Here is a 121,218-nt window from a genome sequence, read left to right as displayed (position 1 = left end):
AATATTTTTTTAATGTTTGTCAAAGCTGAAAAATCCACTTTCACATGAGTACGTGGTTGAACGGAATCAATACCGTTTGGTTAGCACAAAGCAATGTAGCTTTTACTGTGACCACTAGAGGGCAGTCTGATATAGCCCAATGTGTCATTAGTGGTAGTGCATGGAGGCTCCTGACTGCTGCTATATTTATATTCTAGTTTACAGTGTTGTCACGCTGTTTAAAAAAAAAAAAACCGTCAAGTACCTTTTATGCTAATTTGCGTACCCCACTTTGGGAACCTAGGGTTTAGGACATCCTCAGATCTCAGAAAACCTCAGTCATTGGTCAGACCAAACACTGTCAAATTAAACGTTTTATTTTGAAGAAACAGGAAATGCCGTGACATCATCAATACGAGAGCCAGCTGAAAGCTGTTATTTCCTATTTATTTTTTAAAGGTTAAGATATATCAATGTTGTATTTAACTATGTATTTATTAATCAATCAATACATTGATGTATCTTAACTTTGAGAAAATAAAAGGAAATAACAATTTTTCAACTTCCTTAGTCATGTTTCCGGTTCCTTGACCTTCCATCTTAAAAATCACTTCTGAAAACATTTAACATCCACTCATTCATTCCTGTTTTTAACTGATGTTCTTTTTTATATTTATGTTTTTGCTGCTGTTGTTTTAACCAATAAAGTGTTTTTCAGTTTCTTGAAAAGTGCTTTTAAATAAAATGTATAAATATTATTATGATTATAAAAATAAAACGCCATGGTGCGTTTTACAGGCTGAAGCCATAGAGTCTGATGACTTTTATTTTGAAGTTTCATTTGACAGAGGTTTCGCTGAGTCATGAGTCCATTTGGTTCGATAAATGACAGGTTTTGCTGAGTCACGATACCTCACTCTGAACCTGAGGAAGTCCTAAAATGTAGCGTAATTCTCACTTCTCATCAGTTTTTGTCTCGTGAAACAACAACAGACACGGTTACGACCACCAGCAGCAGACTGACAGTCACCAGGACCACAGACACCATCCTACACACGTGTTTCCTTCTCTCTTCTGATTCTTTCTTCTTCAGTAATGAGTCAAACCCTGGGGTGTAGAGGTCCTCCAACCAGAAGTCTAGATCAGTGGGGGTCTTCAGCTCCTATTTATAAACACAAATACAGTTATTGATCTCTGATTATTGGACATTATTCATACGTAGATTGGTTTTACTTTTAGTCGATAATTTGTCAAAACACAAAACAAAACTAGAGACGTGTTGGAGTCCTGTGTGAGACCTGAACGCATCCACTTCCTGTTTAATGCTCCTTTATTAATATATCTATATATAAAACAACAGTAATGTATTTATGAGTAATATGTTAACTTTGTGCCACTATCAGGACTAATAACTAATCACTTTGTTTCAGATTTGTTTGTTTTTCTATTAAAACTGTTTTTCTTATTGTATTTAATGAGATTAAATATAAATAAATATAATAAAACTATCACAATAGTTATTTCTTTGTACCAACATTTATTATTCAAGACGTGCACAGAGTATTAGTACTGAGTACACGTACTGAGTATAAATAGTAAGTATTAGTACTGAATATAAGTACAAGTATTGAGTATTATTAATGAATATGAGTACTGAGCATTTTGACTGAATATAAGTACATAGTATAAATACTGAGTATTAGTACATAGTACTGAATAAAAGTACATAATGAGTGTTAGTCAGTAGTAATATTCAGTACTCATATTATTTACTGAGTATTAGTACATATATTAGTATCAGTGTTTTTATTGGTATTAGTATTATATTATTATTATCACATTGGTACATATACTTAGTACTGACTGAGTATTAGTACATAGTATTGGTTCTCAGTACTGCAGTGTTGTTCAGCTTTATGAATAAAAGTGATGATTTTTGGTGTATTTTGATCCTGTAGTTTTTGAGTTTGTAATACTTAGTATTTAGAGTTTTGTTATTAAACGTTCTCTGTAGTTCCTTCACTCGTCCACACCTGCACATGACAACGTGTGTGACCTTTACTGACCTTCAGGTAATGAGCTAAGGTTCCATGTGAGTCGAAGTCCTGGACGGTCCAGGAGGGCGTGGCCTTGTGGTTCTGTGTGTTCTGTGATGTGGACTCAGAGAACAAAGGGTTCCTTTTGATGTTGGACTTCAAAGTGATGGGAGTGATGTGTTTCTCCAGGTATCGGTCCACAAACATCACAGGACGGTCCAGGTATCGGTCCACGAACCACACAGGGTGGTCGTCTGAGGGCGGAGCAGAGCCGTCAGTCTGAGGCTGGTCTTCATTCTGCACAACAAACATTAATAATCAAACGTTAATAAATACATACAGTGATGATTGTTTAAAAAACATCACTTTTATTCATTTTATTCCAGTGGAGACTTTACTGACTGCACTGGTTTCCATCAAAATAATGTAGAAACAAGTGGAAAATGAACCGGTTAAAAAACAACAATTTCATTCTTTGTAATAACACAAACACCGCAAATAAATAAATCAATAAATAAATTGAAAATAAAAAACAATAAATGATTATTAGACCCAGAGACAAGCTACAATGGCCTCATGTAAAGGATTTTTTAAACCTTTGTCTGCACATGCTGTCAGAAGTCAACACAATCTTTATAACACAGTAATGCATGTTTTGTTACTGCAACTAAATAAATGAATTTATTTTATTGCATAATTGTGACCATCACCAGCCCTCCATAAGGAAGGGTAAGAAATACTTTATTAAAGGGAGAATATAAAAAGGGAGAGCAGTGTTACACCTGGGTGGGGAGGAAGGGAACAGGGAAGAGGGAGTCAGGGTAGGGAAGAGTTGATTATTTTAAAGTGAGAGTGAGATGTGAAGTTATAGTTGTGTATATTATGTTGTGTAATCAAACCAGTGTGGTGACCAGTGTGTAGCTTAGGTATAATGGTGGTGGCTGTGGACAGTAAAAAATAAAACAGGTATTTAGGATCAACGTGTCTAAAGTTAAACCCACTACGAGTTTTATCCCACAGTCTAAGACAGTGATTCTCAACTGGTTGGTCGGGACCCAAAAGTGGGTCGCGGACCTGTATTCTGTGGGTCGCGAACAGTTGATCAAAAACAAATAAATACTTAAAGTCTGTCATGTTGGACTTGTCTTTTATTTTGAAAAAAATGTTTTCTTTTGACATGCATGCTGTGAAGTGCATGTTGCGCAGGAAAATATATAGATTTATGTTTTAAAAAAGAGAATGTGTGTTTTCAACAGCTATTTTTGAAAAACGTGGGTCGCGATTTAATGGCTGTGGAAAAATGTGGGTCCCAGGGTAAAACTAGTTGAGAACCCCTGTTCTAAGACATGCCAGTGCATCATAGACCAACGTATGTGTGAGAACAGCTACTGTAAACCCAAGCACACACACAGTGTGTGTGTGTGTGTGTGTGTGTGTGTGTGTGTGTGTGTGTGTATGTGTGTGTGTGTGTGTGTGTGTGTGTGTGTGTGTGTGTGTACCTGTGTGTACAGCCTATTGCTCCACCCTCTCTGTGTATCTTGATGTGTTACTGGTAACGTCCCAGCGTCCAACTGGAGCAGCTTCAGTGGGTTGTTGTTGTTGGGCAGAGCAGAGACGTCCATGCTCCTGTAGAACCACTGCTGCTGCTACTGCTCCGTGTCCAGGGTCACCAACACTAGCACTAGCATTAGCACTAATGTGGAATAATTCATGAGCAGCAGATAGTGTAACATTAGCACACGCTCATTGTCACTTTAATGCCAGTTGGTAGGAAGCTCTGTGACACCAGTGAAACCAGTGACCATCAGTGTTAATGCTCACCTGTAGCTTTTTCAGCTTCTCTTCTTTCTTCACTAACAGACGATAAAACGTCTCCAACTTTACGTCTGATGAGGAACTCAGAAGGTTCCTTTGGTTCTTTTGTTCTGTCGGAGTTTTGAGGTGATTGTATATGAGAGACATAGTCAGAGGTTTAGCTTTAATCAATCAATCACAAATGAACAGGTACTGATCTAAACACAGCTGTGTGGGCCTCAGGGTTGGCTCACTCCTGGGCCCCGAACCTAGTTTTCTTAGCATTTGGATTCTATGTTGTTATCTAGTGTTTCTCCTCCCTTGGCTGCACATGGCTGGGTCATGTGACTTCCTTTGTTACGAAACGTAAAACATTAGTGATTGTCAGGGTCAAACTAAGCATAGATTTATAAAGTTTATATCTAACAGTATTATTTTAATTAGAAGATGTTTGACATTTAGAAATCAAACAATCGATTTATTGTACGACAAGAAAAATGTATTTGTATAGCACATTTCATACACATCATTGTAGTTAGTTAAATATGACATTTACTGTTGATTTAAAGCAATAGAAATTATGTTCAAGATTATTGATTGATTCATTATTATTTATCATTAAGGGGGTTTATTAGTGTCTGCTTTATTTGACTTATTAGGTATTTTTATATGAGTTGTTTAATGTGTATTAAGTTTAGTATTTAAAACAGAATTATTCTTATTTGTTAATTATTTAGATTGTGTGCATTTGGCTCAAACTGTCTTTTTTAGTGTTAATCTAAGTGTCGTAGTTATTTAAATCTGATTTGTCTCATTGCTTACGTACTGTGTTATTGTTATATTTACATTCATTTGAAATCAGATGTTCTAAAACTGTTTGTTCCAAAAAATAGGCTTTGAGAAAGTTGACCTGGATATATTTTATTATTATAGTTAAATAAGAACTATTCCACATTTAATGACAGTATGTTAAAAAAAAATAATTAAAAAAAACCATGAATAATAATCCATATTTACAGGTTCTTTGGTTTTCAGGTGATTAAATGCATTTCTTCCTGTTTGTGTCTGAAAAGTAAAAAAAAAAAAAAACGTCTCAAGAAGAAGAAGAAGAAGAAGAAGAAGAAGAAGAAGAAGAAGAAGCTCTGTAGTTTATTCTATTTTTATCTAAAACTCGTTCCTCTGATGATTTCTGACCGTTAACGTGTGTCACGTGCTCACTCTGGGATCCCAGGCTCGTGCCCGCTGACACACGCACGCGGCCCGTGTGGCTGCGGGGGGGTGTGGCTCGTGCACGGAGGTTGCGCAGTTCTCCTCCGCCCGTGGGCGGGGCTTAGCTGGAGTCTGACCAATGAGGAGCGCGGTGCAGTTTGCACATGTCCGATGTCGTCACCGGGAGCTCTGCTCGGCTGTGCCCGGTGTCCTGCTCCTCATCCCGGACTCAACATGGACCAGCACCGGCCTGGAGCCCCGGGCCTCAGCCCTGCGGTAAGACCGAGCCCCGGGTCCGGTGTGTGTGTGTGTGTGTGCGGTGCAGAGAGGAGGGGAGGCCGTGCACGTACCGACACACAGCCGCGCACGCGCACAGCCATGGTGTGGACGTGCACGGAGGGAGCGCGTTCCGACCGGACGGGCCTTCGATTACACGCGCACGGGGAAGCTCGTGAATCCTCGGGATGTGTTTGTGATGCACGATGTATCGATTCATCGATTTATATCGGCCTGTTCACCGCAGTGCACTGACATCATCACATCAGTGTGTGCGTGCGTGTGTGCGGGCACGTATATGTGTGTGCGCTGCAGTGCTTTCTGCAGCACACACACACACACACACACACTGACAGTCTGTCCTCTGAGATGTTCCTACAAACCAAACGCTTTATTGCGTGCACAGTTTTGTCACACACACACACACACACATCCATACCTTCTGGTCTGTGGTTCATCGTCTCCACACATATGAACATCTTCATGCTAACAAAAGCTAGCCTAGCATGGAGCTTCATACTCGATTACTCAGGAGTTACTTATCATACGCGTCAGAAGCTAATGTTCACACAGGATGGATGTTCTAGTGATTCCACAGTGTTCTCCACCAATAGGATTTGAACTTTGTGTCGGGTCCTTTGGTTGGTGGTGAATGTTGGTTGAAGTGGTTTGAACTGGAGCATCCAACACTGGCAAACAAACCAGTCACAAGCTGGGTTTCCATTACAGATGTTTGCAAAATAAAAGCGATATGTTTAAATGTCGTCAAAGTATATTTGTGCTTTAAATGTGTTTCCATTGAACGTTTTGGGCTGGAGGCTCGCAACTCCCGCGAAATCTCATCTCGCGAGACTTTGGTGTAGGAAGTCGTACGTTCCAAACCTTTCTTTAAGTCTGCGTTCCTTTGTTGTTTCACGTCTAATGTGGCAGTAATATGTATAATAAGTAATAACATTAAGAAAAAGAGAGCAGTGGTCATGTGACCAGGTACGTCACGTTCTATGACGTGTATTTGCAGAAAGTGTTTCTATTGCTCGTTTGCAACACATTTCAATCTGAAATTCCTCCTCATCAAAGCGTAAAAACTTTTTTTCAATATTTCAGTGTTTTTTTTTTAAAATTTGGATGTTTCCATCAGCAGTTTTAATTGCATTTCCCAGGGTAATAGAAACACAGCTACAGTTTAACGTGAGGTGCTGGAGCACGGTTTCAGATCCCAGCCAGCGTCCGTTAGCATTGCTAGCTTATCACGGTTCTCTCCAGCACTGTTGAGCATAGCCGCCCCCGATGTTGTAATTTTGCTCCCCTACGGAGTGATGGCTTCCCCCATGCTCCGTTTTCAGCAACGTAGGGGGGTTTTTCTGTTTTTTTATTCGGTACCATCGTAATAATTGTTGCACACTTAACAAAAAAGGAACTTCCAGGCGTGCACGTATTGTTTGTTCCGCTGTGCGCGGAGTTCGCTGGAGTGAGTTTGAGCCTTAAACCGTCAAGCTTCAACCAGACATAGCGTGTAGTATCACATAAAGCTGCTCGTCATGTTTATAACTGAACAAATCATTCTACATGCGCGCACACAGATATGAATAGTGTGTGGTTGAAACGTGTTCATGTTTAAAGAGACATCGGCTTCATTCAGGTTCAGGCCGTGTTCTGTTTACATCCTCCTCTTTGTAACCAATAATCACTGTCCACTATATATAAACAGTGTGTGTGTGTGGGGGCGTGTCCATAACAGTCCCAATGTTACTCTAACTACATTCATCATGTTCCTTGACCAATTGATTTGATTTCATTCTATTTCAAACATGAACACAACAGCAGTGTATTTACCACAATGAAAATAATCAATAATAATAATAATAATAGTAATTAAAAAAAAAATCAAACAAAGCAAAGTGAGAATAAATGGTTACAAAATCCTGCACGTGAAGTCTTTACATGTTTGAAAAGGATTAGGAGGAAGTATAAATCTATATGATCCTACCCCTTGTTATAACAAATAACTTTTTCCTTTAAAGTAAGACAGTAACAAGTTGTAAAAAAAAAAAACAACTTTAGCTTTACTTCACTAAATTTCAAAATGTTCCCCCTACGCTGTGAAATATTCCTGGTGAGAATCTTGCATTCTATTCTAGATTTTACAGGAAGTCAATCCTGAAGTTATGATAACGTCATCTGCTCTTATCTGTTAGAACTGATACCTTTTAATGTTACTGAGACGTCCAGACAATAAAGAAGTAAAGTAATGGGGTGCGAATGTAATAAAGTCCCTCAACCTTTTTGTGGAGGTGGTTAAAGGCAGTGTTTGAAACTTGCCACAGTGCCACAGTAATGTCATCCAGAAAGCCCACTCGGTCGCATAGTTGGTCTTTGAAATGTTTCAGACCAAAATAACTTGATTTTTAAAGGAAGTTGAGCAAATTGGACATTTAGCAGATGTGTGATTGAGTTGGATTCACCTTGTGTTACAGTGAATATTTATCTGTCAAATAACATAGAAATGCAGAATCTAAAACTGAATTCACCCATTATAACTCACATGTTCACAGAAATAGTGAAGAATGAGAAAAAGCCTTTCTTTGTAGCTGTAACCTCTAACTGTAAGCCATTTTTAGCTTGTCACAGTTTTACAGTTAAACTTCAAGGGACACATCAAAGGCACACGAGAAAACCAGACGGAAACAAATTGAATATACTTAGAAAAGACTGATGAAGTGTAATGTAATTGAGTCTGTTGACAAACCTAAATGATTTGACTTGTATCTTTATCTTTTCAGGGACCTTCTTCACGAAAGCAACTTGATGGAGAAAGATAAAGGAATCTGTTTAAGATGACACGTACACATCCACCTGACTTACTGGTTTCAACTGTAAAACAAGATACTAAAGTAATCCCAACATCTTCCCTTTCTGACGACTCAAACTTCTCCAAACAATGTGATAAGACGGTGGAGGACGGGAAGAGAGAAGTCAACAAGAGGTACTGCCACGATTCCTTGGAATACTTCAATCAGGCGATGGAGTCTCCGTACAGAAAGGTTGACAGGCAGGCGGCTCACCCCGAGGTTGCCTGGAACGCTTTGGGTCGCCAGCAGAAGTATCGCTTTTCTGCCCCGGACATTTATAGCCATAGGTTAACTCCTCAGCCGATGGCTGTAGAAATGGCCAGTGAAGTAGTCGTTCCAGAACAAAAAAGAAGAGGAAGGTCAAAAAGTGCCCCTCGTGTGCAGACAAGTATCACCCCTGTGTCTCTTGAAGGGTCTTCGTCTTCAGGAAGGAAGGGCAGAGAGGCCCAGAGGGTCACTAGAGAACCTCGCTGGAGACCAGAAGGTTCACCACGACACGAGGCAGGAAGTCGGGCTCACATGCAGGAAGTTCACCCTTTAAAGTTACAGCCTTTGAGTGACAGCAGTAGATATTACGCTGCTGATACTGGTGAGGAAGCGGGCCTGGAGAAACCAGCGACCAGCCCTCACGTTAGGTGTCGGATGGACATTAAACCCGATAACGCAGCCGCTCATCGTTCAGAAAGGAAACAAGCAGCATCTCACACTGATCCACAGTGGCAGAGGCACTACGGCGGTGGCAACCGGAGTCTAACTGTGCCTCGCCATTTTTCCTACTCCAGAACGCCGACTCCCACCGATTCCGCTGTTACGGAACGAAGACAAGCCTATCAATATTCCCGCAGCATGCCAAACAGCTACCTGCAGCCTGTGGAGAGTCCGGTGCAGAGAAGACCCTCAGCTGTGGACTACTACGGAAGAGAGCACAGAGCTCACTCCAGCCCTAGCGTGCCATCAAAGTTCTTTTATGCTGACGACTCGTGTAGATACGTGACTACAGCTCCTCCACAACCAAGTTCATACATTCATGATGAACGTTACGTACCCGGACAAGCATATACTCCCAAAGCTCAGTATATGCAAGAACCAAGGACTCGAATAGTACACGCTGTAGCACCACGATCATATTTTACTGAAATGGAGCCTTATCCATATTCTGTGCAGACACGTTACCCCAAACCCTATGCAACAACTGAAACCAACCCATACATCGTACAGACGCCGCCTACGAGAATATTCTATGGGGAAGACCCGAGGTCTTACCAAATTCAAAGTGCTCCAACAAGGTCTTATTACCCCAGTGACGTGTATGCAATGCCACCAGAGCACCATGTGCCAGTGAGGGCCTATTACACGGAGGGTCGCAGACACGCACGAGTACTTCAGGCTCAGACAGAGGACTGGTACGGCTCCGATGCATCTGGTTACTCCACCAATCCAGCTTCCTATGTGTCTCAAATGACCCCAACCAGAGTAAGGCAGGAGCCAACTGCAACCTCGTGGTATGCAAGCCCATGTGTGGAGCCTCAAAGGATTGGCACAGAGTCAAAATCCTACTCCAGGTCTTGGGACAATATTCTCAACTCGCGCGTTGAAAGGGAACAACCTATTTCTGTGCAAAGAGGCCAGAGTTTTAACGACCTTTTAGACTCCAAGAAACCTCCCACTGCCAAAAGTGACAAACCTGAACCAGTTGTTGTAAATCTCTCGAGTTCCCCCCGACGTTATGCAGCCTTATCCCTGTCTGATAACTCATTGATCGACAAAAGTCCAACAGAAACATCCAAGAGCACCACTGACAAGCTTTGGTTCGTCACACCTGAGATAACAATCACAGATAATGATATTCGATCGGGGACCCTAAATAAGGCAGAGGGACGATCTGCCAGTTGGGATATTCTTAATTCCCGAAGTGCAGAGAGTCCAAAAATGTCTCACAACAACTTTGAGGGCTTGACCAAAGAGAATCCTCGTGACAACACGTCCCTGCAGCAAAGCCTTGAACAACTCGATGAGCTTCTAGCCGACCTTGTCACAGACTATAAACCACCCAGTAGAAGAGCTAGTGAGGACATCTTGGACCAATTAAAGAAGTTGATCGATGAAGAAGAAGCCGTGTGCCTGTCAAGAAAGAACTCAAAAGCAGAACCGGAAGAACCTGTCGTGCTGGACAAGCAGCCTACATCAATCAGAATGAATCTAGATTCTTTTCGAGATATCGATGGTGCGAGTGACGCGATGAAGAGTGCAGACGAATGTTCTCCAGATCAAAGCCCAGATGAAGATGATACAATGATGTGTTCCAACAACAAGTGCAGAAGAACAGAGACCCTGTTCAACGCTTGCCTGTATTTCAAATCCTGCCACAGCTGTTACACGTACTACTGCTCCCGGAACTGTCGCAGAGAAGACTGGGACATCCATAAAGAAAGCTGTCTGTACGGAAGAATTGGTAGCACATGTCGTCACGTTATTAAATACTGCCGAGAGACTTCAGACGTCCACAAAGCCTTCTCCCGCATTGCCAAAGTTGGGTACCTTTCTCGAGGAAGAGGAGTTCTGTTTCTTGGGTTTCCCAATCCTGCCTCATCAAGTAACTTTCTCATGTATGGCTTGGATAGTCTCCTGATGTCACCTACGTATCTGTCTCTACGAGAGCTGGAGAGCTTCAAAGACAACTTAGGGGAACATTGCAAAGAGCTCAACGAAGCCGGAAAAGAGTACGATCCGAACGAATGTTTCATCTTGAATGTTTCCATTGCTGTTGGCGACCAGTTACCCGACGGTCCTTCACCCAGGAACCAAACTCCTACTGTCAGAAAATATGCAAAAGTAGCATTAGCATCCTTCAGTCCTGAAAAGAAAGTTCACAAGAAGGAGGACGACATGGAAACGTTGATCCTGACTCCGCCCCCAGGAACGGCAGATATTGACAAAGAAGGAGAGGAAGGTCGAAAAGCCAGAGAAATCTGCTTCATCAATATTCAAAGAGAACTTAGAATACGCGGCATTTTCTTACGCTACGAATACCCACAAGTGTATATGCAGCTGTGTGATTTTGTGGAAAACAACAGAAGGTTCACGCCCACCACTATTTATCCCATTGATAAACGGACTGGGAAACAGTTCATGTGCATGATAATGGCTGCATCAGAACCCAGGACCCTGGACTGGGTCGGGACCCCACACCTCCTCGACGACATCATTTAACCACACCTTTTATTGTAAATATATATGTATAGATTTACATATATATTGTTACACTTTTTTATATACCGATTCAAAATGAAAACATTTGTAGGCAAGTATTTTGCTATCAAAATGTCACTTTTCCTTAGCGTTGCTCTTTCCTTTAGAATAATCATAAATCATCGTAGACTACATTTATCGTTTTATAAATGTCACTACAAATTTACAACATCTAACTTTAATCGAACGTGGTTCATGGAATTTTGGGCAAAACCAGAATTAAGTTGAAATGTTGAGAATAAAGTCAAAATGTTGAAATATATAGTCTAGATTTAAGTTGAAAAGTTTATCGAAATTTTAATTTAAAAAAAACGCCTCAAAATACTGATCCAAGTCAGCTTCCGTAGATTTGGCAAACCTTCCACTTCTATCACGATATTGTATTTTGAGTTCATTTTCACTTGCGATTTTAATCTCGTCTTGTTGACTTAAATCTAGACATTATATTTCAACTTTAATCTTGACATTTCAACTTAATTCTTGATTTGCCCAAAATTATTTTCTACATCCAACTTGGCTCAAATCTGCTTCCGTAATAGGTTAAATAAAACTGCGACAAAATCCCAAAACTTAAAATAAGCTTCATTTGATTAAATATTTATGTCCTGAACATTCTGATGTCACTTATTAGTTCACCTGCTTTTGTCTAGATCAGGGATGGAAATGATGAGCCACGGTTCGCGACGCATCTGTTGTGATTTGTCTCAGTTCTAAGAGCCGTCTGTGAACAACGGGAGCTGGCTCGTGATTGTTTTAGTTTTTCTGTAAAAACAGCACACGATTGGCCGATATATGTGGTTATAGAGTATAATGGAGATCGGTGGGATCTCCACTGTGGAAATGGGAGGAGCTACAGGCACACAGAGATCAGTGAGCACAGCACAGAGAAGATGCTATGCATAATAACACGGAAACAACAGAGTAGAATGGTTAGAGGTAGTGATGCACCCACATTTTGGCTAAAGAAAATTTTCGGCTGAAAACCAAAAATGCAGTTTTGGGCCTTTTTCAGACAAGAATTTTTGGGGGCCTAAATTTCGAAACACTTTTCTCACCAAAACAGGATGTTGTACAGACGTGAGCAAACATCGCGGTCAACATGGGCGTTTGTCTGGAAATGGGACTTTCTGTTTTTGGCCTTGGGTTTTCTCATTTTCGGTTTCAGCCAAGAATTTTCATTTCGGTGCATCAAAAAAAACAGGTTCATTAAATCCCGCCTACTGTTCCTACTGCAAATTGCCAGAATCCACTGCGGCTGATGGAAAAGAACCAATAAGAGCCAGGATTGTGTTTGATGGACTGTCTAACAGCTGTTGATCACAGCTCCTCCTCGGCTAGCGTTAGCATCAACAGCTTACACTTATAAAGGTGCGTTTACACCAAACGCGACTGCAGTCACGTGATGAGTCGCTTGAACATAGTCACGTCGCTTGAGAGGGGAGATAACTTGAGCTGGAGTCATTTACATTGATTATAATGTTATCTCGTTGCTTCAGTCGCGGTCGGTGTGAACGCACCTTTTGTTGTGTGGTTTACTGGTCATTTAGCAATATTCACACCAGCCTCCTCTGGGGGGAGGGACTTTGGAGGCAGGCAGGAGAGGGAGGGGGAGGGATCTGAAAGTTGTACTTGTTCAAATGTAATGCTAAGTCCTCTCTCTCCTCCACAAGTTACCGACTGCAGCTTTAAAGGAATGAGAGAAAGAAGTTTGGACATTAGACAACATTAAATATCACACAAACTTCACAATCAGACACGTAGGTATGAGAGTTGTGCAATAACGAGACCTTTTTTATTTTATCATTGATTATTCTACAGTTCTGTATTATGTTAAGTAGAAAAATTTAAAGTTATAAATACTAAATACAACTGTTTTAAATTTTAAAAAAAAACAATTCCATAGCTAATTTGGTTAAAAATAATGTTAAATAAATAAATAAATGATACAAAAACATAAGAAATAGCTAAATATTTCTAACCTTTCTTTTGAACAACTGTGTTGGTCTATTCAGGCTTCATCTCCTGTTATTTAATAACTAATAATTAATTACTGAATAATCAACGCTGCTAATTAGTGCATGAAATATGTCTCTAAGCATTGAACTTTAACTGTACACATAAACACTAAAATATAAAAATGGCTGCTAGATTGGACAGAAAGAGTTAATTTCCATCCCTGTTTTAGATTTTACTGTATATTATTAACTGAGAAGGAATAAAATATTTGCAAAAGGCTAAAAAATGCCTCTAAAATGTGTCCCAGAATCGTCAGACACGTCAGACACGTTAATCTGCACAAAAATATAAAGTATTCAGATTTAAGAAAGATATTTAAAAATAATTCCAATGTTTTACTTTGTCAAATGAAAAAAAAAATCAGAAAAAGCAAAACAGTTGCAATAGATTTAGATCTGCATGCTCAAAACTTTAGTATATTTAAAAAATGACGGAAACAGCACAATTATTTAAGATTTATGTTTAAATTCAGTGGAGTTTACGTAAACATGAATTCTTTCAGAAATATTTATTAAAAGTAAATAAAAATGTGTTCCTTAATGTGAGGATTTGAACGTCCCACTAATAGACATTCAATTGTTTATTTATTGATTTATTTGCTAAACTCGTCAAACTGGCAAAAGTCAGTGTTAGATTACTGATGAAATTAATGTGAATCTTTTTTGTTTTTAATGCGACACAGACAGATGTGTATATTTTTATTATTTATCTGAAGCTGAAGGAGAAGTTAATATTCTATTGTTATTCCATTGTTTCATCCACTGGTGTTGCTGCTTTTATTAGTTAAAAAAAGTATATTGTAATCTTTAACGTTTTACACAGGAAAAACCTTTTTATTTCTGACCATATTGATATTTTCATATCCAGTCTAATATAGGTGTATCATGCAGAAAATATGAAATATTATTTTCTTAGCTAGATATTTTCTATGCAACATAAGTTAAAATACTGCAGAGACTTGGCAGCTTTATATACATATATCATATTGTTTTCTATCACATTCTGTTTACAGATGTTGAAATAACGTAGGAACATGGTTGTTGTTGCTTCTGTCAGAATGAGAAAGTTGTTTCCTGAGAATCCTTTATTTATTTATTTATTTTCAGAGCATAATGTGAATCTTTCCTCTGGTGATCAATATGTGGAGTGCAGACCCTCAGCTGTAGCAGTGTTGGACTCTAAGAGCTCTCTGTGGATTCTTGGTGCTAGTTTCCAACTGCATGTTGGTGTCTCCTGTTTAGTTTCAAACACTGTGAATAGCAAAAAACTAATTTTCTATTATTGGATGAATGCAATTGCCTGACAGTGACGTTATTACGGTTTCTAAAAGGAGTGAAAAAGTTACAAACATGGTGATATTTCAGGACGTTTCACTCTTTGTTCAGACCAGAAATGTAGGATCCTTTCATGTCATTTTTACAAATGGCCCATGCACTTCAGTCCTAAAAAATTCTGAAATATTTGGTGAAATAACCCAAAGTTGGGATCCAAAATAAAAATGAAAAATTGTTTTATATCCCAAGAAAGTGTAACCTTTATTTTATATCTATAAAAGCAAGGAATCTCTGTGTGTCTGTGGGTCAAATATCGCTGCAGTTCAGGGAAAGGTAGAGCTGAGACTTTCAACATGGCTGCTGCTTGGTTCAATAGTGTGCAACGTCGGATTCGTATGGACTGCAATGATATCGTTAAATTGTTTAATAAAATTGTCCACCGGGAGCGTACAATTTTATGAAATTTTAGAACTGATGACATCATCACTGTGAATTAAGCCTTTGCTGGCTTTGATCATGCGGCACAGTTGGCCTGTGGGCACAACAGAGTTACTATATTATAGAATACCAGTGCAGTGATCGTAGGAAGTATGTATATATTTAGCACTGTAATATAGGCTAGCATACATCTGTAGCTTGCTGAGAGAACTACAAATTAAGTTTCTTCTATTGATTTGTTTTTTTTAATTTCTTTTATTTTGCCTTTGAAAGAGGCCATTACGTCTCAAAATAACTTCACCAATTAATCGATCTTTATTTGTATAGCGCTAATTCATAACACGCGTTATCACAACACACTTCACAGAAAGCAGGTAAAAGACCTTACAGTTTGTTATATAATTACTTCATGACTTTGATGCTTTAGACCCACATTAGATAAATTAATTTGTGTCCTGTATTGTTAATTATTACAATATCAAATTTAATTAAAAGACCGTTATGTGGGGTGGAATTGCTAGCTAAAACGTCCAATCCTCCTCCTTTATCCTGGCTTTGGGACTCTGAGAGAAACTATGACATCATCATCAGCAAAGGAACTTATTTGAGAAAACCTGTGACATCAACAAATTTATTAATATTGCGCTGTTCTGCAAAGCCGCATTTATGAAATAATTCATGAACAGTATCATTGCAGTCCAAAGAAATCTGACGTTGCACATTCTTGAACCAAGCAGCAGCCATGTTGAAAGTCTCAGCTCTGTCTGAGCCTGATTTTCAGAGATATTTGAGGAACACACACACACAGAGATTCCTTGCTTTTTATAGATGTATAGAAGATAGACCAATGACTAATCAGCATTAGCACAAGAAAGAGCAAAGGGTTCATTTTGGGTTTTTTTGTGTATTTTTGTTCTCATTTTGCATTTTTGTAGTTGTTTCATACACGTTTCTGTTATTTTTATAGTTGGAGTTAATTTTGTGTATTTTTGTTGTCCTTTTGTGTTTTTTTTTGTTGATTTTGTTATTTTTTCTGTTTTTTGGGCTGATTTCCCTTAGGGGCCGCATGAAATTGGACCAAGTGCTGCATGTGGCCCCTGGACCACCAGTTGCCCATGTCTGCTGTAGAAGCTGAAGGACAAATACCCCCCCCCCCCCCCCCCCCCCTCACTAAATTGTCTATATCTCAAAAAGTATTAATCGGATCAAACTAAAAATGTACAGTGTGAATATTGAATAATCAAGAAACAATTGCTGAAAATTTCAGAATTTTTTGAGACTGAAGTGCGTGGGATGTTTTTGAAAGGACATGGAATGACTAATGCATCTGGTTGTGTGTGTGTTTTTATTTTAAATATAAAGAACGAAACATTTCTGTATGATTATCACATAATCAGACATTAGTAGCACACACGTGTGTTATCATTGACTGACGTTTCCCTTCCTGTAACCTTTGACCCCGCCTCCAGTTCTGTTCTTCTCCTGAGAATAGACGCTTGTTATTGGGACTTTGAATTAGAGAATGACGTGTATAGAAAAAGCTTTTGTTTGTGTCAAAGGGAGCAGAAAAAAAAAAAAACACCTCAACTGTCCAGAAAACTGCAATCGTGTATTTTTTTATACCTCCAACATAAATGTCTGCGTGTGTTTAGAAATGATATAATAAATTAAATGACAACTGTGACTTGTGTGTTCTAAAGACAAGGCTTTTATATTATTTATATATACACATACATACATATGTGCCTTCAGTTAGCTTTTAAAGTGTAACTTATTAAGGTTTTTATTATTTCTATCATACAGAACAGAATCATTAGCCTCTGGCCACATTCTATACATAGATCTATGTCCACACTGATAGAAAGTCCTTCATAGAGTGGATTAACATAGAATTGACCCATTTGAGGTCACCAGATGCCTTCAAGAAACTTAGAATATTTTCTGAACAATTTGAGCTCATTTTTCATTATTTTTTTTTACTTTTGTTCTGCAAATACACCAAACTTGTCATATTTTAACTTATTTTCATCACTTTTTCTTGCCATATTTTTGCTCCTTTTAATGTACTTTTGCTACATTTTTCCCATTTCTGTCACTTCTACATCACATTTCAATGCCTTTTCTGCACATTTTTTCTATTTTCCAGACATGTTCAGCACTTATAAACCCTTTCACACATGTTGACCCATTATTGTCACTTTTAACCTCTTATCACCATATTTCACGATTATTTTTGCCAATTTAACCACATTTACGATTTGACATGCCATTATTTGCCAGTTTAAACAAATTGTTCCCAATTTTCAAATTACATTACCCAATTTCTGCCACTTTTAAGCCAATATTGACAATTTGAACCCTTTTTTTTTGTCTGTTTTTGGGCACTCTAATTTTCAACTTTTAACCTATTTCTGTGGGTTTTAAAAATCCCATTTCACCATTTTTGTCACTTTTAACCCATTTTATTTTGTATTCAAACAAATATTTACATCTTTAGGATAACTATACACTATGGAGCAAATGATAAACTTCCTGGATATTGTGGATATTATTTTGGAGGTCGCGGGCTACAAAATGTTGAGAACCACTAGAGCGCCACATTTACACACATTTAAAACATAAAAAGATGCAATGGAATAAAAAAAAGCAAAGGTTGGTTTTAATGTTTAGTGATGCACTGTCCCCTCACACACACACACACACACACACAGTATGTGGGTCCAGGTTTTCATCTGTAAACCTTCCTCTGATTAAAAGCTGAACCTTTGATGCCTTTGATGTCACCATCAGTGCCTGATTCAGGCTGATGGTCGCTGTGAGCCAACACACACACACACACACAGAATGTAGGTCAATGCAAAGATCAGGCCTTTCCTTCAGCTGCAGGCACAGTGAATAGAACTCTCTGGAATAGCCTGAGTGAGTGAATTAAGGTCGCGTGAGTAAAAGGATGCAAACAAAGAAGAGTGAGTGCTCTACATCCTCCTCAGACACAGGAGGCTTAATGTGGTCAGAAGTGATGGAAAAACACTTGTTTCTTCACCAAATTTGTTTTTTGTGATCATTGAGACGAGAAGATTACACTGAATGAAAACCATTGGATCTGATTGGTTGATATTTGTATCCAGAAACTATTACTGTTTCCTTTGGGACTCCAAGTGTCATGGTTTGATCAGCCAATCAGTTTTGAGCTCTCAGAGGGATGTTATAGTGTGGATGAAAACAAACTGGAGGCAGAAACGTTGAAGTGAAAGAAAAACGAGATGATTTGAGACATTTTTTCTGTTGGTATGTAAAGGATTGAACTCCAGCCAATCAGATTTGAGCTTTGACAGATTTGAAAAGTGTTAAGCTTCAGTTTGAGAAGCAGCTGAATGTGATTGGACAGCTGGACAGTGTTAGACTGTGTGTGTGTGTACATTAGGAAATGCTCCAGAACTTTTTCTGCAGAAAGCGAGCCTGGAGGGCTGCAGTCCTGCCTGTTTTTAAACTGGTAAATTATGGTTGTGACAAATGAACAATGTGGTTCAATTAGCAAAAAATAATCATGAAATCTGGTGAAAAGAGGTTAAAAGTGACAATGAGTCTACATATGTGACATTAGGTGGAAAAGGGTTTATAAGTGCCATAATCATTCTATGTAATGTAAGTCCGTGTTTTAATCAGAAATAGAAAGTGACCAAAAATAGTGAAAAAGGTGGTGAAATGGGATTTTAAAACCCACAGAAATTGGTTGAATGTTGCAAAGAAAAAGTAGTAAAAAAAGTGGTAAAAAAAAAAAAAAGTCTTCAAAGTGTCAATATTGGCTTAAAAAGTAGGGGAGGTGTTGGGGTAATGTAATTTAGAAAATGGAAGAATTAGTTTTAACTGGCAAATAATGAGCAAAAATAATCATGAAAACTGGTGAAAAGAGGTTAAAAATGACACTAATGGGTCAACATATGTAACATTAGGTGTAAAAGTGGTGGAAAGGGTTTATAAGTGTTGAAAATGTCTTGAAAGTGGAAAAAATGTGCAGAAAAGTCATTGAAATGTGATGTAGAAGTGTCAGAAATGGGAGAAATGTAGCAAAAGTACATTAAAAGGAGCAAAAATATGGCAAGAAAAAGTGATGAAAATAAGTTAAAATATGACAAATTTGGTGTAGTTGCAGAACAAGGGTAAAAAATAATGAAAAATTAGCTAAAATATGGCAAAAATATGGCAAGAAAAAGTGATGAAAATATGTTAAAATATGGACAGTTTGGTTAGTTTCAGAAAACCCCAACTCCAAGTTTGAAAATCCCTGCTTTAGGATAAACATCTGAAGACCAACAAGAGTCTAAGGTTAATGTGGAAAGCCCTCTGAACACTGCCTCCTAGTGGATGGAGAGCAAAAATGCTGACGATCATTCTTTGATCAGATTCCAGCAGGTTTTAAGACAAAGACTTTCTGTACATCGTTTATTTCGCTGTATAGAAAACAATCGTACACTGCATATGTTACACATTCTTCAGAACGTGTTCGACAACAGTAAGAATTTAGTATTTAAACAGAAACTAAGGATCCAGGATGAAGCTTAAAGTGACAGTAACACTGTCTGTGTTCAGTCTGTGGTCCGTGGGAATCTCTACGGACCACTTTTCTTCTCCTTCTGGAAGCTGAAGCTGGTTCTGCGGCTCAGTTTACGTTGTTTCTGAGCAAAGTAATCGGCTCTGGAGGAGCTGGCACGAGACTCCAGGATGTAGTTCACCTGAAAACAAACCACAGGGATGTTAGAGGACGTTAAACAGCTTCTACTGATGAGGTCACCTCTTACCTTCAGCACGATCTCATTGACCGTAGCAGCATCTGACTCAAAGTACAGAGCCTTGTAGTCATGGTTACTGAGATAGGTGACTTTGAAGATGGCGTGACCTGTGAGACACGGGAAGTACATTAACGTCACACGTCCATAAAGTCAGCAAAATGATGATCCATTGTTCTATGAATCTGTGATAACCACATTTATTTATTCATCTGAATAATATCCACTGTTATCCAGGAACATTTAGTATTATTATTATTATTATAGTCATCTTAAAGATGGAAATCCTTGTTTTAATCACAAATAAAATGGTATCAAAGTGATTAAAAATGGTGGAAAAGGTGGTGAAATGGGATTTTAAAAATCACAGAAATTGGTTAAAAGTTGCAAATTGGAGTGGATAAAAACATGTGAAAAGGGTTTAAAGTAAGGCTGCACGATTATGGTCAAAATGATAATCACGATCATTTTGATCAATTTTGTAATCACGATTATAATCACAATTATTTGTCATATTAGGAAATAAATCTGTGTTTTTACTGCACTACCTTTAAACAAACAATATGTACAGTTTACAGTGCAAAATGAAGCTTTAAAATGGAATTATAAATAAAAATAATAATTAAAAAAAAATTAACCTAAGAATTTAAAATGAATCAAAGGCTAACTAAATAAATACACTATTACAGAATGCAGAGGCCTATTTTAAATGTAAATATTGCCGGCGATCAGGTTAGTTTAATCATTGCAACCAAAATCGTGATCACGATAAAAATGTAATTAATTGTGCAGCGCTAATTTAAAGTGTCAATATTGGAACATTTAGTAGGAACAAATAGTTTAAACTGACAAATAGTCGGCTTGGTTAAATTGTAAAAAATAAGCATAAAATATGGTGAAAAAAAGGTTAAAAGTGACAATAATGGGTCAACATATGTGACATTAGTATGTCTGGAAAGTGGAAAAAATGCATTGAAATGTGATGTAGAAGTGTCAGAAATGGGAGTAATGTAGCAAAAATGCATTAAAAGGTGCAAACATATGGCAAGAATAAGTGATGAAAACAGGTTAAAATATTAGAAGTTTGGTGTAGTTGCAAAAAAATGGTTAAATGAAGCAAAAATGGGCTCAAATTGTTCAATTCAATATTCTTAGATTCTCTCAGTGTCTCACAAACCCAAATGGGGTCCTGATCCCAAGGTTGAGAACCCCTGCTATAAAGCACACGACAATCACTCACTGGGGCTTCTTTCCTCTACCAGGTCACAGGCACACAGATGATCTGAGTCGATGGAGATCGGCTTCTGTCGGATCCAGAACTTGGTGCTGGCCTTCTGATTGGTCACTGGGTCAATCTCTACCTTCTCCCCAGAGACGGCTGCACACACACGTTTAGTCACTGAACATCAGCTTAGGACTAAAACACAACAAATAATACAGTAGACTTGATCTGAAGAAAACCTGGAGCCTGGTCCAGTCGGTAAAAATTCACTAACACATCATTACAGTGGTTTTAAAAGGAAAAAGAAAAATGTACCGAGCTGAACATCGGTGGTGAACCGCAGCTTGTGGATCATGCTAATCTTAAAGGACTTGTAATGGTGACTGCTCAACATGTCTTGGACGGTGGTGATGTCGATGGGGGGGTCTTCCTCAGAGCTCTCCTCCCCCCTGGAACCTGGACGGAGAAAAACATTGTTCTCCATCTTCATCATCTACTCCTGAGTTTAACTTTTTAAATGTATTTATTTATCTTTTTTAACGACACCAACAGGATGTTGGGTCAAATATCTAACACCACCTCCAAAATAAAGTACACCATCATCATCATCATCATCGTGGTCTTCAGGGCTCAGCAGTGGGTGTGGTTCCATGACTAGAGCCAATCAAACTGATAACTTACTGTTCTCTCTGACCAGGCAGAACTCCAGCGTGTTCTGACTTTCTAGCGTCGAGTCCAAGTCTATCGCAACGTTCGGCTCCGTCTGTTTTTCCAGTCGATACATCGGCCCTGTAGGACAATGTAGACAAGAACACAGTTCTGTTCAGAGGGGGTGTTTCAAGCTCTGAGTGACACCCTCGATTCTAACACCAACAACGTCACGTGTGACACGGAGGACCCGGTAAGTCCATAACATCCGGTTTAGTCCGAGGCACTGTCTCCTGAATCTTCTAGCTGTAGCAGGTTGGGTTCGAGAGGACTTTAGTGACTTTGCTTGACAAAGAGACCTGAAGTTAGCTTGTTAGCTCAATAGTAGCTCTACGACTATTGGCATTGGAACTTTGGGCAGTTTGTCCGCCCTCCGAGAGCTGTGGCGGCTTTTCTACGCCCTGCCGTTTGGCCACACTTGGTAGGTTGATCTTCAAGAGCAGCTGGTTGTTACAGTTACAGGTAATGGCAGTTTTTCCTCTGTCAGTTATGATCTTGTAAATGATATATTTAACCTGAGGTGACGATAGCGTTTTCCTCTCTGTTGATGTTTAACGTTAAATAGAAGTGACGGTAGTGTCTTGCTCTTCTCTCTGTGTTGGTGCTCCTTTGGTTACTGTTTTTTTTAGCCTAAGGTGAAGGTAACTTTTTCACTTTCCTCTCCCTATTGCTTGTTAACGTTGTATACGCCTCCATATGTGACGGTAGCGTTTTGGCTCCCCTCTCCCTGCGTTGATGCTACTTGATCAGTGTATCAATGGCTGCCCTGTTAATTAGTGACTGCTGTTCAGCCAGTCTGTGCCCTCTCTATGATCTATGCCCCTATGTCTGACCTCTTGGAGGACCCCTACATGAACTGTCCAGGACTCTGAGAACAGCCAGGCTGGCAGAGGTGGAACAACACCCGTGCAAGGTTCGCAAACCTGGCCAACTGGGGCTCTTTTGCCTTTGTAGCCCTTCCCTTGATCCCGGTGGTACAATTACAAGATTACAATTTCATTTATCGGTCACTTCTGGTGTTCTGATAAGAACGAGGACCCGTATGCTGCTTGGTGCCAATATTTATCAGCTTCCTCCAATCTCTTCTGGATAGGGGCGTTCCACCTCCACACTGAAGGTGTATGTGGCAGAATATCTCTTCCCGTCACCCTGTGTGTGGAGGGCATCGCAATTGGAACTCACAAGTTGATGTCACACATCCCCTAGGTGAGGTTTTCGCCTAAGATTCATCTGTATCTACACAATAGGTTGGTGCTTGGGAGAATCCTCATGACCTTGTTGGTACGGGTCATCCAGTTCTTGAAGTACCGCCTCTGGCATCAGGAAGGATGAAATAGAACCAAAGTTACGTGTTTAACAACGTTCTATGAATCCTGGACGACGTCATTTGGAATCCTTGTGTTTTCACGAGTAGATTCAAGAGACAGTTCCTCAGACTAAACCGGATGTTATAGACTCACCGGGTCCTCATGTCACATGTGACATTGTTGGTTTTATACTTGAGCTGAGCATCTGTGAGACGGTGTCAATCCCGCAGAAATTATTAATGGAACCACAGCAACATACGTAGCTTTCGTTTAAAGGCACAGTCTACTTTTTATTACTGAGGTAATGAGATAAAATCATACAGGATTTACAGGTAACAGTTCCACTTTCTCAGGAAGGTGAAATACGTGAGCTTGGCTGCAGTTAAAGAACCTCTGAAAGAACAATAAAGACTACAACAATGACATCGCTCACTAGCTTACATTACACGGAAACAAAGGATTATTACCTGCACCTTTTTGTGAGCCTTTCCTCTTCTTCAGCGCCTTCTGGAGAATATCTTTCATAGTTACCTTCAGACTGTCCACAGGGATGAGAGAGAAACCATGAGCAGCATTTCTAAGAAAAAGAAAAAAGGTAGAGATTGTTAACGAACACACCTCAGTGTTTCCTGTTTCCTGCTAAGTGATATGGGGTTAAACCAAATCTGACATATCTGTATTTATTATTGAAGCTAAAGTGAGGGGAAAAGGCCTTTTTTGTACTAGAGCGACTATTGAGTTTTTTTTTGTGTTGAACCAATACAAACAGGAAGTAAACAGGTGAACATGTGACTCACATTCTGACAAACAGGGACTGTCTGGAGGTGAGTCCAGGTGACGAGTATTTCTCCACCAAGGCCAAAGTGCTGAAACCAAACTTGTGGATGGGTTCGTTACAGTCCAGTGGAGGGAAGTCTGTGTCCACCTCACCGTCGTCCTCAGCGATGTGGAGACAGTACGCGTTCACATTCTCACTGCAGATAAAAACCATCAAAGGGTTACGCAGGGTCACAATAGGCTCCGCCTTATTACAACCTCACAATAGGCTCCGCCTTACTTGAGTTTAGGTTCTCGTCCCTCACTGGTGTACTGCCAGCAGATCAGTCCAATGAGGTCGTAGACGCGGGCGTTGGCGATGGTCACCACCGTCATTGGGTGGATTTTCTCTTGAGCCATTTGCATTGAAAGGTAGACGTCAATTTTCTTTGTAGCCGTCGTCCCGATGTGTCCCTAAAAAGGTAAAGATAACAACAGAAGATATTAGAGATGTTACAAAGTTAAGTATTTCACACCCTGTGAATTTTAAAAAAGACATTTTAATGCAGATACGGGCCATGTTTATCACAGCAGGGCCACAAAAATTAGATTGTTTGGTTCAAGGGCCACATTATCAACACTCACCAATCAGAGCATTCGTACAGAAACAAACAGTGTTTATGCATGTTTTCCTTTTATGTTTGTCCCTTTGTATCTTTTTCTCTAATTTTGTACATTTTTGTGATACTTTGTGTATTTTAGAAGTAATTTAAAATATTTTTCTTTAACCATACAGGTTTTTATTGTCATTTTGTGTGTTTTTGTCAACATTTTGCATCTTTTTCTCTCATTTGTATAATTTTATATTAATTCTGTGTGTTTTTGGAGTATTTTGAAAATTTTTGTAATCCTTTAGTGTATTTTATTGCCACTTTGTATATTTTATCTCATTTTGTGTATTTTTGTATTCATTCTATGTGTTTTTGGAGTCATTTTGTATATTTTTGTAATCTTTTCATGTACTTTTCTGCCATTGTATGTGTATTTCTAGTTATTTTGTGTATTTGCTGTTTTGTGTATTTTCCTGTCATTTAGTGCATTTATTTTAGACTTTACACTAAATTAGACCAAGGGCCACATGTGGCCCCCGGGCCACCAGTTGTCTGTTTTAATGGATAAAATAGGTGAAATAAATACTGTAACATGTCTAATATTCATTATTCTAGAGTGTATTTAGGTGATGTAAACATTCTTAAATCTAAGGGATGATATTTGTGAGTAAAACACAAACTTACCTTTCCATCAAACTTCGAATACTCGTTGAAGGGATTGTTGAGCTGCTGTGGACACTGTTCCAGTCGCAGTGAGAGGGTGGATTTAGTTCCACTGGTTCGCGGTCTGTCTTTAAAGTCCCGTTTTTCAAACATGGAGCCCAAATCTTCAGCTGGACAGAAGAAATCATCACGTCACACAACTATCAGAAGAAAGAGCTTCCCCTATTTGCATGAACAGAGAGAAAGTTTCCAGGAATTAACTGTTTTTTCTGCATCTCAAAGGTCATACGTTTAATTTTTTCTCCTGGGATCATTAAAGTTCATTCTGATAACTTTCGCAGGGGTGTCAAACTCATTTTAGTTCAGAGGATCTGAACTTTAAATTTTCTAGATTTTGTGACCAATTTCTATTTAATTAAGGAATATATTATGTAAGAATCTAAGGAAAATTGAAGAATTTTTAAAGAATTTATAGTTTTTTCAACTGTTTAACATAAGAATGACTGTAATCATGCAATAAAAGCGCCGGAAAAGGGGAATGACTTTTAAATGATTTTTAATTTAATTTTAAACCCCAGTTTTACTAAGCAACACAATCAGTTAACAATGATCAGTTCTGCTGTAAATGTGCTTATGCTTCAGCGTTTGATATAAATACTGAGCACCTGTACCTGACTGTGAGGACGACCTCTCCTTCCACTGGATGTTCTTACACTTGATTTGATTCTGTCGCTCCTTTCGCAGTCGTTCCAGTCTTTGTGCTGAAATGAAAATGAAACGTTGGTCAGACGCCCCTAGAAATGAAACGTAGAGTGGATATGATATTATCCCTCCACAGTACAATGTGTTGTTGCCAGGCTTTAACACTGGGTTAACCACTATTGATGGGGAGGTGGAGGGGGGGGGGGGGGGGAGTGTGTGCACAGTAATCCTCAGGTACACATCATAGAGGACAGCAGTGTCAAATGGATGGAAATATAACAATATGCAGCGTACTACAGAAACGTTACTGTGACATCATTCAGAAACAGAGTGGAGCAGGAGTACAGGAAGCACAGGAAAGCCCTTGACCACAGGTATACAGTTTATACACAGAAGACCGAGGCTTCATCATGTACTGCACATAAAACACAGACGGCTACATTTCCCTGTCACACTCAGGCACGAGCACAGCTGGACTGGTAACGTGTTGGAATAACTAGAGGCCACTGGAAACACTGGTTAGGAAGGAAACAGGACAGTAAGAGCAGTGGCTACAGATTGGTTCTTCCTGAAGTCAGATTATTGTGTGTTGTGGAATGACTTGTTACAGATCACATTGGGACCTACCAGGACCACCTGTCCTCAATAAAATACATTTCATTCATACTTAAAACCAGTAACTCTGAGGATGTATTTCACCGCGCAATTATCATATCGATCCAAAAAATGTCCAAATCGATTTTAAAAAAAAAAACTTACAAAAAAAACACTTTTGCTAACATATGCATAGCACGTAAACTCCTGATCACTAGATGTCAGTGAACGCACCATCAGACCTTGTTAAACTACCACTCCTCAATGACTTTTAGCTTGAAGTTGATTGCACTTTATTTTCATAAAACATACTGGACACTTTTATAGATGTATGTAGTCATTATCATATTAAAAAAAAGAATTTAAGAACTTACCGAATCAGAATCTGTTATAGAAGCTAGAGTTTTTGAAAAATCTAATTTGACAGTCTGATAAACATACCACTTGTTTTTAATATTTGTACTTGAATTACAGTTTGTTACCATTTACTTGTTCACACAAAAAAAAATGTGTTTCATACCATTTTGTACTTCTAAAGGTGAAATTTGCAATTATTGATATTGCGACATATCGCAATGTATATAGTATTTTTTTGTATCGGCATATATGGTATCGTGACGTGTAAATTGTGAATTGTATCATCAGATTTATGGCAATGCACAAACCTAGTAACTCAGTGAGCATCCCCAACATAATCAGTCTGTACCTGAATATTGATATCTATCAACAATATGTTTGTTCGTAAGTACTATGCGATGCACCGAGAATTCGGCCACTGAAATTTGTTGGCCAAAACACTTTTATTCACCAAAACAACCCAGGCAAAACAGTATGTGATGACCAAAACAAACACCGTGCCTGTATGAGCCAACGTGTCCGCGGTGTGGCCGTATTTTAGTAAATCTGAGCACTAAAGCCTCTCCTAAGCAGAGGTTGAGACGGAACACGGAGTGAAAACAATGATAAGTTCACTCTCAGGTTAGATGTATGTTTCTGTGTCACGTCGACACTGTGGCTCCGTGCAGGCCTGTGTGTCGACACCTGACGTAGCTTCAAATATTCTAAACTACCCATCAGACGCATAAATTCAGCTCTAGAGTTTGACAGTGCACGTTTCACAGAGATCCTCTGAACGTCATCATGACTTATAATTGGCATGATCATTTCTTTCTGTGTTTTGGTTTTCTCATCTTTAGTTTTTAGTTTCGGCCAAGAATTTTAATTTCGAGCATCTCTTAAAGTCTGTGTAAAGCAGAAATAAATGTGTTATGAGTTTGTCACACCACAGAAACATGTGTCATTGATCACTGAGAAAAATGTTATATACCAAAGTATATACAATTAGGTCTCAAAATCATGGAAAAACAAGCTCTTCTCTCTGCTCTGAAACGCTGGGGGCGTGTCAGTTAGAGGCACTGGAACCACGCCCAACCACGACCAATCTGTGTACTGTGTCTATGAGAGAGAGCAGTGTGAAAGCTGCTCCATCGTCAATAGTGCTTCTCCCATTGGTTTTCCAAAAGTGCTCGGATCAGGCCAAACGTGTCAGCGGTAAGGTCTGCCGAGTCTGAATATGTGCATCTCTCCCGGGTAGAGTCAGAACTGCGCCCGCTCGAGGTGAAACACACAATCATGCTCATTTCATGGAAAATGTTTTTGGCTAGGGGCTGAATTGTGCCCACTGGAGACCGCGGAAGTTTGGTGTGCTTCAGCAGCAGGGTCGGGTTTATGCTAATGGCTCCATTACGTAAAGCGGCTATGATTTCTGATCCGCCCATTGATCCTGAACACAGACATTTGAAACACAGTTTATGAAGCCTAGCTCCACAGTTACATTCTAAATGGTTAAATGGCTTTAAACTTGTTTTAAGGAATACATTTATTATTTATTTCATGTGTTTAGAAGAAAATGGATGAATTTGCTTTACAAGGACTTTAAGTTTCCAATGCGCACACGCTGTGTGTTGGATCAAATCTCTACACATGCATCACGTTACAAAGCCGTCACTAATGTGTGCACGGTTCTACAAACACCACACAGAAGTCATTCATCACACAATAATTGGTGGATTCCTCTGGTCTTACCAGCAGCCCCAGGTTTCTCACTGCTATCCAGTTGAAGCCCTGATGAAAACAGCCGTCACGTCCGTCAGTGTTCACTTACAACTCTGAAAGTTTTCACCCACAACCAAGAAGAAGCCCACCAAGCACTGTGCATAGCACAGTGCAGAACGAAAGGAAGCCAAAAGGAGACCCATCGTCTACCTTTGGACTTCCTCCGTCACCAGGCAGTAACATGTAACACTCATCATTACTCTCCAAACAAACCCTGAAAGCACATATTTTAATTAGATTGAAAACACGCAGCAATGGGGACCCACACAGGCTTTAGAGCCAAGCATAATAACACACAAGCAACAATCACATGTTCAACTTTTGATTCCCAAGCTTAGTGAGACATTTTCATTGAATGTGATGTTACATTTCTGTGATGACACCTAAGTATAATACAATTAAGGAGACAAAATTAACTTTCTTGATCGATGTGCTAATCATTAGAGCTTCCTCCACATTCACTCCGTCTCAACCTCTGCTTAGAAGAGGCTTTATTGCAAATCAAAAAAGGCTTTTATTGATCTTTATTTTGTATCCCAGGGGTTCTCAACCTTGGGGTCAGGACTGCATTTGGGGTCGCGACACAGTTGGTGGGGGTCGCCAGATGCCTTCAAGAAACTAAGAATATTTCCTGAACAATTTGAGCCCATTTTTGCATATTTTTACCCTTTTTCTAACCTTGCCTGCAATATGGATTCTCCTGGTGTTCACAAACACCGGAATCCATCTTGTGTTGTTTTTGAAAACGAACCGAAATGGTTCTAACCAATCATGAGGCAGTGTTGTGGTTTAGGGCGGGATATCCGGGTGTGACAAAGGCAGAAGCGCCGAAGCAAACGTGGCACATGTTCAGTTGCGGGGAGAGGAACTAGCTGGGCTACCGCTATTAGCATAGCTCCAAATCAAAATAGAAAGATGTTAACGCAGGAGGATGAACGTGTGGAGCTGTTATAAACTCAGTTTTAGAAGAATCCAGCATTTCATTTTTGAAAGAGCAACAGCGAGAGGCGCTTTGTGCATTTCTGGACGGTAAAAACGGCAAAGCGGAGCCTTGTTGTTGTTGTAGCAGCGTCTCTGCGGCGCATGCCGATGACGACATCAACATTTGTTACTGTGTGTTTGGCTAAAACAAATCATGGTGGACAGGCACTTCGCCCAATCAGCTTCAAGCATTCTGTTCATCTCCCTCCCTGGTTCTGAAAGGATCCTCCAGACACAGACCCAGATTGATGCGGAGAACTGGAGTTAGAGGGAGGGGCTACACATTAATCTGGATCTTCCCAGGTTAACGTTTTTCTGCAACGACACCAAACTTGCCATATTTTAACCTATTTTCGTCACTTTTTCTTGCCATATTTTTGCTACTTTTAATAAATGTATGCTATATTACTCCCATTTCTGACACTTCTACGTCACATTTCAACACCTTTTCTCCTTTTCTGCACATTGTTCTGCTTTCAAGACATTTTCAGCACTTATAAACCCTTTCCACCACTTTTCCACCTAATGTCACATAAGTTGACCCATTATTGTCACTTTTAGCCTTATTTCACCATATTTCATGCTTATTTTTGCCAATTTAAGCCAACATTGACACTTTGAAGTTGAACCCTTTTTACCACTTTTTCTCTCTGTTTTTGTCCACTCTAATTTGCAACTTTTAACCAATTTCTGTGGTTTTTAAAATCCCATTTCACCACTTTTTCCAACATGTTTTGGTCACATTGAACCCATTTTATTTCCTGGATAACAGTGGATATTATTCAGATGAATAAATAAATGTGGTTATCACAGATTCATAGAACAATGGACCATCATTTTACTGACTTTATGGATGGACCCCAAAAATCTCTCCCCTTTAATCCCCCTTATAGATGGTCCTGGCTCCACATGTCTGTATTCAACCACCTTCAGCTACAGTGGGGGTCCTCGCTCTCTGGAACCTTTTATTTTGGGGGTCGTAGGGCTGAAAAGGTTGAGAACCACTGTTGTTTTTGACATAAATGAGCAAATTTATACTAGTGACTAAAATAAATGAGTGTTTTCATTGTTTATCTGCTCAGAAAGAGAGGGAGAACATGCACCATGTCATCTTTAATTAATTTGCTGCTTTCTCGCACTCACTTTCTCCTACATTCTCAGTGTTTTTGAACAAAATAATGCTCATTTGAATAGAGCAGAGTGAAGCGCATGTGCACATGCACTGATTTGTGCTGCAAATCTTAGCAAAAGAGGAGGAAATAAAGCCTCCAAAGTTTATAAGCACGCAGGAGATTTAGCATCCATTATTTCACACACAAACAAAATGATTTGTAAAGCAAATTAAGAATAAACATCTTTATATTGTCATCCTGCCCCCCCCCCCCCCCCCCCCCCCCCCCACCCCCCCCACCCCCCCATTGCAATTATAGAAAACAACAACAACACTTTTATCTAATCTTTATAACATTGAATTGGAGTCCCGCCGTATTAAATCAACGTCCCGGGTTAGTCACAGAAGCTGAAGAATCCCATTATATGCTCAATAATGACTAAGGGTGTAACGATTCATCCATTAGATCAGTGAATCCATTTATATTCCTACAATTTAACTACATCGATCTCTGCTAGTTGGCCCTCCTATTGAGATTAATCAATCTAAAATTGTTTTAAAGGTAATCAATTGGTTGGATCAATACAAGAAAATAACACATTAGATTTAAGCATGACAGACTTTATATAGATGTGTTTTAAAAGCTCTTTTAATAATAGAGACGTTAGTGTCTTTATCACAGATTGAGATATTCTGAAGAAGTCGCCCACTGGGTCGACCGTCCACCACAAGGCCGTACTGACATGTAGCGTTAGCTTGTTAGCATTGGTGCTGCAGAAAGTCTCAGGCTCACCGTCATGTTAAAATGAAAAGAATCAGGTTCAACCACTGCTCATTTAACCTTAACAGATGCTGAATGCACTTTATATATATACTTTATATTAATATTGTATTTTTAACAACCAGATGAGTCAAGTTAACCAAATATTAGAGCTGCACAGTCAATCAAATTTTAATCATGATCACGATTTTGGTTGCCACGATTAAATTAACCCGATCCACATTATTTACATTTAAAATACGGGCACTGCACTCTGTTATAGTGTATTTATTTAGTTAGCATTTGGTACATTTTAAATTCTTGGGTTAATTTCTTTTTTATTATAATTCCATTTTAAAGCTTAATTTTGCACGTATCGTTTGTTTAAAAGTAGTGCAATAAAAACACAGATTTTTCCCTAATATGATAAATAATCGTGATTACAATATTGATTAAAATAATCATGATTATCATTTTGGCCATCATCATGCAGCCTTAACTAATATGTATTTTAATTGAAAACTGAAGTGTTGGTTGAACTTTATTTAAATAAAATGTGAATACATTTGCCAGTAAATGTTGTTTATTTGTTTATGTCCATTAATAATTTATAGACGATTCCCTTACAAGACACAACAGGAATCTATGAAAGCTCCCCTGTACTGTCCAAAAATCAGGAATTTATTTCACTCACACTGGTTACATTATTATTATTTTGAATAAAAAGTTACTGAATTGTTTCAGATCAAATCGTTCTAAATTTACCAATATCATCCATGAATCGATATCAATATCAACCACAAATCAAGAATGGAATGAATCGTTGCTAAAAAAGAATCGTTACACCCCTATTGATGATGCTGTGAGTAGAACATAACTTACCTGTGTTAGAGCGCCGGCGGATCCCAAAGTCCCAGCTGGAGGTGATGTCCATGGACTGGGAAAGCTCGCATGGATGATTATCTAGTCCGTTATTTCCTCCTTCGTTTAAAGAGTCTGGAATAGTGGACGAGCAGCTGAAGCCTGGCACACGGGTTAGCTGACACTTCTCCAGATCCACGTCCTGGTCTATCAGGACCATCTCACACATCCCAGTATCATCACTGGTTACGTGAGACTGTCTGATGTGAGCCAAAATAATGGCAGGATTATCCAGGAAAGCCATGTTCTATAGCTTTTAGAATGTGTAGGGTTTGTTTCCCGCTCTAAGAGTCGAAGTCTTCATCGACGCAGCAGCTGATGACACGTCCACATCCTGTTGAGAGAAGGTCCTTCCTTCACATTGACAGTGACTGGTAGCAGAAGCTGTTAGAGAAAGACTACATTGTAATTATAATGATACAAAGTGGCTACAAGGACAAAAACACAAAGTAGGAACTGTTGCACACTGTGATCATTTCATACTTCAACGAAACAAATTGTGTCTTTACAAAACTTTGACAAATTTGGTTCAGAACTGAACAAAACAACATCATGTATAATACATAACAATTGTGTTTGAAAGACGTCAGAGGTTTGTAAAAGTGTAGTGTGTACATGATAGGGGTGTGCATTGCTATGCTATGAATCTGATGATACTATACTATACTATATATATATCCCGATTCTAAACAATATGATATACATCGTGATATCAGTAATTGCAAATTTCACCTTTAAAAGTACAAAACTGTATAAAATACAATTAATTCCATTGTTTTTAAACTTGTGAGAACAAGTAAATGGTAACTAACAGTAATTCAAGCACCAATATCAAAAACAAGTGGTATGATTATGTAAGTGTCAAATTACATTTTTCAAAAAAGTTTAACTTTTGCTTCTACAACAGATTCTGATTCTGTTAAGTTCTTAAATACAGCAAGCATCTATAAAAGTACCCGGTACGTTTTATGATTTATGACCATATTTTGACTTCCAATAAAGAGGACACTTGGGCTAACCTCGGCATACTCAAAAAGTACTCAACGTTTTCTTGAATCTACCTTGCAACGGCAAAATACAATATAGTAGATAAATAAGTTGTTATTGTCCAGAAGGTTTGAAAGCATAAAAAATGATGTACACATCTAAAGACTAGTTACAGAAAAGCAGAACAACATTTGTTTATCTAGAAATTTAACTTTTTGAAAAAACAAACCGGCATCTTTATGGATTCCGTCATGTGTGCGTTACGTTACCGTAATGACATGGCTGTAAAGAGCAACTCCTTAGCTTTCAGAAACTGCTGGAATTTCTCAGATCGATATTATGTAAATATATTAGTTACGGTCTTTCAAAATAACACGTTCCCGAGATGCGTTCATTCAGGGTCCCTGAGAAACCCAGACATTTTTATGAGTTTTTAAAATCCGGCCGGATGGTCCAGACAAGACGTGAAAAGAGGACATGTCTGGGTAAAACTGGATATATGGTCAGTGGTCACCCTAATATTTTATGAAAATAAATTGCAATCAACTTCCAGCTAAAATGCATTAAGGAGTGAGGTAGTTTAACAAGGTGTGATGGTGCATTCACTGACACAGAGTGACTGGGCGTTTATGTGCTATGCATATGATGAATGGCTTTTCCATTGAAAAACATGATTAAAAAATCAATTTGGACATTTTTTTTTTTTTTTAGATTAATACAATAATCGCCGTGTGAAATATTGCATTATATATCGCCGAATCGATCTTTTCCCCGTACACCCTTAGTACATGCATGATGGAATTTGTTAATAGGTTTCCTCTCTATTTATCTGTGCTAACTTATGAGTTCTATCCAAAAAGGACATGACTCCATCCTATCAGGGTGATGACGTGATGTCAGAATAGAAATCATCACTGACTTATTTATGGTAGGGACACACACGTGTTGACAATGTCAACCTGTCCTCACCCTGTGACTGTTTCACTACACAACAGAACGGGCTAATGCTAATGCTAGCTCTGTAGCTGCTAGCTGGATATGTGGATCTAACTGTATTTAATAATACAAGAAGGCACGCCACATCCACATGCAGATAGCATGCTTAGTCCTAACTAACAAACTGTGCTCTACAATGCTAACTACAGCCTTATAAACATTACAGGTGTCATAAGCTTGTTATAACTGGATTAAAACCGTGAGTGTGCGCATAAACACTGTAATCAGTTAGCTCGTACACACACAGTAAAGCTAACCGGATCAGTTACTGACAGATATGTGCATTAAATATGCAAGTATGCAAACATTAGAGTCGTTGTAAAGCATTTACATCCTAAAAGCTGATCTGAATCCTGGATGTTAAACTACATCATCCCGCCCTGTTACACCTGCTCATAAACACACAGAATACATAGCGATCACCTCCTATTTATGTGTTTTAATCTGTGCATTTTGTTGTTACTGTTACCTATTGTAAATGTAGAGCGGACCGTCATAAAGACTTCCTGCTTCTGTTGTTGTTCTGTTGTTGTTGTTCTTGTTCCTCTTTCTCTTTCTCTTCTTCTTCTTCTTCTTCTTTCCTCTTCTGTTTCTTTCTTTTTCCTTCTTCTTCATCTTTTACTTTAAATGTTGGCTGTAAACCACCTATAGTGCAGTGCTGCCACCTACAGGGCAAGTGTATTACAGCCATGAAGGGCACGAAAAAAATAGCATAATCTCGTAAAATTACGACTCTATTCTCAAAAAAAATTAAGACTCTATTCTCAAAATATTACGACTTTAATCAAATAAAATTACAACTTTTTTCTCGAAATATTATGACTTTAATCTCATATTCTCAGATTTATTTTTATTTTAATGTAGCACTAATACATCGTCTTACTAACCAATTCTCGTCTCCATTGTTAATTTTGGCAGAAAATTTTGATTTAGTTGTAGACATAATCTTTTGACTAAAATTCAATGTAGTTTTAGTCAAAAATTCAATGTAGTTTTGTCTATTTTTAGTCATTTAAATTACATTATGGATTTTACTTGTCTAAATCTGTTACAAATATAGTCGACTAAACAATACAGGATAGGAGATAAGATCAAATAAGATAAAATATATTAAAAAAATGATAAATGGATTTAATTGAAGTCCATTTCTGTCAGTGAAAACAAAAACTAGGAAAAGTAAAATAGTAATAGAAATAAATTCTAGTCATAGTTATGAGATACCATCTCATAATATAATGAATTAATATATATAATATAATATAATGTGTAAATTAGTTGCGTTCACTTCAAGTTCTGAGCGCCGTACCATTAAGACTTTTTTTAAGAAACAGCTTTTTTTACTTCATAAAATCACGACTCTATTCTCGAAATATTACGACTTTAATCAAAAATAAAAATATGACTTTTTTTCCATAAATTTATGACTTTTTTCCCATAAATTTATGACTTTTTTCTCATAAAATTATGAATTTATTCTTGAAATATTACAACTTTAATCTCATAGTGCTCAGATTGATTTTTATTTTAATGTGCCCCTAATACTCCGTCGTACACTTTAGTAATGATACATGATGAGACACAAATGTTTTTTGAAGTATTTCACAGACCCCGATCGAGCTACCGCTTGAGGACCCGTGGGGGACCTCTGACCCCAGTTTGAGAAGCACTGCTTTAGAGGGCTGGATTGGGCAGATTGTAGCTCATTAAACAGACATATTTAAATAATTCTAAAGGTAAAACGTTTGCCTAGCACAGTTAATTTATTCATGGTTCATGAAGGAATCATCTGATGATGATGATGATGATGATGATGATGATTGGGGGGGGGGGGGGGAGGGTCAGTGGGGTGGAACCAATAACACCAACAGAGCCAGGCTGCTGCTATGCTACATGCTACAGGGACAATAATGAGTTCCGAGTTGGGCTTAGTTTAGTTTATCTTAGTTTATCTTAGCTGCTGACAGGAATTTGTCGAAAATGACAGTTTTTGTGAATCTGGTTTGAGAAGTGGACAGAAATACTGACGAAAACAACTGACGGACACATTCCTGCAGTAGTAGATCGAAGACAACAGGTAAGTTCGGTGTTTCACTGCTGGTTAATGTTGGTAACTAGTACTAGTTAGTGTGTAACCAGTGGTCCAAGGACGCAGATTATCACTACTGTAGTATACTCAGTGTTTGCAGCTAACATGGCTAGCTAACGAACCGTTCAAACGCTGCGGGCTACGTTAGCTAGCCGGGGGTTAGCATCGCCAGCTAACGCAGTCCTGTGGGCCGAGGCGTCTGTAAATAAGGATAAACTAGTGTTTTTTAGGTTGTGTCTGTTACTGTGACGAAGTGTCAGTGGTATTGTGTCTCACTTTACAGCCATAGCTAATCTTTTAGCTTTAGCTTAATTATTAACTACATAAAACTAGTGATGCACCGAAATTAAAATTTGTGGCCGAAGCCGAATAAAACATAAACGCTTGGCCGAATATCGATTGCGGTTAAGTTTTTCACTATTTTGTTTTAATAGTGTATAAATAGCCTATAATACATTTTTAGACATGTTTTTTTGAAAGAAAGTAAATGTTTATTCAATATTCTAACATTTTTAAAATATTCCAGTAGCCCGCTTTGCTTTTCAAAAAAAAAAAAAAAAGCACAGCAAAGTTATTTTTTTATATTAGGCCTTCAAACAACACAAAACATGCATTCTAAAAATAAATTTAAGTGCATTAAAGTGGATAAACCCACAACAAATGAATTATTGTCCTTTTGGCACAAGTCTGCTTAGCCACAGTAGATGATGATAATAATAATAATAATAATAATAATAATAATAATGTAAACCTAGGGCCATATAAAAATCTCTTTTTTTCCCCAATATCTGTGTTTTCCACTTTAATTTTTTTAAATTCTATTTTTTTTTTTTTTTTTTTGTTAGAAATATTTATCATTGTTTTAAAGAAAATATTAGTTTTTAACTCCTGTGAGGAAACAAAATAAATACTAATAAATTAAAAAAAAAAAAAAAAAACATAATTAAACAAAAATGTATGTCAAAAATAAAGTAAGATACAATAAAAAAGTAGATATAAGTTGTACTGACATGGATTATTCTGACTGCTCCTTTTTAATTATTTATGTGTCATATAAAGATGTATGAGAACAACATTAATGTCACCTGATTTTCTCTCAGGGATCAATGATGTACTGAATCTGATCAGGTTTATTGATTAGGTTTTGATCAACCTAGTTTAACTTAACCTCATTTCAATGATCCTGATGACATCATTCCAGACCGTAATGATTATACAAAATTAAATGGACACAAAGAAGCATCAGTTATTTCACCACTAGGGGACAGAATATTTGACAGTATCAGAAGTTATCAATAATCTACGATGTTTCAGACTCTACAATCCCTGGCATTGATGATCTCGTCCACAACAACAGAACAACTTGTCTCGTGGATCTTCTGTGGCTCTGATTAGATGTTGTTAGAATGTAAGATTCTAATAACGTTGCTCCAACAGACTTTTATTTTGTAAACCGGAAGTTCCCACTAAAACGGTTGTACTTGAAGGAGCTTACTGACTGTGAATGTGTACCTACGAGGCACGGACTAAAGGCTGGAATAAAAAGAACTAAATGACATCACGGACTGAGTTATTCTAAATTCGCCAGGTAGGACAGTTGGAACACTGAGCAAGTGAAGGTGATTAAAGCTGATCACGTTCTCACGGAGCACCGCTGCCTACACGAAAAACGGACGGAGCCAATGTTAAACAGGCACTAAGAAATGTGCGTTTGTCACCTCATGTTGTTTGATTGCGTCATTGCATCACACGCTACTATTCGGCCTTGCTTTTAACTCACTCCACTGAAGGCCGAATTTAGCTTTTTTTGCAATATTCGGCCAAATATATTCAGTGCATCCATAGTTTCTGTATCAATAGACACTTCGTACATTAAACACTAACGGAGACAGCTAAAGCTAACACCAAACACTAGTTCAGCACTAGCTACATTTTTCTAGAATAAAATATTCTTTAACAGGAACTAAAGCTTTACATGGGTAGCTGTGCAATACAGACTTTATTATAACTCTGCCAAACGCAATAATGCTCCAAACAAAGTATAACTGTCAAACATTACACTAAATTATTATTTTGGGCAGTTCAGTATAAAAACAACACGACACAAAGGTCTCATCTTGTATATATTTAGATTTGTATTATATTTTTCTGGAGGTTTACAATTGTATTGCATTTAATTATGTATGTTTTCTTTTCTATGTTTCATTGTTTCTTCTTTTAATTCGAAATATTTTTTCGGAGAAAGCAATTTCCCCCTGAGATGAATAAAGAATGTCTGATTCTGATCTCATTAGGGATCATTGTTAGATGCTTGTCAGAAAGCTTAGCTTAAAAAAAATATAGTTTTGAACCAAAAGCCCTTTAATATTCAGTGTTCCGTGAATGAATTGCTCTGTTTGAGTAGATACAATGATTGTTCTATGATTACAGTGGATTTTGTGGGTCTTAACAAGGCTATTTCTTTTTTCTTTCCTTTTGCAGTTCTCTGGAATGATGCCTGAGGTTCGGGACCTTTCAGAGGCCTTGCCTGAGATGGCGATGGACCCGATCACTGGAGTTGGTGTTGTTGCTTCCAGGAACAGAGCGCCGACTGGATATGATGTGGTACACATAATATATGATGTTTAAAATGTGTGAAAGACAAAGCAGTTTGATTACAGAATCTTATTGTTGATAAACTCTATGTATCAATATATATTTTAAGATGTGATCACCTGGATAGTGCTGAAGGTAGAGAGTGTATTACTAATACGTGCAGTTTTCTGTGGAACAGTTTAAAATGAGCTCACTATGATCACCTTGTCTTTATATTGTGTTCAGGTCTCAGTTACTACGGATGGATTAGACGCCGACCTTTGGAAAGATGGGCTTTTCAAATCTAAGGTGACGCGTTACCTCTGCTTCACCAGGGTGTTCTCTAAAGAAAACGTGAGTTCCCTCAAACACACACGAGAGGAAAGTTTAACTTGACAAGGGATCGTCCACATTTTTACAAGTTTCCTTATTAGTAGATCTACAGTATGTCTAACAAAACACATTATTATGCACTATATTCATTTAATGGCCTTTTAAAAAAGGGACTATTTTACAGTTTTAGAACCTGTGTTCCTCCATTTTGAAATCACATAACTGATGATGTCACACGGCCCCACTGCCTGTAAACATCCCATTGTTTTCTATTGGAGTGAAGCATTCAGCCTGATTTTTAGATTATTTAGTAACTTTTTCACTCATAATAACAACTTGTGCTGCTTTTGGTTGCTCTAAAAAAACAGGAAAAGTTAAAGATGCTGATATAAAGCTCTTTTGTTTACAGAAAGACAATAAAAACAGTTGTGACCCAAAATAAATCTGGTACAGCAGGGGGCAACAGTTTCAACTCTTTGGTTTGGTAGTTGACAATGAAGCAGAGAAGAAGAGCTCTCCTAAGGGGCCTGTACTCTCCTTTAAACAGTGCGCTGACACACTCTGGTGGCTAAAGTTAGCGAGTAATCACAGACAATTGAAAATGCACAACTGTTTTTATCCTCTTTATGTAAACAAGATAGGTTTACATCGACATCTTTAACTTTTCCTGATTATTTAGAGCAACCAAAAGCAGCACAACTGAAAAATTGGCTAAATGATCTGGGGGAGTGGTGACCTACTGGTTAAAGAAGCAGGCTTGCAATCGGAGGGTCACCGGTTCGAATCTCACCCGGGTCAACCCTGTGGGATGTTGAGTAAGTCCCTTAACCCCAATCCACTGCTACCCCTCAGGGAAAATGGGTGAAATGCAGAGAAGAAATTTTACAACGGTGATTAGTGGTGCAACGGATCAAAAAAACCTCACGGTTTGGATCGTATCACGGTTTTGAGTCACGGATCGGATCAGCAGAAAATAAAGAAAAAGACAAGACAAATAACTTTGCTCTCCATTTATTTTGTAGAACACTTAGTGCAACATTTTTCTGCTCATTAAATACAAACAACAGTTACCTTGAGGTGTCAATCCAATGCTTAAATAAAAATTTAAATCATATGAAAACAAATTAATGTGCAATATAAGGCAAATGATACCTTCAGTGTATGGGGGAAAAAACATGGAGAGTGAATGAAAAACTAGTCTATGCCCACATCATCAAAAAAGAATGAAAGAAGGAAAAGAAAGCAGATCTGAATTTATCATTTAAAATTCTTACAATAGTCAAGGATGGCCATCCACACTAGAGCAATATTTATTTAATAAGAGCTTTAAAAGACATGGATGGACGGAGGCATAAACATGACGACATTCACATGGACTTATTATGCATGCGCACGCGTGCACACAGACCTGTTCCTCTTTTTCTCTTCTCTCTTCTTTCTCTCTCTCTCTTCATCTGTGTGTGCATGTGTCTCTATTCAACTCACACAATCACACAGATACACCAGGAGCGTGAATCACACATGTGCAGGTACGCTCGCTCTGTCACGCGCACATACACACACAGACGACGCAAAGGGTACAGGCTTCATCGTGGCATTGCTAATGATGCGCAGATCATTATAAAAAGTTTTTTTTTTTTTCCGTCAACCAATCCGTGGACCACGTGCTTGTCGAACCGTGGATAGAGATCCGTGCGGATCACGGATCAATGATGATCCGTTGCACCACTAACGGTGATGAATAAAGGTTACATTATTAAAAATCTACTAAATGATGTATAAATCAGGCTGAATGTTTCACTCCAATAGAAAACAATGGAATGTTTACAGGCAGTGGGGCCGTGTGACATCATCAGTCACATGATTTCAAGATGGAGGAACACAGGCTCTAAGTAGTCACATTTTAAAAAGTTAATTAAATGAATAATAACATGTTTTGTTAGACATGGAATTTATATTATTAAGTACATTTCAAAGATTTTAGGCCAAACTTGTAAAAACAGTAGAGGATATCTTAACGTGTTTATATTTTTAATGATGATTGTTGTCGTCTGTTGCTCTTCATGTCCTCGTGTCTGTTTCAGAGTCATTTAGGGAACGTCCTTGTGGACATGAAGCTCATTGATATTAAGGATACTCTGCCTGTGGGTTTTATTCCCATCCAGGAGACCGTTGATACTCGTGAGTAAAGCTTTTTTCTAACTACTAATAATTCTGATGAATCATACTGTATATTGGGAAGGATTCACTGACTCAGTCTGTGTGACCTCCCACAGAGGAGCAGGCTTTTAGAAAGAGACGACTCTGCATCAAATTTATCCCTCGAGACTCCACAGAGGCAGCCATCTGTGACATCCGCATCCTGGGACGCACCAAGCAGGCCCCGCCCCAGTACACCTTCATTGGGTAAGCAGCTAGTGATGTGATCTTTTTTCTTTTTCTCTTTTTTGACATCTCAAACAGCTTTTTTCTCTTTGTTTTTAAACCATTGGAAGTTATTTGAACTCTTCTGCCTTTGTTTCACAGGGAGTTGAACAACATGGGGATCTGGTATCGCATGGGAACCGTTCCTCGCACCCAGGACTGTGGACTGGTGCAGAACGTTTCCAACAGTCAGAACACAAACTCGTCCAGTGGATCTGCTACAGTCCCAGCAGCTCCAATGCTCAAGTACAATTCAAACAAACTTGTTGTTTTCACATCTGTCATGTACAGATGTGCAGATTTTTACCCAGGTTGTATGTGTTGTTGCTCATTTCTGACAGACACTAGGATAACAAGATAATCATTATTACTATTATATCATTCATTATAATATTTTTTTATTGACTTTCAACACCTTTGGAATAGTGAAGGAACTCAATCTGGTCTCATTCTGACAATTCTTCAATTACTGTTTTTTTCAGCATTGATAATGATTTTTAAAAAAAAATCAAAACAATTATATAGCAGATTTCCAAAGTGTAAGTATTTCACTGTATGAAATTCAGAGGGAAGTAAAATATGAATCTTCTTCTAATATTAATAATGGTAATAAGTCAATATTTTGGGTAGTTTTTGTCTTCTCCACCCCTCACCCCTGCCTGTGTGTTTTCCTGTAGAATCAAAGTCAAGTGTCATTTGAAATGTTTTAAAAACATATGCAGCAGAAGATCTTGCTTTTATGAACAATATTTAAAGTTATAAGTTAGAATTTTAAGCTAGAACGATCACAGAGGATTGAAGCAAGAAATCCTGTCCCTACTTATTATATGTGATGTTTCACTGTACGTGTATATTTTAATGTCAAATTTAAATTTTTTGCAATATTGGTATATATTTAATGCAGAAAAAAAACTATTTTTTCTGTTCCAGTTATAAACAATTTTACACACAGATATTGGAGGCTGATCTAAGATGTCTAATTTTTATAATAATGTTTTCTGAACAGAATACATCTAACAAACTCCACAGGATGAGAGCGACATTATAAATATTTGTATTTAAATGTGTAAGATAAACGTCTGTAGAAATCCAAATATTGATGATTTAAGATGAGGAGAAGATGGTGGTCCATCACAGAAATGATTAATGTCCTGTTTGTTTGTTCTAAGGCACATTTCTATGACGCTTCCTGCTAGCTTCAGAGGGAAAAGTACCATAAGACCCGACTATGAACACCAGAACTCCAACCTGTACGCCATCTCAGGTCTGCTCCACTCCTTCCTCAACGTTCCTAATGGATGACCTTTAATATCACATGTTCATGTAACTTCTGCTCTCTCTACCAGCCATGGATGGAGTGCCTTTTATGATTTCTGACAAGTTTGCCTGTGCCTCGTCTGATGTGAGTTACTGTGAAAACTGTGTCCAAGTCACTGAAAAGAATGAATTTTATATGTAGGGTGGGAACGCTTCCACACAGATGTTCTGCATTTAGAATTCCATATGGTACGAGGTCCCACAAACCAGTTTTAATTCAAGACATTTTTTCAGTCCATTGTTAAAAGCATCGTCACTGGTCTCTCATTTTAGATGTGTGGGTAGAACCTCAATGAGTATATACTATAGTATGATTAGGAGGGTTCCCACTGAAATATACTTCCAAGTTTCCCAAGATGCATTAGGAACCTACAGCCGATTTACAAAAGTCTTAAAAACAAATGGAAGACAAGAAGAGAGGCTTTTATTCTGAAAAAAGGATGTTCGATTTTTAGCTTGAAGCTGGTCCCAGGACCATTTTACTTTCTGTTTGCAATGCATCATGGAACGCTTGAGTATGACTAATGTGCCCACCAATCATACGTAGTATATATGCTGGTATTTCTCACATACTCAATCTATTCATGCTATCTAATGTGAATGCACTACATACTAACTTTAACATAAAACTTATACTATAAGTAGTACGTTAGTATGACATTTACAACACAACCCTGCAGTTCTCTGGACCTCATACGTTATGGGTGTGGTCAGAGCGCGTCACTGTCATCAATAGTCCCTGATGGTACAGTTGTGTAGACTGTGGTAAAACCACACTGATGCTCCTCAGTGGAAATCAGACTTTGTGTAGTGTAATTTACAGGAAACAGAAAGTTTACCTCCAAATAACCAACATTTGTTTGTTTGTTTGTGTTTTGCAGCTGCAGCAGATCGACCTGATGGGAATCACTATTAAGTCTCTGGCTGAGATTGAGAAAGAAGTGAGTTCTAGTTAATGCAGCAAACATTCATTAATGTATTAGTTTTGACTGTGTTTATTGTGTAATGGGAGTTTGTATCTACAGATCATTTCTAAAAAATTAGAATATCATAGAAAAGTTGTTTAATTTCCGTAATTCCATTCAAAAAGTTAAACTTTCATAGATTATAGATTCAGAGCCCACAATTTAAATGATTTCAAGTATTTATTTGTTTATTTTTACATAATTTGGGATTCCAGCTCATAAAACCCACAAAAACAGCATTTAAAAAAAAATTACAATACTGTGAAGAAATCACCATTTAGTTTTTAGTTTTTGCAGAAAAAAGAGGAGAAGAAGGACTGGACTGTTGGCCAGTGGTCCTTGGTCCTCTTTTCTGATGAAAGTAAAGTGTTCCTAGTCAAGGTCCATGGGTTTACAGGAAGACGGGTGAGGAACAGAACCCAAGCTGCTTGAGGTCCAGTGTGAAATATTCACAGTTAGTTATGATTTGGGGTGAAATGTTCTCTTCTGTTCCTCACACATCTTCTTCCAAACCCTTGAACCTTGAAGAAAAGAAAATCAGCAAACAGGGTTGAAATAAAGAAATACAGAAGATAGAGCAAGAGTCTGGAGCTCTACCAATGAGCTCCATCTAAAATCTGATTTACTTTCCAGGATTCAAACTCACAATTATAAATGCATATGACAGATGTAGTTCGTACTCTCAGCCATAAGATAAAGTTTCAGTATTAAATGAATTATCTTTAAATGTTTATTTCACTGAAACATTGTGACAAATGTTTTTAAGTGTTGTAGATCTGGCGTTTGGTCTGTGGATATATAAAAATAAAATTAATGATATCATTTTTAAAAAGCAAGGTGGATTTTCTATAAATGAAACAATTGGAGAAATAAAGTTTCATGTTGAAACCTTAACATTTCCCACCTTTTTAAGATACTGCTAACCTTCCTTACTATCTTACCCTCTAATTAAAGTGAAACTGTGAACATTTAGTATTTAATAAGTGTTTTTCTAACTGGTAGCCCTTTAGAGTTTAGACTATACAGTAACTATGAAGTAGCTCACAGTTTCACAAAGGTTGGTGACCCCCAATATGGAGATTATACAAAAAACAGAATGTACAGAAATAAATAAATTAATGAATTGGGTTGGTGCTACAGCCTACAACTACTGCTCCTCCTCTATCTGTTACCCCTCCTCCCCCTGAGCGAGGCGTTGTACAGGCTTTATCAACATGTTTATAGAACAAGAAATAAATATTATTTTACAGACTTTCCTCCTGTTAATCACTGATTAATTAACATCCAACCTCTCTGTGATGTCAGTATGATTACAGTTTCCGCACCGAGCACAGCGCAGCAGCTCGTCTGCCCCCCTCCCCCACACGCTCCTCCCTCACCTCTGAGGCCTGACCTCACAGCGTTTTAAAGGACGTCAGTGTTTGAGGTCTGGACACCACTACTGACAACAGCTGGAGGTAAACCACGCCCACAGCCCTGAGGAGGAGGACGACGATGATGATGATCATTCAGACGTTTGAAGCTTTCAGTGACATGTTGTTTTCCCTGAAGAAGGAACTGCAGCTGGTTTAATGGACGATGAAACAGAAACAAGCTGCCTCTGTTAGCCTTCTTCTTTTCTCCTCGTCTGTTCTTCATCTGTTCCTCATCTTCGTCACAGGACGGACCAACACGAGGCAGACTGGGACTCCAGCGTCGATCATAAACCATTTTTAATGTTACTACAATAATATCATTGTACTTTAGATGTTGGATTGGAGCTGGATGGCAACATGCTTCTTGTTTGTCGTTGCTAGTGCTAACATGCTAACATTTCAGACTGGGGCTGAACCACATCAGGAGGAAACTCATTGAGTTATTCTCCTTTTTTACTTTTAGCACTGAAACGCCACTATTTTTAGTTTGTATGTATAACAGCTGTTATATATCTTAGTGTCAGTATTTTGTAAAGTGCTCTTTATTCATTCATTAATGTGTGAACATGTGCCTGCAGTGTATATATAAACCTGTGTTCTATATTCAGTCATGTATTCCTTGTTAGCATTAGCACAGAGCTAGGACGACGTCTGAGCCAGCACTCTTAATGAGCACATGCTGTGAGTTTTGTTTTGTGTTTCTAAACTTCATCTCACTGAGGACTCGAGGCACATGTCGTCGTGTTTCTTCATCTTTTCAGTGAAAGCAAAATCATTCTCAATCTACATTTGGAAAGATTTTAAAAGAACACAAACAGATTATTAGTGACGAGTGTAACTGTCTTTAAGGGAAAAATGTGTGATATTGTGTTTTTTTTATTATGATATATTTGTGTTACAGCCTTCGATTACGTCCTCACTTTAGGAGTATTTTAAAAAAATGTTTTAAAGGAATCCACTGTTTTTACAAGTTTGGCTTAAGATCTTTGATGTGTACTTATTAGTAGATCTGTCTAAAAAAACATATTATTATGCAGCATATTCATTAATTGTCTTTTACAAATGGGACCACTTTACCGTTTTAGAGCCTGTGTTCTTCCATCTTGAAATCACGTGATTGATGATGTCATACGGCCCCACTGCCTGTAAACATCACATTGTTCTAAAATGATCTAAAAATCAGGCTGAATGTTTCACTCCAATAGAAAACAATGGGATGTTTACAGGCAATGAGGCCATGTGACATCATCAATCACGTGATTTCAAGATGGAGGAACACAGGCTCTAAAACTGTAGAGACATTTTTAAAAGGCAATTAAATGAATATATGGTGCATAATAAAGTTAATTTCAAAGATTTTAGGCTAAACTTGTAAAAGCAGTGGTGGATCCCTTTAATGTCATGTTTACTTTAACACTGTTACAGGTTTGATCTCTGCTCCTTTTTAAAGGATGTGACGATTAAGCATCTATTAGTGACTAATATCATGTATGTATCACATGTTTCATGTTCAATCACACACACGACACACATGCTATTTATTTCACACGCTATTAATAATATGGACTTCAGTAAATCAACAGCTTCACATCAAACAAGGAATAAAAACAAAGTGGATGACAAACACTTTGAAGGTATTCTGTGTGATTTATTCTACATTAATGCAAGACTGTGATTATTCACACTATAAAATAATAGCGTGGGTTTATCGTTGCATATTCTAACATTAGTTTTTGAATGTCTTATGAATATATTTCATGATGCCTGTTTTTCGAATATATTTCATAAGATAGTTACTGTACTAAGACAGAAACACACATTTACATGCATGGTGTCACAGAGATTCAGTCATTATCTTATTCCACTTATCAGGAAGAATGTTGTGATAAAAGTTTGATGGATGAAATGAGGGTAATGTTTGAGTATTAGCTGTGTTAATGTAGTCATGGCAATATATGTTTACAGAAAGGCTGCATCAGGAGCAAAACTACGGAAGAGGATTAGAGTCACTGGGGGAAAAATGGTGCAATATGGTTTATTATTAATTTTCTGAAATCCTTTTCCTCTGGATTTTGACTTTAAAGAATTATGAGGAAAAACCTTAAAAATTATGAGAAAAAAAAAGAATTACTCTAATCTCAGGGTTATGACTTTTTTTTTTCCACAATATTGTAATTTTAGTTTATTTTCGAAATGATATTTTTCCCTCGACATTGCCCAAATTATTTTCTTCATAAAAATTGGCCTCTTCCGTATATTTCTTATCGCTATACCAGAGCCGTAGAAGAATCGCATCTCCGTTCACAGGTTCATGGAGCCTCACAATAGTTCCCGGAAGTTGATGCTGCAGCGAGAGCGAGGTAGACAGTCGGTGATGCTTTTTTGAACGGTAAGACGTTTAACAAATCTGTATTATTATATATTGTATATACACATGCATATGACGGTGTACTGTATAAATATTGTAAATCAATGCTGTTATTGACAACAAATTTCCTAAAATCCAAGTTATGTCTCTTGGAATCAATGGATTCGAATTGCCCTGCCAATAACTTCCGGGAACTATTAGAGTCCAACAACAATGAATTCTGACTCTATTCTTAAAATATTACGATTTTAATCTCGAAACATGGCGACTTTAATCTTGTAGTGCTCGCATTGATTTTTATTTTAATGTCCGTCGTAAAAATCTAAGAACTCAACTCATCGTTTTCCTGCAGTCATACCAACAAACAGTAGTGGGCAGTATTGCGTTAGTAAAGGCTACTAAGCTGCCAGAAATAAGACCAGCGAAGAAGAATTGTTTTAACTCAACATGGCGACACTGACGGTGAGCCGGGCTCCTTTAGGAGGCTTTGACTTCGGGAACTGCAAGAGGTGAGAGTTTCTACTGGACACAGAGCTGTTAGTGGACCGCTATGGACATGTTTGACTGACCTGCTCGGTAAATGAGGGCTATTGTTGGAATACAGGCTGTCGAGCAGCGGGTTTACCGCTACAATGAGTCAGCATCATCAATTCATTTACACATGATGGATGAGTGATAATACACACTAATAGTCCTACATTCATATTTATGATAGTCAAACTTGTTTCCTAAATTAGTAAAAGCGATGCGGGTTGAAATGTTTCCTTTTATCTGTCTTTAGTATCCGCTAGTTGTAGCTACCGTTGGTCACCAACTAAAATGGACACCAGTGGATGTATGACACTGTTCATTTGTGAAAACAGAGTTTCTTTATTTAGGACGTGTTTCAATCTGTATGTTTCCTTTCTGAAGCCGTTTGTGTACATTTGATTTAAGACAAAGAGCTAAGCTCATGTCTGCTTTATTCTTCAATGCTTTATTGATATTTATTTTATTTTTTTAAAGCGAGAGATGATCTGTTTTTCAGCTGTTAAGTACTTTTTAATTCTTTCTTCTAGAAATGCTGTCCTGGAAAGAGAAACAAACACAGCGGGCTGCAGCCTGCCATCGGCTCGGAAAACGGGAACCACCATCTGTGGGATTGTTTTTAAGGTGAATAAAGACACACTTTTACATCCATTCGGTTCAACCTTACACTGTCTTTAAAGGGCTAAAATCTAAAAACCTAACCCTTTGAAACCAAATAGAGCAGCGATTGCAGCATTAAGCAAGCTTTTATTCTGAAAAGCTTCCATAGAAAAAGGAAAGAGCAACTTAAAACACACACATAATAGTTCCCTATTACTAAAAAATACAAGAATTGCAAATTTCACCTTTACAAGTACAAAATGGTATGAAATTCCATATTTTTTTTAAACTTGCAAGAACAAATAAATGGTAACTAACTGTAATTCAAGCACTAATATAAAAAACAAGTGGTATGTTTATCAAACTGTCAAATTACATTTTCCACAACATTTCTACAACAGATTCTGATTCTGTTCTTAAATTTTTCTTCTTCTTCTTGCCCAGTATGTTTTCTGAAAATAAAGTAGTAGTAGTTTAACAAGGTCTGATGGTTGTGTGAATAAATGTTTTTTTTTTTTTTCATTAAAAAACATGGTTTAAAAAAAATGGATTTGTACATTATTGGGATTGATAAGATTACCGCACGGTGAAATATCGCCAAATCATTTTTTTTCTGACACCCTTAGCAGCGACTGCAGCATTTAGCGAGCTTTTACTGTGAGATGCTTCCATACAAAAACACACACACTGGGTAACTGCATCATATTAACGCTTGAAAAAAGGCTCAGAGCAGAAATAAAGAGATATGATACAATAAAGTTTAATAGAAGAGAATAAAACTAGTGTTTTGAACTTTCACTGATTAGCCACTAAAACTATATATATAGAATCAGTTTTATTTTATTTTCCATATTCTGTTTTCCACATAAAAAAATTAATTCAGTTTTTTTAGAAATATTAAAAAAAATAATTATAGAAAATTTTGGTTTTCAACTCCTGTGAGGAAACTAAATAAATAATAATAAATGAAACTTTTCGTGTTTAAAAGTGGATTCTGTTTTTATTGTTCGATTTCATAATTCCGTTAACATGTTAATTATTGTTAAGTTTAACGTAACCTTTGTTATAATCAAAGATGAACCAATGAAAAAAGTGTTAGCTAACATCACACACTGAAACACGCTCAAAAACCTGTGCTGACACGTTTCTCTCTGTGAAGGATGGAGTCGTCCTGGGAGCTGACACCAGAGCCACTGAGGGCATGGTGGTGGCTGACAAGAACTGCTCCAAGATCCACTACATCTCCCCCAACATTTAGTGAGTAGCAGCGACACGTAGCTTAGTAGCAGTGACGCGTAGCTAACCACGTGTTCGTCCTGGTGTGTATTAACACACTCTTTGTTGTGTGTGTAGTTGTTGTGGAGCAGGAACAGCTGCAGACACAGAGATGACCACTCAGATCATCTCTTCCAACCTGGAGCTCCACTCCCTCTCCACAGGCCGCCTCCCACGCGTCGCTACTGCTAACCGCATGCTCAAACAGATGCTGTTCAGGTACGTCCCTCACACACACACACACACACACACACACACACACACACACACACACACAAAACACAGTGAGTGGAACCATGTGTACTTAATGCAGTGGGCGTGTCCTCAGGTATCAGGGCTACATCGGTGCTGCTCTGGTTCTGGGCGGAGTCGACTGTAACGGACCTCACCTCTACAGCATCTACCCTCATGGTTCCACTGACAAGCTGCCCTACGTCACCATGGGTGAGAGACACACACACACACACACCTGCTTGTTTGGCACAGATTATATTAAAATATAATATATTAAAAATGACGTTTCAGAGGAAACGTAATTTCATACATTATAAAACACATCTATTGTTTGATTTACTGAGGAACGCCACAAGTACAAATGAAGAGTTACTTTAATAATGTGCGACAAGAAGGAACAATCATTAACACTTTAAAGGTTTAAGTTAACTGGTGTCTGATAAGCACGACCAGTTAACCCTCAAATGGTTCCTCCATTCATTCAGGCACCAGAACGTGTCAGCGCACTGTTTAAGGGAGTGTAAAGGTCCCTTAGGAGAGCTCTTCTTCTCTGCTTCAGAATTTTTTCATTTTTATTCTCTTTCTGTAAACAAGAGGGTTATCTCAACATCTTTAACTTCTCCTGTTTGTTTTTTGTTTTTAAAGCAACCAAAAACAGCACAAGTTGTCATTTTGACTGAAAAAGCTACTAAATGATCTAAAAAGTGAGTGTAAACATAAATCTCAAACCCTTTCCTTTCCCAGGCTCTGGTTCACTGGCTGCGATGGCCGTGTTTGAGGACCGTTACAAACCCGATCTGGAGGTCAGTGGTGTTTCGTTCAAACATCTCAGTGTGAGTCCAGAGCAGATCTTTAAAGTGTCTCTGCTGCTGCTGTTGTTTTTTCAGGAGGAAGAGGCCAAACGACTGGTGCGTGACGCCATCGCAGCAGGAATCTTTAACGACCTGGGCTCAGGCAGCAACATCGACTTGTGTGTCATCACCAAAGGGAAGGTGGATTACATCAGACCCCACGATGAGGCCAACAAGAAGGGAATCAGGTGACATCAACATATGCAATCATGAGTAGGGCAGGTTAATCCCATTATCCTGGATGAGTTAAGACAGGATAATGAAATTATCCTGATGGTCATTTGGCAGAGCTTTAACGGATCTCACGGAGTTGAAGTTATTTTAATAGAAACAATAATAATGTGTGAGAACGAGTGTCAGAACCAGGGGGATTCTACATGTTGTCACTGACATTTTTGATTTTATACTTACATACTTTTACTAATATATAATCTATTTTACTAAAAAATACTGTCAATAATCCGAACTTTTGGGGCCTGTACTACGAAGCTGGATCAGTATATCCTGATATTAGGACCCTATAAAATCTGCGTTAACGGAATCGTGGACGGAATCACGGAATCGACCAATGAAAACGGTTAAACGCAGAAATGGACAGAATCAACTTGAAACGCCGTCATCGTGAGGCAAGGAACGTTTTTTTTTTACAGGGAAATGTTTTGGGGAGTGCCCCCCCTGTCCTGGCTGCATTAAGCACTGCCTAAAACACCCCCAAAAACTGCAGAGATCATCACTGACTTAAATACAGAGCCACCAGTGCCCGTTTAACTTTGTTGTTCTTGTAAAACTCCGTCCGTTTCTCATGTAGCGCAGCGGCGTGGCGTGGCTAAATCAGACTTCATCCTGTCTTTGACCAGCTCTCGCCTCATTGGCTGTTCAGAGTTAATGTAAACGTCAGATATAAATGAACTAACAATGGAAAGCTAATGCTAAAGCTGGCAATGATGTGTGGTGCATGTGCACGTGACCATGTGACCTTATCACTAATGCACTGAATGGGGGCTGGGACTTTTTTCACTGCTTGTTCTGCTTAAAGATCAAATGAACTGGAATCATTGGAGCTGTGAGTACACACCAGTGTGTCACTGTGTGCACATTTAATGTTTTTATTCATTTCACTTTCACCTCTAACACGTTTTTAGCTCTTGGTCTCAATGTGTTACTAATAATAAAGGTGTGACGACATATCATTATATTTAAAATACTACACACCAGATAGTTGTGGTTTGTTTTTATTGCTTTAATTTGGTTTTGAGTTGTAAAAGGTCACACACTGTGTGTGTGAGTTTGTGTGTGCGCGCTCCACCTTTTACTAACACTGAGGTCGTGTGCAGTGCTTCTAACACTTGTTACCTTTTAATGACACATTAAAAACGCTGACTTTATGTGTGTCATATTATTTTCACACAGAACTGGGGACTACAAGTACAAAGCTGGAACCACGGGTGTTCTGAGTAAAGTAGTGACCCGTCTGGACCTGGAGCTGGTGAACGAGGCCGTGCTCACCATGGATACTTCCTAGGAAATGTCTGCAAATTCTTGGTTATTGTTTTGGTTTTCCATGGTTTACAATAAAACACTTTGAGTCTGATCATAGAAGCTTCTTTTAGTGTTGTGTGGTTGGTCTTTAGCTAATATACAACAAATCAGAAGTGTACTCCATCCAAACGGCATTACACATATTTACAGTTTTGATGCCTTTTTTGTCACAGAGTCCCAAAGAAAACTCACAAATGTGGGGAAGACTTTATTGAATTTACACTTTTGCATGTGGAATTTACCATATATGAAATAAACAGGTTCACAACGAAATCAGTATTTTTTTATTTCCAAAGTACATAATTAATTTACAATGTGATTGAATGTTAAATTCTGCATTGTAAATAATTTTCCATTTGAGCCCAAAACCAATCAAATGAACACAATAAGATAAATGTGTATGGGATTCTGGTTCGTTATTGTAAAAACTGCATTTATTGTTGAAACATTTAGAATAATAGTCCAGCGCCATCTTAAAAAACGCAGATGACACCGGAAGTGACGCCACGCCCTCATCATGCAGAGCAAACAGCAGGTGGCAGTGTTGTACCCTAAAGAGGAGGGAGAGTGCACTAAATAACAGTTATAATAAATGTCACAGGCTGAATTATTGTTCATCGTTCACCTGTTCATAAAATAATAATTAAAAAAAAAATCTAATCTTAAACTAAATTAAATTTGCAAAACTATTTTTTAAACTTTATTAATTTACATGTAAATGTATCAAAAACTGTTAAGGTAGCCTGGAACACTAATGATAATAATCTATATTAACAAACTTGATCTCTAAATTGTGTAACAGTATCACGTTGTCTTCATGGTTCATGTTTAAATATCCTAATTCATCTTTTCAAAGTCGGACAATAACGTTAAACAGAACAGGACAAAGTTTTAGCTGTAATCTTCTAATTGAGTCTAAGGAAAAGTTTGTGAAAGCTCAAGCTTTTCATTGAAAACTAATGTGGCTCCTCGAACAGAATCAGTCATGTTTTTACAGCACTTTTCATTAGCTTTGGATTCAAAAAAATTACCAGACAGAAACGAGCCTTTGTGGGTGTAGAACAGGGGTGGGCAACCTTTGCCCCATCTGGGGCCACAAAGCTATGATTGTTTGACCCTCGGGCCACAACGTCAACATTAATGTCAGCTTTTAGAATAATAACTAATATTTTTATTAATATGGGAAATAAAGTGTTGTGTGTGTTTTTATTGTCATTTTGTGTATTTTTGTTGTTTTGTACATTATTTCTCATTTTGTTTAAACAAATATATTGTTTTCAAGTCTGTAGTCTGTTGCCCTTTTGCATAACTTATTTTGTGTATTTGTTCTAATTTTGCTTTTTATATATTATAATGTTATTTTGTGCATTTCTGTGCGAATCTTTTGTAGTTTTTGGAGTAATTTTTATTATTTTAGTCTGTTTTGCATTTTTGTTCTCATTTTGTGTATTTTGTTGATTTGTCTATTTTTCTGTTATTGTTGTGTAATTTTTCATTTTCATTTTTCATTGTGTGTGTTTTTGAAGTAATTTTAGAATTTAGAAGTTAAGTGTAATTTTTGAGTCATTTTATGCATTTATTTTGGGGGCAGCACAAATTTAGTCTGAAGGCCGTATGTGGCCCCCGGACCGCTAGTTGTCCATGCTTTGGTCTAATGTACTTCTCAAACTACGGTTTGTGTAGAGGAACTATTCACACAGTGTGGCATTCGACTCGGACATATTTACGCGTTACACAAAACAAACCGACTTTTGCAATTGATAAAGATTTATATATATATATAGAGAGAGAGTGTGGAACTTTGACCCATTATTAATCACAAATGAACTAATAAAGTTATTAAGTCTTATATTTATCGATATAATCATTTATCAGGTAATTTAAATATGGTTTAATAAACATCACGAGACTCCGCTGTCGTCCATCCAACGTCATTGTGGTCTTTGTAGTCCACATTAGAGGACTGCTCTGAGGAAGACCCACCACAGGACAACAACTCCCAGAGTCCGGCAAAGAGCAGAGAGTGGCCGATGTGCGCATGCGCAGCAGAGCAATGCCTCAGTGACAGCGGGTTAGCATCAACTAGCTGTGAGCGCGGAGCTCCAAACACCGCCCGGCTCGGAAGGATGGGGTCCCGCATCAGGTGAGCCTTTCACCGCCGGACTATAAGGCCTGTTGGACGGGATCAGGGTTAGAACCGGACCTGGTTAGCATTAGCTCCACACTGTACACCCCTAGGTCTACTGGAACGGAGGGTTCACTCCCACCGTACAGCCCGGGTCCCGGTTCACCCGGAGCTCTGTCACCCTCCTCCGTTACTCACGTTACCGTGTTTCAGTGAAATCTGGGAGCGATAATTTAGATAATTGTGTGTGTAAAGTAGTAGAGTAACTGTAATCTGTAACATTTACCACCAAATTCTATGTAACCGGTGCCGTTATCAGCCGTGTTATCACATGTTCTATTACACGTTACAATCCTTCATAAAGTAAAGTAACGAGTATTACTTTACAACATCACTGCCTATGGTCACACATTAAAACACAAAACCCACTGGACACCATATGTGTAATATTACTGATATTTCCTACTCAAGAAAAAGTACCGTTACTTGATTGAAATTGTGCTCAAGTACAAGTTTATTTTTGGTAATAAATCTTAGTACGGGTCCCTTGCATACAGTAATCATCTCATGTAGAACCTTAAAAAGGAAGAGACAACATTTACCACAATTGGAACTTAATTTATTTTCCACAAATGTATCTGTATGAAATAAAATGTTTGTCAAATTGTAATTTTTTTAGGCCAGGCTACAGGACTCTTTCTTGTTGTTTACACTAGTTTAATTCACTATTCCTCTGTTAATTGTGAACGGATCGGGCAGTAATTTGGTAGCTATAATCTATGGGTGTGTGCGCATCGACGCTCGGAGCCCGATTTTCGATTTCTCATTTATTTACGAGTCAAATATTGCAACAGTTGTTGGTACCGAATCATTGGCACATACCAATATATGAATGAGTCAAGTAAGTGTCACTGAGGTATTATCTATGAGATAATATGATGAGTCGCTGGTGATATATCGTTTCAAAGGTTATTCAATGTAGATTATGATTATGCCTTGCACAGTTCAATTAGAGCCCCCCCCCCCCCCCTTTGTTTTTTCTTCTTTTTTTTTGGCAATTTTGATTAAAGTCGTTTTCACATTTATTTGTGAGTCAAATATTGCGATATATGAATGGGACCCATTACTCCGTATGTGCCACGAGTTTTTCAAATGACTACTCCTCCGTTAATGCTCGTTGAATTGGGCTGTAATTTGTCATGGATATTATTCTATGAGCGGATGTTAAGGGAGACATTTTTTTACTCGGTGGAACCGAGTCATTTGATTGAATTCTCGGGAACGTGGTACGTGCTGTTCGGTGTGGAGACGTTCTGCGGGCCTGGCCGTAGTTCATCCAAACTTGGTTTTAGATCAGATAACACCAATGAATTCTATTCAAGATAACTAAAAATGTTCATGCTTTAAGTATAGATACATTTATTAACTTTAAAACAGGGCCATGTGGATATAGAAACCACAACCTGAACCATAGAAAGGGTCTGGGCATTGATCAGAAATGAACATTGATTATGATCAATGTGCCATGAAACGTAAATAAGAAAGTAATTACAAAAATATTAATTTACTCAGTAATCGTTGGGTGTAGAAATGTAACAAATTACTTCTTTTAAAACATACTTAAGTGCAAGTAAAATTTACTGATTCAGAAATATACTCAGAAAAGTACAAGTACTACTACTACCCATACTCTAAAGTAGCTTTTTTTTTTTTCAACCTTGTTGCCGTGACAGCCTGGAATTCTAATGGGGTTGCCTTAGTTTTTCTTAAAATTGATTAAAAAAAAATTGCTATTTAAAAATATAGTTTTTGAAAACATACGATTGGATTTATCATTAACTAATCCTCATGTTCCACATTTTCCCTTCTTTCGGGGTGCCATATCTCAAAAAATATTCATCCTATTCAACTAAAAATGTACATTGTGCCTATGGAAGAATCACAGAACAAATGGTAAAAATTTCAGAATTTTTTGAGTCCAAAGTGCGTGGGACGTTTGTTGAAATGACGGAATGATCCATTAGACTAGGTTAGATAAAGCCTTAGTGTTTTATTATTGATTATATAAACCTAGTGGAGCAGAATAATTGAACATGTATTTATTTCTGCAGGGAGAAGCCGGTGTCTACCTTTGAGGTGTATCTGGAGGTGTCCCATCCTACCACCTACAGCTCTGGTGAGTCGTTGGAGTCTTTATGTGAAATAAGTTCAGGGAAATTGAGTTTTTTTTGAAGATTTTGAGATTTAAAATGACTGCAGTCATGTGACAAAAGTGTGAGAAAATTGCGATCCTCCAATTATTGTGCAGTTTCATTGAATTTGTTACATTATTACAACTGAATTATTTGGTCATTGAGATAATAATTCATGGTTTACTGTCTTTTTAACTCTCCTGCATGCTGAATTGGATGGTCTACAGGGCCAGATTTGGCCCCCAGGCCTTAAGTTTGACACATGTGCCCTATATAGATAGATACATACCTTAATTTCAGACGTGGGGTTCATTTAAACCATGCAAAAAAACACAAATAAAAGGTCTAACAGTCCATTTATTAAGATTGACTCTATATTTATGGTGCTGTCTGTTTGTATTTTGTAACGTGAAATTGAGTTTATGATGATAATTATTATCATGGGAAGTTAGTTAATGAACAAAAAAGGGATTTATGGAAGTATGTACTTCTTCCCATTCCTTTTTGGAAATGTGAAATATTCAAGCCATAAGTGACAGATATTAGTTTCTACAGGATCTTAAAGTTTTTTGATTTTGTGATCAATTTTTATTTAATTTGGGAAAAAATTGCAGAATCATTAAAGGAAATATGTAGGATTTTGGAAAAATTGAGAGTTCTTACAACAATTTCAAGTTAAAAATGACTCCATCATGTGATTAAAAAATGTACAGTTTCATTGAATTTGTATATTTGGAGGTCCTGAGATATCTACAACTGAATTAGTTGGTGATTTACACAATGAGTCATTCTTTCTCTGTCATTTTTAAAAAAAACTTTATCCTGCGGGCCGAATTGTGAGCTTTAAAGGGCCAGATTAGGCCCCCGGGCCTTGAGTTTGACACGATTCCTACATTCTGATTGGTTTAAAGCAGGGATGGGCAACTTTTATAGGAGTGGGGGCCACAAATATAGGATTGTGTGATCCAAGGGCCACATTTTTCAAATTCATGCCAGAATTTTGGAAAAATGGCCATTCTGAGAAAAAATACAGGAAAGAACAAACAATAGCTTATGTTTTGTTTCTCCATCATTTCAGTTAATATTTGTTGTTGTATGTATTTATTTTTTGGGTGTGTGTGTGTGTGTGTGTGTGTGTGTGTGTGTGTGTGTGTGTGTTTGGAGTCATTTTGTGGGTTATTGTTGCTGTTTGGTGTGTTTTTGGTATCATTTTGTGTTATTGGAGTCACTATGCAGTTGCTTTAAGGGCCGCACAAAATTAGACCGAGGGCCGCATGTGGCCCCCTGGCCACCAGTTGCCTATCTCTGGTTTAAGGCCACTGTGTGAGTAACTGTGTGTAAAGCTCAGAGGGTTCCTCTCCTCTCTGACTGTTGTAATCACTTCCTGTTTAGCAACACACTTGTTTCAGTCAGCATTTTTAAATGAATCAGTTATTCTTTTTACATTACATTATTATTATAATACAATATATCTATTTATTTCTTCTTTTTTACCTGTCCATCTCCCCTGGACCTCCTGCTGTTTTCTTGTTGTTTTCCTGACATGATGTTTGGTTTCTCCTGTTTAGATTCACATTTATTTACGTTATCCTGTTTGGAAAGTTGGATCAGTTTGTGCTGCTACAAGCGCTCAGAATGAGCAATGACATCATCACTAAACTCCGTCTGAATCAGCATTAAAACAATCATGATAACAGTTAATGGGAATAAGATGATTTTTATCCATTTAAGAATGTGTTTCCTTAGTAAATCAGGCTCTAAATGTGTTTTATAAATAATTTCATTGGTCCACGCCAAGTGTTTTTTCTCTGTTGGTTTTTAAAAAAATAATTTTTTTTTTAACTAATCAACTTGCTTCACTTATTGTAAAAGTGTCCTGATCTGATCATGTTAGTATTGGATATTGCTTTGATATAAAAACAAAGATTATATGTTACTATATGATTTGTTTTTATTGGATTTATTAAGGTTATTTTTCAGGGTCTTCTATTTTTTTAAATTCAATAATAGAATATTCTTATATTCAAGGTTAAAATGTGAGTAATACATTGGTTTATAATGAATGGATCTGTTTTTTCTCAACCCTCCTGTTGCTGGCTATTGATCAAAAATCTCTTTTCGAACATTGCACACTGAGAAACAAGTCATAAAAGGATGTTTGATCACCTGTAAACTCTGTCATAAAACATGCTTATTTGTATTGTTTTCTATTGTTCCTCTCAAACAGAACCTGTTCTGCTCAGACAGTTCCCCATGGACTACACAGAGCAGGTCTGACTATAACCACACCATTAAACACCTTTACATTTAGTTTTATAACTCTCTGATCCTATACATAATGTTGTTTTGTGCAAAACATGTTTCATTATTATTAATGAACCTGAAAAAAGTGTAGTTACTGCACTAAAGGTTATTGATAAGCTTTAATAAACTAATAATAATGTGTGATGTCTGTCTTTTAGGAGACACTACAGACTGTTCCAAAGTTCTGCTTCCCTTTTAGCATGGACAGGTACACACACACACACACACACACACACACACACACACACACACACACACACACACACACACACACACACACACACACACACACACACACACACACAACAGGGTCGATTGAACATCATGAACGTGTGTATTAACTTTACATCCCTAGAATCCTTACAACCTAGGATAAACTGTTATACATATAAATAAACCACAAACAGTACTTAAAGGTGTTGTGTTATAATTAGGAAAATACAAAAATCATAAATAAAAAAAATCATATTTAGTAAATAAACACAAAACACATTGATCCCAAAAAAATGTAAATGTAGAAACAATAAACAAAACCTTTGTGAACACTCCAGTAGGGATTTGAACAATTTACTTATTTAACTTTTTGAAATATGATCATTTTTATGAACAGAGTGAAGAGGCGTTACATTAGACTGCTGAATACATCATTGTTTGGATTTTAACGATTCTGATTCCGATTCTCTATTTTGATTCCTGTTCTAAACAATTCTTGATTCCAGTTCTTTGAGTTGTGCAGGTCAACAGGTCACAGATTTCAGAGTAGATTTTTTTATTTGAAAAAGCTTTACACGAGCATTTTTATTAATTCACTTAGTTGATATAGTTTCATTTGGTTGCTGTAATGTAAATAGGGTACTCAATTACTAAGGCTTCCAGCTGTAACTGTAAAAGTGAAACTTGCTGAAATAAAACTACAAACAAGTTGTCATCAGTGTAAAAAACAAAGAGCTACAGGTAGATGTGAAACTAAATAAAACAAACTCAAACCCTGGAACAGTCATGTGACAAATAATCAACAGTTCTTGTTGCACTTGTGCGACTTGCGGCGGTGACGTGAGGTGATGACGTGCTGGTGACGACATAATCCAAGATGGCGGCGGCCCGGACTCCAGCCGAGCCTTAAAAGACACCAAGTTTATAATTTTACCTGTTGTTAGAGTGACTATCTTTACAGGGAGCAAATATTTATCCCTGGTGATTGTTTTACTGGGCTTTATTTACCGGTGATTAGCTCCTATCTCCCTTTCACGGTCCACACTGAAACCGTAGCCACACACACACACACACACACATACAGACACACACACACACACACACACACACACACACACACACACACACACACACACACACACACACACACACACACACACACACACACACACACACACACTCACACACACACTTTGACAAGCTGACCGGCCGATACACACACACACACACACACACACACACACATACACACTGAGACTACAGTCGCTACAGTCGCGTTCTGAACACACCTTATACAAACCCCGCGAAAACAAACAGAGCAAGCCGTGGAAACAGTCGAGTTCAGGCATTTAGGAATCGAAAAAAAGAATTGAAATTCAAACATCTTCATAACGGTTCCGGAACGTGACATTTGGAACTGGTTCTTATTTGGAACCTGTTCTTGGTACCCAACCTTACCCTAGGGGTACATGTACCCCAGTTTAGGAACCACTGATGCAGCTAAAAGAATTAGCGTTCTAGCTGCTCTAGTTTCTATTTTACAACTGTTACATAGAGGGGTTTGTCCCCTAAGGGCTAAACTCTGATCGTTCCCATCAATGTGAGAATGGTAGTCAGGTTGTTTTCTTCTGTGATACATAATTTATTCTATGAAATGTGAATATTCTCAGTGGGCCTTGCTCTGCTCTCTGTGGCACTCCTAAAGTCTTTCCTTGTTTCCTGCAGTGAGACGGTGAACCAGGTGGGACAGAGCTTCACCTTCGTTCTGACTGATATAGAGAGCAAACAGAGGTTTGGATTCTGTCGCCTCTCTCCTGGTGCTCACACCTGCTACTGCATCCTCAGGTCAGTCTGTAACACACCTGGTGAACATCCATCATCACTTCTCACACTCAGTAACAGTGATTCATGCAATATTTGTGTTGTTTGTTGGTCCTAAAGTGTTGAATAGGGAGAGAGTGGAGCATGGGGATGTACTAGGGGTGTAAAGATTCATTTTAACTCGAGTCATGGATAATATTGGTTAATCCGTAATCGATTCAGTGACTTTTTAGCCAAAATAATAATAATGTGTACAGTGTGAGTGAAATAAATCCCTGAATACTGGAGAGCACAGGTGAGCTTTCATTGATTCCTGTTGTTTTTTGTAAAGGAATCATTTATGGACACAAACAAACAACATTTAACGATGAATGTATTCACATTTTATTTAAAAATCAACCAACACTTCAGTTTGAATGAACATGTTATCTTTTTTAATAATCAATACGTTTTCAATAAAAATACATATTAGGTTTACCTGACCCTTCTGCTTTGTTTTTTATACATTTAAATAATACAATATTAATATAAAAAATGAATTGCAACCAACATTTGTTCAGGTTAAATGAGCAGTGGTTGAACCTGATTCTTTTCATTTTAACATGACGGTGACATTGATCTGTCGAGCACAGATCAATGTAGTTGGATCGTAGGAATATAAATTGATTCATTGATCTAATGGATGGATCTGCTCGTCTCGTTGCAGCTACCTTCCCTGGTTTGAAGTGTTCTACAAGCTCCTCAACATTCTCTCTGATTACACTGTTAAAGGCGCGGTGAGCACACTCCCGTTACCATAGCGATCAAAGCATTTTTTTTTTTTACTCTATCCATCCATTAGTTCTCATTTCCTCCACTTTCTAAAAGCTTCTTTGTCCTTTAGGAAAGTCAGTGGCAGGAGCTGCTGGTGACGTTATACTCACTTCCTGTCCCTGAGCCCGGGCTTCCTGTTCACCTTGGAGTGGTGAGTTGACATTCCTCATAAACCTTTGATTCATCTGAACAAGAAGGTTACTGATGCTTTGATTCGTCAATACTTTAAATACATTCCCTGAACACAAACATTGTGTTAATTTTTTGCAGCGTTGTTATGAGAATATTTGTTAGGAGTAGAAGGATTGATTAAAATAGAAACCTAGACCGAACAAAATTTTTATTTTCCAACCTTGTTTTATTTTGAAGTTTCAAACCTTTATTTTCAAGGACTTTTAAACTCCGCCCTCCCGTAGGTCAGTGTTTTCAACCTTGGGGTCTTGATCTCATGTGGGCTCGCCTGAAATGTTTTATAGTTAACAATAAATTAAAAAAAAAAATTATTATTATTATTTGTGTGTAAGAATTTCAGCAAAATTCTAATTCTCTGAAGGTTTCATTTATTCAGAACTTTAACATATTACGTTATGAATTGTAACTCGGAAGTCAAGGAAACATCAAAGGAAACATCAAAATGATCAGCAGATGCCTCTGAAGAAGACTGGCTGTTGTCAGTCAAAACATGTCAGGAGATCAAAGTGGATTTCCTCACTAACAGTTGTCTAAATAAATAAAACCATATTATTCAAAAGGAATCTTGCTGTATTTATGTCACATGTCTCATTGATTCTTAAATACTGTGACTGACTCAGCATTATTACAATAAAGTGTTTGTGTTCTTTTTCTAGCATTCGTTTTTCACTGTGCCTGATAGCAGAGAGCTGCCATGTATACCAGAGAACGTGAGTGATGTCATCACCATTAAATTTAAATTCTGTTAGTCTTAACTATGTTTCTATTACAGTTTTTCTGCAAAATAAAAGCGATTTTCCTAAAGTTTGGACAAAGTATATTTTCTTTTTAAACACGTTTTCATTCAAGGTTGTTTTGGAGCCTGTGGAATTATGCAAAAACTGTTTCCATCTTGATTTAATGATACCTGACAATATGGAAACATCGTAAAAACCTCCTCATGAAAGCGTAATTTGAGTGTTTTTATTGAAATATTTTGAATTTGTGCATTTCCGAGGGTAATGGAAACAGCTAATGTTACTCAGCCTGCGTTTGATTTGTGTTTCCAAATAATTTGTATTCTTTTTTTTTCCACAGAGGAACCTAACAGAGTATTTTGTAGCAGTAGATGTGAATAACATGCTTCAGCTGTACGCTAGCATGTTGTATGAACGCCGAATCCTCATCTGCTGTAGCAAACTAAGCACTGTGAGTAGATCCTCTTCCTCCTCTTTTTTTCAATGAATTATTTCTACTTTAATCATTCACTGATTCCATCTTTAACAATGTCTGTTTAATCAGTTTACATTATCTCACAAATGTATTTTACTCCTAATGTTATATTACCTCCTCATTTTCATTCAGAGGGACGATGCAGCATTGGTGAGAATAGTTTTTCAGTCGTCATAAACGAATGAAAAACGACATTAAACTGTGTAAATAGGCCAGTGGTTCTAGCTACAAGTTTCATCATATTTCATAATAAATTAAAAACTATAAATTAACTAAATTACACTAATCACCTGCATAAATAGCAAATGTAAAAGTGACTTTGCAATACAGGAAATAGCAAAATGCTATTTTCAATCTGTGCCAAAAAGCTCAAGAAAACAAAAAAGGAAATTCAGTGCACGTATGAAATGAACTAACAAGGAACAACTAGCATATTTAATAAATAAGTCAAATTTCAAAAATTAAACCAGTTACCTGCTTAAAAAACAAATGTAAAAGTGTAGCAGTCAAAAATACAGGAAATAATAAAACATTGTTTACAATTTGTGGCAAAAAGCTGAAGAAAACAAAGAAGGAAATAATTTTTTTAAGTCAACTATTGAAAGTTTTATTATTCATTGTTACGTTTAGTTCCCTCTCCATATCTAATGCTTTCTCATAATTTAATGCTATTTTAATTTCTGCTACATTTTTAGGATTCTCATTATTACTTTGTTTGTGTGTTTAGTGTTAATGAACTTTATTGTCAATGAAGAAAGGCTTTTAAAGAAGATTGGCATGAAATTGAAAATGTCCTTTTATTTGTTGGGCCTCACCTTTCATACCTCTGTTCCCCACTAGGGAGGGGGGTACGTCACACACTTTGAGAAACACTGAATTAGGCTTTTTTAGTTCATATTAATTGATATATGAATGTCAAATCATTTAATGAACCAATCTGGCAACCCAGCAGAAGGGATGTGACAGTTATAATCATCCTCACTGGGAGTTATTAGTGCAACAGTGTTATTAACAGTATTTTACTGCCCCCCACAGGCCGTGGGTAATAACTACAGTGTTTAGGTGTGTTCACATTCTCCTGATACGTCACTCTGCTGTTCTCACACACAAACACACGTTGATCTTATTAGAGCTCGTCTTTTACTTAAAGTGTGTGTGATGTGAAGTGTCCTGTCGTCCATCTTTGATGACTCTGAGTAAGTGACGTGTGTCCACAGTTAACGGCCTGTGTCCATGGATCTGCTGCCATGTTGTACCCAATGTACTGGCAACACGTTTACATTCCTGTCCTGCCCCAGCATCTGCTGGACTACTGCTGGTAAGAAAGACACACACACACACACACCACCACACACACACACACACACACACACACACGCACACACGCACACACACACACACACACACACAGATTTAGGTTGGACCTGTACACACAACCTTTAAATAATGAATGGGTGGATGGATGGATGAGTGGATGAATGAATGAATGAATGAATGAATGAATGAATCTGCAGTGTCTTCTTACTTCTTCTTACTGCTGTGATTCAAAGATGATGTTAATCATGTTTCTGTGTTTAGTGCTCCAATGCCTTATCTCATTGGAATACATTCAAGCCTGATGGAGGGTAAGAGTGGTGTTTGCGGCGTGTGTGTGTGTGCGCGTGTGTGTCTGTGCGCGTGTGTGTCTGTGCGCGTGTGTGTCTGTGCGCGTGTGTGTCTGTGCGCGTGTGTGTCTGTGCGCGTGTGTGTCTGTGCGCGTGTGTGTCTGTGCGCGTGTGTGTCTGTGCGCGTGTGTGTCTGTGCGCGTGTGTGTGCCACTGTGTGTGTTTAGGGTTAGGGTTACCCAGTGTGTTTTCAGTCCTGTGTGTGTGTGTTTGCGTGTGTTTTGAGTTCCGTGTGTGTGTTTTCTCTCTTTGTTTCCCACAGAAAGCTGGATCAATGGCTCTGGACGATGCAGTGATCCTGAACGTAGACACTAACACACTGGAGAGCCCTTATGATGACCTTCAAAGTTTACCCAATGACGTGGTGAGGAACTACTGTGACACATGTGAGCAGTGTTTAGAGAAGCGAGGAGCTAGCGTGTGTGTGTTAACGTGCACACACTCTCCTCAGGTTTCTTCTCTGAAAAGCCGTTTGAAGAAGCTCTCAGCGACTCCAGGAGACGGCGTAGCTCGAGCTTTCCTCAGGAGTCAGGCTGCTCTGTTCGGAAGTTACAGGAACGCCCTGAAGATGGAGCCGGTCAGTACTCCTCTTCATCATCACTACTCGTGATCTTATTATCATTAGCTTATCTTTAGCACTACGTTAGCTTATCTTTAGCACTGCGTTAGCTTATCTTTAGCACTACGTTAGCATATCTTTAGCACTACGTTAGCTTATCTTTAGCACTACATTAGCATATCTTTAGCACTACGTTAGCTTATCTTTAGCACTACATTAGCATATCTTTAGCACTACATTAGCATATCTTTAGCACTACGTTAGCTTATCTTTAGCACTACGTTAGCATATCTTTAGCACTACGTTTGCATATCTATAGCGCTAAATCAGCATATCTTTAGCACTACGTTAGCTTATCTTTACCAATAGGTTAGCATATCTTTAACTCTACGTTAGCTTATCTTTAGCTCTACGTTAGCTTATCTTTAGCTCTACGTTAGCTTATCTTTGGCTCTACGTTAGCATATCTTTAGCTCTACGTTAGCTTATCTTTGGCTCTACGTTAGCATATCCTTAACTCTACTTTAACTTATCTTTAGCTCTACGTTATCATATCTTTAACTCTACGTTAGCTTATCTTTAGCTCTACGTTAGCATATTTTTTAGCTCTACATTAGCTTATCTTTAGCTTCTTCAGTTTGTCCTTGGCTCTTCTTTAGCTAATCTTTAGTGCTATGTTTATCTTATTTTTATTTCATTTGTAGCTGATCTTTAGTTATAAACTGATGAATGGTTTATTGTGGACAGTATTCACTAACCTGTATCCAGAGAGTTATGTCTCTTTCTACAATAATACCAGTTTGAAGTGCTGCTTTCATGACTGTGGGAAAGATGAGTGTCCAGTAAACGTGTTGCATGAATAAAGCCCATTGATCATTGATTGTTTCAGAACTAATGTCAGCATGTTTCTGTGTCTCACACTTTAGGAGGAATTGATCACTTTTAATGAGGAAACCTTCCTCAACCATCGCAGCAGTGCCATGAGACAATTCCTGCAGAACGCTATTCAGCTGCAGTTCTTCAAACAGGTAGACTTTAGAACAAAGTTCACTTTTTTCTTGTTTCTACGCAAATGCACATTCAACCAATCCTGTCCATTGTGACACATGTGCTGTAAAAGTTTAAACTTCTCATCAGCTCAGCAGCACTCTGGTGATGCTCTGTGTGATAGTTAGCTAGCTTACCTGTAGAAGGGCTTTACAGTGGTAGATGAGCAGAACGCTGCATGTTTCTTCTCTGATGGTAAAACCTTCTGTTCTCCAACCTGCAGTTCATCGACGGCCGATTGGACCTTTTAAACTCTGGACAGGGTTTCAGTGACGTCTTTGAGGAGGAGATCAGCATGGGAGAATATGGAGGTACGTCTGCAAGCAGTTGATGATGATTGACATTGTTGATATTGATGTTGAATTATTACTTATGGTTACATTATGTTATTGTAACACTAGATGGCAGCACCTGCAGCCAATCAAACTTGAAGCACTTGTTACACATTTACTGAGGGTTTTTTGCTCCGCTCTGTATTTTTTCTTGTGTTGTTTGTCACTTTAAACAAAAGCGTCTGATAAAAGAAATAGTAGAAGTTAAACACAACAAAATGTTACAGTGTAAGCTTTGGGCTTTGTCCTCTTAAATGACTCGTTATATCTGATTCTTTATAGCTGACTCTTTACTGACTTGTTTTAACTAACACGTTACAACTGACTCATTATAAATTACTTGTTACATCTGACTTATAAATAACTTATTGTAACTGACTCGTTATAACTGACTCATTACAACTGACTTGTTACATTTGACTTGTTACATCTGACTTATAAATAACTTATTGTAACTGACTCGTTACAACTGACTCATTACATCTGACTGGTTGTAAATAACTCATTGTAACTGACTTGTGGTAAATGACTCGTTATATCTGAGTCATTGTAACTGACTCATTGTAACTGATTTGTCCTAACTGACTTGTTATATCCGACTCATAAAATCTGACTCGTTGTAAATGACTCGTTATAACTGACTTTGTAGATTCTGTAAGGTTCTGTTGTTCCCACTCCTCCTAAAGTTGATCATTTCCATCCAGAAAAAAGGTTTCAGCTGAACTTGTTACATCACGTATGATAAACAGCATGTTTGATGTGCATGTTTGATGTGCACGTTGATGTGGGGCCTTTTTCAGTAGGACTTTGTTTTTTTTTCAGGTAGTGATAAAACCTATCACCAGTGGCTGTTTACTGTGAAGGTGAGCGTTCCTACTTTACTACGTCTAACAGTAAATAAACGTGTGTCTGTGTGCACGTGTCTTTGACTGTGTGTGCTCACCTAAATCAAAACAGAACTAAACCACACACAAAAGATGAGAATATGAGACGTAAATGTGAGAATAAGTGTTTTCTATATTTATCCACTTATAAATGAAAAGTAGGTCAGTGACAGCAGTCGAACTCATCACGGCTGGAAACACAGTGAAGTGTAACGGGTGAAGAAAGAGCCACTGGCTGCCTGTTCGGCGCGGTTCTGGTCGTCTGCTGGGTGTGGGCTTCGGCTCCTCCGCTGGGGCCTCGGGCAGGGAGTTCTCTGGGCCCTCCCCTCGGGGGGTTAGGCGCGGGGGGGGGGGGGGGGGGGTGGGGGGGTCGATGGGGTGGGGGGTCTGGGGTTGGGGGTGGGATCGGTGGCGTGGTGCGCTGGGTCCTTGGCTCCTTGGGGCTTTCTCGGGTGTGTATGGGGGGGCGATGGCTGCCTCTCGGCTTGGGATCTTGGGGGCGTTCGGGGGACTGCTTGGCCGTGGGGTGGTCGCCGGGGGCCCTTAGGCTGCCTGCTCTTGCTGCTGGCCTGACTGCTTCTTCGGGCCCGGGGGCGGCTCTTGGGTTTTGCAGTGGCGGTACTTGGAAATACATTTGTCATGGATGCACTGGCCTTGGGCTGTGGGATAACACTCATACTGGGCTCAGCCTTAGACACGTTGTTCCCAAATACCTGTTTTATGGAATGTCCACTCACCTCTTCCTCTGTTCACAGCCACCACCATTATTCCTAAACCACACACTGGTCACCAAACTGGCTTGACAACACAACAATAAACACAATATACACAACCACAATTTCACATCGCATCACTTAAAACTATTCCTCACCCATTCCATATCCTATCTTGTATCCCTCTTCCCTGCTAACTTCCCCACCCCCCTCCAACCCCTCACCTTGGTGTAACACTGCCCTCTCTTTTTTACATCCTCCCTTTAATAAAGTATTTCTTACCCTTCCCTAGGGAGGGCTGGTGACGGTCACAATTATGCAATGAAATAAATAAATTTATTTAATTGCAATAATAAAATATGCATTGCTGTCAAAAGATTGCACTTCTTGTAGTGTTAACCTTCGAAAGCATGTGCAGACAAGGTAGAAAAAAAAAAAAAAAAAAAAAAGAAAGAGCTAACGATGAACTAAAACAGGGATTCTCAACCTTGGGGTCAGGCCCCTTTTTGGGGTCGTGAGACACTGGGAGGGGGTCGTCAGATGCCTTCAATAAACTAAGAATATTTTCTGAACAATTTGAGCTTATTTTTGCTTATTTTGCTTAACTACACCAAACTTGCCATATTTTAGCCTAATTTCATCACTTTTTCTTGCCATTATGTTGCTCCCTTTAATGCATTTTAGCCCATTATCAACACATTTTCAGCACTTATAAATGCTTTACACCACTTTTTTCACCTCATGTCACATATGTTGACCCATTATTGTCACTTTTAATCTCTTTCAACTATTTATTATGCTTATTTTTGCCAAATTAACCACATTTACAATTAGTTATGCTCATTATTTGCCAGTTTAAACTAATTGTTCCTACTTTTTAAATGACAATATACATCTATAAGGCTGCAGGCTCAATGTGGCTCTTTAACTCTGATATATGAGCACATTAAATGGACTAATTAATTACCATCGGCACATGTTTGTGTGCTAACGTACCGTGTGCACATTCTCGCGCTAGGTTTCCTTTTATTAATCACAGTTTGTGTAAAGTGTTATATTACAGGCCCTGTTCTTTTTCCTCAGGTTGTTTTCAGGCTTTCATATATTTTGCCTTTTTTCATAATAAACTGTAGGGCTCACTAATCCAGCTCACAAATGTCATGTAAACTCTTTGTGACAGAAAGGGGGCGGGGCCATCTTTAACACAATGAGGACCAAAGCGAATCCAGCCATGAAGACTGTCTACAAGTTTGTAAGTACAGTAAATCCCCTCTATGAGAAAACTCTGTGTTCATCACTGCTACAGTCTGTGTTTGTCCTTCATCAACAGGCCAAAGATCACGCAAAGATGGCATTAAGGAGGTGAAGAGCCGCTTGAAGCAGAGGTGTGTATAAATCAAATCACCCCCCACCCAGGGTTGACACTCAGTGTGTTCCAAGTCGTTGAATCCCTGGTTTTTTCCACAGGAGGAATCAGAGAATGGATTCTCCACTGGAGGATCAGCTGTGATCAATGAGCAGAGCTCAGCGGGTCTCACTCCCTTCACTGGAGCTCTGAAAGGGGAGGGGCAGCTTCGACCAATCACTGTGCACTTTGGACAGGTGGGTTTAACTACTGACTACACACAGACATCAGTAGAGAAGGAGGCTCAATGACTCTGAGTGTAAATATATGTAGTATATAAGACACCGACAATATACAAGCAGTAGTTGACGGGGAGTGACTATTTATTTAATGTGGGAACATTTAGTCAAATAATTTGAGGATTGAGGAGGATTTTGGAAAAATTAGGTTTTTTTTAACACTTTGTGAGTAAAAAACGACATTCATGGTGTTTTACAAACATGTTAAAACTGGAAATCCTTTCAAATATTGTTGAGGTTCATTCTGACAAATTCAATGAAATTCCACTTGAATAATTATGAAGTTCTACTTCCAAATAAAACTTGAAATGTTTTGTTTTAAAAAAAAAAAAAATGATAGTGATGTAAAATGACTCCCAACGTTTGCTTAATTTCAATAAATAATTCCCGTGAAAAGTTCCTATTTTTTTAATAGCCAAAATTCCAGAGCTTAAGTTCTCGTGGAAATGTTTCAGGTAGTTTACGCCCCTTTGCAACCCTACCGAGATATTTACAACTACATTATTTGGTCATTTACACAATAATTCATTATTTTCTCTGATTGGATGTTTTAAAGGGGAGGATTTGGCCCCGGGCCTTGAGTTTGACACGTGATGTAGAATATCTAAATGTTTATTCATTCTAAGACTTTGTTCCTCTAGGGTTGGCCTCCGACGCTGGTGAAGAGACCCAGCAGTGACGTGTGTGTAGAAAGCAGCACTGACCAGTAAGAGCTCCCACTATAGAACACACATGATTAGATGTACTATACAAAATGTTATTAAAAAAGGACAGACAGGAAGGATTTACTGACACGTCTGTAGGGACAGACCTAGAAATCAGATGAAAACAGTTTGCGTGAAGTCATTTTTTAAATGTAAACATTTGATATATTTAATAGAGATCACTGTAAATGCTTTTTCTTCTGGTTATTCTGATAAAAATCAGACTTTAGTCAGTGTTTCTATAGTGAATGATCACCTTCATTATTTAAAACCAATGACCTCATCACTGACAGGAGGTTGACCCTCTGTAGTGGTGGGGTGATATATCTGATATGCTGATGTATTCTGCTGCTTATTTGACCGATAATTGATGCCAATACTAGGCTTTACGCCGATCTGATCAGCTTTATCGGATCGGCAGACATTTAGCATTTTACGCAATTATTGTGATTGACTGTAATGTCTGAATTCACCGTGTGTGTGTGTGTGTGTGTGTGTGTGTGTGTTGTGTGTGTGGTGCGTGTGCGCAGCTGCACGCGCCCCACCCTCCCACTTTGCACCTGTGAAGAGGGAAATCTCCTACACTTCCACTCCCTCACAGTTCACAATGATGCGTTTAGATACGACACATGGAATCGATTTATTTAGTGGATCGTGATCGTGCAAAGCGTTAGTCAATCCCGTCTCTTCATCATTTTGTCTCGCTGACACTTGCTTGTTTCCATTACTCTTGGAAATGCACAATATCTAGATATTTTCAATAAAACCTGATAATTGAAACACCTGAATTTCCAGAAAAAAAACTAAAATATTGCTAAAAAGTTTTTACACTTTCATGAGGAGGTTTTCAGACGTTTTGATATTGAAATGGAAACACTTTTCTCTGCAAAGAGACGTCACATGACCACGTCTCTTTTTTATTTTATGAAATTCTGTCATGGAAACACAGTTACTTTTACCCCAAATTGAGGATGGAAACCAGTATGGCTCTGCTCTTATTGGTTACCCTCCCAAACTCCTTTACCCTTGTACCCCCCCCCTCATTGGGGTGTGTGTAACACTGTCCTCCTTTTTATCTGTTTTCTCTCCTGTATAAAGTCTGTTTTATCCTTCCCTGTAGAGGGTTGTGACACTCAGTTAAATTCAAGAATAAAGTGTTACTATTTGATTATTTACAAGAACAAAACACGAGTTTAACACTTTATATAGTGTTAAAAGATGATTGACAGGTGGTCCTCACTGTGTGTGTGTGTGTGTGTGTTGTGTGTGTGTGTTGTGTGTGTGTGTGTGTGTGTGTGTGTGTGTGTGTGTGTGTGTGGTGTGTGTGTGTGTGTGTGTGTGTGTGTGTGTGTGTGTGTGTGTGTTTGTGTGTGTGTGTTTTCTTACTCCAGCTCTGTCCGTCCTACTCGACACTACACAGTTTTTCTATCTGAGGATTCTTCTGGAGATGAACTCCATTACAATGACGACTCCATCTCTGGATTTCCTGACAGCTTTCTGCTCTCTGTTCCTTTTGATTGGTCCCCACTGTAGGCAGCTCTCTGATTGGCTCTCTCTGTGTGTGTGTGTGTGTGTGTGTGTGTGTGTGTGTGTGTGTGTGTCACAGATGTTTGTCACACTGTGCACAGTAACCAGTAACCTGTTGTCTCCACAGGCCACAGCCCTACCGCTCCCTGAAAGAGGCGGAGCTGACAGAGGGCGGGGACAGTCACACGGCCCCGCCTAGCCCGCTCACCGACAGGTTCTCCAACGTTAACCTGTTGGGTGAGATGTTTGGTTGTCAGGACGAACCAGACGGTCAAACACTGGCTTTGACTAAAAGTCTAGAAGACCTGAGGACGACGAGAAGCTCTGATCTACAGACCAAGTTCACCTACCAGGTAAAAATGTTCATAGACTACACTTTATTAAGTTCAATTAACCAGACTATGACTAATTAAAAAAAACACAGATTGAAAACCTACATCAAAATATATTGATAATCGACTAATAAAAACGACTCTAAACTTTTGTCACATGAGACGAAATCCAATCAAAGCTCATGTAATCACGTGATCTTAACTTTATTTATATCAAATCTGTTCCGTGTGTGTTTACGATTATTAATAACATCCAATATCAGGTTGATTCAATACTAATTAAAATCTTAAAAAAAAATGCACCCAACTCCTGTTTATTTTAGTCGACTAATCCTTAACCTCATTTATTTGACTAAACCTAGGACTATAACAGAAATAAATAACCCTAATGACTACATTATATCACATGATCAGTGTGTGATCACATGATCAGTTGTTTTTCTATGATAAATGACTAAATAACACCATCTTTAACCTTTTACTGCTTTTTAAAATGTTCAAACCACAGAAACATCTTTAATGTGTTATAATAATAACAATAATGCATTGGATTTTATACAGTTTATCATAGACACTCAAAGCACTTTTACAGGCATTATTCACTCCACACTTAGTGCGTGTGTGTTTGTGTGTGTTCGTTGTGCGTGTGTGTGCGTGTGTGTGTTCGTGTGTAGTGCACGTTGTTGTTTTCTAAAATCCTGCTTGTGTCCCGCAGCGTATGGACGTGGACGTCAGTGAGTCTCAGATTCTTCCAGGACTCAAACTGTCCAGTTCCTACAGCAGGATCCCCACCACGGCTCAGACCAGAGTGACCCCCCCTCCCTCAGTGGGAAGCATCCACCGTCCCCCGTCCTCAGGGCAGGAGGACCCCTGAACCAGGGACCGCCCTGGTCCCGCCCTCGTCTCAGTCCCGCCCTAAAGCTGGGGCGGCTGCAGAGGGAGGGGCTCTGTCGGGGGGGCAGGAGTTCAGACTGGCTCTGACTCGGACCACGGACCAGGACTTGAAAAGCCCTCCTCAGCCCACTGAAGACCACGTGGACCTGATCAGTCTCCTGGACCCTCTGAGCTCCTCTGGAGGCCCTCGCCCCCACGCCCCTCTCAATCCTTTCACCCCAGCCCTGCAGCGCTACTCCCCCACAGTGGGGGGGGGGAACCCCTTCAGCGTGGTCTACGTCCCCCAACCAGGTGCTGGTTTCCCAGCCCCGCGTTACCCACAATGCTACGCTCCGGTCCAGGGATTCTACAGGCCTCAGCTACCAGGGGGGTCCATGTTCACCCCCCTCTGTGGACCCCTGTCCTACCCATGCCCCCCAATCACTAACCTGGGTCACACCCCCCAGGTCCACAGACCAGCACAGACCTCAGTCCCAGTGGGGGCCACTAGGGGGGCCGAGGATCCATTTGGAGACCTGCTGCCCCTCAGTAGACCACCTGCTGCCCCCCCCCCAAAACCAGCGCAGACGACCTGCGTAAGAAATGGGAGACGTTTGAGTAACACACACACGTGTAATATATAAATATATAATGTCTGATGTAAATGTGCTGAATAAGGACAGACTGACCTACAGGTCAAAGGTCACAGCTTCCCTCTCTCACGCTCTGATTTAATGTGTAAATATTTAATTCACTCTAAAGCTGCTTTTGGCTCCAAATGTTTGGTTTCCATTGGTTACTTTACTTTGAAACGGGTGAAAAGGTCAGAGGTCAAAGTGCGTCATACAGTGAACCTGTTGTTTTTAAATCATTTAAATGAGATTTCAACGTTTTCTCACAAAGACAAACAGGATGTCAACCTGCTTCGCTTTCTCTCAATAAACTATTTAAACTATGTGACACACAATCATGGGACGGAGTGTGTGTGTGTTTGTTGAAAAGATGAAAGAAGCACTTTAAAGACTTCTCCTTTAATAAAGGGATGCTAAAGCTAAGCTAACTAGTGTTTAAGGTCACTGAGTTGTTGAAAGATTGAAGAGAAACAATATGGTCCTTCAGGGGCATGACGTTCTAAAGGAAATGTTTTAATATTTATAGACACATCATGTAACACGGGTTTTCAACCTGGAGGTCGGGACCTCATTTGGGGTCGCACGACACTAGGAGGTGGTCACCAGATGCCTTTAAAGAAGCAATTTGAGCCCATTTTTGCTTATTTTTACCCATTTTCTTCAACTCCACCAAACATGTCATATTTAACATATTTTCATCACTTTTTCATTTTTTGCTCCTTTTAATGTATTTTTGCTACATTACTCCCATTTCTGACACTTCTACATCACATTTTAATGCCTTTTCTGCACATTTTTCCACTTTCAAGACATTTTCAGCACTTATAAACCCTTTCCACCACTTTACCCATTATTGTCACTTTTAACCTATTTTTTTATACATTTTTCTTGACATTTTTTACTCTTTTTAATGCATTTTTGGTACAGTACTCCCATTTGCACCACTTTCCCACTTAATGTCTCATATGTTGACCCATTATTGTCACTTTTCACCTCTTCACTGTATTTCATGCTTATTTTTGCCAATTTAACCACACTCACGATTTGTCATTCCCATTATTTGCCAGTTTAAATGAATTATTCCTGTTTTTTAAAATTGCATCTCCCCATTTCTGCCACTTTTAAGCCAATATTGACACTTTGAACTGTTTTTTACCACTTTTTCTGTCTGTTTTTGTCCACTCTAATTTGCAACTTTTAACCAATATTTGTGGTTTTTAAAATCCATTTTCACCACCTTTTCCACCATTTTTGGTCACTTTGAACCATTTTATTAGTGATTAAAACCATGATTTCCATCTTTAAGATGACTATAATAATAATAATAAACGTTCCTGGATAACAGTGGATATTATTCAGATGAATAAATAAATGTGGTTATCACAGATTCATAGAACAATGGACCATCATTTTACTGACTTTATGGATGGACCCCAAAAATCTCCCCTTTATTCCCCTTATAGATGGTCCTGTCTCCACATGACTGTTCTTCAATGTTCATGTCTGTGTTCAACCACCTTCAGCTACAGTGGGGGTCCCCGCTCTCTGGAACCTTTATTTAGGGGCAGAGAACTTCAAGAACCACTGATGTAATGTGTTGGTTCTAACAGCGTCTCACATTTAATAATGAAGGATAGTAAAGAAAAGATAATCCTCTTTATTACACGTATGTAAAGGTTTTGTTAAGAAGTAAAACTATCAAACCTGATTAAAAAAACATGATTCAGAAGTATTTCAGCAGTGTGATGATAATAATAATACACCTGTAATGTTTTCCTTGGTATTTTTACACTTTTTTCTGTTGAATTCTGACTTTTTTATATAATTTATATTGGACCTGTTTTTTTTCCCCAGTGGCCATGATGCTCTAACATCAGCCTCTGTGACTGAATACGTACTGTAACATGATGATACTCACTTTGTTTTGTTCATTCCTGATGACCTCAGAGATTTCCCTCTGCTTAGTTAGCATTGTAGCATTAGCATGGTGGGATTGTGTGTGTGGCGTGTGTGGAACTGGACATTTTGTGTGACACGTTAAAATAAAACAAATTCATTGAACATTTCACACTCATTGGTGAAATCAGAGATTTACAAAAACATACATTTACAAGAAAGCAGCTTTACTCTAAAGAGTAAATATATCAGTAATATGAGTCATTTGTCATGAAGGGGATTTTTAGTTTTTCTGCTTGTTGGAAAACGTTCTGCCTCCTGAAGGCCGTTTTTGGTTTGACTTTTCTTGCTGATTCTCAAACTGTGGTCAGAGGTCTGTCTCGTGTCCATCAGCAGACGTTGAAGGCACCTGATCCCATCAGTCTCTTTGTGTCCTCACATAGTTTATCATCATGTGATGATTGAGTCTCATCACATCCTCTGCTCTTATCAAAACCCCTCACTTGTGTTTTTTTAAATTTACATTCTTTTTCAAACTCTGCTCCTTGCTCCAATCAGCTTCTGGCTGCATTGGTTTGTCCAATCAGCATGTGAGGTAGAGGAAGTGGTGTGTGTGACACTAGGGGGCAGTTGTTTCAGATGAGTCTCTCCTTGGAGGAAACTTTGAGCATGCTGTCCACTCTCCAGCCGAGCTCCAGCCACCTCCGAGCGCTGGGGCTGTACGCGCCCTCACTTTACGCTTCTTCCTCGCCGTGACAACCATGAAGGTCAGACCGACGATGATGATGAAGATGCAGACGCAGAGCATCGGAATGATCACCATCAGCCACGGGACGCCGTGAATTCTGAGCCAGTTTCTGCAAAAAAAAAAAAGTCCACGCTGCTTTTGTAAGGATTTATTGTATTTTCTTTTACGTTGAGTGACTGTAATATTATTGTTGATAAAAATCTTACGTGACGTCACAGACGATTCCGCTGAACGTTGGAGGACATTCACACACAAACAAGTTGAAGCGATCTAAACACGTACCGCCGTTTTGACAAGGGTTGGACGCACACTCGTCAATTTCTGTTTCACACCTTCAACGCACACACACACAAGAAGTCAGTGTACAAGTTTACAGCTTTGGCTTTTTCAATAAAATACATTTTACACATTTAGAGCAGTTGTCACAAAATTTTTGATTTAAAAAAAAAAAAGAAAAGAACCAAAGCATGAGTGTTTCAGTTCAGTCTACTGCAGCCTTACACTCATCTTCACCTCAAACTAAATCACACCTTTTTGTTTCCTGGAATATTGGAGGGCGGAGTTTTATTTTGACAATGAGATAAAAAGGCGGAGACTAAATGTGCCTCAGCGACTCTATTTGTTTAAATGGCCCTTGATGAGGCGCTTGAACATAGTCATGCTTTTTGCTCAATTCATCTGCTGCGCCAAATTTCAAACTAAATTTTACATTTAGCATTTAGATTTACCATTTATATTTAAATGTAACATTTAGATTTAACATTTAGATTTACCATTTAAATGTAACTTTTAGATTTAAATAGTAATGTTCAGATTTTAAAAATAACATTTAGATTTACATTTAACATTTTCATTTAAATTTGACATTAAATGTCAAATTTAGATTTAAAATTTAGATTTGACATTTAACATTTAGATTTAACATTGACATATTTTTACAAGAAAAGTAAATATCACAAATTTTACAATTATTATCGTAAATCTGGTAAAAACGAACAAAAAAAAAAATTCACGTACGCCACTTTTGGTGTGAACCTTATAGCTTTGTATTCGTATGATCATCTGCTGTGTCTTTGATAAACTCACCTCCTCCCGGTGAATCCAGGCGTGCACGTGCAGTTGGCCCCCCACAGACCGTCACTGCAGATGCCGTCATTGGCACATTGGACGTCTTTGCCACATTCCTCTGGAGGATAGATCCACCTGTTCCCACACACACTTTAACATGTCAACACTGCTCTACCAACCTCTGCTACTGATGCTAATGTGAGGCTAACGCTAACGTAGCTCTTACTGGCAGCGAGGCCCTCTGTAGTCCTCAGGACACACACAGCTGTAGGCGTTTGCTCCATCTTTACAGCTTCCTCCATGTTCACAGGCGTGATGTTCACACTCATTCAGGTCTCTGTCACACAGAGCGTCTCCGTACCCCGGGTGGCAGAGACACTCGAACCCAGCCAGGAAGTCTCTGCAGGTTCCGTGAAGGCAGGGCTGAGACGCACAGTCGTCTGTGTCTGTCTCACACAGCTTCCCCTCCCACCCCAGGTCACACACACACCTGAAGGCATTGAAAAGGTCCTCACACGTGGCTCCGTTCAGACACGGGTCATGAGCACACACGGGAGCGCTGCTGCAGCCCAGGCTGAGCCGAGCTTTTCCAACCACGTGGAACTGTGAGGCCTGAGGGGCCTTCAGATCCTCCACAAATGGCAGGTAAACCCCCCCGAGTCGGATGGCCCCCAAACACCCTGTGAAGCTGTCTGCAACGCTCAGAACCGCCTCCTTATCAGAGAGGAACCCGATTGGTCTTGTATGCTCCAGATTGCTGCTCACGTCCGTGATCCCGTCTACGGCGATGACCCAGGAAGAGGACTTCCTCTGGTTTTCAGTCTGAAAGATCTCCACACGGTGCCAGGTTCCATCTGCCACACGACGAACTCCATTAAAGGTCAGACCCTCAGGACGGTCCCCAACGTGAATCTCTACGTGAATCGAAGAGTCCAACAAACCCACCAACAGAAGGTCTGAATCCCAGGAGGATCTGAGCAGGACAGCATTCTCTGAGCGCGTGCGGAGCTCCAAGTAGATACGGGACACGGGTTCCCTCAGAGAACCTCCGGCGCTGTACTGCACTGGGCTGTTCTCAAAGGTGGCGTTGATCACACCTGGGGAAGGAAAATACTTTAGAGTCTGTGGAGCAGCTTGAGCTGGAGGAACATCTCAACCTTTTCACTTTGTTACAAAACCACATGCATTGAGATGTGTGTAGCTCATGCTAATAAAGATTTTCACACACTGGAACTACGCAGGAGCGACCTCGTGGGTCGAGAGGTGTAAAAACACCAACAAGCTTGGTTGCTTTCCAACCTAACAGTGTTTTTAAGTTTAGACCAGAGATCTTTAGTGTTTTAATAGTGTGTATATTAGTCATATTAAACTCAGCGGCTGCGGGGAGGGGGGATTCTACCCGGGAACGACACACATATCAGAGGACTTTTGTAAAACCGATAAGAGAAGCAGCATCAAAGTGAAACACACTCTTTCTCCTATTGATGGGACTTAGTCTCTGAACAATAAGCCCCAACTTTCAGGGTCTCCAGCGAACAGTTTCAGACTCTATCCGGGAAAGACTCACATATTCTGACTCGAGGGGACCACTAATAACACTTTTGGCCCAATCCGAGCACTTCTAAAAACCGATGGGAGTAGCGGTATCAATCCAGGGCAGTCTCTTTGCTTCCACACTCCTTCCCTTATTAACCAGGTTACCCCTGGTAGACAAAAACACCTCCAGTGGGCGCAATTTGGACTCTACCCGATGCACATATCCGAGCAATGGGAGAAACAGTATCGAAGCGACAGACCTCTCTTGGTTCCACACTCCTTCTCCCATTGATGGGACTTGAACAACAAGTCCCAACTTTCAGGATCTCCAGCGGACAGTTTCAGACTCTATATATCATATTCGAACTCGAGGACCAGGGCTTTACGCTGATCCCACTTTCGGCCCGATCCAAGTACTTTTAAAAAGTGATTGGAGAAGCAGTATCAAAGCGAGAGACCTCCCATCAAGCAAAATTTCCGAGAGTGTGAAAAGTCTTATAATCCATGTATAAGTTTGTCACCATCATGGGTCTGTCAATTTCTTCATTTCCTCCTTACTGGATCGTTTGATTCCTCAGTGTTTTGCTTTGATTAATTTGGCTTTTGGTGACTATTCCTGATTTTACTTCTCCTTGAACTGGATGCCACGCCCGACTTTTATTTTTTTATTTCTCATGTGCTTTTAACACGAATCAACCACACATTTTAATCCGTCGGCTGTTGGATCATTTTAACTTAAGTAATAATCTTGTGGGCTGGATTTGAGACTTTTTAACAAACAGAACACAGAGAGTCAGAGTGAACGGGTTCAAACACAGTGTGCTCTTCCACTGGATCTCCACAGGGGTGTGTGCTGTCACCTCTGCTTTTTATTCTGTACACAAATATGTGCCAGAGTACTTTAAAGTATGCAGAAGATAGTGGTCATTAGTCTCCTCCAGGGCAACGAGAGCAGCTATGGTCGTATAACTGAGGATTTTATCAAATGGTGTGATGAATCATATTTGGAAATTAACACTGTAAAAACCAAAGATATGATTATTGATTTTTGAAGACTGAAGGATCAACCATGACATCACGACACACAAGGGAGTCAATGTTGAATGTGTTCAATCCTACAAGTACCTTTGGACCATCATTGATGACACTCTGAACTTTGAGGAGAACTGTAAAGCTGTGTGTAAAATAAGCCACCAGCATCTTCACTGCTTAAGGAAACTGTCCTACTTCCACGTGGACAATGACATTTTTTACCGTGCTTTTATTGAATCTGTTTTATCTTTTTGTCTGGTGTCATGGTTTGGTGGGTCACCTCTGAAGGACAGAAACAGACTGGGCCAGATACTGAAATGGTCCAGTCAACTCATTGGTGAGCCTCAGCTGAATGTAGAGTCCCTGTACTCTAGACAGTTACAGCGGACACCTCCCACCCTCTGTCGGCAGAGTTCCAGCTCCTTCCATCCGGTCGGAGGTTCAGGGTCCCAAGAATCAGAATAAAGTGCTACAGGAACAGCTTTGTTCCAGCCGCAGCTGTTCTTTTAAATAAGTTATAGTTTTAGATATTTATTTATTTATCGTAGTTTTATCCTTTTACTGTCTTTTACTGTGATGCTGTCATGATCTTTTAATTGCTCAGTTTCCCCTTTTTCCTTCGGTCCTGGTCAGCCTGCGAGTACGATGTCGTGTTGTGAACTCTCTGTTTTTGTCAGTGTTTTGTAGTCTGTTGTTTTAATGTCAATGTTGATGCCATCCTCTACCTACGGGTACTAATAAAGTCACTTGAACAACAGCCTCTCAGAGAACTCAGAAGATTTATGTTAATACAGACGAGGCATTTGTGCATCATGATTCAGGTCAAACAATCGATTCTCTGAGCGACAAAACCCAACTTCCAACAATGTTTAATGTTTTCAATGTTTACACCTCAACATCTGTATGAGAACGAGATTTCCGAGAGTGTGAAAAGGCTTATGCTAATGCTAACTGCAAATGTGGGCTCAGAGAGCCAATCACAGCAGTGCTTACATTCATATCCATCGGGAAGGTCGACACATTGACCTCCACTGACACACGGGTCGCTCACGCACCACACGCGTGTGTCGCAGCTCTTGCCGACGTATTCCTTTTGACACGTGCACGTGAAGTCGTTGAACGTGACGTTGCACTGTCCTCCGTTCAGACACGGCTTCACCTGCAGAGACAACCAATCACAGAGAGCGTTACATGGAACCTTTATTGCTTTCAATGTAAAAACGTCCATTTAAATCTTCTGTTAGATTTATTATAAAAGTCCTATTCCAATCAAAAATGAGTAATGATTGAGTCTATTGTTTCAATATAAATATGAGGATGTAAAGTGTCATTACAGCACAATTGGTGCGATATTTTACCGATATGTAGAATTTACAGTAAACTTTGAATCGTTGGCCTTATTTTATTTTATTTTATTTTTCTTTATCAGGGACGGTAAAAATATTGTTGGTACAGTGGTTCTCAAACATGTTTAATAATACAACTAACCTATTTCATGAATAGATTAAAACTCAAAAACTAAATTTAACTAATCTCCTGCATGAAAACCATATTTAAAACTGTTAATTAATGACTAATAGTGAAATAGTCAAAAATACAGGAAATAAAGGAACATTGTTTGCAATCTGTGGCAAAAAGCTTCAGAAAACCAAAAAAGAAATTAATATTTTCATTCATTTTAAATTATCATTTTTACACTTTATTTCCATGTTACAAACTGTTCCCGCTCCATATCTAATGCAGTCTAATAATTTAATACATTTTTAGATTGCCATAATTACTTTATTTTTGTGTAGGAGTTTTGTTTAGTGTCATTAATCTCAGAAAGGTGTTTGTCGCGCCCCACCTGTCACCTGCTGTAATATGTGGGCGGAGCTTCTAGCGGCGCCTTATTTGCTGCCGTACAACTATAAGTTCTGACCTTGCACGTGTTATCACTGATGCACGTCTCCTTCACGTTTTCCACCATGTTGGCCACATATCGCTCTTCATCGTCCAAGCCGTTCCATTGGTCCATCAGGAGGTGCACGGTGTCCAATCGGAGGTCCTGCAGGCAGCCTTTGAAGTGGCCCCCCCACCTACTGGAGTCCCATCCTGTTGGAAGGCCACCAACAAAGGCCTTGTCCCCCCTCACCACGTTGACTTGGGGGAGCTCCCCGATGTGATACCGAAGCCCAGCGTACTCAAAGACCACCCTGCTCTGATGGACCTCCACCTGCAGAAACTCCTTCTCACCAGAGGCCACAAACATTGGAGCTGTGAGTGGAGGGCTGCGGGGTAGAGAGCTCACCAAGACCCTCCCCATGCCCAGGTGTATGGAGAAGTACACTTGGCCTTCCTCGTCCTCCTCATCCTCATCCTCGTTGCTCGGCCTCCTCAGCTGGAAGAGCAAACCATCGGGTTTCAACGACCTCAGAAGGAAGGAGATGTTGAAGTTGCTGCCGTGGCTTTTCTCTACGTTGTAAACACTGAAGCTGAGGCTCTGCTCGTGGCTGAACGTCCACGAAGGATATTCTGTTGGAGACACAAAGAGAAACAAAGTCACTGACATTATTTTACTTTCACTACTTTATTCCCCATAAGTATCTGAAGTAGTGCTTCATTTGTGTTTGTTTCAGCAGCCAATCATGTCAGAAGAGACTGAAAGACTGAGGCTGATTGGTGAACCATCACAATAAGCCTGTGCCGTGATTTAAGGATATGATGGAATAAAAAAGAACCAACATTTCTAGGGATGCACAGAAAGGAAAATTCTTGGCCGAAAATCAAAATAAATTATTATGCAAATTATTAATTTTATTACCATCCAAGTAATGATCTTTATGACGCAGACCAAGGACAGTCATGATGAAGATCAGAGGATCTCTGTGAAACGTGCGCTGACGGACTCTGAAACCAGATGCTGTCGATGCTCAGCCGTGCATCAAATTGCCGTGTAGGGGTCAGTGTTAACGGAGCAACACGTAACTACAGTTTCTAAGTGACACAGAAACATAAATCACACTTACTGCTCCGTTAACTCTGCTCAGAAAACACTTTAGTGCTCGGATGTATTGAAATACAGACGCTCTGTGAGTCTGCGGACAAGTTGACCAATTTCCAGACAAGTGAGTGAGCTAAACGTGATGTTTGCTCGTGTCTTTACAACATTCTGTTTCAGTAGTTTTTTCAGTGAGAAAAAATATTGGGCTGAAAATGGCCCAAAAGTGCCTTTTCAGTGGCCGGAATTTTGGTGCATCACTAAACTACATTTTACATTTACTGACTTTCAGCTTCAAAAGTTAGTTTCAACATAAACACTTTCCTTTGTGTCTTTTATTGTGTAGTTTAGATGTTTTTACAGAACAGGAAGTGTGTCTGACCTTCTGAGCAGCTGTCACCATGGAAAGGCCTCTGACAGTCACACTGGTACCTGGTCCACAGGTCCACACAGAGTCCATGTCCATGACAAGGATCAGGTCTACACCATTCGGTCTTAGAACATCCCAGCTCCAGGTGCTGCTCCTCTGCTAGTGTGTTTGGTAGAAAAGGCTTGAAGTCAATCATAAGGTCTTCAATACATCCAACAAAGCCTGCAGCACTGAGCGAGTGCTGTAGCAGATCATCAGGAGCTCCACCCACATACAGATGAGCCAAGGCTTCAGAGGACTGGAATTCATCTGCACCATCGTCCACCACCTCACATTCATTCCTGTCACAAGCAGAACCCCGAAGAACCAATCCCAGCCCTCCGTCCATGGATACACGGGCCTCCTGCCAGTCTCCATCGTTAACGGGGGCGTGATAGACCACGCCCCATTCTGACCCTTCACAAGCAGCTTTAGCATGGAGACCACCGTCCACAACCTCCAGGAAAACATAGGTATCTGCATCTCCTCTGAAGAACAGCAACATGTTGGATAAAGTGGTTCTGAAGCGTAACTGCACCCCAACACCCTCATGGTCCTGGTGGTCCACCCCCCTTCTCCTCCTGCTGTCTAGAAGCAGCTGGATGTGGATAAAGTTTGGAGATGAGAAGGAGAAGGTGGTCGGGGTGGAGCACTGGTCATCGTAGAACCCGTGAGGACAAACACATGTGTGTCCGTGTTGTCCGTGGTCCAACCATGGGAGACACGTGGCCCCGTTCTGACACGTGTGATCCACGCAGCCCCTGAGTCTGACCTCACAGTGAGGGCCCCCCCAGGGAAGGTCTCCTGGTGCTGAATGGAGACAGTGACAGGTGTAGGAAGCCACGCCGTCTTCACACCAGCCGTTATTAAGGCAGGGTTGACTCACACACCCCCCCCCCCCCCCCCCTCCCCCCCCCCCCCCCCCCCCCCCCCCACTCTACGTTCACTTCACACAGTTCACCTGCAGAAAGATACAGAGACATGTTACCATGACAACTGAGCTGTGATGAAACTACTGTGCCAAAGATCACACCGTCATTATGACTATAGGATACCGAATGTAAATACTCACTGTTTCATAGATGACATATTTATCTCACTTTTCTCACATTTAGCTCATTTTTCTTTCATTTGAGTCAGAAATTCATGTAAAACAGCATGTTCTATATAATTGTTAAATACATGTACATGTAAACATTTTGAATTAATATTTAGATTTACATTTAATATTCAACATTTATATTTAACGTTTACATTTAACATTTACATTTACATTTAACATTTAACATTTAACATTTAGATTTAACAATTAACATTTATATTAACATTTAATACGGTATTTACATTTAACATTTATATTTATATTTATATTATTATTCTATAATAATATTATAATTAAAAAGACAAAATAAGATAACCATATGATTTGAAAATGTGTTCTACAATTGTGATTTTTTTTTTCTTCTTCCACTAGTGGATCTGTTTTTTAATTTTCATCAGTGGCCATAATCCTCTTCCATAGTAATGTAAAAACAGACTGACCTAAAAATCCAGCAGGACATTCACAGGAGTAACCATTGATCCGATCCACACAGAACGCTCCATTCTGACACGGCTCAGATTCGCACTCCTCGATGTCCACAGAACAGTTCTCTCCTACAGAACAAACCCAAATAACATAGGACAACAGCTCTAACAAGTGTTTGATTTCATTATTTATTCATGTTGGTTTTACTCACCTGCAAACCCAGGCTGACACTGACAAATATAACCCGCCGCGTCCTCAAAGCTAACATGCCAGTCCTGGTCCCAGTGCGACGGATCGGAACGCTCGAAGCACTCTCCGCCGTTTTCACAAGGTTGCTCAGCACATTCATCGATGTCGTCTTCACAGTTTGTTCCTTCGAAACCTTTTAAAACGAACAACATTTGAAGTTCAAAACAGTGTTTTTTTAGACGAAGACCCATATATTGCATTATGTTCTGTTAAAATATAAGAATAACCAGAGGTGTAAAGAGTCCTGATATATCATACACAAGTAGAACTGTACTGTTTCTGTTGCTTGATAGAAATTGTACAAGTAAAATGACTGATTACCCATAAAAGCAACTCAATTACAGTAACGTGAGTACTTGTAATGTGTTATTTTCACCTCTGAGAAAAACAATAATTAAAGTAATGTGGTCAACCATGGTTGATATTGTCTCAAAATGAAACATCATATTTATCAGTGAAGCTATGGTTCTACATGTCAGATGTTCTGGTTGTGGTTCTGGTTGTGGTTGTGGTTCTGGTTGTGGTTCTGGATTACCTGGCCAGCAGAGACACGTGTATCCCTTAATGCCTTCAGAACACATGGCTCCATGCTGACAGGGATCAGACGCACACTCCAGGACATCCACTTCACAGTGAGGGCCTTCAAAGCCCGTGTCACTGCAGTCACACTCATATCTGGAACAAACATCACATTCTTTAAAAAACCCACGACACACTGACAGCTAATGCTAATTCATTCACTAACCTGTTGACCAGGTCACGACACACGGCTCCATTCTGACATGGTTCACTGGAACACTCGTCCACATCCAGCTCACAATCGGTGCCGTGGAAACCGGGGGAACATTCGCAGGAATACGAGCCCGTGAGGTCATGGCAGGTCGACCCATGGCGGCACGGATTGGACTCACACTCGTTCACTTCGGTTTCACAATTGATTCCTGCACAACGACCAAAGAGTCTAAACAGTCTACAAGAGTCCACAAGAGTCTACAAGATTCTAAAGAGTTTAAAGCATCTAAAGAGTTCAAAGAGTCTAAAAGAGTCTGCGAGTCTAGAAGTCCAAAGAGTCCAAAGAGTTCCGGACTCAAGATACATGACTTAAGAATTTGTGACTCGACTCAACAAATTTGATGACTTAGACTCGACTTGACAAAATCAGGAAGGACTTGCAACTCCATTACAGATTTTTGCAAAATAAAAGCGATATTTCTAAATGTCGACAAAGTATAATTGCGCTTTGAACGTGTTTCCATTGAAGATTGTTTTGGAGCCTCGCAACTCCTGTGAAATCTCATACCACGAGACTTCGCTACAGGAAGATGGATGCTCCAAACCTCCTTTAACACTGCATTGCTTTGTTGTTTCACGTCTAATGTGGCACTAATAATTATTAAGTCTAATGCTAAGAAATGTCCTGGTCTGCTCTTCTGTCCACAGATACCGCGTCGTGTTTTTGAGAAGTAGTAATGTGACCAGGTATGTAACATTCTGTGACGTGTATTTGCGGAAAAGGTGTTTTTATATCGCTTTTGCATCACATTTCAATATCGAAACATCTGAAATCCAAGAGTACAACATCTTCCAATCAGGAAAGATTTACTGAATTCAAGCAGAACCAAAGTGATGAAGCTGTTTAAAAGAATAGACAGATGTAAAATAAGTGTTGTGTCAGTGTGTACCTGTGAAGCCCAGCAGGCACTCGCACTCATAGTGGTCTTTCTCGTTGATGCAGGTGCCGTTGTTTTCACAGGGCCGCGACGCACACTCGTTGATGTCAATTTCACAGTTGTATCCCTGGAAACCAGGAACGCAGTAACAGTGGAACTCCGCTAAACCATCCACGCACAGAGCGCCGTTCTGACAAGGCTCCGATCGACACTCGTCCACGTTCTCCTCACAGCGGCTCCCCTCAAAGCCGGGCTCACACTGACACTCGAAGCCCTCTGGCAGTAACACACATGTTCCATTGTTCACGCAGGGCTCATCACTGCAGTCGGTCACATGCGTCCTACAGTCCCACCCTCCGAGTCCCAGAGGACACCTGCAGAAGAAGCTGTTCAGCTGGTCTACGCAGAACGAGCGGGGCTCCGAGCAGGGGCTGCTCTGGCATTCGTCCACCTCCTCTGTGCAGTTGTCTCCTGTCAGTCCATCAGGACAGACGCAGTGGTATTCTGAGGACCCGGGGATGCTGCTGCACATTTCACATGGAGCAAAGGAGCAGGCATCATAGAGTTGTTCACAGTTCTTGCCCATGTATCTCACTCCACCTTTGGCACAGATGCATGCGTAATCATCCACGTTGTCCACACAGGTAGCTGCATTCTGACACGGAGCTGACAAACATCTGTCGGACGTGGCGGTGCACAGGATCCCTGCAGAACGGTGAGGGCACAGATTTCAGTCACACATATTCATGTTGCAGCACAGTTTCCTACGCGGTCCACAAAATTCCAATGATTCACACTTTAAATGGAAGTACTGAACTTCTTCCTTTGGATTGATTGTCTTTGTTGAGTTTGGTACAGAATCACTGGGAAGAAATATTTCTACCTATACAATGGTACAGCTGTTTTTATTTCATACACACTAAAAGTGCATTCACACCAAACACGACCTCTGCGACCATAGTTGCTTAGGCTGCTTTCATAACGGTTTAGTCGTGGACTCGTTCCGAATGGGTGGAGGACAGGTGATAATTTTATCTCCTTGGTTTGTCTGGGTTTGCGTTCAGAGAACAACTTCTGATCCGCTCCAAACAGCCTCTGGTGCAGTTCAAGGAGCTAGCCAGTTATTGTAACCAGTTACTGGAGTAGAGACTTCTTTAGCCAGAGAAACAGAAACCTGAAGAAGAGACTCTCATTTATAGGTCAAAGCCAGCGCTCACAACATTCAACAATGGAGCTGCAACAAGTTTTCCTGTTTTACCTGAGTTTAAAGCCCTGGTTTACACTGTTACCAGCTCTGCTGATCACCCACAATACTGCACACTCTGTGTCATCGCTGATTCTTCCTGTGCCGCTTGTAATTAATCTAGACTTTGATTGGAAATGCTCCGCGACCGACAGAAACGCTCTAGACTTTCGACTGTTTGAGTGTTTACACCAACCAAACGAGGAGGACTATCAGAGCAAACGAATCCTTTTAAGTCTTTCAAGTGCTCTAGATTCGTCCATGTGAATGCACACTAAATCGCCGGTGATGAGTCGCTTCAACATAGTCGTGCTTTTAGCTTGCTTCATCTATTACTAATTTCAAAGCCTGTTTCCTGCTCAATTTTCATTTTGCGGCACTATACTTGTATAAATTCCAGAAACGTCAGAAGGCTAGATGCCATTGTCTCCTTCGCTTTATGAGATCCTCATGAAGCGCTCAGAGCTCTGTGAATTTCAACACCTCAAGACGGGGTTGCCGCCTACAGTCACACTATGACTCTTTTCTCCTTGTTTCTCCAGTAATGTGACGACTGTGGAAGTGACATAGGAAGAAACTCATGGCTGATTGGATGTTACAACACATCACTAGAAGTCGCTTGAAAAGTTCAATATTTTTAGTTTTGAGCGACTTCCAGTGACTCAGATTGCGAGTATCGTTGCTTGAAGGGATGTCACTCGATGTTGCGTCATTTACATCGATTTTGAATGACATCTAGTCGCCAGAGTCTTCAGTGACTATAGTTGCTTAAATCACCTGTGATGAGTCGCTTGAAGATAGTCTCGCTTTTTGCTCGCTTCATCTACGCCAGTGACGTGACGACCAGGGAAGTGACGTGAGGAGAAACTTGTTGCCGATTGGATGTTGTGACTCGAAGTCGCTTGAAAAGTTAAAAATGTTCATATTGAAGCGTCTTTCAGGGACTCAGATCATGCGTCATTTACATTGATTTTGAATGTAATCTAGTCGCCAGATTCGCTGAACTCTGAACCCGCTTTCGGAGTGAGGGTGCCTTAATGCAGTCTGCTTCCTGAAATCTATCAGACAAACTAAACATCAGCAGCTTTCTAAACTAAGTGATGTTACTGAGACAGATTTAAGGTGAGACTTTCAGATGACATTAACAGAAAAATAGAAGAGAGTGTGACGAGAGCGCTCAGTGGGACATTCCCGGTAATCTGCTCTCAGACTGGGAAACCGTACCGTGGCCTGAAAAGCATTCCCACACCTGTCAGTCATGATTAGGAAGAGGACCTTGAACCTGTGGAAACTAACAGGCACTACCTGATTAGAGAGGACACTGTATTTAATGTGAACACGTTGATGTTAGTGAGCGGCTGCTGCGTCTCGCTCCTCATCCTCATCCTCTCACTCTTCTCTCCTGCTCACATGTTTCTTTTTCCTGCCAAATACTGAAATGATGTCTAAATGTGTTGGATTCCATCGACATGTGTGACAGTGATTGGTGCAGGATGCTTGAACCTCAGTCCAGACAGGACAGCGTTCACAGGAATGTTTAACAAGCAGTGGACAAGACTAATTCCCAGCTCAGACATTGTTAGAGAGGACAAACTAGATCTGAAACAACAGGGATGGATGCGGAAGATAAACGCAGTTAGCCATGGCTAGCAGGGAGTGAATACAAGGGGAACCGAACACAGATCTTTAAAAAGCCTGATATGGCGATTCTGATTTTGGCCAATCCCGATTTTTTTAATATAGAAAATCATATTACAGGTAGATGATAAAATAATAATCTACAGGACAACCTAACAAAACATCTTACAGCACCAATAAAGTGTCCTGAGTTTTCGGTTTCATTGTAGTGCAAAAATGCAGCGGCTTTGTGCGTATGAAACAGATGTGAATAGTGTCTGGTTGAAACCGGTTAAAGAGACATCGGCTTCATTCGGGTCAGACGGGTTTTGGTCGTGTTCTTTTTGGCCTGATTAAAGCTCTAACAGCGGCCCACTGACTGGCTCTTTGCTCCCGCTAGCTTTAGTGTTAGCATTAGCTTGATTGCTAGCTTTGAATGCTGCATACTCAGTGTGTTAGGGTTAGCCTAACCCACCCTAACCCTAACCCGTGTAGCAGACGCATGCGCACGTGTGCACATGACTGGGTGGGCGGGGCCTGTCAGTCAGTCATCTCACAGCAGAAGGGGACAGTGGCTGACCTTAAGATCAAAAAATTGGTGGAAAAGATCGATTTCATTTCCAAGTATCGGCCAATCGCTGATTCTCCCAAAGAGCCTAAAACGGCTTCTACAGGCTGAGAAAACATCAGTTTAGGCCACCTGAAGAGATTTTAGCACAATAACTTCAAACATAAGAAAACAACAAAATTATATACTGTATATACTTGTCTGTTATACCCTTGTGTATATAGTATGTTTGTTATTCCATTTATATATTTTTTAAAGGGCTTAACAAGGGATTAATTTTGTTCTATACATGTTTACATGAGCCTGAATGACAGTTGAAAAAGTACAGAGCAGTTACTCAGATGTGTTTTTAATGTGTGTTGTTTAATTTTTCTGTTGGAGCACCAGAAACCTACACATGTAACCCCTTGTGTTATGAATATGCTTTAGATTATAGAAAGTATTTGTTTGGAACGTCAGTGGATGGTTCTCACAGTGGAACAGATCAATGGCTTTACAAGCCAACATAGCCATTGTCATTTCTCATTTGGTTTACGGGGCGTCCCGACAGTCCCCGCCCCCCACCCTGTTCTGAGGTAACACTCTAATCGTGTTTGAAGTTCACAGATTACTCTGCGTTCCACAAAAGTGTTGCCATCTGCAGATTAGCAGAGCCCAGGTGGTTTTCAGATTACATTCATGTCTTATTAATGTTGTAAGGTGAGCACATGACACACACTGATTGATATGGAGAAGAAACGCCTACAAAATAAGCTAATGTTTAATATTTCTAATCAATTTAAAGAGGAATGTCATCTCATTAGTAATAAAGGAGCACAGACCCTTGTTGTCCCACTTTAGATTTCCCTTTTTCTAACCCAGCACTCAGTGACACCCGCTGGTTTCTCCCCATTCTACTTTCCCTCCCCCTCTTTCTTTTCCACTAACTTCACTGGCCTCTATGACCCAGATCTGCTCCAGGTTGTAATCCCTCTCTTCCTCTTCACTTCAATCCCTCTTTGCTCCTCTAATCTCTTGGTGGCAGAAATACCTGAAGAGATTTCAACCTTTGCAACGTATCCACTCTGCAATTAGCTACTACGAAGCTGACGATAATACCACATTAACACACACGTTAACACACTGATTCAATGGGAAAGTCACAGCTTGAACAATAACGTCCAAAACGTAGTTATTGTCAAGGCTTTGTTACCAAAATATACAAAAAAAACCCCTTAAAACACTAAAACAATCCCACACTACAATAGGTACAGAATGAATGAATGAATGAATGAATGAATGAATGAATGAATGTCCAGCCACTGGCAAGATTTATTACCAAGAATAAACATGGGGGGTGAAAGTAACTTTTATTTTGAGTATTATTTATTGAGCTACGTTTTACTTGTACTTGAGTACAATTTCAATCAAGTAACAGTACTTCTACTTGAGTAGGATAAAACAGTACTCTTTATACCTCTGTTCTATACTCTATATACGTAGCAGGGTTGGGGTCAATATTTTTTTTAAAATTACAATTACATATTCAATTATCCATTTTCATTTACAATTTCATTACAATTACAGTGACAGGCATTTTTCCCCATTTACAATTAAATTTCAATATTTTTTCCCCCTTAAAATCAATTACAACTATGTTGTCAATTATTAAAGTTCTATTACAGAAAAAAAAGGTGAAAAAAAGAAAGAGAAAAAAAGAATGTTATTTTTAATTGATGAAGTGAAATAATATTCATTTATTGTTTCTTCAAGACACAGCCAATATCTTTATATCCAATAACTCTTATTATTAATATTAATTAACCTTATACTAAATACAGTATATCCTTTCATAAAACAGTTCATACCAGTCAGGTCAACTTTTTTCAATGTTTATTTTCTGTGACAAGAACAAAAAGTTTCAATGAAAGAATTTTTGTGCCAATTACATTTACAAAGTCTGAACTCAATTACAATTCAATTATGATTACAACAGCAACAGTTTTTTTTACCAACATAATTACACCATAATTGTAATTAATTATCCATTACACAATTATAATTGACCCCAACCCTGCTAGTATATATACTATATATTAGGGTGTAACGAAATAATACAATACGAAATATTCACAATATGATATGAAATACAATATGTGGCTCACGATATGAAATGCTCATGATATGATGTAAAAAATGAAAAAAATATTACCAATGAAGCCTAACAAATGTGTAACAAATCTTTGTTGATGAAAAACTAATTCACCTTAAAAGTGTGAGACAGCTTTTTATTTTCCAATCATGGTCTCAGTGGTGTGGGCTCTAACTGTTCTGTAGCTTTGAGCAGCATCTGAGAGTGAACACATCACTGTTTTCACTCAGTGATCCGTCTCAACCTCTGCTTAGGAGAGGCTTTAATGCTTAAAATACAGCTGTTCAACTTACACGTTGGTCTGTTTACACACAAGAGGGCTCTGACCGTGGTGTTTGTTTGCTCCCTGTTTCAGCCGGGTTGTTTTTTGGTGCATCACTACATACAAAACAACCGGCTTATGAGTCGATGGAGCATGCAGCGTCTGAGCCATAGACTGTAAAATGAATGGACGGGACAAGCTCACGAGGAAGTGAAGCTTTTATTTTTAGAGCTCCCCCAGCTGACTGGCTGCAGTATAGGTCATAAACCCCGCCTCCTCAATGATAACAGATGGAAAGTGGGTCAAACTGTAAAGTTAAAATACATAATTTTTTTCCAAACCTAAACACTGCTGTGATCAGTAGTTATTATCGCCCTACATTGTGTTTGTTCGGCGAAGTTTGTTTTAAATAAGTTAATTGAGGTGGAAAAATGGGATTTGATGTCTTATATGACAATGATTTATAGCTGCGGATCTTGCGTAGCTCTCTTTGTGAATAGCAATACCACGTTGAGTGGGAACAGCTACAGTGGATGCCCACTGGTCTGAGGTGCTACAGGAAGCAAAAGGGTTAAATATTAGGGATGTAACGATTAATCGTAAGGCAGTTAAAAATCGATTCATAAGTATCACGATTGACATCGATACTTTGAAAATTGAATTGCAGTACTTTTTTTAAACAGCTATATATTTATCCCTCCTCTTCTCCAGCAGTGTACCGGCGGGCGGAATCTGCTACTATTTTCTTTCTGGCTGCCTTCTACTCTTACATGTTAATGTTACATGTTCATAAATGATTCCTTACCCCTTTAGCACCGAAAGAATATTTGTAATATTACGTGAATATCTGTAAAAGTCACGTTTTTCTATTAGCTCTGTCTGCTAGCATAGCATCTCTTCTTCACTGCTAGATTAGCTGCATCCCAACCGACCACTGGGTTACCAGCGCCCTCTGCTGGTCCAAACAAAAATCTGATGTAAATCAGTGCAATGACGGTTTTTTTTTTTTTAAAGTCCAATTGTTAAGGCACAAAATAAATTTTCAGTTGCACTTTTAAAAAGAAAAAGAACTATTATGCAGTTTTGCATTGTTTACTATAGAATTTAAATTAATAAGCTTCTTCTTCATTTGTAGTATTCCTTTATTTATTTCATTCGAGATTTATTTTTTGTTAAATTGCATTGTTTTGAATAGTTTATTAAGAGATTCTTTTGACAATTAAAAATAAAAGGAAAATAATATTTTTTCCCCCGAAAAATAAAGGAATATTTTTCTGTCATCATTTGACTACAGCCCCATTTTGTAAAATAAATCGTGAGGAATCGTATCGTGAACCCAGTATCGTGAATCAAATCGTATCGTATCTGGAGTTGAGTGAATTGTTACATCCCTATTAAATATCATCACGCCCCTTCACTTTTTAAAACATTTTTTTACTTGATTTTATTTTGTGCACCTTTGAAATTTTATATCGTAAATTTTTTTGTTATATTCCTAATATATATATGCTATATTTCTCAAATGGGGATATCAGATGGCACTACAGGGGGTACTTGAGAGAGAGAGAGAGGAAACTTAACTAATGAAAGCATTAAAAATGTGCGGTTTTATAATGTTTGTTTTTAGTTAAAAATGATAATCATAATAATGATGATGGTAATGATCTTGATTAGAAAATAAACTGAAAATACGAGGGTCAGTGTTGGTCCCACACCAGGCGGGAATGATAAAAACTATAGAAATACATTTATTCAGGAGACACTAATTACTGTTTTATTCAACTTATTTACAAAATGTAATTTTTTAAAATGTGTGTTAACACTCTTTTATTAGATCATTATGCTCTATTTTTTTTTTTTTTTTTCATAGTATTCTGAGCAAAATGTAGTAGACGGACATAAGGGGGGACTTGGATTCAGAAATAAGAGAAAGGAGACCTTAAGCAAAAAAAGTTACATACTTTATATATTATATAGAATATATACTATATTATATACTAAAGGGACGATGAGTCTTTTTAACGTAGATACAAACTCTTCTGATTGGTCATTTGTTAAAGGGTTTTACTTGCTCCATGCTTTCTGTGGATTTACACATCTTAAGTGGTCATTGCAGGATCGCTGTGGCTTTAAATCCCAAACGTAATCACAGATTCCTGATGAACACATGGATAGCTGCCTACTGTAAAAACTCAGTCAATGTTTCTTTGTGATGTATTTTATAGATTTAGCTCCATTTCCTCACATTTAGTTCATTTTTCTTTTATTTGAGTCAAATTCCTGTAAAACAGCATGTTTTATATCATTGTTAGAAATGTGTACACAAGAAAAATAAGTCTAAATATAAATGTTAAATATAAACCCAAATGTTAAATCTAAATCTAAATGTTAAATCTTAATGTTAAATCTAAATCTAAATGTTAAATCGGTCGCTGACCTGCCCACAATACAAAGTGGGCAGGTCAGCGCCTGTCGTTCATGCGGCCCCGCTAAACATATAGCTTTACACTTGGCAAACGATTTAGCATTTAGATTTAGCATTTAAATTTAACATTTAGATTTACATTTAATATTTACATTTAGATTTTTTTTGTCCCATATGTACACATTTTTTACAAATATATAGAACATGCTGTTTTACAGGAATTTCTATCTCAAATGAAAGAAAAAAATTGCTAAATGTTTAAAATATGTTGGCTATGAAACAGTGACTGAGTTTTTAGCATTCGGCACCCCATACACATGAACATATTTCAGCCTTGTGCGTAGATCACTTTGTATCTGTATCTCATACATACTGTATCAACATTTCTATAAACTAGAACTCGTGACACCAGTGACAGTGGAAATAATTCAAAAACATGGAATTTTTCTGCAAAACATTAGGTATTTATTGGGCTTTCATAAGTACTGGTGTCTTCATGATAAAAGGAGATTTTAGTCCTCACTAATTATTACTCTGTGCTGTGGCTGATGGAGTATGCATGACTGGAGATCACTGCCTCTTATTCTTATTCAGTCATGAGGAAAATTTCACTGAAAAACACAATAATGAGAAAACTAAATTGGGGATTCCTCTGCACAATAAGTGACCTGTTTCTATAATAACCGCAGACGTTGAAAAGTAATATCAACCAGATTATTTACAATGCTTTTAATAAAATGTTCATGTTTTCTATTTTCGGTCAAGTGCACCTGTTATACACATAGTGGCTTTCATTTAGAACAAAAACTGTTTCTTTCTTTCAGTAGAACATGTATTAACGACCTTCCACCTGTCTAAAGTGAACCATTTCTTTAGGTTATCTCCACTTACCCCATTTAAACATCATCATTGTCAGCAGTGCTGTCTTCAGATTTAAATGAACTTCCCTCAGTTCCATGGTAAAAACTTCACAGAAACACAGAACAAGAAGCTAGAGAGTGAGTGTCATGATGCTGCTTCACAACACTGAGCTCTACCTCACTCTGTCTAATCAGCCATAAGAGAATCAACAGGAAAACATGAGCTGGAGCTAACGTGCTAATACCATCACTGGAGCACATGCTTTTTTATCCTATTGTTTTAACGAGAAGAAAGAAAAACAGAAGGATCGAAACTAAGAAACAGACATGAACAATATAAAAAAGCATCAAACGATGTGAAATCAGAATGAAATATTCAGATTAGTATACATAGTTTGGTATTGGTATCAGTTTATTTATCCAAATGTTATTTAAACTCAAACTTTATCACTCAGGATAAACCAGTCACTTGAAATCAGAATGTTTAATTTAGATAGATTAGAGAAAAATGCACATTTCGATGTGTTTTTAGAATAAGAGGACAGGGACAACATTGTTATTGTATTCACTTTCACTGCAAAAGTCTATCCCAGCTAACATATTTCACACATATGTTAAGGTTCCATTTATTCAGCAAACTGTTTTTAAGGAAATTTGTTTTGATCTGACGTTTCGATTTTCAACTGCAAGTCTTCTTCAGAGGCGTCTGCTGATGGCTTTGATGTTTCCTTGACTACCACGTAATAATTCCAGCAAGTTCTCTTTGTCTTCTTTTTGAATAATATGTTATCGTTTCATTTTTTCAGACAAATGTTTTCCAGGAAATTTACTTTCATCTCCTGGCATGTTTCGATTGTCAACTGTCAGTCTTCTTCAGAGGCGTTTGCTGACCTCTGTCTAATAATTCCAGCAAGTTCTTTTTGTCTTCTTTTTTGCATAATAGGTTAAGGTTTAGAAGAATTTAATTCATTCAGACAACTGTTTTCCAGGAAATTTGCTTTGATCTCATGACGTGTTTCGACTGTCAACTGCCAGTCTTCTTCAGAGGCATCTGCTGACTTCCACGTAACAATAATTCCAGCAAGTTCTTTTTTGTCTTCTTTTTTGAATAATATGTTATGGTTTAATTTATTCAGACAACTTTTTTTTGTTGAGAAATTTGCTTTGATCTCATGGCATGTTTTAATGGGGTAATTTCACACGTTCGATATCAATAATCCATGTTGTACCAATACGTTTAAAGCTCATGGTTTATACTGGAGCCACTCCCAGCAGACTTAAAGCAAAAAGGCTCTTCTTATGCTCTGTTTGAACCAATAACCTCCATCTGTGTTATATCGTCTTTGAGTTTGTGTATGGGAATAATTATTGCATTATCTCTGTATTTAATTAATTACTTAGCACACACACACGGATGTACTGTTTGAAACTTTAGGTTACACACTTTACTTGAAGTTTTATACATAAGGCTGACATTACACTGTCATTAGCATGAAAAAGGTGTCATGAAGGCTGTCATTAAGTTTTGTTCGCTAAATTATGACACCTTTGGAGCTATGTTGGCATGTTTTGGGTTAGGTGGATAGATCTGGTTAGGTAGGGTTAGTGATTAGGGTAAGGTTAAGGTTAGGAGTTTTGGTAACGAATGACACTTAATGACAGCCTTCATGACACCTTATTCATGTTAATGACAGGTGTCATGTCATAATAATGACATCCAAATGTCAGCCTTTATGTGTAATTCTGTAAGTAAAGTGTTACCAACCTTTATAATCAGACTGTTTAAATGTGTGTGAGAAGCCCCGCCCTCTAATACCTGAGCCCCGCCCAGTCCCCTTCAGAGTATATATCCTATTGTTGTGTTTCATTGACTGACTAAGGGAATCTAAAACAGCCTCATTAGAGTCAGATCCAGTAATCCACTCCAGGGTTTAGTTACTACTCACTCATAGTGTCTTCAGCTTTACTGCTTCTTTGTTGCTGAGATTAACTGATAGCTGTCACATATTCACCTTCAGCCTGTTGGACACTTGTTTCCCAACTCTGAATGTCAGTCCGCTTCTTTGCTGTTTCACTAACATGGAGCACATATTAGGGTAAACAAAAAAGATACAACAAATAACCTTTTTGACTGCTGAAAAGTTGTGTTTACATGTGTTTCTATGGTTAAGCAGCTTTGAGTCCATCATCCAAACCTTTAAATTACAGTAATCCATGTTGTGACACCATGGGTTTTTTTTTTTGGGTCATCATGTGAGACAATGAACAAGTCCCTTATTACCCAAACTGCTCATGTTTGACGTCAATCTAGATCGCTTGTGTCAAACTAGAAAAACATGAAACATTTTGTAAATTACCAACAATTTCAGTTGTAGATATCTCAGGCGCTCCAAAAACAAAACATCTATTAAAATCCACAATATTTGCAGAGCTCAGTTTTCAACTTCTTATATCACATGACGGCAGTCATCGTTAATCTGAAATTGTTGAAAGAACTCTCAAATTTTCCAAAATCTGGAAAATTTTCCTCAAATTTTTCCATGAAATTTCCTTAATTTTGCAAAATTAGGGAAATTTAAGTGAAGATCCTGCAGGGACTGACATACTAACATACTTTATCATTTATACATAATTTATATATGGAAGTGCACACCAGGGCACATTATTGCAAAACATACAAATACTAAAATGAACAATAAATAAACAATAAATACATAAGGGTTTTAAAGGGGATAATTCAATGGTACAGTAGAAAACAGACTTAAAGGGGGCTATGTAAATTCGTCAATCATGTTTAGCAAGTTCTTCTTCTTCCTATTCTTCTTCTTTTTCTATTACTTATTATTATTATTATTATTATTATTATGAATCAGAAGTACTTTATTTATCCCAGGGAGAAATGACTTCACGTCACAGATGCTCGAGAAATATTACAAATGAAAAGAATAAACACTAAACAAAGAAAGAAAAAAGAAAATGTAAATATTTAAGTAAAACACTGTTATTTAAATAAGGATTAAATACAAGTGCACACATTACAGTAGAAAAATTCAATAAGATAATATTTTTAATTAAATTTTTATTTAAATATTATTATTATTATTATTATTATATATATAGCATTTCAATGGATTTAAAATGTTGTAAATATGAATTGTGAAAGGCAGTGAAATGAGTTGTAATATCTTTAATATTTTATGCTAATGCTGTTGTAACACAGCTCGTTGTCACTGCTGCACATGCGCGAAAGGTCACGCCGATCCACACCGGAAGTAGATGTGGCAGTGTTTTGCGCTTCGCCCACAGTTCGGTCTGTCAGGCACACACGGCTTCGGAAAGGAAGATCTATTTCTGCCGAGGAACCAAACACAGACAGGATCAAATGTTCGTTAAATGAAACAAAGGGCAAAGTTTATTGCAGGCTGTGAGAGCCTCGCTCCATTGTAATAAACGCATTGACAGAACCGCTTGTTAGCATCTGCTAATTGGGATCGTGCTGCTAAGCGAGGCTCGGGCTGTCATTATTATTATTATCTTTGTGGTTTCGTGCTGTCAGAATCAGAATTCCTTCCAATCTTCTTCCTACGTGGAGCTCCGGGCTGTTTCCCTTCAACGGGCCTCGCTTGCTTCGCTGCGGGAACAGAGGCACCATCTGACGGACACGTTAGCTCACTAGCTCCGGGCTAGCATGTGAGCGGCTAACTTTGGTCTGTGCTGCAGCAGTGCCTCAAAAACTTCTACAACTGACAGTGAGTACTTGTTTTTATGTCCGTATTGCAGCTCCTGGTCCAGTCTGAGGACTTAGTTTGTATCAGAGGCTAACATTAGCTTCAGAAACTAGAAGTCAGATGTTGTTATTCCTGCTGGTCGTTTGTTCAGTGGCCTTTACAATGTTTGCTTTCAGGGCTTTTCTAACTACATTTATTATATAAAGTGTAAACAGGGTAAAAGAGTCAGTTATGTTAAAGTACATCACATACTTTATGATCCTCTCATGTCAGAACAACATGAAAAACACTTTGTTTTCATTTGCAAACACTGATATTATGTAAAGCAGGGCTGGGCGATATGCACTTAAACTGAGAGCTGAGCGATATGTCAAGTTTACTATTTTGGCGATACAGAAGTTACAATATTGCCTTTATCGATTTATATATTTTTTATGGGTGATTTTGTATTAAAATACTCTTTTTATGAGTAACTTACGGTGGCTGGGAAGTGTCAGGTGAATGCATTTACAGAAACAAACTCAAATGCAAAAAGGTCACAACACAAATGCAAACCGGCCACAACGGAAGTGTTTCCACAATGGAAGTGTTTTCGACGGACGGGTATTATGATATGATAGCCATTGTGGCCATTTTGCATTCGTGTTGTGACATTTTTGCATTTGAGTTCGTTTCTTTAAATGCATTCACCTGACACTTCCCGGCCACCGGGTTTCCGCAACGGAAGTGTTTCCGACGGACCGGTATTACAGACGGACACATTTCTGGCGGATGTTTTTAACCCACCAGAACAGAGAAGAACAAGAAGACGACATCGAAACGCGTATGAAAGTAAGTGAAAGTTGATTAGGATACTCTTATATTTTTCACATCAGGCTATCATATCATAATACCCGTCCGTTGAAAACACTTCCGTTGCGGAAACACTGCCGTTGCGGAAACACTTCTGTTGCGGGAACACTTCCGTTTTGGCCGGTTTGCATTCGTGTTGTGACCTATTTGCATTTGTGTTCGTTTCTGTAAATGCATTCACCTGACACTTCCCAGCCACTGTAGTAACTGCATTTTATTTTTCTCTAACGTGTCTCTAACATCCTGGTTCTTGCAGGCGTTCCAGGTCGCTCTCATGTGCCCATGGAGAAGGTGGCCTTTGAGGGGTGGCTGCAGACAGTCACAGCCACGTACCTTACTCTGACTGACCAGCAGCGTAACGCGTCCCTGGACCACCTCATATCTGTGAGCGGCGCCGTGCAGCTTCGCCACCTGTCCAATGGGCTGGAGACGCTGCTCAAACGGGACTTCCTGCGCCTCCTTCCTCTGGAGCTGGCATTCTACCTGCTGCGCTGGTTGGATCCACAGACCTTGCTCACCTGCTGCCTGGTGTGCAAACAGTGGAATAAGGTACGCTATGTTTGTGTGGCTGTGTGTGAGACAAACCTCAAGCATCGAATAAACGTGCTGCTACACACCACACGCTGCTGCAAGTCAGTTACTTTATAGAAAGTAGGGCTGTCAATCGATTAAGATATTTAATGTTAATCGTGTGATGTCCATAGTTATTAAGTGGACAACATTAAAATACTCTGTTGTAATGTTGTTAATTGCCTGGAGCCTTCGTACTTAAAGAAAATGATCTCACACAGTTATTTATTTTCTATATGTGCACTACAGAAGCTTAAGTTAAAGGTCCCGTATGATGCTATTTTTCATCCATCTCCATTTGTTCGAAGAACCCCAACAACATAGTATTTGAGGTTTATTTTCTTAAACTCACCTGTTTTCCAGAGTTTTAGCCTTTGAAAAGTCACTTTCTGAGCAGTTCTAAAATTGGGCTGTTTTGGGGCTTACTTATGCATATTCATGAGTAGGCATGTCTATAGACGCTGACTCCACACAACAGCTGATCACTAGCAATTTTCTTTTGTTATCCACACACTCTTGTTATTGTTTTCAGCCAAAAAACTGCACATTACAGTAAAACACATGGATATTTAAGTGTTTATAGTGATGGTGAGTCAGACACACTGTTTCAGGGCGTGTGTGCGGCAGCAGCAGCGGAGTAAATCAGCTGAGTCAACTGCTTCAAACATTCACCGGAGCTGTTACGTCACTTTCTTGTCATTCTCTTGTGTACTGATTACACAACTAGTCCATTCATGGTGATAGTCACTATTTTGTTCAAATGCTGCGTCGCATTGGGTCACAAACATGTTAGATCATCTCAAAGGTGATGAGAAGCGATATAACGGGTACTAAAAATGGAACTGCTCTGGGTGCTACACCGTAGCTGCCCACTGTTCCTCAGGGAAGGGTTAAATGCAGAGAACACATTTAGTGTATGTAGCTTTACATATATGACAAAGTATAATTTATATTTTATATTAAACGATAGTGTTTGTTTTAGCTGTGAGGAAGTTTGTAGAGTAGGAGGAGACAGGATTTTCAGGAGGAGGAGTTTCCGCTAGGTGACGTCGAGTAGTGAGAACAATCCAACTGTCCTGTTTGGAGCTGACTTTTTTACAAAATGTGGAATAACAAGGGAGGGAGGAAACAGAACTTTTTACACTTTGGCCCTCTGAATGAGGCTAAAGAGATGTATATCACTATAGCAAAACCATTATAAAGGGAATTTTTCATAATACTGCCTCTTTAAAGTATGTTCAACTGTCTACTGGACTCATAGCTTTCACATCTACAGAGTAAACACACCCAGAATAACACACATTTATGTTACAGCACAAAAACATTGTAAATACAGTGAACTGCGGATCATTACCTGATGTTGGTACCTGACAAGATGACTACATTAACTCACTGCTACTGTGTCTGTAAACTATACCATTACTTCAGTGCACTGACAACCTTACACCTACAACAAAACACTTAGGGCCAGATTCACCAAGATGTGAAATAAAGGGTGGTAATCCAGTTGTTTTCCTAAGTCCTTTAGTGATGCAGTTTCCTCACTTGCTGTGTGAAAATCACTAAGATTGCAGCAATGATGAGTGCACATGCAGAACTGGTGTAGACCGCCCTTATTTAAATGAGCGTTCCATCTCCGCTGTGTTGTCTGTTGTCATTTACTGCAGCGATGATCTCTGCGTGTGTGTTTGCACGTCCTTCTCAGTTGTAGTATTTGCTGGTACTAAAATTATCACAGCAAATAGTTCCAGATTTCATGAATAGCATTGCTCCCCCTGCATAATTTCATTTGCGTTTCCACCTCCCATATTTTTGTTCCCTCTGGGAGCTCCGCCTACTATGCACATTCATTAGAGGGCAACGCATTAAATGAATTGAGGGCGCATTGGGAAGCGCAGCTGAGTGACGTCCTGATTCCTTGCCCTTTTTACTCCTTATTAGTGCATGGAGTGACTCATGAATTGCACACATTAATGTATCAACCAGGAACAGAGTTTCCATTCATTCAGAATCATTATATCAGGAAAAAGGCAGAAAGAGTTATTATGGCTGGATCAACCACAAGTTCATTGGGCAATGTATTTTTATTCTTATGTGATTCTGCACCACTATATACCTCCAAGTGCTTTTAAACATGAAATCACACACAACAGTCGCTGCCTGGAGATTATTTTATAAAATCCTTTTTATTTTCTTTCCACATACATTTTTTTCAAATTCAGTTTTTTTAAAGAAATATTTTATGATTTTTTTTTCAGAAAATATTGGTTTTCAGTTCCTTTGAGGACACAAATACTTAATAATAATAATAATAATAATAATAATAATAATAATAATAATAATAAAACCATAATTAAACCAAAAATGAAATTTAATGTGTAAGCTACACCGTGGAGTTCCTTCATCTCTTTGAATGTGTTGAACTTGTGTTAATCGTGTGTTCCTGCAGGTGATCAGCTCGTGTCCAGAGGTGTGGCAGAACGTGTGTCGTGAGCTGGGCTGGAGGATCGATGAGTCCATTCAGGAGGCGTCTCACTGGAAGGGCGTCTACCTGAAGGCCAGACAACGAATGCTGCAGCTGAAGGACCAGGACGCGTTTGAGACGTCATCCCTGATTGGCCACAGCGCCCGAGTTTATGCGCTCTACTACAAAGATGGCCTCCTTTGTACAGGTACGTGCAATCCATACCTTAGCACTGACCTGTTGCTTTGTAACCTCTGTCACTTTGTTCAAGCTCTGAAAACTTTGCTGCACTACTTTTGAAAATAGTTATTTTTGTATTTATTGTGTTTTTTTCTGAGTTGGTGTGACACATTCTAACTGGTGTGTGGACTTGGAGCGTGACGTTTGCCGTAAGGCTGCAACAACGAATCGATAAAATCGATAAAAATCGGCTATTAAAAGCATTGGCAACGAATTTCAACAAATCGATTGGTTGTTTCGTGCGATTTATGTCACTGACCGTGACGCAGAGCCGTTTGTTTCATGTTTGCCCACATGAGTGTTTGTGTATGCGTAGGAGTGTTTTTGTGTGTGTCCACGAGTATTTGTTTGTGTGCACCCACAAGTGTTTTTGTCTGCGCGCACGCCAGTGTTTGTGTATGTGGGCGCACAAGCGTTTGTGTGCGTGTGCACTCACGAACGTTTGTGTGCGTGTGCACTCACAACGTTTGTGTGCGTGTGCCCACGAGTGTTTGTGCGTGTATGCCCACCAGTGTCTGCGTGTGCATGAGTGTTTGTGTGCATGCACCTTCTAGTGTTTGTGCTTGCACCAATGAGTGTTTTTGTGTGCGCACCCCAGTGTGTGTGTGTGTGTGTGTGTCCACGTGTGTTTGTGTGTGACTTGTGTGTGCGCCCCTGTGTTTGTGTGAGATATATATATTTTTTCAGTTTAGTCGGCTTAAGCAGGTTTTAAGTGAACTTTATAGATAAACTTAAATTGTGAACAATGGTGATGATACACAGTTTAAAAATTAAGCCTCAAGTTTGAATGTTTTTACCTAAAGTGTTAGTGATGGACTCTGGTCTGTAATAGATTGAGGATGAATTAATTGCATTTACAGGTTAAATTAATTATTCACATCTACTCAAATTTGTTAAAAGTATTTTTTAAGGTACCCGTACTTAGATATGTGTGTGCATTTTGCTCTTTGGGCTACTAACTTGCCTTAACATAATACTGCAAATAAAACAATTTAATTATTGAGTTGTAAATTGTGCGATAATACATACTCATACCATACTATCCGATTAATCGATTATGAAAATAATTGTAAGTTGCAGCTCTCATCTGCAGTCACATGGATGTCTGTGTTTTTACAGGATCTGATGACCTATCTGCCAAATTATGGGATGTGCGCACCGGACAATGCATTTATGGCATTCAGACGCACACTTGTGCTACGGTGAAGTTTGACGAACAGAAGCTGGTGACTGGCTCTTTTGACAACACCATTGCATGCTGGGAATGGAGCACAGGAGCAAAAATCCAGCAGTTTCGAGGTCATACAGGAGCAGGTTGGTCCTCTAACACTCAGGGTGTGGAGATATAAATGTGTTATTTGAAGGTGTGAATGCTTCAAGGTATTTGTTCAAAAAAAATGTTTTATTTTTTGGTTTGTAGTTTTAAGCAGATCCTCAGCCCTTCAATTCAAAGCTCAATGACTTCTAATTACGGAGAAGTTTATATACCTTTAATAATGGACTCAAGTTCTTTTTAACATTAAAAATGTTTCATTACCTATTGTCACATTTATTTGATAGTTTGGGTTCAGTGTTCAGTTAGGGTCCAGGGGTTCTCAACTTTGGGGTCAGGACCCCATTTGGGATCATGAGACACTGGGTAGGAGTCGCCAAATGCCTTCGAGAAACTAAGAATATTTTTTTTTAACAATTTGAGTCAATTTGTGTTTATTTTTTTACCCTTTTTCTGCAACTACACCAAACTCACCATATTTTAAGATTTTTTATCACTTTTTCTTTTGCTCCTTTTATTGCATTTTTGCTACATTACTCCCATTTGTGCCACATTTCGAATCAAATTTCAATGCCTTTTTGCACATTATCAGCACTTATAATTCTTTTCCGCCTATTGTCACATACGTTCACCCATTTTTGTCACTTTTAATCTCTTTTCACCATATTTCATGATTTTTTTTTTTTCCTGCTGTTCTCGAAGGACTTTTAAACAATATAACCTAACGCAACCTCTACTATCATGTATGATCTTTGATGGAAGTGAAAGCTTGCAAGTAAAATTCACTACAGGTATTAATTAAAAAGATAGCAGTGGCTTTTGTTGGATTTTTGCTTCCCCTAGTGGCATTTCAAGGTTCTGAGAAATAGGAAAAGGTCATGATAACAGTTTATTTAGAGAAACCATTTTTATATATAGTAAAATATATAATGAATATCAATTTTCTATTATAGTGGGATAAATATTGTTGTCGTGATATAAACATTTTCTCTATATCACACAGCACTAAATGACACATAAGAGATTTCAATAGGATGACATCAGCAGTTCACAGAAAAAACTAAAGGTTCTCATCAGAGGAAGAAACAACAAAGTGTGTGTGTGTGTGTGTGTGTGTGTGCAGTCTTCAGTCTGGACTACAACGATGACCTGGACGTGCTGGTCAGTGGTTCTGCTGACTTCTCAGTGAAGGTGTGGGCTCTATCTGCTGGTGCTTGTCTCAACACCCTGACAGGACACACTGAGTGGGTGACTAAGGTGCTTCACTCGTCCAATGAACACGTTCACAGCACAGAGGCCCGCCCTCAGCCCCACCCCGTCAGATAAATGTGATTGTGTTGTTCTCCTCTAACAGGTGATCCTTCAGAGGAGTGAAGTGGAATCAATGATGCACAGTCCTGGTGATTACATCCTGCTCAGTGCTGATAAGTATGAAATTAAGGTAACTATCATTGTTCATCATGTGTGAGCGTGCACCAATCAAAGTTAAGATCATTTATAGTAAGATGATGTTCACAGCTCTGGCCTTTAGGAAGAGAAATCAACTGCAAGTGTCTGAAGACCCTGTCGGTGTCTGAGGACCGCAGCATCATCCTCCAGCCTCGGCTACAGTTTGATGGACGATCCATCGTGTGCAGCTCTGACCTCGGAGTTTATCAGTGGGACTTTTCCAGCTTTGAGGTTCTCAGGTAATCAACACACCGGTGTCTTATCTTTAGGTGGAAACTTCTGAACAGACACAATCATGTGAAACAAAGTTCATGTTGTAGCCTACAGTATGTCATGATGGAGATGTAGATCTGTTCAAAGATTTCCAAACTGTCCAAGATGTGTATGAACAATACTTCCCAGGGCTGCTCTCTGTCTAAGTTATGCTGGTCCCTGTGTTGGTCCCTGTGTTGGTTTATATGTTGGTTCATGTGTTGGTCTGTGTGTTGGTTTTTTTTTTTTAATTTGTGTTTCTTTAAACTTAGCCTTTAGAGGTCATTGTGGTTGCATGTTCCTCAGTCTGTTTTCTTTTCTCAGGGTGATCAAAATGCAGGACCCAACCAACCTGTCCTTGCTCAGCTTTGGGGAGGTGTTCGCTCTCCTCTTTGATAACCACTTCCTGTACGTGATGGACCTTAGGACAGAGGTCATCACAGGCCGCTGGCCCCTCCCTGCCTACAGGAAGTCTAAAAGAGGCTCCAGTTTTCTAGCTGGAGTTACTTCCTGGCTCAACGGCCTGGACGGGGACAATGACTCTGGACTGGTGTTTGCCACCAGCATGCCTGACCATAGCATTCACTTAGTACTGTGGAAGGAAAACGGTTAAAGTTCAGCTGATGTTCAACGTGCAAACAGCTGCACTTGGAGTGTTTACCACATGTGCTCTGAAAACGGAACGAACTGCCAAGACAAATCACTCATGGACAACTTTGTGTGTTGCTTTTATCTCTACTTTTCTTGCTCTACGGTCGTCTTCATCACAAACATTCACCAACTGCTGCTTTTTGGACTGAAGTCTGTCATTTGATGTCAGGAAAAAAATGAAAATGCTGTCAGTCATGAAGCAACAGACACAATCACTTTTCTCTACTGGACACATTTAATTTTTTTTTTAAACTCCTGCAATATTCCCAGTATTCCCAATCAATCCCATTACTGAGTTGAGAATGTTTCCTCTTTTTTAGCGCATTAACGTGCTGCTTTAAATCCAGCACTTTGTTCTTCTGTTTAGGCGTAACACTTCATCAGTTTGCTTCATCTTAAAGTTTTTTACCATTTTTCATTGATTGCACAAACCTTCTTAATTAAAACCTTGATTTGTGTAAAATACAACTGAAAAAATGCCTGTGCCGAATGTATGAGAGCATTTTAATTAGAGTCCAAATTGTTCCACTAGTTTTTCAAAGGTTTACTTTAAACGCATGATAGTAAAGTGAAAGAGAACGTGTCAATCCTGCAGCTTTTACAGATGGACCCAAAGAAGGAAGTTCTTTTAAAGTGTTTCCATGGCAAACATTTGTCCTTTTAATAATTAACTCCACACCAATTGGGTGGAACTGGTTTGGAAATCCAGATTTAAAGTTTGATGTGCCTTGGCAGTTTTGCTGATGTTGCAGCAAAGCGTTGACTGCATTGTTCATCTTTGTCTATAGTTTTTCACACGACGGCTGTTGCATCTTGGGCAGTTTTATCTGAAGCTAAACGTGGCGAAGTTCAAATGAGAAAACAAAAATAAACTCTTTAGACTTCAAAGAATGTTTGAATGTCATTGTGAGCATCAGGTTTCCTTGGCAGGCCTCTAAAAATGTCTTCTTTCTCATCTTTGCACATCTGTGAGGTATTTGCTGCACTCTTCAGGCTTTTATCTACTATGTCCTGAACATTTCTGCACTATCAACACAACTCTTCTTTAAATAAATAACAGTAGCAACTGCATTGTTTGTGTGTGATTGACAGTGCGTGTGCTTTAATAAAAGTGCGTTCACAGCGAACGCCACTTCATACACTGTAGTTGCTTAAATCGCCCGTGATGAGTCGCTGGAAGATTGTTGCGCTTTTTGCTCGCTTCATCTACCACCAAAGCCTGTTTCTGGCTCAAGTTTCATTTTCAAGTAAGAAAACATGGCTGATCCTCCCACGATTACGGCCCCGAACTTGTACAAAATACAGAAACGGCGAAAGGCTAGATGCCATCGTCTGTGAGTAAAAAGGAGCATGGGTATCGTACGAGACGAGGTACAGTAGCCACATACAGCCAAGATTACCCTTTCCTCTACTTTTCTGCAGTGATGTAAAAAGTGACGAAGACCGGGTATTTGACTTAAGGAGAAACTCGATGTCGCGACATGTCGTCACTCGCAGTCGCTTGAAACATTCAGAAATTTAAACTTTGAATGACTTCAAGCTACTCAGATCGCGCGATTGAGTCACTTGAATTGCGTGAATCACATCGCTTGAGATTGTGGGCTAGACCTTCTCGTCCATCACCAGTTCCTGACCTCATAACTCTCTCTCTCAGTGGCTGTTCTGCCCACAGACTTGCTGAACAGCAACACAGATCTGTTGGCCCTCCATACTGGGCCTACTGAAGACGTCTCTACATAGATTGAGGAAAGGTTTGAGTGTGTATTATCCCACCTGTTCTTCTGGCTGATCTTGAGATCCATCTGCTGTGTGAAGTTGATGACACGTTGACCGTTTCTTACTTGTGTTGGTGAGTAGGAGTAGATTTTTCCAAAATGAAGCTCAAGATTTGAGCTTATTTCTGCTTATTTTTTTACCCTTTTTCTGCAACTATACCTAACTTGCCATAATTTAACCTATTTTGATCACTGTTTCTTACTAAATATTTGCTCCTTTTATTGCATTTTTGCCACATTACTCCCATTTCTGCCACTTCACCATCAAATTTCAATGCTTTTTTTGCAGATATATCCACTCTCAAGATATTATCAGGACTTACTGTATAAACCTGTTCCACCACTTTTCCACAAAATGTTGACCCATTAGTCACTTTTAACCTCTTCACTATATTTCATGTGTTTGTTTTTTTTTTGCCAATTTAACCACATTCATGATTTGGCATGCACATTATTGGCCAGTTTGAACTAATTAATCCAATATTGACATTTTAACCCATTTTATTTCTTACTAAAACAAGGACTTCCATCTATATACTATGGTCCAAATAATAGTAAACGTTCCTGGATAACAGTGGATATTATTCAGATGAATAAATAAATGTGATTTTCACAGATTTATAGAACAATGGACCATCATTTTGCTGATTTTATAGATGGACCCCAAAAAGCATTATGAATACAACACCTGAAGTAAAAATATTTAAGTCTGTTTCATAATAACTGTCATGGTTATTTCATATATGTATTTTTTAGTATGATGGTGATAAAATTGATTCTTACAGTCCAAAACTAATTGTTTTCTGCTGATAAATGTTCAAGATGTTGTTTTACATTAAGTAGACATGTGCAATTTGTGATGTTTTTTGCATTCCCTTATAAAAAACTATATGTTTAGGATTTTACAAAAATGATCTCACGTGTTATAATTCATACACATGCATATTAAAACTACACTAGAAATAATTTACCATGTGCATTCACAGCATATATTGTGTTTAAGTAAAAGTACAGCTTTTGTTACATATACCTCAGTAGACCTGATTAGGTATATTCACTGTTATACTGATATCCTCAATATTAGATTCATGATATACTGTATAATACATAATGTGCATAGGCATACTGTAATTAACCTTTTAGGTATAAAATGCCATACAAAATACATTTAGAATTGGCTTTTGAACCACTACACTTACCTTGGAGAGCACTCACCGTACTGTAAATATTATTTAGATCTTTGATGGAATTCTGCGTAGACCACTGGACTCATGTTTGTTGCTTTAAAATAGAACCCAAGACCTCTACAAGTTAATAATTAGTTCATTAACTAATATTTAATATGAAAAATAGATGCAGGTTCAAGATATTAGTTTTTTTTTTCTCTTAAACTAATTACCCACAGAAGTGCAAATTATTCAAAAAAGAAATAACTTTAAATACAACACAGAATAGGCTTTAATATTCAAATTTAAAACAATTAACAGAATATTTAGTTACACATATAGTAAACAATTACGCACAATAAATCCATGGTAAATACAACCTACCCAACTGTAAAACTTTGCTCACTGAAAGAACTAACTTACTACACCTAAACCTATGTAGCTAAAAAACAACTTTTAGGAAAATATTTACAACACACTTTACATTTGAAAGTCTTTCCTCATGTGTGGGCTGTCAGTTCAGAATTTTGTTTATAACATATTGATGTCAAACATCACATTTGAAATGTTTTTTCTCCTTTGTGCATTCTCATGTGTGTCTGCAGGTGATGCTGTCGAGTAAAACATTTACTACAAATATCACATTTGAATGGTTTCTCTCCTGTGTGGATTCTCATGTGATCTGTAAGTCCAGACTTCTGCATAAAACATTTACTACAAACATCACATTTGAATGGCTTCTCTCCTGTGTGGATTCTCATATGTAACTGCAGAGAAGCCTTTCGGGTTAAACATTTCCCACAAACATCACATTCAAAGACTTTCTCTCCTGTGTGGATTCTCATGTGCGACTTAAGGTCATCCTTTTGATGAAAACTATTACGACAAACATCGCATTTGAATGGTTTCTCGTCTGTGTGGCTTATCATGTGTAACTGCAGGGAAGCTTTACGCGTAAAACATTTCTTGCAAACATCACATTCAAAGGGTTTCTCTCCTGTGTGGCTATTCATGTGGAACTGTAGGTGTTGCTTTCGAGTAAAACGTTTCCTACAAATATCACATTTGAATGGTTTCTCTCCTGTGTGGATTACCATGTGTGACTGCAGGGCACTCTTACGGGTAAAAAATTTACTACAAACATCACATTCAAAGGGTTTCTCTCCAGTGTGGGTTCTCATGTGTAACCTAAGGTCAGACTTTTGAAGAAAACATTTACTACAAACGTCACATTTAAATGGTTTCTCTCCTGTGTGGGTTTTCATATGTTTCTTAAGGTTGACCTTCTCGTAAAAACATTTACTACAAACTTCACATTTAAATAGGTTTTCTCCTGTGTGGACTTTCATGTGTGACTGCAGGTAAGCCTTACGGGTAAAACATTTCCTACAAAAATAACATTCAAAGGGTTTCTCTCCAGTGTCGACTCTCTGTTTTGAAGCTGAACTGAGTGATGTTGAGCTAATCTGCGCTTCAGTCTCTGACAAAGGTTTCTGCCAACATTGTTCATCATCATCATCGCTACTACCTTCAGTCTGAGACGAGTCTGTTTCCGTTCCATCAGGACCTTGTAGTACTAAACTGCTTGGATCTGGGTTCTGGGCTGCTTCTGGTCCTTGGCTGTTAATTCCCACACTTTGTCTTGTCATTAATTCATTTAAACTGTAGGTTGAAGGTTCCTCCTTCATGTTCATTTCTGTTAGTTGTCTCCAGTGTAGCTGGGAGGCCTGAGGCTTCTCCTCTTCATCTTCACATTTAACAGGACAAGCAGCACTGTTTGTCTCCTGCTGCACACAAAGCTGCTTTTCCTCCTGACCTTCACTGAACATCTCTGGTTCCTCCTTTATGTGGAGACGCTCTGGGAGCAGCTGCTCCACATTCTTCCTCTCACTGAAAACACAATCAGTGACTGACGGCTGCTGGAGCTGTAATCTGTGCAGATCAACTTTGGGCATGAAAGCAGCCATCTTAAATGTTTCTGTTTCATCTGTATTTGGAACAGATTGGGAACAGAATAGTCTACTGGTGTTATGGTGGAGACTGTTGTCAGGAAGGATCATTTTCATTCCAACATCCACTGGAACATCTTGCACTCCATGTTCAGTCTTGATGGTTCGTAACGGAGTGAATGTGTTTACTGATGTCCCTGCTGTCCTCTGATGGGACCAATATTGATTTCGTTCAAAGACAACATTTCTCTGTGGACTGCAGTGATCTTTAAAGGCTTGAAGAACATCCTCCATTGTCAGCTCATCTCCCTCACCTCTAACCGTCAGTGTGTTGAACACTTCCAGTGCATCCTCGCCGATGGTGTGGAGTAAAATGTCAATCTTTCCTTGTTCATCTTTCTCCCCTGAGGCCGCTATATACCGCCGAAAGCTTTGTTCCCAGCTGCACCAGTTGTCAGCAGGGTTAGCGGTGAGAGACAGTGGTGACGGTGCTTTGAACTGCTCCATTTCCTCCACTTTTTCACCTCTTTACTTTTCTATCCTGTAGCGTCTCGGCGGTGCTAGCTCCTCTGCTAGCTCGGTTAGCATTCTGCTCCGGCCTCTCTCTGTGTCTGTAACTCCGTCTTCTGTTACTTTCCACTGGAGCTTTAAGGCGCTATTAGAGTGTGACCTGACTCCGTCTGTAGGATGGATATTAATAACATTCACTATTAGACTTACAGAGACTGTCAGGGCTCGATCCTTTCGTCTGTTTGACGGTCTGTCCTTTTCGTCTGCCCAATCCTTTCAGCGCATGCGCGTAGACTACGTAACTTCCGTCACTCTCCTTACGACAGACCCCACGACGCTTGTTAAAATTTTTAATAGCACACATGTACATTTGTGACGGTTTTGTCGTGTTTTCTTTCTTTTTTTGTTTACACATTTAATAAATAAATAAAAAGACGAAAAGGAAAAAACACCGTAAGACTAATGCTTCATCAGATTGAAAATCAGAATCATTTTTATTTTCCAAGTAAAATTTTTAAAACAATACAAGGAATTAAAATTGGTGGATGGTGCAAACAACAAAAAACAAACCAGAAACACAATATTAATAATAATAATAATAATAATAATAATAATAAAGTACTGATAATATAATGAACTGATCTTGATCTCTGTAAATACCCACCCAGCAGCATCGCATTTAATAGATGTTTATATATTTTTCGAACAGTCAAGCTTTATTTTCTGCGTACTTGATGTAGTCGTATGGTAATTAAATTCTGAAACATATGCTTGGAAAACTGCTTTTGAGCCAATAAAGTAAAATATTAATAAGAAAAAAATTATTTCTGCTTTTTGTCTGTAATTTGAAAATACCAAATTACTTGCTTTTGAAGATGAATTTGTCTGTGTACCAGCAGCGACACAGCAATACTTAATTAAATACTTGAATACGAAAGTAATAATATAAACTGATGAAAAATAATGAAATGTGTGTACATATATATAACTGGAATGATAAAACCAAATAGTTTACTTATGTATTATAGTTACTGAATTCTTACATAATTTTGATATTGCTTATATTATTATTATACTATTATTATTATTATTATTATTATTATTATTATTATTATTATTATTATTATTATCACTATTATATCATTATAATTATTGTAGCCAAAGAACTGAAATATTCAAGGATGTGGGTGTGAAGATTAACTGTTGAGTGGTAAAAAAACAGCCTTTTAAATATATCCGAGCACCTTGTATCATAGCTACATCTGTGACGTTTAAAAAAAATTAAATAGTTTGGAAATTGGTTCAAAATACAACGAATAATTCTACATAGAGATTGAGAAATACGTCTTTCTGTCGTAATATTGCGGTGCTGTTGACGTGTCCCTCCACAGTCGATGCGGTGTCTACGTGTAAACGTTTATGCGATCAAGCCGTTATTATATGATATCTATGACCGGAACTGCCTTAAAATAGGCCGACCGGATGCAGACGCATGCGTTGAAAGGATTGGACAGTGACTACACACATTTCCTCAACAAAAGACCAAATCGTCCCCCAAATGTATGTGTGTTTTCTTCAACAAATGTACCTGTATATGAATTTTTAAAAATGGCAGTGCTTTTTAAATTATTAATATCGTTTTTTTAAAATCTTTTTTCTATTATAAATATATGATACATTCATATTTGCTTACTATTGTTTCATTTTTGATGTGATTTAAATTTTTCAAATATGCACAAACGATATTCCCTATTTTGTTTCATTTTGGTTTCTTTGGTTTACCAAAATGCTGTTTATTTTGAGTAAATTAAAATTAATTACTTCATTTTGGCATTTTGTTGTAATTGTTGTAATTGTCATTGTATGTATTTGTCTATAATAAAAAATTACAATATAGGACTATTGTGTTTTACTGACTCCTGGCAGTCCTTACAAAACCGAGCTTGGTTTCTACCTATTAATGTCAATGTTTTATTTAATGAACATAGGTCAGACTAGAAGGCATCAGAACGGGCAAACATTTTTTATAAAAATGCAGTAAGACACAAAAATTGACAAAAATAAAACTATCACCCAAAATCGGAGGTAAGTCTATAAGGGATATTTTTCAAAAAATAAAAAATTGAGTTAGGACAATCAATAGGCCCTAAAGACTACCGTAAATATAATGTACATGCTTAAAATGAGCCAAAAATGCAGTATAGAGCAAAAATAAAGAAATCACCCAACTTAGAACGGAATAGAAAAAAGTTTATTGCCATATGCCAAAAAAAGAACAGGTACAATGGAATTCTTGTGCATGTCCCAGAGTCAGATTAAATAAACAAATATAAACAACAACAAATCAGCCAAGACAGTATAAGTAAAGGTGCAAACAAGTATACTCAACAAAAAGATAAATAAATATAACCCAAGTTTAATTTACATATTGCATATAGGGAAAAATTGTCCAGCATGGGGATTAATATCTCAATGAAAAAGTACTGTGGTATCTGCCATTTTTAATGTCATGTTCCAAGAGCCTGACAGTAGCTAGGAAAAAGATGTTATGTAAGTGTGCCCTGTGAGTGCTGATGCTCACAGGCCTGCGATGTCTCAGGTTGTACCCTGATTCCACCCAATGGAACAGAGCACAGGCTGGGTGATGATTGTCCTTTAAAATGCTCTGTGCTTTTTTCCTGCTGCGCTGTCTGAAAATGGCGTCCATGGAGGGAAGATCAGAGCCAATAACCAACTATGCAGTATTGACAATTTCAAAAGTAAGGCATGTAATCAAAAAAAAAAAAAAAAAAAAAAGAGTTAAGACCATCATTAGACCCTAAAAACTACTGCAAATATAATGCACAGATTTAAACACGGCTAAAAAATCAGTAAAGCACAAAAAATGACAAAAAACAAAAATCACCCAAAATCAAAAGTAAGGCTATAGCAAGGCTTTTTTTTCAAAATTTTGGAAAAAAAAAAAAATTGAGTTAGGACCATCATTAGACCCTAAACACTACTGCAAATATAATGCATATACTTAAACAGGGCAAAGAAAGCAGTAAGGCACAAAAAATGACAAAAAACAAAAATCACCCAAAATTAAAAGTAAGGCTATAGCAAGGCTTTTTTTTCAAAATTTTGGAGAAAAAAAAAATTGAGTTAGGACCATCATTAGACACTAAAAACTACTGCAAATATAATGCACATACTGAATCAAGGCAAAAAAAGCAGTAAGGCACAAAAAATGACAAAAAACAAAAATCACCCAAAATCAAAAGAAAGGCTATAGCAAGGCTTTTTTTTTCAAAATTTTGGAAAAAAAAAAAATTGAGTTAGGACCATCATTAGACCCTAAAAACTACTGCAAATATAATGCATATACTTAAACAGGGCAAAGAAAGCAGTAAGGCACAAAAAATGACAAAAAACAAAAATCACCCAAAATTAAAAGTAAGGCTATAGCAAGGCTTTTTTTTCAAAATTTTGGAAAAAAAAAAAATTGAGTTAGGACCATCATTAGACCCTAAAAACTACTGCAAATATAATGCATATACTTAAACAGGGCAAAGAAAGCAGTAAGGCACAAAAAACAAAAATCACCCAAAATTAAAAGTAAGGCTATAGCAAGGCTTTTTTTTCAAAATTTTGGAAAAAAAAAAAAATTGAGTTAGGACCATCATTAGACCCTAAAAACTACTGCAAATATAATGCACATACTGAATCAAGGCAAAAAAGCAGTAAGGCACAAAAATTGACAAAAAACAAAAATCACCCAAAATTAAAAGTAAGGCTATAGCAAGGCTTTTTTTTCAAAATTTTGGAAAAAAAAAAAAATTGAGTTAGGACCATCATTAGACCCTAAAAACTACTGCAAATATAATGCATATACTTAAACAGGGCAAAGAAAGCAGTAAGGCACAAAAAATGACATGAAACAAAAATCACCCAAAAATTAAAAGTAAGGCTATAGCAAGGCTTTTTTTTCAAAATTTGGAAAAAAAAAAAAATTGAGTTAGGACCATCATTAGACCCTAAAAACTACTGCAAATATAATGCACATACTGAATCAAGGCAAAAAAGCAGTAAGGCACAAAAAACAAAAATCACCCAAAATCAAAAGAAAGGCTATAGCAAGGCTTTTTTTTCAAAATTTTGGAAAAAAAAAAAATTGAGTTAGGACCATCATTAGACCCTAAAAACTACTGCAAATATAATGCACATACTGAATCAAGGCAAAAAAGCAGTAAGGCACAAAAAACAAAAATCACCCAAAATTAAAAGTAAGGCTATAGCAAGGCTTTTTTTTCAAAATTTTGGAAAAAAAAAAAATTGACTTAGGACCATCATTAGACCCTAAAAACTACTGCAAATATAATGCACATACTGAATCAAGGCAAAAGAAAGCAGTAAGGCACAAAAAATGACAAAAAACAAAAATCACCCAAAATTAAAAGTAAGGCTATAGCAAGGCTTTTTTTTCAAAATTTTGGAAAAAAAAAAAAAATTGAGTTAGGACCATCATTAGACCCTAAGAACTACTGCAAATATAATGCACATACTGAATCAAGGCAAAAAAGCAGTAAGGAACAAAAAATGACAAAAAACAAAAATCACCCAAAATTAAAAGTAAGGCTACAGCAAGGCTTTTTTTTCAAAATTTTGGAAAAAAAAAAAAATTGAGTTAGGACCATCATTAGACCCTAAAAACTACTGCAAATATAATGCACATACTGAATCAAGGCAAAAAAGCAGTAAGGCACAAAAAATGACAAAAAACAAAAATCACCCAAAATTAAAAGTAAGGCTATAGCAAGGCTTTTTTTTCAAAATTTTGGAAAAAAAAAAAATTGAGTTGGGACCATCATTAGACCCTAAAAACTACTGCAAATATAATGCACATACTGAATCAAGGCAAAAAAAGCAGTAAGGCACAAAAAATGACAAAAAACAAAAATCACCCAAAATCAAAAGAAAGGCTATAGCAAGGCTTTTTTTCAAAATTTTGGAAAAAAAAAAAATCGAGTTAGGACCATCATTAGACCCTAAAAACTACTGCAAATATAATGCACATACTGAATCAAGGCAAAAAAAGCAGTAAGGCACAAAAAATGACAAAAAACAAAAATCACCCAAAAATTAAAAGTAAGGCTATAGCAAGGCTTTTTTTTTCAACATTTTGGAAAAAAAAAAAATCGAGTTAGGACCATCATTAGACCCTAAAAACTACTGCAAATATAATGCATATACTTAAACAAGGCAAAGAAAGCAGTAAGGCACAAAAAATGACATAAAACAAAAATCACCCAAAAATTAAAAGTAAGGCTATAGCAAGGCTTTTTTTTCAAAATTTTGGAAAAAAAAAAAAATTGAGTTAGGACCATCCTTAGACCCTAAAAACTACTGCAAATATAATGCACATACTGAATTAAGGCAAAAAAGCAGTAAGGCACAAAAAATGACAAAAAACAAAAATCACCCAAAATTAAAAGTAAGGCTATAGCAAGGCTTTTTTTTCAAAATTTTGGGAAAAAAAAAAAATTGAGTTAGGACCATCATTAGACCCTAAAAACTACTGCAAATATAATGCACACACTGAATCAAGGCAAAAAAAGCAGTAAGGCACAAAAAATGACAAAAAACAAAAATCACCCAAAATCAAAAGAAAGGCTATAGCAAGGCTTTTTTTTCAAAATTTTGGAAAAAAAAAAAAATTGAGTTAGGACCATCATTAGACCCTAAAAAACTACTGCAAATATAATGCATATACTTAAACAGGGCAAAGAAAGCAGTAAGGCACAAAAAATGACAAAAAACAAATATCACCCAAAATTAAAAGTAAGGCTATAGCAAGGCTTTTTTTTCAAAATTTTGGAAAAAAAAAAATTGAGTTAGGACCATCATTAGACCCTAAAAACTACTGCAAATATAATGCACATACTGAATCAAGGCAAAAAAAGCAGTAAGGCACAAAAAATGACAAAAAACAAAAATCACCCAAAATTAAAAGTAAGGCTATAGCAAGGCTTTTTTTTCAAAATTTTGGAAAAAAAAAAAAAATTGAGTTAGGACCATCATTAGACCCTAAAAACTACTGCAAATATAATGCACATACTGAATCAAGGCAAAAAAAGCAGTAAGGCACAAAAAATGACAAAAAACAAAAATCACCCAAAATCAAAAGAAAGGCTATAGCAAGGCTTTTTTTTTCAAAATTTTGGAAAAAAAAAAAAATCGAGTTAGGACCATCATTAGACCCTAAAAACTACTGCAAATATAATGCATATACTTAAACAGGGCAAAGAAAGCAGTAAGGCACAAAAAATGACATAAAACAAAAATCACCCAAAAATTAAAAGTAAGGCTATAGCAAGGCTTTTTTTTCAAAATTTTGGAAAAAAAAAAAAAATTGAGTTAGGACCATCATTAGACCCTAAAAACTACTGCAAATATAATGCACATACTGAATCAAGGCAAAAAAAGCAGTAAGGCACAAAAAATGACAAAAAACAAAAATCACCCAAAATCAAAAGAAAGGCTATATATAGCAAGGCTTTTTTTTCAAAATTTTGGAAAAAAAAAAAATTGAGTTAGGACCATCATTAGACCCTAAAAACTACTGCAAATATAATGCATATACTTAAACAGGGCAAAGAAAGCAGTAAGGCACAAAAAATGACAAAAAACAAAAATCACCCAAAATTAAAAGTAAGGCTATAGCAAGGCTTTTTTTTCAAAATTTTGGAAAAAAAAAAAAATTGAGTTAGGACCATCATTAGACCCTAAAAACTACTGCAAATATAATGCACATACTGAATCAAGGCAAAAAAAGCAGTAAGGCACAAAAAATGACAAAAAACAAAAATCACCCAAAATCAAAAGAAAGGCTATAGCAAGGCTTTTTTTTTCAAAATTTTGGAAAAAAAAAAATCGAGTTAGGACCATCATTAGACCCTAAAAACTACTGCAAATATAATGCATATACTTAAACAGGGCAAAGAAAGCAGTAAGGCACAAAAAATGACATAAAACAAAAATCACCCAAAAATTAAAAGTAAGGCTATAGCAAGGCTTTTTTTTCAAAATTTTGGAAAAAAAAAAAAATTGAGTTAGGATCATCATTAGACCCTAAAAACTATTGCAAATATAATGCACATACTGAATCAAGGCAAAAAAAGCAGTAAGGCACAAAAATGACAAAAACAAAAATCACCCAAAATAAAAAGAAAGGCTATATAGCAAGGCTTTTTTTTTTCAAAATTTTGGAAAAAAAAAAAATTGAGTTAGGACCATCATTAGACCCTAAAAAACTACTGCAAATATAATGCATATACTTAAACAGGGCAAAGAAAGCAGTAAGGCACAAAAAATGACAAAAAACAAAAATCACCCAAAATTAAAAGTAAGGCTATAGCAAGGCTTTTTTTTTCAAAATTTTGGAAAAAAAAAAAAATTGAGTTAGGACCATCATTAGACCCTAAAAACTACTGCAAATATAATGC

The 121,218-nt window shown here is 38.4% G+C and overlaps 9 protein-coding genes across 12 annotated transcripts; 5 read left to right on the top strand and 4 right to left on the bottom strand.

Moving 5' to 3' along the window:
• Window positions 1–673: 673 nt before the first annotated feature.
• On the bottom strand, window positions 674–3,637 carry minar2 (membrane integral NOTCH2 associated receptor 2). Its single transcript, XM_028462274.1, has 3 exons — window positions 3,566–3,637; window positions 2,046–2,312; window positions 674–1,141 (listed from the first exon to the last, which is right to left on the bottom strand). Exons 1-3 carry the CDS (start codon window positions 3,635–3,637, stop codon window positions 944–946), a joined length of 537 nt encoding a protein of 178 aa, XP_028318075.1. The 3' UTR covers window positions 674–943.
• A 1,551-nt stretch (window positions 3,638–5,188) lies between these two features.
• Window positions 5,189–16,087, top strand: ajm1 (apical junction component 1 homolog). 2 transcript variants are annotated; one of them, XM_028462405.1, is made up of 3 exons: window positions 5,189–5,294; window positions 8,075–11,367; window positions 14,515–16,087. In XM_028462405.1, exon 2 carries the CDS (start codon window positions 8,129–8,131, stop codon window positions 11,351–11,353), a length of 3,225 nt encoding a protein of 1,074 aa, XP_028318206.1. In that variant the 5' UTR covers window positions 5,189–5,294; window positions 8,075–8,128; the 3' UTR covers window positions 11,354–11,367; window positions 14,515–16,087. The 2 variants fall into 2 exon arrangements, with proteins under 2 accessions (XP_028318206.1, XP_028318205.1); XM_028462404.1 differs by lacking the exon at window positions 14,515–16,087 and having other exon boundaries at window positions 8,075–13,174.
• Window positions 16,088–19,570: 3,483 nt separating this feature from the next.
• mapkap1 (MAPK associated protein 1) lies at window positions 19,571–34,955 on the bottom strand. Of its 3 annotated transcripts, none has more exons than XM_028462426.1 (13): window positions 34,811–34,955; window positions 32,320–32,742; window positions 28,556–28,594; window positions 25,846–25,935; window positions 25,196–25,344; window positions 24,202–24,374; window positions 23,942–24,118; window positions 23,618–23,721; window positions 21,811–21,918; window positions 21,445–21,585; window positions 21,148–21,285; window positions 19,920–20,017; window positions 19,571–19,853 (listed from the first exon to the last, which is right to left on the bottom strand). In XM_028462426.1, exons 2-13 carry the CDS (start codon window positions 32,600–32,602, stop codon window positions 19,731–19,733), a joined length of 1,623 nt encoding a protein of 540 aa, XP_028318227.1. In that variant the 5' UTR covers window positions 32,603–32,742; window positions 34,811–34,955; the 3' UTR covers window positions 19,571–19,730. The 3 variants fall into 3 exon arrangements, with proteins under 3 accessions (XP_028318227.1, XP_028318226.1, XP_028318228.1); XM_028462425.1 differs by having other exon boundaries at window positions 19,572–19,853; window positions 23,612–23,721; XM_028462427.1 differs by lacking the exon at window positions 28,556–28,594 and having other exon boundaries at window positions 19,574–19,853; window positions 23,612–23,721.
• Window positions 34,956–36,184: 1,229 nt separating this feature from the next.
• mvb12ba (multivesicular body subunit 12Ba) lies at window positions 36,185–46,646 on the top strand. The gene is made up of 10 exons (XM_028462448.1): window positions 36,185–36,415; window positions 38,909–39,031; window positions 39,248–39,355; window positions 41,419–41,515; window positions 41,611–41,740; window positions 41,861–42,004; window positions 42,928–43,022; window positions 43,105–43,160; window positions 43,957–44,016; window positions 45,346–46,646. The coding sequence occupies exons 2-10, from the start codon at window positions 38,918–38,920 to the stop codon at window positions 45,430–45,432; spliced, it is 891 nt and encodes a 296-aa protein (XP_028318249.1). The 5' UTR covers window positions 36,185–36,415; window positions 38,909–38,917; the 3' UTR covers window positions 45,433–46,646.
• A 1,531-nt stretch (window positions 46,647–48,177) lies between these two features.
• psmb7 (proteasome 20S subunit beta 7) lies at window positions 48,178–52,910 on the top strand. Its single transcript, XM_028462449.1, has 8 exons — window positions 48,178–48,332; window positions 48,882–48,975; window positions 50,111–50,208; window positions 50,305–50,445; window positions 50,555–50,670; window positions 51,205–51,263; window positions 51,348–51,499; window positions 52,722–52,910. The coding sequence occupies exons 1-8, from the start codon at window positions 48,271–48,273 to the stop codon at window positions 52,831–52,833; spliced, it is 834 nt and encodes a 277-aa protein (XP_028318250.1). The 5' UTR covers window positions 48,178–48,270; the 3' UTR covers window positions 52,834–52,910.
• A 1,963-nt stretch (window positions 52,911–54,873) lies between these two features.
• Window positions 54,874–75,056, top strand: dennd1a (DENN/MADD domain containing 1A). Its single transcript, XM_028462453.1, is given in 26 exon segments — window positions 54,874–54,993; window positions 57,087–57,151; window positions 59,395–59,438; window positions 59,630–59,679; window positions 61,410–61,529; window positions 62,212–62,281; window positions 62,389–62,469; window positions 63,167–63,220; window positions 63,588–63,698; window positions 64,940–65,040; window positions 65,301–65,346; window positions 65,649–65,750; window positions 65,838–65,963; window positions 66,872–66,973; window positions 67,216–67,303; window positions 68,147–68,187; window positions 70,102–70,173; window positions 70,252–70,270; window positions 70,273–70,310; window positions 70,392–70,523; window positions 71,207–71,271; window positions 72,661–72,798; window positions 72,924–73,149; window positions 73,844–73,966; window positions 73,968–74,561; window positions 74,564–75,056. Coding segments are annotated over 26 exon segments (2,781 nt in total). The 5' UTR covers window positions 54,874–54,880; the 3' UTR covers window positions 74,624–75,056.
• A 2,108-nt stretch (window positions 75,057–77,164) lies between these two features.
• On the bottom strand, window positions 77,165–96,982 carry LOC114472954 (protein crumbs homolog 2-like). Its single transcript, XM_028462273.1, is given in 15 exon segments — window positions 77,165–77,265; window positions 77,268–77,386; window positions 77,484–77,609; window positions 78,364–78,480; window positions 78,572–79,442; window positions 81,907–82,072; window positions 82,835–83,427; window positions 84,276–85,195; window positions 85,239–85,263; window positions 85,845–85,958; window positions 86,042–86,212; window positions 86,615–86,754; window positions 86,825–87,020; window positions 87,762–88,454; window positions 96,887–96,982. Coding segments are annotated over 15 exon segments (4,419 nt in total). The 5' UTR covers window positions 96,954–96,982.
• A 3,141-nt stretch (window positions 96,983–100,123) lies between these two features.
• Window positions 100,124–109,415, top strand: fbxw2 (F-box and WD repeat domain containing 2). The gene is made up of 8 exons (XM_028462433.1): window positions 100,124–100,604; window positions 101,692–101,984; window positions 104,455–104,677; window positions 105,829–106,023; window positions 107,106–107,239; window positions 107,337–107,423; window positions 107,501–107,670; window positions 108,008–109,415. Exons 2-8 carry the CDS (start codon window positions 101,718–101,720, stop codon window positions 108,294–108,296), a joined length of 1,365 nt encoding a protein of 454 aa, XP_028318234.1. The 5' UTR covers window positions 100,124–100,604; window positions 101,692–101,717; the 3' UTR covers window positions 108,297–109,415.
• Window positions 109,416–111,549: 2,134 nt separating this feature from the next.
• On the bottom strand, window positions 111,550–113,047 carry LOC114473048 (gastrula zinc finger protein XlCGF8.2DB-like). The gene has a single exon (XM_028462437.1). It carries the CDS (start codon window positions 112,967–112,969, stop codon window positions 111,830–111,832), a length of 1,140 nt encoding a protein of 379 aa, XP_028318238.1. The 5' UTR covers window positions 112,970–113,047; the 3' UTR covers window positions 111,550–111,829.
• Window positions 113,048–121,218: the final 8,171 nt, after the last annotated feature.

This window comes from Gouania willdenowi, chromosome 12, assembly GCF_900634775.1.
Source record: "Gouania willdenowi chromosome 12, fGouWil2.1, whole genome shotgun sequence".
In the NCBI taxonomy this organism is placed as follows: Eukaryota; Metazoa; Chordata; class Actinopteri; order Blenniiformes; family Gobiesocidae; genus Gouania; species Gouania willdenowi.
Note: the sequence above shows the minus strand (reverse complement) of the source record. Positions and strands in the feature narration are given on the sequence as shown.

Excerpts from the sequence above, each read along its gene's own strand:
- minar2 (XM_028462274.1), bottom strand. The coding sequence starts at position 3,637 with ATGGACGTCTCTGCTCTGCCCAACAACAACAACCCACTGAAGCTGCTC. Across the intron at positions 2,313-3,565 it reads TGGACGCTGGGACGTTACCA|AATGAAGACCAGCCTCAGAC; the intron begins GTAACACATCAA and ends TTTGTTGTGCAG. Across the intron at positions 1,142-2,045 it reads CCTTAGCTCATTACCTGAAG|GAGCTGAAGACCCCCACTGA; the intron begins GTCAGTAAAGGT and ends GTTTATAAATAG.
- ajm1 (XM_028462405.1), top strand. The coding sequence starts at position 8,129 with ATGACACGTACACATCCACCTGACTTACTGGTTTCAACTGTAAAACAA.
- mapkap1 (XM_028462425.1), bottom strand. The coding sequence starts at position 32,602 with ATGGCTTTCCTGGATAATCCTGCCATTATTTTGGCTCACATCAGACAG. Across the intron at positions 24,375-25,195 it reads ATTCGAAGTTTGATGGAAAG|GGACACATCGGGACGACGGC; the intron begins GTAAGTTTGTGT and ends TTACCTTTTTAG. Across the intron at positions 24,119-24,201 it reads GGACGAGAACCTAAACTCAA|TGAGAATGTGAACGCGTACT; the intron begins GTAAGGCGGAGC and ends TTTTATCTGCAG.
- mvb12ba (XM_028462448.1), top strand. The coding sequence starts at position 38,918 with ATGATGCCTGAGGTTCGGGACCTTTCAGAGGCCTTGCCTGAGATGGCG. Across the intron at positions 39,356-41,418 it reads GGGTGTTCTCTAAAGAAAAC|AGTCATTTAGGGAACGTCCT; the intron begins GTGAGTTCCCTC and ends TGTCTGTTTCAG. Across the intron at positions 43,023-43,104 it reads CAACCTGTACGCCATCTCAG|CCATGGATGGAGTGCCTTTT; the intron begins GTCTGCTCCACT and ends TCTCTCTACCAG.
- psmb7 (XM_028462449.1), top strand. The coding sequence starts at position 48,271 with ATGGCGACACTGACGGTGAGCCGGGCTCCTTTAGGAGGCTTTGACTTC. Across the intron at positions 50,446-50,554 it reads CTCAAACAGATGCTGTTCAG|GTATCAGGGCTACATCGGTG; the intron begins GTACGTCCCTCA and ends GCGTGTCCTCAG. Across the intron at positions 51,264-51,347 it reads GTTACAAACCCGATCTGGAG|GAGGAAGAGGCCAAACGACT; the intron begins GTCAGTGGTGTT and ends TTGTTTTTTCAG.
- fbxw2 (XM_028462433.1), top strand. The coding sequence starts at position 101,718 with ATGGAGAAGGTGGCCTTTGAGGGGTGGCTGCAGACAGTCACAGCCACG. Across the intron at positions 106,024-107,105 it reads TCGAGGTCATACAGGAGCAG|TCTTCAGTCTGGACTACAAC; the intron begins GTTGGTCCTCTA and ends GTGTGTGTGCAG. Across the intron at positions 107,240-107,336 it reads ACACTGAGTGGGTGACTAAG|GTGATCCTTCAGAGGAGTGA; the intron begins GTGCTTCACTCG and ends CTCCTCTAACAG.
- LOC114473048 (XM_028462437.1), bottom strand. The coding sequence starts at position 112,969 with ATGAACATGAAGGAGGAACCTTCAACCTACAGTTTAAATGAATTAATG.